The 144,179-nt window shown below is 42.7% G+C and overlaps 3 protein-coding genes across 5 annotated transcripts; 1 reads left to right on the top strand and 2 right to left on the bottom strand.

The window, feature by feature from the left end:
• Positions 1-24,896: 24,896 nt before the first annotated feature.
• On the top strand, positions 24,897-52,027 carry KCNK12 (potassium two pore domain channel subfamily K member 12). Its single transcript, XM_054822752.1, has 2 exons — positions 24,897-25,731; positions 44,054-52,027. Exons 1-2 carry the CDS (start codon positions 25,380-25,382, stop codon positions 44,947-44,949), a joined length of 1,248 nt encoding a protein of 415 aa, XP_054678727.1. The 5' UTR covers positions 24,897-25,379; the 3' UTR covers positions 44,950-52,027.
• Positions 52,028-73,557: 21,530 nt separating this feature from the next.
• MSH2 (mutS homolog 2) lies at positions 73,558-128,125 on the bottom strand. Of its 3 annotated transcripts, none has more exons than XM_054822747.1 (16): positions 127,826-128,125; positions 124,831-124,985; positions 124,154-124,432; positions 123,675-123,821; positions 122,411-122,560; positions 119,892-120,025; positions 100,626-100,825; positions 95,433-95,542; positions 89,860-89,983; positions 88,704-88,854; positions 86,051-86,148; positions 83,457-83,702; positions 81,728-81,932; positions 81,097-81,344; positions 77,231-77,403; positions 73,558-74,902 (listed from the first exon to the last, which is right to left on the bottom strand). In XM_054822747.1, the coding sequence occupies exons 1-16, from the start codon at positions 128,043-128,045 to the stop codon at positions 74,732-74,734; spliced, it is 2,811 nt and encodes a 936-aa protein (XP_054678722.1). In that variant the 5' UTR covers positions 128,046-128,125; the 3' UTR covers positions 73,558-74,731. The 3 variants fall into 3 exon arrangements, with proteins under 3 accessions (XP_054678722.1, XP_054678723.1, XP_054678724.1); XM_054822748.1 differs by lacking the exon at positions 73,558-74,902 and adding an exon at positions 78,384-78,488 and having other exon boundaries at positions 77,278-77,403; positions 127,826-128,076; XM_054822749.1 differs by lacking the exons at positions 73,558-74,902; positions 77,231-77,403; positions 81,097-81,344; ... (2 more) ...; positions 86,051-86,148; positions 88,704-88,854 and adding an exon at positions 88,888-89,305 and having other exon boundaries at positions 127,826-128,076.
• A 7,345-nt stretch (positions 128,126-135,470) lies between these two features.
• EPCAM (epithelial cell adhesion molecule) lies at positions 135,471-141,421 on the bottom strand. The gene is made up of 9 exons (XM_054822754.1): positions 140,880-141,421; positions 140,280-140,384; positions 139,415-139,655; positions 139,051-139,116; positions 137,793-137,856; positions 137,296-137,397; positions 136,930-137,127; positions 136,650-136,691; positions 135,471-135,967 (listed from the first exon to the last, which is right to left on the bottom strand). The coding sequence occupies exons 1-9, from the start codon at positions 140,944-140,946 to the stop codon at positions 135,923-135,925; spliced, it is 930 nt and encodes a 309-aa protein (XP_054678729.1). The 5' UTR covers positions 140,947-141,421; the 3' UTR covers positions 135,471-135,922.
• Between the last annotated feature and the right edge of the window lie 2,758 nt (positions 141,422-144,179).

Raw genomic sequence — 144,179 nt, 5'->3', positions numbered from 1 at the left:
ACAGGCTTTGCTATGCTTGTCAACACAGAGCTCTAAGGATGGTTAGTCTTTGGCTGGCTGTCGCAGCAGGAAAGCTTAAAAACCGTACTAGAGGAGATCCACAGGGTGTGAAATACACTGTATTTTGGTTAATTAGTTAATGTTTGTAAAGCAGTTTCTGGAGAAAAAAGTGCCAAGTACGATCATTGTTATTAACAGTCTTTTCTTTCTTCAAGTCCTTGCCAATAATGCTTTCAGTTTTGTTTTCAGCGCTAAATTAAGCACTTTTGTAGTTCTCTTAGGCAAATGTTTAGCACAGCCAAACAATCTCGCTTTTCAGCTTGATCCAGGTTTGGTTTGATTTTACCTGGGCTTTGTTTTACAGCTGGCTCCATTCTGGTTTAGAAGAGCAGTTGAAGCCCTCTTCGCAGCTAATGACCTTTCCCTCGATTACCCACATTTAAAATAGTGGAAAGAAGTGACCGAGAAAGACATTTAATTGATTGGACTTTAACAGTACACAAGATTGAGAACAAAGCTGGAATGCAAGAATAAGCACAGACCTAGACAAAAAGGAAAGAGGGATGAAGTATAGAATAAAATTACTGAAGATAAACGTGGTCTCTTTCCTAGAGAAAAGTTTTGGGGTTTTTTCTGAAACATGATGCACAACACCTCATCTTTGTGTGTTTGATGACGAGCTTGATGAGAAAATATTAGTTAAGGCAGAGAAGAGAAGGCTCAACATGAGACTAGTTATTAGAGAGGGGACCTACTTAAAGAGTAAATGTTAACAGGCTGGGCTAAGGAGGAACTTTTGGGATGGAGAAAGGATCAGCTGAAGTTTCTTATGGCTCAGGCTTAGAAATATTTATTTCATATTTTGGTTTTATGCAATACTGTGGCTCAAAAAAAAAATTGCTGGTGAGGAAGAACTTGCTTCAGTGCCTGACAAGAATCAGAATATGCTATGGGAAGAAACAGATAATTCTCAGAAATAGGGTCTAAGAAATTAGTTTAATTGTACAGTGCAGCCCAAAGAGGAAGGTAATACACTTAGGAACTGCTAACAAAATTTTCTGCTTTAATTAAGGTAATCATCTGCTGGAACTTATGAAAAAGAGAAAGACGTGCACATTATGAAAGCATCAATGAGCAAGCATAAGCTACCTTTGTGAAGTTTCTTTTCAGTACATTTCTAACCTTCAAATTGCTTAGAATGTATGAAAATGTGACTCTCCAAGGCTTGTAAGTCAGAATAACTTTTTTTTTATATCTCATTATCTTTTTGGCGTTTTATTCATATGTCACAACCTTTATATGTTGGTTGGGTACTTAATACATCCTTCCCTTTGTGAACTTCAATTTGGAAATTGAGATAAATATACTGTTAAGCAACTGAAGGGAGAGAATTAAGAAAAATGGGGAAAGGGGGGAGGAGAAGAAAAGAAGAGTAGCTGGCAGATCAGGTCTACATTTTCACTCAGCCTATGTGAATCACATAAGAGTGATTCAAAAAACCGAATGGCTCAAAGGGGTGCAGGGCACTGCATTGTGGTACTGCCTTCCTACGCGCTCTGAATATAAAACACTTTTGGTTGGTTGCTGTGAGCTTGGAGGGTTAAGAGCTCTCCTCTGAGTTTTGAATTTTGCTTACAGAAGGGATTTGAGCCTATTTATTACATTCCTTGTTCTGAGTGTTGTAAAAAAGCAGCACTTGGTGGGTGTTCTGATAAGAAAATGCAATGGGAATTGGTTTTAAAGTTGCCCCACAGCCAGCCAGGGGGCTGTCCAAGTCATAATAAATTTGAAGTAACAGAATCGAAGTGCCTGCTATTCCTCCGTCAGATCAATTCTCCAGCTTGATATTGGTACTTCCTCTGTTTTTACTGGGTTTGGCAGGTCGTGTGAACGGCAAGCTGGATGCTTTCGGCTGGATGGGGTCAGTGATGCTGGACTAGCAGCAGCCGCGAGAGAGAGGTGGCAGCAGCGTGTTCCCCCAAAGCACCGCTGACACATGCGCTAAAAGGAGCTGGATGATTTTGTACACGTGTGAGTTGGAAAAGTGGGGGTGAGAGGCAGATGAGACTCTTTTCAGAGCAGCATTTCATGACTCTGGGCTGAAGGAACCAGACCCAGTTCAGATAGAGCATACGTAGCCCTCCCCCCATAGAAAACCATGGTCAGACTGCCATTTCTTGCAAGGCACTGGGTATTCATCATACGCTAATGAAGAATTCTGCAGTAGCAAATGAAAACAGCCAGAAGGCTGATCAATACAAAGAAATTTTATCTGCATTTATTTTGAGGATTGTTTGGGCTCCCATAAAGCACGAGGTTTCTCTACATCTCTGACAGATAGTTATCAAACTGTCTTATGCACAGTCAACACCATCACAGAAGCAAACACACACGATTTGAGAGCCCTTTATATTTGGCTCATAACTTTATTTTTGGAACAAAATTAGAACTTTTTCAGCCTGAAGACAGCACAATAAAAACAAGATCATTACTCTTTCCCTGCTTGGTGAAAGCTTTATGGCTCAAACAGCATTTCTAATCCTTTATGTCCTGTCCCTGTGATGCATCTAATGAATAATCTCCCTTTCTCCTCTATAATTCACTTGACAGAAAAATAATGTCTTTTAACACTCACCCAGTTTTTTAAGCAGCATCTTATCTCCTTCGTTCCCATCCTAATTTTGCAGTTAATGCCTCTTTTCCATTTCCGTACCTTCTTTCCCCCACAAATATCCCCTTGCCCCCCAACACTGCCGTCTGTCTCCACAAAGCAGTTTTGCTGGCAGCCTTGCTCCTTGCTCCAGCTTTTGCTCCTGGGGCAGGACATGTCTTCTCCAGAAACACTGTCTGTGGACAGAGACGTGCAGCCTAATCGCATTGAGGAATAATCAAATTAATTCTCGGTCTTCTTCTGCAGCCCAGCTGTTCAGCAGAACCGAATACCTGCAGGGTAGAGCTGCCAGGAGTGAAGTGTAGTGCTAGAAGTTTAAAACCAGGATATTCAAGTCTTCTCAGAGAAATGAGTTTTTCTTCTACGCAAGGTACCGGAGTCACTAAGAAAAGGGGAATATGCTTGTGTTTTTATGGGCCAGTTGAAGGGAGAGCGATTGCAATGAAGATCGCTTTTAATCAGTCGCTTGGCAAAGTGTCCCAAGGACAAGCAAGATTTATTACCTTCACCTTGAGGCCAATACGTAGCTAGTATTAGTTACCTACAGCACACAGATTTGTAACAGCGGGATTAAAAGGTTTACATGACTCACTTCCTATCATCTCCACTAATGAGCTAAAGATCAGCAAGAAAATTCCAAAACTGAGTAAAGACTGAAATATATTGGGGAGGTGGGGGTGTCCTAAATTCATTGAAATAGAGAGAGGAATTACAGAAAACTGTATCAAAAGCAGCTTCAAGAATAGGGGAGAAGCAATCCTGCCGACAAACTGTCCACACAAGACTGTGCACACGTTAGCAGGCAGGTTAACAGCAGTATAAGAGGGAACTTGATAACTACTTACAAATAATGCTAAATTGTTTAAGATGCGATTTTTAAAAATGCAGACTTATTCAGGGTAGTTTTGGGTAAGAAAGGAAAGAAGGTAAAAAATAGAGACAAATGGATCAATTTTAGAAAGGAAATCTTTGACTATTGGGAAGATTTCTTGACATTGAATTACCCAGATGTGAGGCCTTCTTCAGTTTCAGTATGTTGCAATGAGCAGTTTCAGAGCCATTTCAAGCCCTAGCTCCCAATACCATCCGCAGATGGAGTAAGGCGTCCATGGGAGCAGAGCTGCAGAGGGTCACAGCGCTGGGACTGCGGATGGAGGGTTACAGCTGACCCCTACTGGCTGTGTAACCATAGCTTTAGTTGTACTAAACAGTACATTTTTGATGTCTTAAATTAATTTTTAAAATTTTTATTTCCTCTCCAGTTGGAGATGCAGTCTCTCTCTACAACAAATTCAAGTAATGACTTTCACACAGACTCCTGACAGCACCGAGCCTTTTATCAAGCGCATGTGACTTCCAAGGCAAGTATGGGTTCAGCTCCCCACGGGTTCTTGGCAAGAGCTCGGTGGCCCATCATACCCGTCACGGCCGCAAGAGACAGCACTGCCCTGAAGGGCAACACACCTCAGAGACCTAATGGTCTTTTATCCCCTCTAAATGTGGTTCATCAGCACCACCTCAAAAATATATTTGACTTGAGCTGAGGGGAAAGAAGAGAATGAAAGGAAAATGGATTAGAAATTTATTACACATCTACATTAATATTATTTGTAATGTACCAATATACAGCACCCACTTTCACAATCAGGACCATTTAATAAAGCAGTAGTAAATGTTTTTTTCAATTGATGCTCAAAGAGAGGAACAAATTCATACCCAGCCATCTACAATCCGGCGTGCCGCTGGGAGCCTGGGAAGCTTTTCCCCTGTCAGTACAAATGCTGACGTGCAATTCCCCTGTCTTGGGCTCCAAAACATACACCTGTCTCCCCCAGCACATTTTAATCCTAGCTCTCCATATCTTAGCTATAGGCTTGTTGAGCAGAAACAAGATTTTTCATCTTCATGTGCTGGAGGAAATCACGTGGTTAGGTTTTCCCCATCAACTAATGGCAGTCAAGATGCTTTTTCCTACTGTGTCATCTTTTCCTCTTTCTGTCTGTCATTCCTGGAGAGAGGTTGGGAGAGTGTGGTGGGTTGACCTTGGCTGGACACCAGGTGCCCACCAAAGCCACTCTATCACTCCCCTCCTCAGCAGGACAGAGGGGGAGAAAATAAGATGGAAAAAACCTCATGAGCCAAGATAAAGGCAGTTTAATAAAGCAAAAGCAAAAGGCCATGTGCAGAAGCAAAGAAAACCAAAAGATTTATTCTCTACTTCCCATCAGCAGGCAATGTCCAGCCACTTCCTGGGAAGCAGGGTTTCAGTATCAGTAGCGGTTGCTCTGGAAGACAAATGTCATAAATAAGGAATGCCCCCTTCTCCTCCTCCTTTCTCTTAGGTTTTATTGCTGAGCAGACATCATATGGTATGGAATATCCCTTTGGTCAGTTTGGGGCAGCTGTCCTGGCTGTGTCCCCTCCCAAGATCTTCCCCACCCCCAGCCTACTGGTGAGGGTGAGAATGTCGTAAACAGCCTTGTCTCTCCAAGGAAACACTGGTGTGCTATCAACATCTTTCTATAAAGCACAGCACTACGAGGGCTGCTATGGGGAAAATTATCTCCATCTCAGCCAGACCAAATACAGAGAGGCATGCAATCAGTAACCTTGGAGTGAGGGGTAAAGAGTACTTCAACACATCCTGGAGTTACAGGAGAGCCATGGCAATGCGATGACACCCTATGTCCTGCTGTGTCCATTAGATGCAGGTGTATGCTGGCAGGCCAAGACGACTTCTGTAAGCATATTCAAAGCAAGCGTTACCAATGGCACCGTATTCCTGAAGGACACATCCATTAAGTAAAGATATGTGTGCTTCCTTTCTTTTACACTATACCTAGAAGCTAAATCACACAGTTTTATCACAAAGGTAGTGAGAGCTAGTAGAGAAAGGAAACTTTTTTATTCTCCTTAATGAATCTAGGGGGGGGCTGACTTACATTTCTTGAATGTCTGAAGTTGGCAAAGATTAATAAGAAAGGGAAAACAAATCAATCATAAGTATTGCATTTTATAAATAGATGGCAAAGTTTTGAAGAACTTTTCCATGCTTCATTTCAGCAACAAGATTAATTCCCAGCTCATTCTGCAGGACTGTCCCCCTTGAGGTGCGTGGCAATTTTTTTCCTGCAGGGAAGATGGGACAGAAGGAAGAAGGGGAAGAGAGCCGAGAGGAGGAGGGGCTGAAATAAATTGATTCCAAGTTTAATTTCCAAATGATTTTTTAACCTTGACAAAAAGTTGCAGGATTGAGAAGGTGCTATCAGCAAATTTCTGTTCTGTCTCACTGTTTGAGAGGTTTCCACAAAGCACAAAAAGCCAGTCACTGCTCTGAACATATTATATCCAACAAGGAGGCAGAAGTAGCTCCTACTAGCAGCTCCTCAGAGTTATGGACAAGGAATACAGTTCCCCACCATGGACTGCACTGCAGAGGTGCCCTCCAAACCCAGCCCAACCTACCACAACCACCCTGCACAGCGCAGTATCTCGACGTGGTATGAGCCGAGGCCCAGAGGACACATAGCCACCTTGACCCAAAACGTGTCTGGGGAGAGCAACTATGTGGACCTGAGTTCTTAGCACCAACCTGGAGATGGACAACCCAGAGCTGCCCCTGTGCTGCTGCACTGAGTACACCACCACCTTAGTTTTGCATTGTAGGCAGAGAGATGGATCTAAGGTGGCGTTCACAAAGCCCACCTCACCAAGCACCTAAGGGAACCAGCAAGAACAGCCTCACACTCCTCCATTTCACATCACTTCAGGAATTCCTAAGAATAAGAGACTGGAAAAAACACTTCCCCCCCCACACTTTTAAATTTCAGAGGCTTTTCCTATGAACAGTTCTCCAGTTCTTGAACTGGGCTCCCCAGTTCAAGAGAGACAGGGAACTACTGGAGACAGTCCAGCAGAGGGCTGGGAGGATGATGAGGGGACTGGAGCATCTCTTCTATGAGGAAAGGATGAGAGAGCTGGGTCTGTTTAGTCTGGAGAAGAGAAGACTGAGAGGGGATCTCATCAACGCTTATAAATATCTAAAGGGCAGATATCAGACGATGGGGCCAAAATCTTTTCAGCGGTGCCCAGTGCCAGGACGGAGAAACGGACACAAACTGGAACACAGGAAGTTCCACCTGAATATGAGGACAAATTTCTTCACTGTGAGGGTGACCGAGCCCTGGAACAGGCTGCCCAGAGAGGTTGTGGAGTCTCCTTCTGTGGAGATCCTCAAAACCCCCCTGGACGCCATCCTGTGCAACCTGCTGTAGGTGATCCTGCTTTGGCAGGGGGGTTGGACTGGATGATCTCCAGAGGTCCCTGCCAACCCCTGCCAATCTGTGATTCTGTGATTTTGTGATTCTGTGATTTCCCCACCCCAATGCTCTGCAAGAGAATTATAAAACAGAGCACAGGATGGCACTGGTGAGAAAAGGCACCTGGCGCTAACCTTGTGAAAACCAGACATATTTACTTAGGTTATTAGCCTCCAGTAAATGCTAATAACCAACATGCATTCAGTCTGAAGGCCCCTTCTCCTCCAGGGATTTATGCAAACCCCTTGGAGCTGCAATCAGGCGCTCTGCATGAACAGTAGCCACACAGACCTTCCCCTTCTCAGTAAAACTTGACAGAGAAATAGAGTTTCCAAGTGTACAAAGCTCCTGTAGGTCTGTGACCATCAGCACGTGTGCAATAGGGAGAGGACCACCCACCATCCCCACCGGGAAACCGCTGCAAGGGGAGCTCCACAACCACCTCCGCTGCTGCACCTCCCAACAGATGCTGTTTCTTTAACAACAACTTTCCTTTTCATTTCTGAATGGCTGCAGGTCACCATGTAAGCTGAGACCAGTTTGCCAGTCTATGTCCTTAGGTTGTCTCTTGGCTTTTTCCCTCATTTTCCAGCATCTTTTATTCCTTCTTGTAGTTTGAGTATCTTACATGTAGCAATTTAGATACTGGACAGCAAGGCACAAAACAGTTTCTCTTCTTCTTCACCATTTCCTTATTTATAAAATGTGCCTTTTCTGTGGTTGTGATGTGGTTTATAGCTCCCTTTTTTTTTTTTTTTACTTCCAGTATTTGACAGAGCCTGCATGCATTATTGTACCTGCCTTTGGTTTTCAACCAGGATGCAAATCACTGGCAAAACGGATGTTGTAATGTTTCTGGTTTTTAACCAAGATGCAAATCACCGGCAAAACAGATGTCGTAATGCTTCTGGGTTTTAACCAAGATGCAAATCACTGGCAAAACAGATGCTGTAATGCTGACATTCATCTTTCACTCCCTTTCTTGAAGAGGAGGCAAGGAGGAAAACACAGGAAGAATTTTGCACCCCATGCACTCTGTTTCCTCTCTTTATTTCACCCCATTTCCTCTATTTCTTAGACACAGGTCAAGACTGAACTTGGGAAGAGCTCCACTCTGCAAATATCAGGCCACGGTATGGAGGACTCCAGAAGGTCAAGAAGGCTGACAATGACTCTAAATACCAGGGTAGATATGCTGTCATGTTCAAAAGGAAAAAACAAGAAGTGTTTGGATAATAATGCTTTCACAAAGAGCAAATAGTAGGTATTAAACAAGAAGTCAAATAGTAAGTATGAAACAAGACCTAATGTCTGGAAATTAGAGCCAGGCAAATCCAAATTAGAAACTAGATGCACATTTTTAAACTTCAAGTGTGATTAATCACTGCAACTTCAACTGTAACTTATACGCATTGAAGTATTGAAATCAAGATTAGATGTCTTTCCGAAAGACGTGCTTGATAATTCACACAATGTCTTGGGCTCCCCAGAAAAATAATGGGATGAAATTCTGCTTTGATCTGATGGTACCCTCTGGTCCTAAGAGACAATGTCTCCATTAATTAAAAGAGTCAGATAGAACAGAGCTTTCATCAAGACAACAGTTCATTGTTATATTAAACCATTGGGGATTTTGCTTGCCTTTTCTGCCAGCTGCATGTTGACTTTTTTAGGACCTGGGTTACTATATCAGGCAGTATATCTTCTTTCACAAAGTTGTCCAAATTGTGTTTGAATATCAGTCTTCCTTGGGGCCACGAGTACTGCTCTAAATCAGAAAAAAAGTTTTGACTGAGATTCTGAACTTTCGGTCATTTGGGATGAGAGAAAATGATGAGACTTTTATATTGCATATTGATCATTAAGAAAAGTGTTTCCAGTTCATTCTGCAAACATTGTCTAGCAAAATTCTGTAGTTGGTCAAACCATTTTTTTTTTAATCACTGACATAGGCTTTTTCTTTGCATTTCATGACATTTTATGGTCTCCTTAAATTGGGGCTTACTCCTCTTTACACCGCACAAAAGGCAGTTTCCACTCAGTAATGACAGTTTTCTTGGTCCCCGCTACAACTAAGCGGAACGAAATTGCCATAGTTTCATTTCCCATGTTCTGTACAAGCAGGTCAGTTTACAACTCCACTAAAGCCAATCTAGTCGCTTAGTCCCACTATCAATGTTTATCAAGAAATTCTTTCCTCTAAAGCAGAATGTGTTTATCCTGCTTCTGAAAGGTCAACACAAATCTTTTGTCCTTAAAATATTCCCCAAACTAGAGGAGATTCTTAGATGACCAGATATCTACAAGGCAGATAAGAACTTCTGTTATTCTTTCTGAAAAAATAATAACGATGCAAGGCTCCGTGTTGTCTTCTCAGGTACTGAGAAATTTTGGGATTTCTGTTAAGCACAAAAACCTGACCATATTTTAGGACTTGCTGCAAGAGGCAGACACTCAAGCAGCCATTAAAGTCTTCTGCTAACTACCAGATTATCTAAATGATGTCCAGGAAGTCAAATGTGCTCAGTGAAGATGGAGGAGAAAGTTCTGATCCTGCTTACGGTCACATCATTACACTGATTTTTGTGGAGCTGCTTTTAGTTAATTAAGTGAAAGGAGGCCCTTTAAGGTTCCTACCATAAAATCTCACTTGATTCCTCATAAATAATGTCTCTAGAGCTCATTCATAGTAATAAAAATATATTGTGCACTGATTAAAACTGCTGTAATTTATGTGTTAAAACATCAATTTAAAGCTGTATTATGGGGCATGATTCCTTAACCATGACACTCTAGTTTGCATTTCATGACAAACTAAAAATTCAGGAGCTGAGATTGCCATGCAGTTGTGAAGAACAATAGAACTGAATTAGCTGCAAATGGTTGGGAGCAATCCTTTCCCTGAACAAATGGTAGTAATAATATTTTCCATAGATCTGGAAAGAAATTGTCAAGGCAAGGTTCAGGAGAGCAAATATTCAACCTCAGTGTCCATGATGATGATTCAGATGGTCACCAAGGTTATTTTTAAAATAAAGGGTCACTTTTCTGGTTCATGGCAGAAGACGGAAGGGGAAGGAAATTGCAAACTCCACAACCAGTACTGTGCCCAGTCCCACATCCTATCAAGCTCCTCCTGTCCTACTAATGATAATGAGCACAAGGATGCTCAACACCTCATGAGAGGGTACCTGACATCTTAGAAGAACATGCCTTTTGCAATGTATCTTTCAAAACAATCACTTTGAATTCATCTGAAGGAGCATTTTGCAGTTTTTTTGCCTGCCTTGACCGTTCACGAGTACCTCACAGCATGCAGAAGTGAAAACCCCTGCATTAAAAATATTTGAGCCAAAGGTGGTATTTCAGATGTCAGGGGCTGAAGTGGCCAACTTTCTGAATGGCAAAAGTCGCACAAAATTCTGGGTAAGGCTTTGCGGCTGATTCTCCCCTGGCATTATTTAGTTTATTATACTGATTTATTTAACTGACAGACCTTGACCTGTGGCTTTCATGCTTTTCATGCACACAGGTTAAAGATATCTTTTCAGTCTGAATAACTCTTGGTTGGAATGAGCAATGCCGAGAAAGAAAAGAAGTAAGATTTCAAAGCCAGAGTTTGGACAAATATGGGACTCCTGTGTTACTGTCTAGCTGGGAGCAAAACAACTGTTGTTTCTGTACACAAGCAGAATCCTTGGAGGCATAAATGTGCTGCACAGAAAACAAGTTTTAATGTGTTCGATAGCTGTAAACAGCATTATCTGTTAAGTTTGATCATTAACTATTTCCTTCCCATTTGTCTAAACCAAGACAGGCACAGAAACTGAAACTGCAGAAAGCCTGCTCCATCAGAGAGCACATCATACTGCCAGCACTGTAAACGCACTCCACGTTAGCTGAAAGCTCACCTCGGGAAGGACACTAAAAGCAGTAGCAAGCTCTCATAAAACAAAACAAAAAAACCCCACCATATTTTAGACTATTAGAGAACATTCCTGGTGAGCCACATTCTGAGCTCCTGAGCATTAAGGCTTTCTGCTGCTCAAGCTGGTTTCCACGCTACAGTCCCTTATTGTATTCCTATGAGCCAGAGGACGTGGTGTGCACACCACCACGTGCGCTAGCCTGAATAAAGTCATCCACCTACCTGTGCACTGTCAGTCACCACTTCATTTGCTGTGAGCAAGATGGTTTCAGCCTGACCTCCCTTCAACCCATCAGTCAGAGTCAGAGTCCTCTTCATGTTAGTAAGGATCGGATGAGTGCGTGTGGTATGTGCTTCACTCTCCACAAAGTTATTGGCTTCATGTTTTATGGTGATACTGAAATGAAACTTTTTCCATGCCAGTAATGGTTCCTGTCAACACAAGGACATACTATCCATTTATCTCCTGTGCACCTGCCCTCATAAACTCTCCCTTTCTACAGAAGAATTGGTGCCTACAGGCAATGATCTCCCAGGCTTTCTTCCCAAACAGGCACAGAAATGAAAGAAAACATTGCATGGCCAAAGCATTAGAGAGGGGAAGTTACTAAAATCCGATTATAATTAAGGACTGAAATATTTCTATTCAAGAGGATCAATTTTCACTCCTGATGTCAGTCAAGAGTGAGGCCATTTGAATAAAGAAGGCTCCATCAGATTAAAAACACTCAGTGCAGCAGAGTGATGTCTGGGCCAGGTTTTAGTCTGTAGCACAGGAGCCTCCTTCACCAGCACCCATTTACACCTCCAAGGGCCGAGCAATGCTGTGCCGTTTCATCCTCCACCTCCGCAGCGTTTCACCCACCAGGCAGAGGTCTGCAGTGGACCACCTCTCCCCTGAAACCAAGCAGAAACCCCCAAAGCCCGTGGGAACCTGATGTTGTGAAAACCAAATCTTTGAGATGAAGCAGAATAGAAATTTTAAGGCATGAAGACAAGCCTCCTGCCCCTCCCAAATGCCACTGCCCGCTAAAGGTGGTCCCCCCTCCCCTGCCACGCTTGCCTGTACAAAGCACCAAGGTCAACAGCTCCACAGCTACCCTCTACTGACAGACTTTTTTTAATGTATTGTGCTCTGAACAACATAGAAACCAATCCCTCTGGTCCAGGAGGACGTGTGTGCTTAACCGAAGCTGTTGAAGGTGACTTACTCTGCAGACGTCTCTAGGAACTGTTCATGTGTTTCAAAATTAAGCCCCATGATGAAGGGCTTTGCTGGATAAGGGACTGAGTTCTTGGCATTTTCAGGATGCAGCCTGAAATTCGGCAGACTCCTACTGCTGCAAATAAATAATGCCAACAGCAAGAGTAGCTTTTCAAACTCTTTGACTGTTTTCTGTGTCTGTATCTCCTAGCAGCAGCAATTCAAAGGGTAACTGATAAAGACTCAGACTTGTTCCTAGCAGAACTTAATCTTCTAATCACTAGTCGTCTTCTCATCAAGAAGATACTGATTGAAGAGGCTGGGAAAAGAGCACAAAATAGATTAATCTGCAGCCATAAGAAACTAAAGGTCAATATGACTAAGCATAACAGTGCCTCTCCTAAAAATGGCAAGATGGTTGCTCGGTGAACAGCTATTGCATGTGACCATCATTCCCCCATTTCCGGACTTTCCCATTGTGTTTCATTGAACTAGGTGCAGCCCCATGGACTGAATTTGGCAGCTTCCCTACAAGAGAACGTTCACACTTACCTTCCAGACTTTGCAAGCGTAGAGGTGCCAGATCTGGCGTATTCTAGAAAGCTAGGTCATGACTCTAATTGCATGTATTCCAGTGAAATTTGGATGCTAGTGCAGCCATGTAGCATACTTGTGATGCACAGAGAAGCAGAATCAAGCCTTTGAAAATTCAGGACCATCTGATGTTTAGAATTAGGGTTTTGAAGGAGGTTTCCCCTGGATTTTTGCCCTTCTTGTTCAGGAAGGAGCTAGTGTTGCATTTAACAAAAACCTACTTAATATCTTTTTTTTTTTCTCCTTCATGTTATTTCTTATGCTTCTTACTCAAGCAGAAAAAAAAAATCCCAGTGGGTCTGAAAGACAAATCATTGCTTTAAATGTACAGAGCAGTGTCTGCCTTGAAATGAACATTCAAGATGATTGCTGTGTTTTAAAAGATCCCCGGGTTGCAGGCTTAATATGAAGCAGTTCTCAGCAGAACTTATTTTCCTGGCTTTGCAAATAACAGTCTAACCATGAGTATAGATCTCCTGAATATTCCCAGTGTAAAAGATCAATTAAGGAACAGGCAGTTTAATGTTTGCAATCTTGTAGCAAACATTTCTTTTTCTCCTCCTCAGTTGGAAAATTCCTGCTGGATTCTGAATGGCGGAGACCTTGAGGAGCCTTCGTGCTGGTAAAATATAACAGACGTATTTCTTTTTTCTTTTTGTTTACACTGATAAGGATCTTCTAGCTAAATCATGCTAAGCCTTTCTTCCTAAATGCATTCCCCAGCCAGCCTACAATAGTTATCTGACTTCCAAAAGTCAACATTTATTGCAGTAAAAAGAGCATAGAAAAGGGATGCCCATTTTAACAGTGATCAGGAAGACATACCATGTATGACTGAGGTCTGTATGTTATCCACCTTAAAACATCTGACGATGTTTAGGAGCACTTTAACTGTTAAATGCAGTTTTCTGCTATTGCAGACATCACTTCATATAAGGCACTTCGGACTCCACCTTACAGGCAGTCCAGCTTTTTGCTCTCATTCTTCCTGGTGGAAGACTGTTCAAATGGTTGATTACTTTACTAGCTAGGAACCTTTTCAAATACTCATTCTCAGTGTATTCATAGGCAATACACTCATGTGCTCTTGGGCCAATGCTAGTCTTTAGCTTAAACATAGCTTTTCTCTCCCGGATCTTCATCTCTGATCCACGTATAGACACCAGTCCTAGGGAATTGAGTCTCACCTACTTCAATATGATGCAGCCTAGAAGTAGCATCCTAAGATCAGGCAGTCCCTGGGATTCCTAACTCCCACAGCTGTCAGATAATGAACTCCTGAGCTACATCTCTATCAGCTACTCACTTCCAGTGTGTGTGAGACCTGGGCATCCACACTGGCAGCTCGTAATTATTCAATACTCAACTGATAAAATCCAGACACTTGTCTCCTCGGTCATTTCCAGCTGATTACCCTCTCTCTATTTGTAGATTTGTTTTGCTGTTAGGCTGAAGCCCATGATACAAGTTTCCACAAACTGCAGTTAAGGTGACAATTTCTGTTCCGTTGTACTGCATAGCCCCCCTTAAACTTTAGTGCTTGATCATAGGTGGGAGAATTTGCCTCATGGAATTAATGCACACAGTATCAATGATTGGTATAGTGCTCCATCGTCTTCACGACAAGAAATGCTAAAGTCTGAGGACGCTCTATGCTTGCCAAATGGGAAGTATTCACTCATTTAAATTCAGAGCAAAAAGAATGTTTTGTAATCTCAAACCAGGGAAAATTGTGACTGGGCCACCATGAGTCCAACCCTTGTGAAGTGCCATCAGAACAAGCTGCATTTTGTTTATCTGGTTCATGAGCTGAATCAGGAAAGTCTAATTTTAGGAAGACTGAACTTTGACAAAGGCAATATTTTCTAACTCGAGGGTAAGCAGAATACAGGTGTGATCCCACAGATAGTTCCTAGAAAGTGCAGTGTGCTGCAGGCTCAGCCAGCTGGTTCATCCTGCAGCCCAGACCCTGTTCTGGCAAGAGTTCTCGCCAAGCTGAGCTCAAATACCACATCTGGTTATGTCCAAGACACACCGACAGTCCTCAGGTGATGTCAACAGGTCTTTCCTTCTGCTGGAAAATACTCAAAATCATCCAGGATCAACCCCAGATTGTTCCATTCCCCTGGATAGTGACAGGATGAACAAAAAGTGTTTAAGATGTGAATTTTGTCTTTTAGTAGTGGGAGGCACAGAGAAACAAAGTCAATGGTTGAGATGAAAGTCAAAATACACGGTTTGTAAGGATAACGAAAGAATACAATTCACATCTTTTGCTTAGAAAACGTCTTTTTTTCCCTATTCTCATTCTCAACAGTAGTTGGATCATTTTTATTCATATGTAAGGAAGGAAGTAAATGCAGAAAATTTCATCTAGAAAACTGAACATTCCTTTGCTAATAATATTTCACACTGGAGAAGTATCTCCCTAATTTAGTGCATACCAATTCTTAAGCAAAAAAACTCAAAAGGCAGCACACTGAAATTACATAAAATAAATAATGAGCTGTGATTTCTTGCTTGAGATTGTTCTGTTACTTCCCTAACTCAGCCCACAAAAAAAAAGCAGCTATTTGATTTCTATGTTATACACTGCCTGTTGTTTGTCAGCAGGAAAAATTCAGAGTACTAAAAATGTTTATTGCTTTGAGAACAATAATAAATTGTATGCCTGCCCTCAGATTAGCTATCACTGTATTTTTCCTGCAGAGACTGAAAGAAATATAGAGAGGTGAAATTCCATGTTGTTATGTATAAAATAGTCTTTAAAGAAGGGCATGGGGAGTTAGCTGTATTGATATTAATGGGTCTCATGCAGCTAAATCCCTGCTCACTACTTATAAAACATAAAAGATATGAAATTTAGAGTCTTGATCATAAAACACAAATTAAATCAACACAGTCTACTTCAGAGAGCACAAATATATTTCATTTCATTAGAAAATAATAAGCCATGCTGGCATTTGGACAGAAATGAAGCCTGCTTGCTAGAGCACACATCTTTTTCATAGCAGAGTTTTATACCCTTATATCATTATCAGCATGACAAGGTCTCCCCAGCACAATGGTTTTCATACCAGCAGGATGCTCTTTATTTCCTTCGTGGATGGTGAGAAGCTTGACATAATCCCAGCCATGATTTCATCACATCTCCAGTGGAGCTATGCTAATGCATTAAAATAAAAGAAATTCTATTCTGGAATATTTCTCAACTTAAGGAGAGAAACAGGACCAAGGTCAGAAGGGTAAGGAAGGTAAATGGAAGAGAAATTATTGGATCAAGATGATGTGATATATCCGCACAGAGCTGGTGCAAAACCCCACATTTTCTAAGCCTGAATTGGATGACCTGGCTGTCAGACCAGGAGTCAGTAGCTGACAGCACGGTGGCAGCGGATGGCACATGGGATGAGCCTGAGTGACACAGGCACAGCAAAACGGCAACGGTTGCGTCCCAAGATGCAGCTGAGAGTCCAAGGGAAGTCAGCAGCCCCTGGCTGCAGAGAGGGACACGACGCTCAGCTGCCCGGCAGCAGCTTGGTTTCATGAGGGACAGATCTGCTATCTCCAAAATGTTTTCTGTTAGCCCACTGAACCTCTGATTTAGAAAAGGAAAATATAGTTTGGCCAGCAATGCTTGAAAACTTTCCAACCTCTGCATTAGACCACGCTGACTAGCTAATTTAACTGGGAGTTAACCAACCCGAAGGGCTAGCATGGAGACTGGGCAGCTGGGGGGAAATCTTTCAAGAGGCCTGTAAGGCTGATGGAGCTTTCAGAAACCTTTTCAAGAAAGCCTGTGCTCCTTTCTATTCTCCATTGCTCTCTCCTGCACTTCTCACAGATGCAGAGCTACAGACTTTACTGAGAGTTATTTACTTTGCATCTGAACTGTTCGGTTTTAGGCATCTTTCATCCCGCTATTCTTTTACACTCACCTCATTCCTTACCTAAGGTCTTTCTTGAAGCACACCATGTACCTACGTTCCAATATTATATGTTCTTCATGTTTCCACTGATGCATTTTCACCAGATAAGTGCTTGTTATAGGCCCAGTGCTCCAAAACCAAAGCGACAGCATTGGTCACAGTACACCTACAATGGATTAAGTCCACTATAAGAAGATTAATCACTTTCCCTTTCCACCACTTTGCTCATTTGTAAAATGACTGCAAAATTCTGCCAAACAGCTTCATTCAGTTTTCCTCTAATGCTCAGGTGAATATGGGCAGTGGCCAACTCTAAAAATAGGAAAACTAGGGAGGTTGAAGTTCATTTCCAGGCTAAGAAAGACCACAGATGAAACTGAAGCCGGTCCTAAGTGCAGGTTTATCTCTTTTCCCTGACACCTTTTTGCATGCTCAGTGGCATAGCAGTTGGCTGTCTTTCCTTACATGCACAAATAATGTATTGGTATTACACATAAAACATCTTTTATGTGGCTATAAATAATGGAAAATCTTAATCTGGAAAGAAAAGTCCTTTAAAACTCTCTATATAGCAAAAAGGATTTTTTTTTTTTAAAAAGCTTGATGCATTCCTCTGTTTGCTCACCACTTTTGAAGCAGGAATGGACAGTTGTAAAAGGAAGCCCTCCTCACCATCACATTTCTTTCTAGCAGAAGTTTAGCATTTGTTCAAAAGATGATATATTGCTTTCCTTATATGTTCCTCATCCTCCCAGATATAGAATCTACTATTTATGCCCCTTTTTTCCATAATTTCTTCCCCTCTTTCACAGCGAATCACAGTCTCAAGAGGCAGCGTCTGTGTGAGGCTTGGCTTATGCTGTGGAAGAGTCACCGATCTCTCTGCTAGACTCTGGAAGAGTCACCAATCTCTCTGCTAGATGCAAGGTGAGCAGGTGAGGGGCTGGGCTACTCATCTGCTGTGAGCCAGAAGGTGAACAGAAGCAGGGAAGCAACTTTGCAAATGATCCATGCTTCTGCTTCCTAGCAATGTTTGACAAAAGCAAGAGAGGCAGGGATGAAAATGAGACCTTGTGTAATGGAGTGAGATGAATCTCCAATGCCACAGGGACAAGCTGTACACATAGTAAGACTGGTACCACAGCGGTCCTCCATGACCCTTCAACTGATGAACTTACCTATATTTCTAACAAAACTGCCATAATGCAGGATACAACGATGATCAACCAACTGTAAGTTCAGCTTTTTCTTTCATTTCAAGAGAAATTATTCCCTTGTTTTGTATCTACACGCACACACACACGTGTCTTGGCTGGGCTTGGTCCACTGCCTGGGAAATCCACCAGCCAGTCACTCCCAGGAGCCTTGGCTAGGACACCGTGGTGACAGAATCATAGAATCATTTAGGTTGGAATAAACGCTAATGCCTCCCAAAACCATCACCTGCAAGCAGTCCTGATACCCTCATGGGAACCGGAGCAATCTTCAGCCACACGCTTCGACTCCATGTGTCCTGAAGAACAAACCAAATTGTATGAAGTTGCTTAGTCACAAGTGGAACCTGATTACTAAAAGCTTAGCTGGGTACGTGGCCTCAGAGGACCATCAGCCAGCGCCTACCTGAGTGAAACAAGAGGGACAAATCCAGAGCGGGAGGGACATTTTCACCTGTTTGTTGCTAACTGATAAGGTGTAATAAGCACAGGATTGCTATCTGCAGTGCAAATCCGGCAGGCCAAAGGGGTTTCCAGCGTTTTCTTCAGTGCTGTGATCAAATGGTGCCTGTCCTGCACTTCTGTAAAGCCCCAGCCTGATGGAGGGAGTGTCAGCTCAGCAGGTTTCGTCTCAATGCCGCCGGCTGGAGAGGGCTGTGAGCGAGGCAGCCGCAGGGGCTGTAAAATACGTACGCCGAGCCTTCAGATGGCATGAAAAAGGTGTTTGTTTGCCATTTTGTAACTTTGCTTGATAAATTCCCCAAGCTGTTCTTGGCTTTTATTCCAAGAGGATAAAGTAGGTTTTCCTGTCTTGAAACTTTGTCTGCCTAGCAGCCCCATTTCCAGATTCCCTCGAGGACGGGGAACCCCCGGGGAGGGTGTGCAGAGTTACCTTTGGCATGTCCATCAAGCTAGGCAGGTTAAAGTACTCACCTGCCAAATGCGGGATGGGATGTGAAGTGGGAGAAGGACCCATTCCCATGAATTGTTTCCTCTGCGGCAGCGCGAGGGTCAGGGCTCCCAGCTCCCAGGCAGGCGTTTCTCCTCCCCCCTGCACCACGCTCTGCTGCAGCAAGGCGAGTGCTTCTGGGAACATGCTGGGGACTGGATCCCAGCTGAAAGTAGCCCTTCAAAAATAGCAATTTTTAAACTGAATCATTTTCCAAATCACTTTCTAAAATTACTTCCCTTCCTGGCAAGCTCTCTGCAGCTCTTTGGTACACAGGCAAGCATAGATTTGGAGGATGCAGGTTTCTCAAGAGCTGCACCAAATCCCATTCTGCAGGTTCCTGCATCCATCCATCTGTGCATCGGTCTGTCCGTCCCTCCCTTCTGCAACACTGTGAACCCCAACCCCTCCTTGAATACAGGGGCCACCTCTCTCGCTTTAATAGAGGGATTTACAAAGAGCTTTTCCTTTTTCCTCCAAACTACTGTCAAGAGAAATGGCAGGCTGCAGAACACTTTGTAGTATCTTGCAAAAAAAAAAAAAAATTTTTGCTGCCTGATTGGCCATTCAGTCCTTTCCAAAATTCAGCTGTTCACTTGGAGAGCTGAAGGATGCTGATCTCTTCTGAAAGGCCTGGCCCTGGTTGCGCTGAACAAGGTCTGATCCAAAAAAAACCAAGAAGGTGACTGGTTTGTTGCCTAATAGTCTACATGAACTCGACAGAGGGTGGTGTATTCAGAAATTATCCTTTGTAGGGTCTCAGAAATGATACAGAGTTGCTTCTCCCTGAGTTGTAGAATACTGCCTTTCTGCTATTAAAATGTATTGAAAATCCTTTGCATGCCAAGACACTGACTGAGATTTCCCTGTGCAAAGCAATAATAGAAAACAAATTAGCAAAATTTGTTTAATGTTTAATGCAGGAAGAACATAACCCACCAGAGTGGAAGGTTTGCCCATAAAATGTGAAGTTTCATACCGTCACAGACCGAGATGAAAATAAGTCATCTGAATACAGAACAAACTGCACAAGATGCTGGGTGCCTTCAGCTTCCATTGACCAGCAAGTGAGAACACATTAATACGCTCAGGGTGCTCACAGCACTATACAGGATCAGGCCTTTTGAAATTGGCTATTCATCACATTTCAATTGAATGTAATTGTCAGGGCTGAAGAGCTAATTAGATTATTCTCTCTCTCAGTGAGAACAGTGAAAGTGAGAAAGCATCGTTAGATTATCACCTGGCCTCAGGAAAAATAAATAAAAAAAAAAAGGCTGTTGCATAACTATTCATAAGTTATCAGGAAGAATGCAGGAATCCCTTGATTTGAACAGCAATTTTTTTCTTTTTCTCTTAAACCTGTGGAAATATTCTCCCAGTAAAACCACGTGTTTAGTTAACAGTAGTCCTGTCTCGATGCAGCTTAGCATCCCCTGGCAGTTAGACCTAGGAAGTCAAAACTTGCATGTGGCTGACTCCTACCTCTCACTCTGACTTGATTTTGAATTTGGGAGTACAAGAAAGTGTTCCCAAAGGATTCCCAAGTTCATCTCATCTGCTTCTTCGGCTCTGCTCTCATGAAAGCCAGAGTGCTACTGACAGAGTGACTAGGGTTTAGACAGCCCAGCTACCTGAAACCAGTTTCATCCCAAGTCTCAAGACAAGATCACCTGCTAGCCAGCCCGTAAAACAACTTGGTTTTTAACCCAGCTGGCTGCAGTAGGCAACTTGTGGCTTCAAGACCAGCTACAAGCCTGCCTGGTTTCTCTCTCTCCTCCTCAAAAGATCACCCTGATACAGACAGGAGACAAGAGAGTATAAATGGCCATTTGGGTCACCAGGCTGGTCTTTTGCTTCAAAACTCACAAAAGTACTCTGAGAGTATGAGGAGACGTTAGTAACATCTAAGGCTCCATGGAAACACGTACTTTCCCCCTAATACTTTGCAGTTAGTATACTTTTCACTGTCTCAGCTGTCATTGTGCTAAGTAGGGTACCGGGAAGAACTCGCCCTCCATCCCAAAGTACCCAGACTTCTAACCTAGAAAACTGGCATATTGACTTACGACATGACTGAAGCCCTTGCTTACAATGCTACCAACGCTCTGATTGCACGGGCTACAAACTACCTCATCTATACCCTATAACTGCAAAGTAACACCAAAGCAGAGACTGTCCCTTTAAATCCAGTAGGAGATGAAAGCGAAGAAGAGGACATCTCATTGCCTGTGCAGTGTGTTGAGCGTCCAGACTAACCATAAGGTCACTCATTGAAAAATAACTTCCTTGGCACATATTACAGATCAAAACCTAAACCATATTGGGTTGTATAAAAAGCAGCTCAAAACACATCTGCACATTAATGCCAGCTGCAGTGGCATTTACAAATCTATGATTTGTCTTTGGTCACTGTCAAGGTAGAAAATATGTCCAGCTGCTCCAAACCAGCTGTGCACTTGAGCTCAGGGACTGTATGGCATGTTTACATTCAAATTGCGTGTGACACTTCCAAGTCATTACATGATTTCCATACCAATATAATGGTAAAACGCTCCTAAATTACCAACCTGATTTTTTTTTTTTCTCAGTAGATATTCACTGCAAAGTCAGTGGGGATAGGTATGAGTAAGGCTTGCGATGAAACCAAGAATCCAACTGTGGATGTCTTGGTATCCCTGATGTCAAAAGAAGTGGTCTTGTTAACTTGTTTGTAAGTCACATAGGCAAACCATGGGTGAGAATATAAGGATTTTACCCACAAGTGAAAAAAAGAACTGTTCCCTTGAAAGGATTAACAGTAACTGGGCTGTTTAAGTTTTAAAATACAATATTAGACTTTATTCTTTAATAATGAGATGTGATGTTCAGTGTTACGACCTATTTTCAAACAATGGTTTAATTAAACATTTAATGAATGCATCTCATTTCTTTGCACGAGCTTCACTCTAAACAACCAAGCTAATAATGTAAACATCACTGTTTGATTATTAAAATAATTGCTTTCACGAACAGCAGCCTCCTGGCAAACAAAATGGCTGGTGCCGCGCGTACGAACGGAGAAGGTTGGGCCTCAACACGCCCACAGCGCAGGGGTCCAATTTTAGCATAAAACCCAATTTACAGTTGACCATCAGCTTTAAAAAAAAAAAAATCCTAGGTAAATGGTTTTAAAGATGGTGATAGTTTGGCCAGGTGCCTGGAGATTTGATTCAATTAATCAAGCAAATTGATACAAACATCATTCATTTAACCAAACGACTGCCTTTAGCTTTCCCCAAGCAGAGATGCTGCGGTAGCTTCAGAACGTTTCCTCAGACAAACTCCGGTATCTGGATCAGATCAACCAAAATCATGACCTTCCTTTAAGCCAAAGTCCTGTAGCTGTGAAGGATTTGTATCCAGCTAATGGAGTTTTTCCAGGAGTTAGTTGTTTTTGAAAGGATCATATATTTTCAGCAGGACTTCTATGAAAAAAATAGATGGACATTTCTTCCCCCCACCCCCCAGCTTTATAACAAAAAAATGGAGTATTTTTGCAAAACGGTGACAAATTTTCAAGACTCTAAGTAAAAAAAAAATTAGTGAAATGACTTGTCAAAACATTTTGAAAATCTGTCAACAGCTCTAATTCTTAGAAACCATGATTTGATGATGCTTGAAATATTGTCTTGCCCATGCTGAAGCAGCTAAACCATGTTCCTTGCTGCTTAAGCTTAGCTTTTTTTCTTCATGGAAAGTTACCGGTACATTTTCGTATCTATTATACGATTCTTCAAGCTAATCAGCATCTCACCAGCGTCATCCTTTCATAGGCAGGACATCTCCCGAAAGGTCACTGCAAACTCCAGAGTCAGTCAGCTTCTACTGCGTGTAAAGATTCAGCCCTGTCACCCAAGGACATAGCCAATTTTTCAGTGTCCATCTATGGCCCAACCACCACCCAAGAGGGGACAATGCATGGCACGGTGAAAACATGAGTAACACAAACTCTTCTGACCGTCTTCCCAATAAAAACATCGTTGGCCTTTTCTAGTAGCTGAAATTGCTGAGCACTCCAAAGAACTGGACACTCATTTTTGAATGTTTTCAACAGAAAAAAAGATGGATCAGAATTACTTCCTCTACAAACACAAAAATAACAGGAATCCAAATCCCAATATCCAGCTGCAGCAGCATAATTCCCGCGTATTCAGGTAAATTAGCTTAGATTTACAGCATCTGATACAGTGGATTGCACGTAATCACTCCTGGATTACCGGAGTGGAAATTGTTTCTAACTATGGCTGTTGGCACTAAATGGTCCATATCTGACCTATTGCATTAAGCCCTTGACTATCCATGGGAGACTTTCCACTCGTTTCGATGGGCTTTTGATTAGGTCTGATACACTTTCCCGGGGTTTTTTCCACTTCTTTTGTCCTTGAGATCTGCTATTACTTCCCACAGCTACTGACTTTGTGATTTATTGGTTTAATTATTTTATTTTTATTTGGGTTTAATATTTATAATGGGACATAACGGGCACTTTGAAATAGGAGCCGCTTTTTTTCTTAAGGGTTGCATGTGACATTGGTCACCTTGAGCAGAACAGGAGACTGGAAACCTGTGATACTTCTGCGCACTTTCCTTCCACCTCTACTGAACAAAATGCTTTAGCACAAAAGCAGTAACAGCAAAAAGCAAAGATTAAATGTGTTAGTGGTATCAAAACATGATAGTCGAGTATTTTGTAAACTAAGTTGTTGCATTTAATCCGTGGTCTTTTCCTGGGAAAGCCCTCTTCCTTGGTAGCATAGGTGCAAACCCAAGCCATTTTCTCCACCTGGTGAGTATGAACGGTCTGTCAGGAAGGGAGGTAATTCTCCATTTATGGATGCGGCCAGTAACATGAAATCTCAGGGCAGAGCAAAATCTCTCAGATCCAAAATAAGAAATAAATGTGTGAAGAACAGCTATGGAGAAGTCCTAAGTACAGTAAATACCCATTTGCTACAAGGCTTCAAGTACCTACCTAGAGGCAGCAAGGATTTTCCTGTATAAAAAAACCCCCACCAACCCTTGGTTAAAAACCCCATAAAGCGGGGAACAAACCCCATCCAGGTGAGACTGACATTAGCAGTTGCAAATTGTGGGGAGTATTTGCTCTTCCAAGCCCAGAATTTTTCTACATGTGTTATCATCCCCTGCAGACACGTTTGCAGGCCTGGCATTCACTCCCATCCTCTTTGCAATACTTTATCCATGTGAATTCTCTTTTTTTAAACAAAAATACGAATGTTATTATTTACTACAAGTCTTTCAGGAAAGGACTGCAGTTCTTACTGCAGCCTAATGGATAAGAAAGGATACAGTGTTTGTTCCAAGCCAGGCAGCGAAGAAAGAATTCACCATCCACTGGCTTAGGGAAAAAAAACCCATCACCTTTCAGACGCTAGCTGAGATTGAATGGGCATCTGGCACCAAAACCAAAATTTATCATTTTCTTGGGTCAAACTCCGTTCAGCCCAGAAACTGGAGTCAGATCAGAAACAACAATTCATGCACCTAAAAATGGCTGAAATTAATTAATTAGTGCTCCACCGACCATCACCAGCTCCCTCAAAACCACCTCTCTTGGCACCGGCCATAGAGAAAAGGTTATAAAGCTAAAAAACCTCCGCAACGGCATCGCACGCATGACGACGGGGCAGCCGCGTTTGCCGTGTTCCCCCCTCCTCGGGCTCCTCGGGCGTGCCCGGGGGGCCGCCAGCCGTCCGGTGCGGCGGTGGGGAGCGGAGACCCGGGGAGCGGTGGGCAGGGCAGGGCAAGGCAGGGCAAGGCAAGGCAGGGCAGGGCAGGGCAGGGCAGGGCAAGGCAAGGCAGGGCAGGGCAGGGCAAGGCAGGGCAAGGCAGGGCAAGGCAGGGCAAGGCCAGGCAAGGGCAGGCAAGGCAGGGCAAGGCAGGGCAAGGCAAGGCAAGGCAAGGCAAGGCAGAGCAAGGCAAGGCAAGGCAAGGCAAGGCAAGGCAAGGCAAGGCAAGGCAAGGCCGCCCCGCCCCGCCCCGTCCCTCCCCCGACCCGACGCGGCGGCACCCCGGGGGCGCGGCACCGGCGGCGGCGCCCCGGCCCGGGCGGGCGGGCGGCGGCAGCGGGGCCGGGGGAGCCTTCCCGCCGGGGATGCGGCTCCCCGGGGGCCGCGCCGCACGCTCCCGCCCTCCGCCCGCCGTCGACCGGGCGCCGCGCGGAGCCTCCGCCTCCGCCTCCCCGCGGCGGTCTCCCCCGCGGCGGGGCCGCCGCCGCCGCCGCCCCGCATGGCCAGAGCGAGCCGGCCGGGGCGCGCCGGCGAGGCCGCGCCGCAGCAGCCCACGGCCCCGGGGGCGCGGGGCGTCGGGCTGAGGGCGGGCGGGCGAGGCCGGCGGCCCCGGGGCGCCGCCGCCAGCCGGGCGGGGAGCCCCGCCGGGGGATGACTCAGAGCCGCGGCCCCTGCAGCGAAGCCGCCGCCGCGCCGGGCTCCGCGCCGCGCCGCCCCATGCCCGCGCCCCCCGCCGGGGGCCGCCCGCCGCCCGCCGCGCCCGCCGCGCCGCGCACCGGATGATGCCCCCGCGGGGGGCGGCGGGGTCCTGCCGCCGGCGGCGCCTGGCGCCCCTCAACGAGGACAACGGGCGGTTCCTGCTGCTGGCCGCCCTCATCGCGGCGTACCTGAGCGCCGGCGCCACCGTCTTCTCGGCCCTCGAGAGCCCGTCGGAGGCGGCGGCGCAGCTCCGCTGGAACCGGACCCTCCACAACTTCAGCCGCATCTTCAACATCAGCCTGCCGGAGCTGCGCGCCTTCCTGCGGAGCTACGAGGCGGCCATGGCCGCGGGCATCCGCGTCGACGCCCTGCGGCCCCGCTGGGACTTCCCCGGCGCTTTCTACTTCGTGGGCACCGTTGTCTCCACCATAGGTGAGCGCCGCCCCGACGGCCCCGCGGCGGAGGCCCGCCCGGGGGATGCTGCGGCCGCGGCCCCGGGGCGGTCGTTATAGCGACCAAAGTTTGGGGAGAGGCGCTGCCGCGTTGCTATGGCAACCGGGGGCCTTGCGATCGAGGAGGGTCCGGGTCCCTGTGTCCCCCCCCTCACCCCCCAACCCCAGGGGGTCGCGGTCCCACCGCCCGCCCAGGTGCACGGAGCCGGGGACCGGCGCTGCGCTCCGCAGCGCTCCGGCTCCTTCTGGGGCCGCAGGACCGCTGACGGTCGCGGCAGTCGGTGCTTCGGGCCGGCCGCGGCGGAAGCCCCGTCCCTCCCCAGCAAACTTTTGCTGCCGGCTGTGCGGTTGCTTGGTTGGGCTTCTACCGGCCCGAAGGAGCCGGCGGGGCTGATCGCCCTCCGAGCGACCCTGCCCGCTCCCCTGCCCGCCGCGGGATGCGCCTGACGGTCGAATCGCTCGTTACCGGGAGAGGCGGAGGGGGGGGGGGGCGATTAGGCAGCGGGCTACCGAAAATACCGAGCCGTAGCCAGGCTTTCGCGGTGCCTGACCGCTGAACTCGATGCTGGTTTTAACTGCTGGGAAAGTTAAGATGCGTATGGGAATAAAGACGTAAGCTACCCGAAGCCGTATGTCTTCTAGCTGTGCCATAACGTACGTTCTCGGTAGATCGCTGGCGACAGCTGACTGCAGTTATTCATATCTGATAGGTGTTTAGGAAGAGCAGCACTTCATGAGCAAATGGTGAGTTTAGGGGAGGAAGGAATTCTATATTTTTTACTCTAAAATTACCAATTTTTTACTTTTTTACTCTAATTTTTTTTTTTAGTCTAAAAGCACCATTAAGAACTGTCGTATGGGGAATACGCTTGAAGTAAAGCTGTGGCTATCTGCGGCTTTCGGAGTATTGCTCAAGAAATCATGTCCCTGCAGAAAGATTTTTTTCTCTCTGCCAGTTTTTAAGTTTTGTAACAAGCCGATTGTCTTGGGGCTTCTCAGCAGAAATGTCATGCTTTCCCTTTGTTAGAGAGGAAGAAGCGCACAGCTCATTATTGCGCTTACATTCATTAGGTTCGGAAAATGTTTTATCAATAGTGACTAATCTCTATAATAGAATCGTGATGGTGACTACAGCAATGTTGTCGAGTATTGTTACTTTTTGCATTGAATAATTCAGTTACCTTTTCCTTTTCAAGTACATTCAATAGTCCAGTCATTAAAACATCATTTTAATTAAGTGTTAGGCCTTCTTCATCACAAGAGCATATATTTTTAAGAGGTCATTATGACTGACCTGAATGGATGGAAAAAAAAAGTCAGTGTATTAACAAACCCACTCTCTCCTTACACCTGCTATAGCAAACAGAGAAATCTTCAGTTGATGTGTAAATCCTGAACCCTGGCTTCTCCTCTCTGTGGTTATTAAAATATAAAATGTTTTCCTTTTCATTTGCAAGCATTTGTTTGCGTCTCTACTTCATCACCCTGTCTGCAGTCATTTGTACCTGGGCGGAGGGAACGAGAAACTCGGCAGGGTTTTTTGGCAATCTTGGCAGGTGTAAATGGCTGAAACAAGAATTGTGTAGTGCAGCCTAGGGCACCTTTCTCTCTTCGTAGCCAGTGATGTCTACATCTCTCACATGTGAGATGGAGACTGAAGATTGTTTTTCCCGAGCTACAACAAAGGCCGGATTCTGCCAAGCATTCCCCTGAGTAGTACCTTCTCTTGGCCTACTACCTGCTAGTACTTCTGGCTTACCTACAGTACTTTGTATGAGTTCAGCAGCCCTTCTGTAGAGCAAGGTTTTGCTCTGGGTGAGGAGATACAGCAGAAGGTGGCTCGAAGCAAAGACTGGGTTGTGCCTTTGGGCACAGCGACGGCCGTGGCAGAGCTGTTGAGCTGGGGGTGCCGAGCTGCACGGCCCCAGCAGCAGTAGCATCTCCTGGAGGACCGGCATCCCAAGGCTGTTGCACTCCATCCCGCAGAGCTTTAACCAGCTACGTGTGCAGCTCCTGCGGATGAAGAGGGACTGCTGCCCCCACCCCAGGGCTTCTCGCTTGCCTCTTCAAGCTGCTGCAGCTTGTAGAGAGGCAAAGCCCACAATGAGCTCAGCAGCTTCTCCATGGGGTAGGTTTCTTCCACCACACGGTTCTACTCAGTTATTATCGGTGGCTGTGTTTGCCCAGCAAAAGCAAAAAAACCCAGTGAATTAACTAGTTGTCCTGCTAAAACTTGAAAGCTGTACTCATAATGAAACATGCACGAGGCTTCTCGCTCACAGTCGCCGCATGGGAGAAACCAAATGGTAGGTATCAAAATGTCACCTGGGGGAGCAGTTCCAGAGCTGTTCTTTCGTGGTCCTTTGTTCCCTGCCAGCCAGCTCATTTCTGTACCTACCTGCCTGGAGTACCTTTGATTCCACTACCAGCTCAAATACCACATTATCCCGGTTCAGAGCAATTTCACTTGCCTTCGTGTCACAGTTCATTAACAAAGAGAACGCTGTCTTTGCTCGACCTTACCAAGAACTACCAGACATCTAGAGTCAAAACAGCTTGCTTTGCTCAGCAGCTTCATCAGTTACATGTGTCAAAGCAACTTTATTACTCCAGCTAAACAGACTCCTACCCTAGCGACGCATCAGAAAGCTTTCTTACTCACTGCCTAACAAACACTGCGTCTGTCAAGGGTAAATCACCCACAGGTTACTCAGCCTCTTATCTGTAGAGGATTCCAACTTAGACAAAACTCGCTGGGTCTTTTCAAGTCCTCACTCTGCTCTCGCTGGTTTTAATAGAATGACTAATCCTTCATATATAGGCATCGAAATACAGTCACCCAGCGGCAGGGCTGCAAGTTTTCCTGGGGTTTGTGTAAGCTGAGCGGAGGGGAGGGAGAGTCCAATTCTTCATCATTCTCCGAACACAAGGGTTAGGCACAGTCGGGCTTGGAGAAGACTGCTCCATCCACCCTCCTTGAGCAGGGTCTTTGCAGAGCCGAGCAGCTCCCCTGGGTTAGGTGCATTGTCTTCTGTACGTCCCTGGCCGCAGTTCTGCATCTTCCCTAATTACACAGGGATGCAATCAAACCCTCTGGGTGAGAAACATGGTAGTGGGATCTTCAAGAAAAAGAGTTAAAATGAAATGTTAAGTCTAATCTTAAAGCGTTTTCCTGAATAGCCCACAAAGCAAGTGGCTTACCGTCCATAAAACACCCTCTTTATAGCACTCTGGGCATTCATTTTTTTATTATTGCATTGTTTGTGGTTGAATAATGAAACGTTGAGTCTATTTTTCATTAGGCACAGCTTGATTTTCAGAGCTATGTAAGAAAATTCTTTGGTCTAATTTCTGATTGCATGCTGTCAGTCTACACCATTTATTCAGTCATCATTGTGCCCTCCAAAAGGTATTTTCTCATAGGCATTTATTATTATTATTATTATTGTACTGATTTCTTTAAGGAGCAGCTAGGTGAAATTTATTCTTGATTCATTGGTCTAACTAGCAGTAGACTTTGTTTTTCAGTTGAGTTTTTTCCTTCCTTCCCCAAATACAAGTCACAAATAGTTCCCAGCACTTTGTTAAAGACTGAAAGTAAAGCATAACTCAGACCAGTTTTCTTCCTGGTGAAATGTAGGAGTGCAGAGCATCATCAGTCATAGCTTTCCCCATATTCTAGTAGCACAGATTCATTCTGCCTAGCACATAAGGCAACTCCGGGATGCCTGAAGTTCTGGATTTCTGACTCAGTCCATGAGTGTAGACTCTGCATCTAGATTTTTTTCCTCTCTTAAAGGTTAGAATAAACATTAGGTACCTACCTAATATTAAGACATATTGAGACATTGACTTATTAGTAAATTTGGATTTTAAGCTTCTTACATGTAAGTACACATTTCAAAATCCTTTGCAAAAATCAAGTGATGCAATTGCTTCATAGATATCGATATCAGGCACTAAAAAATGAGGTCAAAAGAAGTAGTCCAATATATAGGAGTGTTTTTTTCATCTTAATACTTTTAAAAAGCACCTTTACTGTGGATGGATTGTTTTGGGATGGAGCATGTGTGGGCTATAGGTGCTTTGTGAAGAGAAGAAATCATGCAAAGATCTTCTCTCTGTATGGCTGTGCAAGGGCTACAGGTGTTTAGGGCACAGTGTATAGGTGTGAGTGGCACTATTCGTCCTTTCCTTATCCCTGAGGTGTCCCGTTAAATGACTCAGTATTCATGTGGACTGACAGCTCCACCCAAAGGGATGGGGCATGCTCTTCTCTGCTGTTATCGCGAAGAGATAATGCACAGTCCTGTGGTGAAACGGGCTTTGAACCCACATGAAGAAAGGCCACATAATGAGAGAAATAACGTTTGGTACTTCCTACCAGCTAACTAGCTCCTGGCAGCTGCGATCTCCTTGCTTAGGATGTCTGCTGGGTTAGACCCTCTTCTCTCTGGGTCCTCTGTAGGGACCCAGCATACTCAGCACATCATTTCTGCTTGTGCTCCACAACCTAAGCACCATAATCACTCATTTCTAAAATCTCCTCTGGCTCTGTGTTGTAGTCTTTCGATAAAATCCAGAGTTCCAGGTGTGCTGAAGACAATAATTCAATGGGAGTGATGTGCGAAAGGCAGGCAGACAGCTCAGCAAGTGCATGGTCAGATGTTGGACTGCACTGCTGGGAGCCAGGGAGTGAGCCTGCCCAAGAGCAGGCACTTCACATGGTAATTTGGCAAGAAATTCCACAAATAAATGAGTTGGTCTGAAGGCTTTAAGGGGAAAATATATTTGCCCTGTCTTCTTCATTGATATATTTCAGGATATGAATTTGAGCTGCAGCTGGGGAAGGTTCTGGCTTTCTGCTCTCTGTGAATGCAATTTCACTGTCTATATGGCCAACGCAAACCACAAGGCGACGGTCAAACCAGAGCGTGCACCTGATCAGCATCAGTGTTACATTTTCTCAGGGCTCTGCAATTCTCTGAGGGTTGTACAAGCAGCTTTTGCACAAGGTTCAAATTAGGGGGCAGTTGCCTCCAGAGTTGACCTTCTTGAAGTCGAAAAAAAATCTGAACAAAAACCAAACGAGAAAGCAGTTGAGAGAGCAAGCCATATTATTAAGCTGCAGAGTCAGGTTATTTGTCTTTGCCAGCTTAGATGCGGTCTGCAGCCAGCATGAGAGTGTGTTTCAGCTTGGTCTGCTGCGGCCAGAGCCGATTCCTTAGGCGCGTGTGATGTTTTGATCAATGTGCCGGTGGATATATGAAAGTTATCTTCTCACCCTGGTAGTTTCGATAAAGAACGGAGAGCAAGAGGCTCAGAGGTCAGCAAGTCAACGGTTAGCGTATTTCTCTGGAGAGAAGTGATCCTACAGTGATTTTCCTCAGACGAAGACCTGGCACCGTTAACTTCTCTGGGTACTATTGATGGGAATTTCCTAAATGTGTGGGCGTAGGTTGGGTGCTCCGAGCAGGAAAGTAACTTAAATCACAGCTTGCCACCTTGTAGTTGAGAGCAACAACAGGAAGCTTTACTTGGAGTACATTCATGTAATTATGGGTGGCTGGAGGTGTCCCCACTGAAGGGTCACGATGAAATAATTTTGATCCCAAATTTGTTGGGTTTTTTATTTTAGAAGGTGGGAGGGGGGAACCCCAGTACTTTAAATAAAGCCCTTTTTAAAAGAAAAAAAGTCCTATGAAAATATTATTTTAATCAGTCTCAGTACTGCTTAGGGTTCACCTGCCCCCCTGTAGGGTTATGCCAGACCTAGAAAGTGAAGCTGTTACTCTGCTTCGATCATCTAAACTGAGTGATTCTACAGAACACATCAGCTCAGATTACTTAATCTAAGAGTTTCAGAGGCTTCTTAAATATTAAACCCTATCTATGAAACCCTATGTTTCAAAACACTAACATATGCACAGTGGCGATCTATGTGTTGTTTTATGGCTGGAGACGTTAAGCCGGGGAGAAACAAATTGCACTTCTTTTTGCTGTGGCTCTGGACTTTGGGGTGCTCTGCTGGAACACTGAAACCTGGGGTCTCCGAACTGAATGTCAAGCACCACAGCATCTCACTGCAGTCACCCTAAAACCAAAGCCCATCTATAATATTAGGGAATAAAGAATATGCCTGGCATCGCATGAGCTATGGTCCCACATCTCAGAACTGAGGGGAAGTTTTCTATTGTCTTACTGTGTGCTGGTTCAGGTTCGAAACAGAGACAAACTGGAATTTGTAATCAAGGATTCTCCATTTTTGCAGCCTTCAGGGTCCCTCTAGCTTGGGTAATTGAAGGAGCAAAGTCTGTTTAGTGGGTACGTACCTCCCGCTTAGCACGACGTTCAGTTTGGTCTTCAGTGATATTCCTGCTGGGCAGCAAATACCTGTATTTCGGTTCCCTATGCATTTACAGGAGCCTGGAGATACAGTTGCAAACCAAACGTTGGCGGGCCAAAATACCACTTTGACAGCTCTCCATCCGTGGGGGTGACTGGCTCCAGCCAGTCGGTCCGTATTACTAAGCAACCTCCCTGTTAAACCAGTTATTGCACCTGTAATAGCAGTGAGGGATCATAATTACTGGGCTTATCAGCTGCCCTGAGTGCTGTGGGCTCATAATTCCAAATCCTGCCTGAAACCTACGGGCTGTGTTCCCTTGGAGCCCGGCCAGCCCCCAGCCTCTGCCATGCCCTTTGCTCTGCTGGGGATATGTCCCCTTTCCTTCTCTTGCAGCTCATCTAACGCTCCCCGCTCACCTGCCTTTCCCAGGCACTCTTAATTTCTGCTGCCTCCCTCCCAATTAGCATGCCCTCCTCTACTGATGATTTGTTTGCTTGATTAGATTTTGAGTATTTGTTTCATGTCTTTGCAGTCTTTCAAGTTAATAACTACCAAAGAAGTCAAAAGTAAAGCTTTACAGTTTCTTTCTGTCCTAATCACACCTGTCCTCCTTCTCTAGTGTTAATCCTGCTGTTGGCCCTCATTTCTTTTTTCAGTCTAAATCTTTCTCCCTTCTCCAATTGTCTTCAGTTTGACACAGATCACTGACACTTCATCATTCTTTCTCACTTTTACCGATGTGTCATCTTTGCAAGCACACCGTCTTGCTTTTCTGCAAACTTTAATTGCTCTTCATGGTGGAGAGAAGAGGAAAACAATTATAGGATAGATTTGTTGGCAATTAACTTCATGTAACAATATCCACTCTTGGTGTTGTGCTGGAAAATACAATGTCATTTCTTTATTTCAATGCATGTGGTATTACCTTATCTTTACAGCTATTGAAGGCAGTGAGAATTTTACTTCTTGCCATGGTAGCATCAGGCTTAGAACAACAGAAAACCAACATGGAACATTTAATCTGCAATTTTTAGTATGAAGGCAGACTGATATTATTGGAAACATAGCCTGTACACATGATCCCCCATAAGCCTTGCTTACCTTTATCAAAAGAGACAGTGTTCGTAGTGTATCAGCACCAAGTGCACATCTGAGTGCATTTTGGGAGAAGATGGGTAAAGACAAAGATTAGGGTTCATGCTGGTGAACATTTGAAATGTGAAAGTCCTCCTGAGCGCAATAAATCTTAGATGTGATAATAAAACCTTTTGTGAATAAAAACACTTAAGTAACAAACAGAATTATAAAGAAGTAGAATGAAAATTAAATCTAATTGCATTAGATGAGGCAAAGCATTAGCAGCCTTTTCAAGTAATTAAAGCTTTGGAGTGGAATAAGATAAGAAATGGAATGGTTTGATGTTAATGTATGGGATTACTTATATGCGTGAGGCATTGCTATTGCTCGCGTTTAAAAATCCATAGTTAGTGCTCCTTACTCATTGACGGAAAAAAGCAGTAATACCTTGAGAACAGTTGTACCTGCACAGTGATTGCTGAATGAACTTCAAACTTTCTGAGCTTGTACTACTGCAGCTGCTTCTCCTTCAGAGATGATGGGCCAAATGTTCACATTCATACTCAAGTTCTTCAGCAGGGAAATTTAGTCACAGCAGAAACAGCAATTAGGGGAAATTTGCCCATGTGAGAACTGGGCGAAGAACTAATTTGCTAAATTTCAATTAAAAAGAAAACCAGATAAAATCGTTTTGGTTATTCATGATTGAATATTCTGTCATCTCTTTGCTGAGACTGAATATTGTGCAAGTAATATATTTATCTCCTGAGGATAAACAAAAAAATACAGCATCACTCATGCTCAACATGTAAGCAGTTGAGTCTATTTTAAGCCTTTGGAGCTGGAAATAACTGAGGTGTAAAGACCTTAAATCCAAATCATGACTTTAATTGGGGCGGGGGAAGAAGCTGCGTGATAAAATGTTTTGTCCATTTACAAAAGTTGCTACTGGCAGAGCTGCGAGGACCAGGAAAATCTCCGATAAAAACAAAAGCTTCAAATGATCATGATAGAGTGGCATAGTTGTTTGCACCATTACATTTAAAAGTAGTCAAGGGAAACGCATACTAAAGAGGGAAGAGTTAAATGCAGAAATAGAAAGTGAGAAATACCTGGTTAGTCAGCAGTCCTGTCACCCTATATTTCTATTACAGTTACTTAAAATTAGGTCTTTCATCTTCATGAATGAAGTAGAAGAGCTGCCCAAGCTGGAAGATACTTAAGAATTTGCTGCTTGGCTTTCAGCTGGAACTTTTTGAAATGGGGGACTCATGAAGGCATATTTAGACCATTAAATAGTTGAGGTAGATTGGTCAGGGTTTTTTCATTAAATCATAACTGTAGAAGTTTGCACGGAAATGTGGAAGAAAACTGGCCAAACTGTGTAAAAAGGTTTCTCCCTGTTTTTTAGGTTCTTTTTGTCCTACAGGTCTGTCTTTCTAGGCTGACTCTTTGTAAAGCAGAAGAGCTAAGACAGCTGTCAAGAAACAGATGTTCTTTGAATATCTGTACAAACACCAACGGCAGAAAAAAATGTGCCACAAGTCTATTGTTTAACGAAGGCAAAAGATAAGCCTGTGATTTAACCATTTGAGAGCCTTTCCCATCTGCAAGGCTTAGAAAGCCCAGGAGCAGCATCTTGTTTTCTTGGACTTCTCGTGTGGGGAAATAGGACGTACGCCCAAGATCACTTGTGAAACTCAGATAATGCTATTTCTTATCCTGAAAGGAGAAGTATCATGAGATGTACTGGCACTGAAGTGGCAGTACATGTGCAAGTATTCTTTTGAAGCCCGTAATGTCTTAAGAATATAACAAAATTTGGATACCATTATTCTTTTTTCCTTACAGTTCAGAAAAAAATAAAAATTTTGCACAACCTTGGGTGGACTTGGGCATCTGAAATGCAACTGCAAGTTTCAATAAACAGGAAAAGCAGGTGTGAATGCTAAGGTTTGAAACGGTCCATTGGAAATGACAGGGCATAAGCTTTTTCCTGTTAGGGTGTTGCTTAGATACACAATTATCTGCACAAAAAACATTCTCAAAACCATAGGAAAATAACTGGAAGCAGCTTCAAAGGATGAAAAATTAAGATTGCAAGAGAAATCATCTTTTGAAACAATGTTCACCTGGAATCATATGATCAGCTACATGAAGACCGTAGGAAGGTCAGAGGAGGTGTCAGTGTATGGCTTCGGATACTGGACACGGCTCAAGACAGAGAAGGAGCTGGTCGCTCTTGGGGTCCATGAGCTATGCCTTCATGTATATCCCTGGTTACTGAGACGGACTTTGTGTATTTCTTGGTTATTATGCTTTTGTTTTCTGCAGATATTTGAAAGTAGTTACTCTAAATTCAGGGATGTTTCCTCTGTCTGATAGTGTCTCACCAACCCCAGTGTTTCAGCTGAGGTTCGGCAGTGCAGTAAGCGAAGGCAGATGCTTCTGCACACAACCTCAAATGTGAGCAGGGGTTTGATATGGCTCTTAAGGCAGGATTTTAAAGACCATTAGCCTCTAGTGCAAGGAAGTGTGTTTCCACAGTGTCATAACTTAAACAACCAACGAGCGTGTGGGCTATATTTTTCCATTATTAACATGACCGCCATTTCAGAAAAGATCATAGCAAAACAGTTTTCACCCAACTGTTAGGATAAGGAAAGAAAACAAACCAAAGATAGGACTCTGATCATCAGATGTGGGGACAGCCATGAGAAGCAGCTCTGGACTAGCTTAGGTCAATTCACAAGGAGACAGGCTGCAACCAAAAGAAAGAGCAACCTGCTCTCATCCCCTTTTTCTGGAAGTTCTCCTTTGCGAGGTGGTGGTTTCATGCTAACTTAGCCAACACTAACTCATGTTCTTTCTGTTTTAACAAGCTATTAGAACACCCCAGCTGAGCCAAGGGGCAGAGAAACTGACAAAACAGGAGGGGCTTCAGTGTCATCTTGCTTAAGATTTGCCCTAGAAAGGTAGCATAAAATGAAGAAAATAGTTTCAGTCTTGATTTTTATGACGGTAAACCAGAGTCTGGCCCCAAGAGTTTAGCAGAGAAGATTATATTATTTATAAGAGCAATAAAACCTGAAGCATTGGAAGAAAGTTTATTTATGAACAATATCATAGAATCGTAGAATCGTAGAATCATAGAATGGTTTGGGTTGGAAGCGACCTCAAAGACCATCTAGTTCCAACCCCCCTGCCATGGGCAGGGACACCCTCCACTAGACCGGGTTGCCCAAAGCCCCATCCAACCTGGCCTTGAACACTTCCAGGGATGGGGCATCCACAACCTCTCTGGGCAACCTGTTCCAGTGCCTCACCACCCTCACAGTAAAGAATTTCTTTCTAACATCTAATCTAAATCGACCCTCCTTCAGCTTGAACCCATTACCCCTTGTCCTGTCACTACACTCCCTGATAAACAGTCCCTCACCATCTTTCCGGTAGGCCCCTTTAGATACTGGTAAGCTGCAATTACATCTCCCCGGAGCCTTCTCTTCTCCAGGCTGAACAATCCCAACTCTCTCAGCCTGTCCTCATAGGAGAGGTGCTCCAGCCCTCTGATCAGCTTCGTGGCCCTCCTCTGGACTCGCTCCAACAGTTCCATGTCTCTCCTGTACTGGGGCCCCCAGAGCTGGACGCAGTACTCCAGGTGGGGTCTCACAAGAGCGGAGCAGAGGGGCAGGATCCCCTCCCTCGACCTGCTGGTCACACCTCTTTTGATGCAGCCCAGGACACGGTTGGCTTTCTGGGCTGCAAGCGCACACTGCCGGCTCATGTTGAGCTTCTCATCAATCAATACCCCCAAGTCCTTCTCCTCGGGGCTGCTTTCAATCCATTCCTCGCCCAGCCTATATGTTAATAGAGAAGGAAGATTGTCACACCACAAGACACCTCCATCCCTTTACAGTTGAGAGTCAGCAAGAATAATGCTAGTTTGTAGGTCCTGACTTTTTTTTGTGCAGTTTGAATTCATACTCTCCTGATTTTCATCCTTCTTTGAGCGTCATTCTCCATTGTCTCCTTTTAGGAGAGGGCCTCTGTCCCTCAGTAGAAACTGTGTTCTGTTGCAATAGGATTAACCATAATCCTTGCCAAAGATTTTGAGCCTGGAGCTCGTGACCCTCCCCATGTGTTCCCTCTTCAGGGGGGCTGCTTAGGAAGACCTCGGGCCAGAGCTGCTGCTCAGCTGGCAGCGCTGGTGGCTTGGCACAAGTCAGTCCCATTTGCTCGTACAAGGTGCATACAGGAACAGCCAGCCCCAGCCAGGGAACCGTAAAACTGATTTAGAGACACTTCTGCTTCTTCCTTGACTTGATTCTGTGCCAAAGCAGCTTGGCCAGACCAGACGATCAGCCTCCTTCTGTATTTACTGGGCTATGTCTTTATGATAATGGCATTTAGTAGTGAGCAAGGGTGAGCTTGTGTGCGTAGTCTTTGGTATGCACTTTCTTCTCACACTGCACACAGAAAGGGCAATGTGCACTACAACTCAGAGAAAAAGCTTGCCTACTTCTGGTAAATGAATAAAGCAAGAGTACTGCTGCTCCTGGTGAAGCTGAAGCCCCAGCGTTTCTCTTTTTAAGGGTCATTTATCACTCAAATTTACAAAAGTTAGGCCACTTGAGCTGATAAATGTGCCTGCTGAGTACTCACTAGAAATTGAAGATCTTTCTTGGAAAGCTCAACTAGAAGGTCTCGGCATAGAAAAACACGCTTGGGAAACCTGCTGCAAGGACGGGAAGGTAAACATACAAGAGCAGCCAGGTTTTGAGGAGGTTATTCCTGTCTCCTTTTCTGGGGGATTTAGAGGGCACCCCTAATGCCTTAGACTCCTGTCAAGGTCATAACACTTGAGGTTTCTGAGAAGAGACATCACCCTTACTCCTCTCAGGTCCAGCATATCCTTCACCCTAAACACATTGTTCTAGCTCTGTCACTCAGGACACCTTCTCCATAGGGCATGGGGTCCCCTCCTCACCTGCCTGCTGATGTGCCCAGGCATCAGCCGCACACAGCAGCACCTCCATCTGCAAGTACCCTGCATCTGGGGTCAGGCTTCATATTCCCATCTTTAGGGGATTTCACAGTACAGCGGTTTCCTTGCAGCTTCCTAGCCCCTGAGCATCTGACCTGTCCCTTTCGAAGCAGAGGAGATCCTTCACCACCACCTCACCTCCAAAATTCCCTCTCCAGAGCACCTGAGTCCCCTTTTCAACCCCAGGATCACAGCCACCAGCGCCGCTGGTTACCTCCACATCCCTCTCCATCACACCGCTCCCCACTGCAGGTGCCTCCTGCCCCACGCCCGCAGGGCAGCTGCTCACAGCACCGTGCTGCTCTCCAGGCGTGCCCATGGGAGCACAAACCCCTTGCCCATGAGCAGAAGTCGCAGGTTGCCAGAGGAGCTGGGGAGTCCCGGCATCCCTGCCCTGATGGAGCTGCCCTGCTGCCTCCCAGCCCTGGGCACAAGGTGCAGCTGCCCAGCCCTGTCTCTCGTCCTCACCCGAGTCACTGTTTGGCATAATTTTAGGTTCGTCTTTGTCATTTACCTCTACTGAAAAATATTGGTACGTCTGAGTCTCTTTTTATACCCTTCACATGCACAGAGTAACTGACAACTATTTGTTAGCTGTACCTTTTAGTTATTTATTGTCATGGTTGCCAATTTAATCACTTTTTTTTATCAAGGAAGCATAGGTTATTTTAGGCTAACGATTCTATTAACTCTTTTAAAAAACAATGTACTTTAAAGAGTAATGAAAATGTGGCCGTGACCTTTTAGGCTGTGGTTTAAATCATATCCAGCAGAGAAACGCTGAGGGTGATTGATTCTGGTGTTCACTGATGTTATGCATAGCAGCACTTTGGATAACCAATAACCTCATCAGAGTTGTGTGTAAACAGAATAAAATTGGTACTGTGGAAAGCCTTTAATCATTGCCTGCAGCTCCTTGAAACTCTTTAATGTTCAATTAGTCATCTCCTGCCTCTACTCTGCACAGCGTGGCTTCTTTTGAGTAGCAGTTGTCTCAAACACCTGACTAATATTTCACCGGTGGAGATGTAACAAGGAGCAACAGCAGTGACCCGGGTGGTTTTTAACTACATTCATCAAATTTATCATGGTGCTCCTTCAGGTCACAGAGTAGACTGGGCATTTTTTCCAGTCCATTTTTTCCAGAATTGGGTGCATGTATGCACATTTTTATGTACTGAACAGGCATAGGAGTTAGGAAAAAAAAAAGATGTGGTTTAGCCCACCCTAGTTCACAAAGCAAATTTAGAGGACCTCTGACCACCTATTTATTGTAGGCTTTGGGAGGAACAAGTCCATGTTAAAAGAATGTTACTAAAGTTACAAAAAAGTTAGGAAATTCCAGAAAGCCTGCTTATTCAACCTGAAGTGGCATATATATTATCATAGATGGATGGATAGATAGATAGATAGATAGATACATCTGTGTACAATACAGATTAGACCAGCCCTAAAAACTGCAGTGGTACATCATGTCTTCAGACTTAGCATGGGTCTAAATTAAAGTGTCTGAAATCACACGGTGCTGGACAGACCGCTACTGTTCAGGAGCTCTGTTTTCAGATAGTATTCTAGATAAGATCAAATGCGATTGTACAGCAAGGCTGATATTAAAGGCTCTGGCAATGGAAAAGCTCTAAAAAAATTTACTGTTTGATCCCAAAGGGGGGTTATTTTAATAAAGCGGGCTGACAAAAATGTTAAAGGGAAAGTAAGTTTTTCATTCGTAATTTGCAAATGCAAAGCCAGGTGGAAGAGCACTGCCTCGTAGTATTCTCACTCCCTGGGTGAAAGCTGGATGCAGCAGAAGGTTTCCATCTGCGGCGGTTTTGTTGGCTCTGAGCTGTGACCCTGTAGCCAAGGCAACTGTTTCTGGATGTTAGGAGCTATAGAATAAATGAGAGGCAGTTGTGGAATATACAGGGATGACTCCATCAGGGGCAATAATGGTAAAACGCTAACATGTGGAAAAGGGGTTGAAGGGAGCACCAGAACCCAAATGTGGAATTTTAGTCTCAAAATTCAGAATATGATAGTGTCTTCCTTGATGCAGTATACATGTTAATCAATAAAGACCAACCAAGACTATGAAAGCCATGAACTAAAGCAAGTGTAGAACAGATATGAAACAAATTTGGTTGCCCTTAGGTTATCTGCCTGTGTTCCGTAACCCGCATCTCTTTGGGACCAGCCCTGTAGGAGCTTAGTCTTTATGTTGCAAGAATTTTCCTCTGGAAGCAGCATTCTGGTTATAGGGGGGGGGTTGTTTATTTCTGAGAAATCATTTGTTGAAAAAGTTATATTCAACAATTTTAGTTTCTTTTGATTCCTTTAAATGCAACTGCATTATTTAGACGTGATGCTACTCTCATGATCCAAGTGCGCTTACAGTGTGGGATTTAAAATGATTGTTGTGCTGACAATGAAAGTTGTGCTGACTTGCTGTATGAGCCAAGTCCCGTGGCAGGATGCCTCTGTAAGAGGAGCTGAGGGCCTGGCTGAAAGAAGCAGGGGCGCACGATGCCATGGTAAAGGCTAGAAGATTTTCTTGTGTTCAGCTTCCAAGGTGACCAAAACTTTCCTCCATGTCTGGTTAAATAATGTCTTTCCTGGACAACTGCCAACCCCTTTAATCTCAAAATACAGTAAGACAAAGTCATTGCCAAACCAACTGGCCTGAGAGGAGAGCTCACAGGTACTAAAGCCACTATTCCTTCTTATTTTCTGGCACCAACCATCTCTTTTACCCATAAGAAGAAGGGAGAGCAACGGGAAGCGTATCACAAGGCACGCAGGTCTTCACAAGTTCGTCCAGTTGCAGTACCTCTTGAATCCATCACCAGCTTAAGCAAATTAAAAGTCCGGATGAGCAGAATAGGAGCTACAAAACCTATTATGCAAGTCAGGATGAGGTACTTATTAATTGCTAGCACTTACCCATGAGAGGCTGCTGAAGGATAAGTGTTACCTTGAGTGTTTTTATTGACTCAGCTCTACTAATTTTGTTTGTTTGGTGAGAAGAAGTGTCAAACAGCTGAAATTAATGCTGCCATAGATCTCGTATCTGAAGTGGTAGGTCAGAGTGGGGCAGAATTGGCATGAGGGAGGTTGAAATACTGTGTCTGAGCCACACAAAGTCAACCCCAAGGTACCTGTCCAACAGGGCCATGAAAAATGCAAAGCACTGTTGTGCTTCTTTCCTTGTACTGTCTCAGAAGCACAGGCAGTTCTGGATTAATCCATTTCACCAGGTGTCATGATGTACTTAGCCTTGAGCAGGGGCTGAACTCAGACGCGTTGTACGGAACGCACCAGGACTAACCCCTCGTGGTCCAGGTGGTGCCGAAGGGACGAACACAGCGAAGGAAGACCCTGCGCAAAGAGTACCTGAGCACGCTTCTGTCTGCCAGCTGTTACCCTGAAGTTACGATGTCTGCTTGGTCTTACTTTTTGCCTGTTTTATGTAAGTCTTAGCACTCTTGTTGCCACAATGGGTCCTTTCATCTTGCATAGCTACATACTGAATTTTGGTAACATTATGCTTCAGAAAATCTTGCTTAAACAAATCGCATCAAAAGTATAAAACTTCACCACCTCTCATGAATGATTACCAGAAAATACTGAAAAGCTTCAGCGCATTTACAACTTGATCCAAACTGTCACTATCTCTCTCTTTTTTTTTTATTAATTAATAAATGAGTCTAGCCATATGTGTGACAATAAACCCATTTATTTTGATGGTGATGTTCACATGCTTGCTGTGAAGCACATGTTTAAATGCTTTGCTGACAAGGCATGGGCGAACAGATGCCTTCTCCATAACGAGCTGGCCGGGTATCCCTAGCTGGCAATCACAACAGGCTCCTCGGGCTTCTTCTGGGGACCAGGCACTAGTGGATATTCATCATCAAATGAGAAGGCTCCCGCAAGCAGCCAGCCCGGCCCAGATAACAGCTTCACCCCACAGAGGAGGGGGAACTGAGAGGAGCTTCCCATTCCCCCCCGTGTTAAGCCTGGGACCCCAAGGCAGGCTTGGCGAGATCTGCTCGGAGGTGGTCGTCTAGCAGGACAAAATGGAAGGGCCGTAGGTCCAGAAAACAGAATCCAATGTCCCCTTTGGTAATTTTTATTTTCTGGTAATACTGTGCAAGTTTTTCACTGTTTTACAGAAAAGACTCTTTCTGCTGTGCAGATACTGATGATGTAGTACAGTCTGAATTGCTGTCATACAGCTGTTTCCAAGCGTGCCAAATCTGGTGTGAAAGTAGGACCACCTCTTTCCTCGTGCACCTTCATGTCATTGAAAAGATCTTTCCAAGTTTACCTGTCATGAGCATTTACATTCTTTTATCAACAAATGCAAAATTCTGCATCAATGAAGTGTAAAGGTAGCACAAGTAAATTACCCAGAAAAATACAGCCATTACAAAAATAAATGAATAGATTTCAAGCGGCACTCTCAACTCATTACACATGGGGAATATTTTTCTGTTGCTGTTTAAAGGTACATTGTGATAATAAACTGGATTTAATGATTTCATTATGCTCTAAGCTAAAAGTAGCTCCTTTTTTTTCCACAAACTTTCATTGATGTGGTCTGATGTTGATATTTACCTCCCTGAATATGTTACTTGCTCAGCATTTTCATGGAACAGTAAGGTAAAGAAATTTCAGCATGTGGATTTTTCACAAACCATTAATTTAGATTAGATGTGGTTATTTATTCATGGAACATGAGCAGTCACCTCAATCCCATCAGCATGCTTTTTGACTAAACCACTGAGCATTTTTAGGTGGAAGAATAGCAGAATGAGGGCTATACCTACAGAAGTGAGTTTCCTGAGATAGTATGAGAAATATATTTAATTATTTTTCATAAAATAACTGGTATCAGCAAATAACGTGGAACAAACTTACTGTATTTATTTGCATGCAAATTTGAGATCACTTTTGCTGTTGTTTACGCATCTATAGCCACAAGGCATTACTGCTTATATATAAAATTATGTGTGTGAGTAACTTTAAAAGACAATTCGTGTAAAGAAGAGGTGAATTAATAATGCTGCTGGATCTTTCCAGAGTTTGTATACACTGTTTTTTCTATTTAACTGCGCGGCAGTGTTTTTGCCTGCTGTAATTTTCAGTCTGCAAGACCCCAGCGCTCCCGCTCTGCCAGGCGGCTTTGCAAGTGGGGGTATCTCGCCCATGACTTAAAACGGGGCGATGGCTTTTCCTTTGTTCTATGATTATATCAGGTGGACCAATCACAGGTGGGATTTGGTTAAGACCTTGAAGCGCTGTTATTTTTAAAACAATATTTGATCTTTGGGAGGTGATTGGTTGCTTTTTTTTTTCTGTTACACAGCCTGAAACCTTCTGCCTCCTCAGCGGGAGTGGTATTACCAGCCCTTGATAACAGTGACGTTATGCTGGGTTGCAGCTTGCCAATGGAGAGCTTAGACTTTCCGTCAGGCCTTGCTGGCTCACGCACGTGGGAGCAGGGAAATGGCCTCTTCACCTCCTCTCATCTCGAGGTGGTTTGGGCTCAGGAATGCTTCCACCCACATTTACAGAGTGGTGTTTCTCTCTTAATATCATCGTTCATCTCGGCGAGGATTTTTTGTTCTCTCTTTGAGTTTTGGTCATCTTGTTGAGCTTTCTGGTGCCTTCTTCGTTCTTTACAAAACTGAGTTTCATGTTGGCCTAAGCTGACTTAGAGGTAGCACTCCCCCTTTTGTCCAGTGAGATGGGACCCTTTGTTAAGTTACGTACATCCTGAGCTTACGCGTGAAAAACTGTCATTAACGTTACTTGTTTATCTCCACACCTTAGGTTTTGGGATGACCACACCAGCAACCGTGGCTGGAAAAGTATTCCTCATCGTTTATGGCCTTTTTGGGTGTGCCGGGACTATCCTTTTCTTCAACCTCTTCTTGGAGCGCATTATCTCTCTCCTGGCGTTTATCATGAAGGCATGCCATGAGAGACAGCTGCGAAGAAGTGGTCTCCTACCTCCCAACTTCCGAAGGGGGCCAGCTATGGCGGGGGTGGGCAGCCTCGTGGGGTGGAAGCCGTCCGTTTACCATGTGATGCTGATTCTGGGAATTTTTGCTATTACCCTTTCCTGCTGCGCCTCTGCGATGTACACAGCAGTGGAAGGATGGAATTACGTTGACTCCTTGTACTATTGCTTTGTCACCTTCAGCACCATCGGCTTTGGAGATTTGGTAAGCAGCCAGAATGCTGCGTACCAAAATCAGGGATTATACAGATTTGGAAACTTCATATTTATATTAATGGGGGTATGTTGCATATACTCTCTTTTTAATGTCATCTCAATCGTAATCAAGCAAGTTTTGAACTGGGTGTTGAAAAAATTCGAATGCAGATGTTGCCCAAAGTGCCATAAATCAAGCGCCCGCCTTGGACGTCGCAACGCCATCACCCCAGGAGCCCGCCTACGTCGACATAACATCTCTATGGACGCTGATGGACAGTACGACAGCGACACCGAGGGGAGGAGGCTCTCTGGAGAGATGATCTCCATGAGGGAGCTCACGGCATCGAATAAAGTCTCCCTGGCCATTTTGCAAAAGCAGTTGTCTGAGACAGCCAACGGCTACCCAAGGAACGTTTGTATCAATACAAGACAAAACGGTTTCTCCGCAGGGGTGGGTGCTCTAGCCATCATGAACAACCGCTTGGCAGAAACGAGTGATTCTAGGTAGAGTTTTTGAAATTCCTTTTGTTTCTTTAATAAAAATCAAATGGTGATTAGGGTGGAATTATCACTGTAAAATACTGGAAAGTTTTAAATTCAGAGACAGCCTCGGTATTCACTGGGTGTTCAGCATTTTAGTTTCTGGGGGTTTTATAAGTCTTCTCTAATATGCAGTAACACCTTTACTGAAATGTTACAATTTTCCCCAAAGGGTTATTTTTGGAAGAGACTTGGATGTCTTTGGTGCAGAATCTGATGCAATTATAGAAGAAGGGTGTGCATGATTATGATGGTGTCAAAACCAACATGTTCGTCTTCAGAACATAGCCTGAACCCAAATTCTGGGTTGAAATGCATAAAATGGGCAAGTTTGGCTCCAGATTCAAACTTGGGGGTGATAAGGTTTGTTGAAGTCTGGATCTGGCCCTGAACTTTGTACTCGATGCTCTTCAGCAGTTCCTGGTAGCAGGCCTGTATATAACATAGACATAGGTGGCTGCAGTTACGCCAGCTTTAGGGTGACTGCTTCACTTGAATAATCCTACTGACTTCAGTGGTAGAAGATCAAATGGGTGGAATTCCCCTGACTGTAAATGTTGTTTTTTAGCCAGTCTTGTCTGAAACACTACCTGCTCCTAAGTCTTAACAAGTCAAGGGATTATCAAGAACCATGTTAAAAATGTGCAAAACTCTTCCTACCTGCTGAATTACTGAAAACATGCAATTGTCAACTTTGGTACTGACTTCATTTCATGCAAGAGAAGCTAGTACGCACCTCTGGTGTCAAATGTTTGTGTCACCACTGAAATGCTTATTTCATTACTTTTACATGAAAATAAGCAGCTAAAATGAATGTAGGCTCTCTGTTGTCCTAAATTTGCATCTTCTGCAATATTGTTGCAGAGATTCATGCAAATGATTTCTTTGCAGATCTTGGGGGGGCCCAATCCTGTACTTGTTTCCCACGAATCTGATTGTGATGGTTATACAGAAGAGCATTGCTTTGCAGCTCCCCCAGAAGCTGGCTTCCCCCAGAACATTGGTACTAAGTCATAAATTGGCCTAAGGCTGTTGCTACTGTCTTAAGTCATATTTAACCTGTGCTAGCCCAAACCGCTGAAGAACCAGAAGCATCTTCAAGCAAACCTGGTCTAAGTGTCTAGTTTAGCATGACAAATGGGTGCATAGGAGTTACTGTAAACGTGCAAAGCGCTGGATCATTTCTCTAAATTCTCTATACTATGCCACTCCTTTAATGCTGTGAAGGTAATAAAAAGGCTTCTGCTGATTCCAGCAAGAAATAAAACTTAAGCATGAAGTCTGAGAAGCCACAATGGTCAGCTCTTGAAAACAACTTGGGTATAGGCAAGATCATGACTACTATGTTGATTGCTGAATAAATTGAAAAAGCTGATGAAAACCAACTAGGAATATTAGAAATGTTTGACAATATTTCCATGAAGTTCCATATAGATATTTTACTTTGTTGGTTATTTACTTTATTTTGCATGGGTTTGGGGTATCCATCAGTTTGCTCTCCTTTAAATTTGTAGTAGTGTGAAACGTTTTGGAATTTAACCTCAGAAAACTAACTTTTAGTTCGAGGTTTTGCACACTTGAACCTGCCAGCTGAAGTATGGCAGGGATTGTATCTTTTGCCTGAAGGAGAAGGAACCAGAGCAGCAGATAAACCATCACACATGGCTCTATATCATACTATAAACGTAGTCACAGATTTATCAAGATGTGTTTGGCCAGAAACGCTCGATGATGTTTGTGTTCTGTATCTACCTGATACGGAGTCACGCTTAAGATTACGTGGTGTGGCAGAGACTGCATGCAAGAGGCATTCATCTGGCAGGAGCTTCCCTGGTGGCAGGGAGACCCACTAAGGTCCATGTGTCCTTGTGCCTGTCTGTCTGTGCCCTCCATCTCCGATGCTATGTTTGAGTGGCCCTTTGAAGAAGCAGGCAGAGGTCAAAGTGTTTGTTGATCCTAATTTGAAGCCCACTGAAGGATAAATTTAAGCAGGATGTGTAAGGGCAGGTCATGGTCTGGGAAAGACTCAAAGACCAACTGCAAAGACCCAGTTCAGGAAGGTGACTTCCAGACCTGCAGGGACCATTTTTTGGAAACAGCAGAGGCAGGGAACCAAAAGAACAAAAATTTGTTCTTTTCCCAGGGGTAAATCTCTTTAACTATGACAATTTGTTTGTTTATTAAGAATGTGTATGGGGCACTGCTCTTTTTTTGCAGGTAGACCTCTCTTAGGGTTGTGTCCTGGTACATTTGCCATCATGGGGACTATTGCTCATTAGAACAGACCCTGCTGTGTGAAGTGCTGCATAAATCGAGGCAGACAGGCTCTGTCCCAAAGGTCTTAAGAACTTGAATAGATAGGATGCCCGGCTACAGCAGAATTACTTAGGTTTATCACTTTACTCATAAAAACATGTTCAAATGCATTAACATTCTGTGAGCTCAAGAACTATATTTTTATGGTAACAAATTTGCAAATTAAGGGGGTTTATTTTTTCAGTAAGTTGTTTTAAAGGATAAATATTACAACTATGATTAGGGACCTGTTTAAATCTTTGTAAATTGTTTTCAAACTACCTATTCCTGCCTGGGAAATATGAAGTAGTATGAAATTGCACATACCTCCTCTGCTATTTCTGTACTTTTTCTGAGTCCAGTCAAAGGCAGACACGCAGTCTGTTGTAATATGATTTAAATGTTTCTGAGTCTTTTCAGTACCATTGGTCACAGTGGTGCCATTGCAGGACCCTTTGCAGTTCCTATTGACTTCAGTTGGATTGGCTCCCAGAGCTGGGTTCCCCAAGGGATTTGGGCATCTGATTGCTACTCTATGCACTTGGGTCTAATGTTTCTTTACTCCCAAGAGCCTTGCTAAACTCCATTCTGCTACTCCTTAGCCTCAGAGACACATAAAGTGCATGCCCAGTTTTCTACCAGTGCTCCTATTTCTTGCAGTGCACATATCCCCAGAAGCTTGACACAACGCAACCACAGGGCCCCCCAGCTCATACCTAAGCGCCATAAAAAAATCCCAACCCCATCTGGCTCAGCAAGGCCAGTTTACAAGAGGGTTCAGAGCACGATTACTGAACTGGGTCTCACAAGGAGTGGCCTTGCAGTTCCCTCAAACTCAGCCAAAGTATTTTTCAAGGATGCATGAGAACCAGGCTCCAAATCTCTACTCTTCTGCCTGCTAGCACTACCCGTGTACCCATCACCCGTGTGCATGAGTACATGAGAACGTAGGAGATTTGAGATCAGTCTTTCCTAGTCCTTCCTGCTCTTTCTTTAGCTTTTTTAATGACAACTTCTCTTTAAACTCACCAGACTTGGGCACCTAACTCCTCTCTTTTAACTGTGCATGGTCCAACTCAGGATTCCCCAGGGCAGCCTGCTCCTTTTGTGAATGAAAGCCTAAGCAGGAACCAGTTGCACCAAGTGCAATTCCTCCTAGTATTTGATTTTCACAGACAAAGCAGATACCTGCAATGTCTGGACACAGGCGGAAGCACAACAAATCAGAAGGGAACTGCAGGACCACAGTGGGACAGTGAAAGCACACTGCACTAGATTGCACTTTTCAGGTAACTTGGGAGCTGTATTACGTTCTTGAAATGGGTTTTTTTTCCAGGTTTTATTTTTGGACAGCCTTGAAAGAATGCAATTAACTTATTATTGAAAGGTTCATCTTCCCTGATACAACCCCCTCTGCACCAGCCCGCAAAACAGCCGCAGTGACTCCTAGCTGGCAACAGAGCCACATGTCCCAGCTGCCTGCTGAGCAGCCGTACAGGCGGCACAGATGGGAGCTACCCGGTGCCCCAAATTGGTCTTTTGCTGTCTGAGCCTGAGAGGAGCGTTCAGGAGCAGCAGAAAGCTACAGGACTTAGGATTTCTCTGTCCCTAGTGAGAGTAATGATCGCACAGGCATGATCTGCTAAGACCTCCAGCGCGAAGGGAGGAGGTACCGTGTTCACCTGGCCCGTGTGCTAATACCTTGCAGATGAGAATTAAAATTTCAGTGATAATTACTAAGGGACAATGACTAAATTCAAGCAATCTCTTCTCTATCCCCTGTATCCCCTGGAGCTCAGGGCAGAACTGTTACAAGGACCAGTTTCTTTGTGAAACCTGTAGTGTTCGACAAGTAACTACATGTACTTCTGGGAGTTTGTCTTTCCTATATGTGTTTCAGACAAAGTTTGGAGTCACACTGAAATGTCATCCGATTGTCTTTCATTTCTTCCCGTCTGCAAACACACTTCTAATTTTATGCAAACAATTCAGATCACTTTTTTACTTCCTTGCATTGCAAAGGATGTCCTTCAGACGATAGAGACGTTCAGAGAAGTAATCTCACTGACCTCAGTCACAGATGGAAGTTTCTGAAGGACAACGCTGTAGTTTGCCTGTCTCCCTGCAGAGGAGGCATTGCACAAGGAGCTCCCATTACTGCTAGCAAGATGTACAAAGGTACCTTAGGCAGCGGTTGGGGCCATGCGGCAGTAGGCACGACTAAAAATGGCAAGAAGTTCTGTTATAAAGGGTATTTGTACCTATATGACATGTACATGCTAATTGATAACCCAATTGCCAGCTCTAATTGCAGCAAAAATACCTGGTGGAAGACAGGAGAGGTGTAAGAGTCATGGTGAGCGCTCCATGCCATGCTTGGGTTACCCCGAGAGGCGCTGCGATGCTGCCTGTCGGCGTAGCGCTGGCGTCCCAGCAGGGCTTCACCCTGGCCCTTGCTTTGTCTCCTCCCCAGCTTTCTGCCGGTGAAAACTTGGGCGTATTACGAGCATTCGCCTGTATTTCAGTCCCGTCTTGACTTGTTGCTGAAAGGAGGACCTGAGCAGCAATGGAGGCCATATCGCCAGGCATGCGGGCTCAGTACAAACCTGATTGCCTGTGTGGGATGAATTTCTAATTGTATGGAAATTAGCTGTAGCCATGAGACCATTCTCACTTTTTTGTGCTTTTCTGACCTTTAACTTGAAAAATACTCAGTGACTAATTATTACAATGAATGTTCAGAGCTAATCTAAACAAAATCATACTTTACTGATTGCTAGCACATCTATGGATATGGCTTCTGCTCTAATTGGATTACTAATGTGCCTTTCCAAACCAACACACAGTTTCAATGTTATTTTAAATAATACAATAAATGTTATGTTACATAATAAACTCAGTTAGGGCATATTAATACTTGACTCACACAAAATAACTAATGAAGTGTGCATTGCACTTTGTACAATCAATGTGCAATTTCTTTTTTGCAAAGACTTACATATTTGAGCTCACATTCTGCTTTCACGAATACTAGGAAAACAGCATTATCATAGAATGATAGAATAGTTTGGGTTGGAAGGGACCTTTAAAGGTCATCTAATCACATAGTGAGTGGAAAATGCATGAAGGTATGGCCAATTCCACTGATATTTGACTCGTAGGATATGCATATTAACGTATGTACAGTAAGCAGTTCATTATGCATTATAAAAATGTGTAGCAATGGTACAGGGGAAGGACTACTTCAGTTTACATGGCCACAGTCCAAATGCAGCTACCAGTAAAGACACATGCCTTTTTTCTCACTTTTTTTGTTTATTAAATGGGTAACATCTGCCCTTTAATTAGAATATACCTTTAAACCACAAGAAAAACCCCCCAAAAAAACCCCACAAAAAACCCCCACAAAAACCAAAAAACCCTGCCCACCACAATTTCCCTAAACATTGCTTAGCCAAAAAGAGGTCTAGGGTCAAACTCAAACTTTTGACCCTTGGGAACCAAAATGGTGTAGTTTTGCTTTGAAGTGGGGCTGCAGTGTGTGCAGGCTCCCTATTTACGGAGTTTAGTCCTTCCTTGGGAAAGAAAGAGGCTGTAAATATGGATACAGTGTGCAGCAGCGTACCCAGTCTCTGTAGCACGAGAAAGAAAATAGAGGCTTTAATCAAGGTACGGTGAGTGTCCCCTTATTGAGGAATGACAAGTGTGGGGAAATGGAGAGGCCCGGAGGTGTTTTCCAGCAAATCCCGCAGAAAACCAAAGACTTGCCCTGCTCTCCATACGCACGTGCGTTATGCCCCGTCACAAAAGGGTGAGACGCCATCACAGCCCCAGAGTAGCTCTCGTTGCATCACAGGCTCAGCTACCTCGTCTGGAACATGGAGAGGAGTGTTTTGTGAGGCACGGGGACCGCACGCTTGCGCTCACCACCTGCACTTCGTTCAGGAGGTGAACGTTGTCAAGGGCTGATGCCGGGAAGACCATCACCCAGCCTACTACTGGGGAAGCAGCCACGCTGATGTCTTACCGTGATGAATGATACGCTGGGTATATCGTAGGTGCAGGTTCCCACGCCGCCGGTCCCCCCGGTCCCTGGGCCGTGTCGTGCCCAGGTGTGTGCCAGCCAGCTCCCAAGCCTGGGCTCAGCACGAGGAAGCACCAGGCATGAGGATGTAGGTGGATCTGAAATGGGGTAACGTCATCGTCCCAAGTGTTTTCAGGATTAGGCCCTCCAGCAAGTGATGCTTTATCAGATGTTCCCGTAATCCCTTTGTACTTCGCAGACTGTAAGATTAGTTTTTAAAGGCAGTGAGGCAATGAAAATTAATGCTTTTCTAATAATCTACAATAAACAACTTAAAGAAAATTACTGATATTTCTGACAATGTGCAAGTCAAACACCAAGTGTTTTCTCAGTTGCTATCATTTTCTAATTTTTGTACAGCGAATCAGTTTTATTCCCTGCAAATAAAATATGTCCAGAAAGTTTTCGCTTATGATAATGTCCACGGGCTGTACAGGCAGTGCAGGAATTCAGCTCCAATTTTATTGTAAAACCTCTGTATCTGAAAGCACAACATCTGAAAAATAGTTGGGGGGGGTTGTGTGTTTATGTGTAGACATTGTTTATTTACAAAAATAAAAAATGCCATCCCGTCACACATACAGACACACACATTTGTAGCTCACTAGAATCCTACTTTGTTGGATACTCTCTGCAAAAATACAACTTCTAAATTTCAACCTAAAAAGACTTCAGTGATAATAGATCTGCTCAGAGGTATTCCTATCTAATTTTTATTTCTTTTTTAAAAGGCACAGCTTGGTAGATGTCTTTAATGGAGTTGGCATTATTATCTCCTATTGCAAACATCAGGAATTTTACTTCTGCAGTTAATTCCACTGGCTTTGGTATTTGCTTACTTCTGTGTTTCACTAAGTGTGAATTACAGAAGGAATGACCAGTTCTGTGCTGGTTTCTGGTTGGTATCACTTTCCTTTTGCATTGATTGCAAGCAGGTGAAATATTAACACCAGTAAATTAAGCAGACACCCCAAAATTAGACACCTTTTAGAACATTTTTGTTTAAAAAAAATGTTTTGTAAAATGTAAATTATAAATGACTTGTCATGGTTGGAATTAGCAGACCGAATATTTTTCCTATCAACAGAAGTCCTTCACGTGAACTCCATGAAAGATGCTAAAGATCCAGGTTTATGCAAAATGACCTTTCTGTTTTATTTGTCCATTTCATCTAATCCTACAGATTAAAAGGAAGTCAGAAGGACGTAAATCCCATTTGGAAAATGCCCTATCTGTACATTCACTCCTATGAACAGAGCTTCAGTTAAAACCGAGGCCACCAGATCACTGCAAACACAATTACCTGCACAAACCTTCAAAACTCGAGTGTTTTTACCTGTTTGGCAATTGCAAACGAAGGGCTAGTGTGATCCTAATTCAGGCAAGGAAACGTAAATAATAGAGCTCCAACCACTTTTATCAAAAAGACCACCGGGACACAGCTACAGCACCCAGGATAATTCGCTGACTCTCGATGCGCACAGATGTTATTTTGTAGGTTAGTTTGGTGGCCGGGAGTTTACAGCAGGGCTGTTGAAGCAGCTTGGCTGGGTGGTAGCGGGCAGTTCCCTTCGCTGTCCCTCGGGTCTGGGGTTGCCGTCGCCCCCGCCCTTGAATCGGGGCTGGCGACCGTGCTATTTGGATTGGCAAGATACAAAAAAATAGAGAAAGGCCAAAGAAAAAGAAAAAAAAGAAAAAAAAAAAAAGACATTCTATTGAGCAGCTCTTGAAAAGCACAGCAAAGTGCTGTAGCCTGCGTTAAGACTTGTTTCTGGCCGCCTTTGAACTGGTTTGTTCCCGACGCTGGAGTGCGTGGGACCCAGGTGCAGTTACCGGCTCATTCTACCGCCAGCCTCTGCGCCGGCAGAGCGGTATCGCCGTGATCCTACCGTCCTCATAAAACGGCTAGAGAGATTGGTTTAGGCTTTCTGCATGATGACAGCACATAAATATTACAAGATGAATCAGTTACCAATTCTGGTTATATTTGCTAAGAGATCTTTATCAGTAAAAAAGGGAAACGTTGTCTTGCCATCCTACAAGTACGGTGAGACAACCAAAGCGGTGCTCTGGCGAGAAAGTAGGGTGCTAAAATACGCAATTGGGTCCCACAGCTCAGGCATGCGCCACAAAATTACCGTAGCTTTCATTTCTAATGCTCAACGCACCTGCATCTCGAGGGAAAGCCTCAGTTTCTGACAGCACTGGGGTCGTCAGGGCTCATGTTTTCTGCATCTGTATGAAAGCAAAATGTATTTGAGGACATGCCTTGGTCTGAATAGCACTCAGGGATGGAGTTGCCTCCATCCTCAAATTTATGCACACCCATGGTCAAAGGAGCATCAATACTGGTCCAGTCCCCAGCAGAAAATGGATGTCCCTCAGGGTGTCTGTGGGTTTTGGAGAGGAGCTGAACGTCATGGCAATCTGTAGCTGCCTCCTCCGGCCAAGCCTCCCCCGGTGTGGGATCCATCCCACCGCCAGCCCCTGGTCTGCAGCCAACAAATGTACTGCCAAAAAGCGGTGCAATTCATCAGCAATGCGGTCATATCCCTGCCTTCTTAATGGGCTAAAAACATTGGAAAATATAGTGATCATTTTCTATTTTAATGATCAAAAGGGTGTTCCCCATTATTCACAGCCTACACACAAGATGTTGTGATTTTCAATTTTCCTGCGCTGATCATGCAATCCGTTTGACAGCTGACCTTCAAGTGGTCATGGTTTTTCAAAAAAAGAAAAAAAAGAAAAAAAAAAACCAACAAGAAAAACCACCCCCAATATCTGCCTATCAAAAAAGCAAAATAATCCTAAATGAGACAGTAATGGCCTCACATGCAAATGCTGTGAGCAGAGCTGCCTCTGTCCGTAGCAGCCGGTTGCTTCCCTGGCAGCGGGAGAGGTTTGGGTTCAGGAGAGCGTGAGCTGGGTGTTTGGGGTGCTGGACATTGCCCTGCGACCAGCTGCAGCACCAAAAAGGGCGCTTTCAGAACAAGTTTCTGCAGCTGTTTCTACACCGTTAAGGAAATGTCTCATCATCAATACTGAAATCAGGATGGCAGCAAGTCTTACGCAAGCTTTTTACTGTCACCGGTGACTGCGGGTATTAGCCAGGGACTATTGTAACACCCGAGAGGAATTTCAGCTGAGCGGTGGTCAGAAAAAATTACATTTCTCTGGCCAGGCAGGTCCCAGTGCCTGGCGTCACTCAACGTACTCCCAAAGAGTTGAGTGATACAGAAATTACCTAAATAAGCCGAAAGAGCCGGGAGGTTCTAGGAAGCAAATGCTGCTCTTGCCTGAATCTGGAGCAACTTAGTTGAATTGCAGGTAGTAAATCGCCTAATTAAGTAGACGTAATGACTTTTAAATGCCCGCTAGAAGTCAAAAGGAGCTGCATGTATTTTTCCAGAGCTATTTCAGTTGTGTTTACCGAGTCAAGAGATGAAATGAGGCAGCATAAATTCCTGTAAATCATTGATTAGAAAGCATAGATTTTTACTCTCTGTCAGTTGTTGCTTCCTAGCAAAACATTGAAGTAGAATAAATTTCAAGACTGAAATCTATTTAAACAAGAAGCATTTTAAAAAATGCTTTAATTCTGGGTTGATGGGAACTTTGCCTCCAACACATACCGTAATTGTGAGTGCTTTTAACAAAACGGTCCCATTTTTGATGTCAGCTCAGGATTTTTGAATGAAGAGGACTAAAAGCCATATACTAAGCCAATTAAATACAGATCACATTTCTACTGGTACGTCATATACAGTTTGCAAACCAAAATGGATATTTTGGGCTTGGCACCCCTTCATTCACAGAAGCACGGTTATGGACCTAGGCGGCAGAGACGGCCGATGCGCAGCCGCATTGCAAAGCGGTGCAGAGGCATTGGCGGATGATGTGTAGAGCCGGTAGTTAATGAAACCATGGAAGAACCCGCTGATGGTGTTTGGGGAACGTTCCTGTGTGTTTTTAATGCTGTGATACACGACCGAGTATGAATTCTGTACATCTGGGAGGATGTCCAATTCCAGGTGACGTTCGGATTGTTACTATTAAGCTATTACAAAGACTTTTGAAATAAACAGGAGAAAAAAAAGATGTTGCCTGGGATGTGTATGCAAGTACTCTTCTTTCCTGAGCACGGGAAGCAGGAGGCGAGGCAGAAGCACCTCCTGGCTGAGAGATCCTCTCTGAAACGCGTGGCTTGGAGACCACGGAGCTGCGAGGGGAGATCCCGCAACCCCCCCAGGTGCTGACAAAACTGTGTATGGTCAGACAGAGCTGGGGAGGATAATAACTAGAGTGACATGCTTCTAATGTATTTGATGGTCATCTATTAAAGTTTGCAGCTGACTGATCCTTTGGTTTACAGTAAAATAGAGAGCAGATGGAAATCGTTTGCTCTGTAAACAGTTATAAGGAACTCCCTATATCTCCCCTCTCCCCAACTTCTACTCAAATCAATAGGGTCCATCTGTCCAAGGTATTAAGATAAATCCTGGAAATTTTGGTATTGACTAGAAAGGCACTTAAAAAATCAATCACAGTGCAAACAGAGAAATGTCACTGCACCAAATGTGGAAGCTTGCTAATCTTGCTAGATACCTTGGACGCAAAGTGCAAACCTTTCTGGTTTATAAACCCAGCCAAACCCCATGTTGCTGCCCCCGTTTCCTTAGCTAATTAAAGCAAGTCCCAGCGAGAGCTGGTGCAGAACGCCTGCTCTGGATGGTACCCGCTGCTGCAGTGTCCCGGCCAGGCACGCAACCTGCGACGGCTGGTTTGACAGCCCCTGCTTCCCAAAACACACACAAATTATTTTCCTGGCAGAAACGGTAAGGGCTGAAGAGTCGCAGCCACTAAAGATTATGCTGGGCCAGGCAGCGAAGGGCAGAGGGAAGCTGCTGGCTCTTTAGCAGCGATTCCACTGATGCTAGGTGTCCTCACATATGCTGATGTTGGGAGTACCAATTCCCCTGGGATTTATTCGGGGGTCTCTCATGCTTCAAAGAAGTTAAGATACTCAGAATATTTCAATTTCTTCAGAATTCCAACCATAAAGCTCTCCCTCACAGAATATGGGGGGAAAACCCTAGTTATCTGACAGATATTCACATTTACAGAAAATACCTTTTTTACTTTATTTTTTTTTTTAAATAACAATTACACTTTCTACACCACTCCATTTTGATCTTACTGTTCTGGTACCTTCCTGGTTTGCAAGTATGTCCCTTCCTGGGGAACCACCAGCTCCTTCAGCTCATTTCCTAATGGGGGAAAAAAAAAAAAAAAAAAAAAGCTACTGAGCTCTGCTCTCCAAGAAGGCAGCAAAGCAAATGAGGGAAAGAGAAAACTCACCTGGACGGGCAGCACCGTCAGCTCCCACAGCGGCTCCCAAGATCTCTGAAGTGGCTTGCCCTGGCATAGGTGAGAGCATCCGTCCTTGGTGTGTATCGGGAGGTGGGAGAAGACAACCGGCTCCGTGGAGCTGACTGCCTTTGTTTCTGCTGCTGGTGGAAAGCTCACCCACGCTGCCGTCGAGCGAGCCTGGGCTGGTGCGTTCAGACCCCGGGTGACCCCTCTAGGAGCGAATGCAGGGTGCTGGTACCCAGTCAGGGCATGCACCTGCCTCCAGCCCCCCAAAACCCTTCCCAGAGGCGGGAGTGTAACAACAGCCCTTAATTCAACTTATTGCAGCGGGATCCAGCCCTCACATAAAGGCTGCACTTATATTTCCATTTCCATTATGCTACACTCCAAGGCATTCACGTTACAGGGATGTTGGGGTCCCCTCAAGCTCCCAAATGTGTTGCTGGGATCTTATTGCATCTGCGTACTGGTACCAGCTCAGCGTTCGGGCCGTCCGCTGGCATGTCACTGCTGTGCCGCACCGGCTTCCCTCCTTTCCAGCATCCCCCGCCATGGGCACACGCGCATTTTTGTCACCCTCATCCTGCTCCCAGCTCACTGAGACACGGCAGGAGACGTGGCCTTAATTTTGAGAGAAGCGAGCATGCGGGATAAAACCCTGCGCGCGGGCTGATACGCACGTGATGAGGCAAGTACAGATGATTCGTTAGACCTTGTGCAGTGTGGTTTGGGGTTTGATGACATATTAAATTTGTCAGTGGTTCCAGCCACTGAGCTGCAAATGTCATTAGATTAAGATGACTGCTGTTGCATTTTCCTGGGTCTGAGTTTCCTTCTCCTTCCACCTCCGGTGGGTATCTGATGGCACACCGAGAACCATGCCGTCATCTCCTTCGCGAGTCTATACCCCATCCGAAGAGTGCATTTTGTGCAACTATTACATTTATATAGGAAGATTACATAAAGGTTAAAATCCGGCTCACCCTAGTCGTGTAACCAGTTATTTTGGTAGAAATGAGGCTATTCAAATGAGTGAGCCAAAGAAGGTTTCACCTGAAATACCCTTGAAATGTGCTGTAGAAGTCATTAAAGCCCTCACCATGCTCCCTGTTTGTCTCCTTGCTTTTATCCAGTTTAACTGGTCTTTTACCCCATTTATTCCTCTACCTCCTTCCATGTCTCCCGTTTCTTTCCCACTGCTTTATTCTCCCAAATTAATTCAAAAGCGGTGTGTGAACTTGTGACCTGCTGAAATCGGTGACAAAATCTCCACGGCTGATCTGATCACCACACGGGCTCTAAAAATAAATCACGCTCTCGCATCTGGACTAAACCTCCCCATTCCCCTCCACTCCCCAAGCAATTCCTTCAAAGGATGAAATACCGTCACTGGGGGTAATTAAAATCAGTTCGTATCCTGTTAGGATTACAGGTTTAAAAATCTGAGTGCCAGGGAAACAAGGCGCTTACAGTTTTCATAGGAAACTAACTCCCACAAGAAACATATAACTTAATTTTGCTGTCAGATGTTCCCACAGACTTCTCTTGAAAGTCAGCCAAAGCTGTACATATGTGCCTGAAATCAGGTTTGGGTTTTTTTGGTTTTTTTAAAAAAAGTAAGATTTATATTTAGATCATCACCCTCCAGTCATTCAAAACGGTTCATGTAGGAAGTTTTTAATGCTGTGATGAAAGTCTTTATTTTGGAATATATTGACATTTGAGCGTCTGTAATCACAGCTATACCGCTGCATTGACTTGGAGGCTGCTGGTCCTCCTGCAGCCCAGGAGATCTTGCAGAGACATGAGGTCCGTTTCCAGGAGCGCCATCGTCTGCCGCGTCCCCAAATGGCCAGTGAACTTGTGAGAGAGACCCTATAAAAAAGACGTTAAGTGCCATGAAAATCGAGAAGAGCTGGCCGCAAGTCTCACCTCCCGAGTTACAAACTGCTTTCCTTTGTAGCGTTGATCTGTTCTGATGGTAAACTGAGCGAGCAGAACCTGAAGCAAGACTTTTGCACGCCCTGGGAGAGATGTGCTTGCAGGGAAATCTGATTTCCCATGCAATCTTCTGCGTGAAAACTTCCGATTGCCTCTAACACAACACATCATGTCGACACCAAGAGAGATTGCTTCCTGAGTGATTCAGCCCTGGAGCAACGGCAAATGCTTTGGGATACTTTCTCTTTTGGCATGTTTGCAGAAACAGGAGAGGCAGCCCCCGTCTTTCACCCTGATAGCTGCAGGTACTGCAGGTGGATGTGTGTCGGGCAAAGTTTTATGTCTATATGTCCATCGCCACCTAAACGTCAATCAGTTGGCAAAATACCGCATGTATGACTTGCTTGGCCAAGGAAATTATTCTGACCTCTTTATGCTTCTGGTAAACTAAGGAAAGGAATAACGAAATACGCGGTGGAGTGGATCTAAGGCACCTGTAACTGATGTGCTTGGGTTTGCTTTGATAAGAGTAGCCATCTAATTGCATCTCTCTGCTTTTGGTAGGGTTTGCTCTCCTATCACGCATTACATCGAGGGGAGGCAGGTGCGCTAGAGGCACTAGGGTGCTGATCAACCAGTAACAGCGTGCCAGTCCCTCTGGCACACAAGTTCTGTGCTGTTCCTTGGATCTGCTGTCTGCTACCAGAGATAAACCCTCCGTCCTCACTGAGTCACGGACCGGCGGCCACCCCTGCCCCTTCCTGGGAAAACTGTATGGAACAAGTGACTCCAAGTCTCTGCTCTTTCAGTGGGAGATATAGGGGAATTTGGTAGTAAGTGCCTTTCACATCAGGGATTTCCACTAACCTGTGGTGTCCAGGAAAAGAAAACTGTTTATCCTGACACGCTACAGCAGCTTCATGACATGACAAAATAAATGATGAAATTAATGGAGGGACCAAACCGAGGAGGGTTCCTCTGGGGTAACGTGAAGGGGTCACTTTGCTCCATCCGCGTGCTTTGGGCTCTCCTCAGCTCACTCCCACCCTGACCAGGCAGAGTCTGAAGTCTTCTCCTGCACCCTCAGCCAGGGAGGTGTCTGTGCCAGGAGCTGCAACAGTCCGTGTCTCGGTACGCCGACCGGATTGGCAATGCAAAATCAAACCAATTCATCTGCTTTGTACAGGGAGAGCAACACTCACTACTGAAATCTCTGCAAATCAGGTAAAACCCATCAGCAATTACAAAGGAACAAGCCAATATTGGACAAGATTTTTCATCCCCATTTAACGATGCTGAATCTTTGCTCTTGGCTCTTCATGATTGCAAGTAAAAATCTTCATTTTTACCAATATTTATTTTTATCTTTCATCTTCTGAAATGTAGGTATAATTAAGCAACCTCTCATGAGCATCAGCTGTGCTATTACAGAAGAAATGAAATATTCCTATGTAGAGCTAATAGACAATGGTAAATGTTAGCATATCCTTGAGATCTGCAAGATCATTTGTGCAGAAATTACCTTATATTAAAAATGGGTTATAGGCAGTTACAGGCTATATCCACAGTCCTTTAGAGAAAAAAATGAACCATCAAGAACAATTTTTTAGTGACTGTTTCCATCTGAAGCGCAATCACCTTTTTTTTCTAACTCCTCAGAGCATCATCAATAACGAGGAGTCCGTGGATGAATTAAATACTCTGTCTTTGCTCCCTTCTGTCGCTGGTACTTCTACTGCCCGTGATTTCCAAGCGTCTCATGACCAGCCATAAGCTTATCCTCAAGCCTCTGAACGAGAAGCTTTTGGCACGTTACATGCAGAAACTCAGACAGCGGAGATTCATGGACTTGTTCGTCATAACACAGGAGATCTGCACAAGAATTAGGAGTTAGCAGCAGACCCTTGAGCCCCAGACCAGTATCTTAGGGACCCCATTTTTCTATGTGCGTTCTCCTTAAGATGATGAAGATGAGAGTCCCAACCTTACAGATCTTGAGCACCTTGGCTCCAAAAGAACCTGGGAGTATTCGGCTTTTTCCGACTCCCTTGTCAAACCTGCTGCCTTGTGCACACAAAGCCGGTGAAAGCGGACATCAGGCCACGGCACCGAAAGCTTGGGAGTGCTGTTAAAGGCAAATGAAAGAGCCAAAAGCAGATGTTGCCACATATAAAGCTGACAGGGACAAATCCTCCCATCACGCAGGTGTAAGAATGAGGAAGCAGGAGTCAGAAAGCAGCTCGGCTCGGTGGGATTTTAACAAAACATCCATTTATCAAAGCAGTCTAAAAAAAAGCATAGCTCCAGGTTTTGAAACTTCCAGTGAAAAGACAGCTGCATCCCTCAGCAATTTTAAAAGTTATCCTAAGAATTACTTTATTTTTGCTTTGTACCTGAGCATTGGAAAGTCAATGAGCTAACTTTTTCGTCATTTTTTTAATAATATCACCTCCCAACCTGAATGCGTTTTGATCTATGCTGCTTTGCTGTAAAAATATTACTTCAAAAGTGCACGTGAAAACAACTGTGAGGGATTGTTCTCTTTTTTTTTTTTTGGCTGGTTTCATCTACAAAACAGCAGAGACAACAGAGAAACCTGGGGCTGTGTGTAGATACTGCTGGAAGTCCCTAGAAATATCATAACCACTCTCCAGCTCGAGAACATCAATTATTTTCCAAAGCAAGTGGAAAAATCACCAGTGCAGAATTCTGCCTCATGTCACGGGTGCTTTCGCTTGCTTTTCCGCAGCGATGCTGAAGACCGATGCAGCCAGCAAATACTGCCAGAGAGGGCTCACACGCAGTCCGCGCGCCTCCACAGCGGAAAATCTGGCTTGGCGCAGGCAGAGGGAAGAGCTACCAGGGCTGTGGGGTAACACACGCTCACTGCGCACTGCAGCGCAGGGGGGCTGGATGCACCGTGCGCACGCCGGTGCAGCGCCGGATATTTAGACCCCCTTCAGCCAAATGGGGGGAGACCAGGGTGCCTCTGGGGGGATTTGGGCTGGATCTGGGGGCTCTCCGGGGTCCCTTTCAGCAGCCCCCTCTCCCAGGGCTGCTCCCGCACGGACCCAGCAGAGAGGGACAGGAGCGCCGTGAGGGTCTCGGCGCATCGGCGTTCTCCCCTTCCTGCCTCTCGCTTTGATCAGACCGTCAGGCCACCTCGGGACCCAAGCCCTGCGCAGGGGAGCAGGTGCCACCTTGGTGCCCAGGTGTCCCTTGGAAGCTGGCTCCTGATCACCCGCAGCGCCGCAGGGCCCTGAGCACGGCTCTCGGGGCTGAGAAGCCTGAGCGCTTTGCAGACCAGCCGCAGCCCCGCTCAGCTCCGTCGCCAGCCCTGGGGCAGCATCTGGAGCACCACCGGCATCCGTCCTGTTTGCAAGAAGAAGATGGTTTGGCACTGGTGTCCAAAGAAGTGCTCCTGGATGCCCTTCAAGCAAATAAATACATAACAACTCCAGCAGAGGAGACTTGGGAGCCATTTTTTTAAGAACATAATTTGATTAAAGGTTTTTAAAGAAATTGTCTTTGCTTGACAAGAGGCGAGGAGGGCTGGTGCCTTGGCAGGACCCTGGAATTCAGGGTGACACTGCTGCATGCAGCAGCTCTTTGCCTGTCAGCCCTTCGGCTCAGCAGCAGGCACCGTCCCCACACCTCCCACTGTTGATGAAAATCTGGTGCCATGACATGGAGGGTCTCCACGACCTGCCGGGAGGTGAACAACCTCCACAAAGTAAATCGTTCCAAGCCACTGCTGGTACCCACAGATGCCCAGGACCAGGGGGAAGGTTTCCCAGTGCCAGAGCCAATTTTGATACGCCCTGGTATCACCCCATGTCAGGAGAGGATGCGTCCACTACATCATTCAGCAGTCACCTTTGCTCTAAAGGTTTTTAAAACTCCAGAAATTACAGCTGGGCATTATTAGCATTAGCCCTATACCCTCCGGTGTCTTTCTAGGACCCCATTAATGTTTAATACACCACAGCTACAGCTCTGGGAGTCTGGGAGCTACCGGTCAGCATCATCCTTCGGAGAGCTTGTCCCCACCTCGTGCAGTGCTTGCTCGTGCGGGCAGGAATTGCGTTATGAAGAAAGCGGCTGCAAGGCGAACGCCGCGAACGCGAGGAGAGGCTCTGGCTGTGCAATATTTGCCTCTTGAGTGGTACAGTGTTTAATTCAAACCACCAAGGTTTTCTCCACTGCAGTTAAACGGCACGGTCTGCGGAGCTGCCCCAGGGAGAGCGAAGTGACAGGTCCCCACGTGGATCTTCTTCCCCTGCTGCTCAACAAATTCAATCCTTCACATCTTAATGTATTATTGATGGGTGCTTCTATCTGGAGAGTGCGTGGAGCTGCAAGCAACTAAAAATACAGGTTAGAACAACTGCTGCTCGCCTCAGAGAGGGGCTGAGTATGGGGACAAGTGTGACACACACCCAAGTGGTTTTACTTAAAGGTGCTGTCACCCCCAGCAGTGACTGGTCCTGCTTCGGGGGGGAGCAAAGAGCCTGTCTCCTTTCAGGACATCAACAAGGATGCCTGTTCGGATTCATACGCTTTTCCGCTATGAACCGGATGAAGACCAACATCTTCCTAAATAGGTTTTCCAGCAATCATTTTTGGCTGCTCAGTCCATTTTAAAAAGGGAATTGCTGACTTTTGGGGTACACCGAAGCTGATGTTTCTGGATGGTCCCTCTGAAACCGCTACAGAGTCGGGTTTACCCCAGCCAAGCTCACACTCTGCCATGGGGACTCATCCTTACTCCTCACAGCTTGTCCACATCTGTGTATGTTTTTAACGTGGCCTGACAGGAGGGCGCAGAATGGTGGGAAAAAAGATTATTTTCAGAAAGCTGTCCCTAGAAACATGAATTTAATACATTTTTATCTATATATTAATTTTTGTATATTTAAAATATATATATTAATTTTTCCAAATGTTTCCTAACTCTTGGTCAAGAGTGTCAACATAAGCTAAATAGGAGGCATTTATACTAAGCTTACATAAGCACCCGACATACTGCCATGGTTATATTACTATTACATCTTAACAGGTGATTATAAGTGATTTTAACAGGCCACACAAGTTTCCTAAAATACCACAGTTTTCCTGCCGACTTTCCTTTCTAACCCACCCACTGAGGGAATGCAAAGGCATCCAAGGAACGGGCTAACCTCTGTGTATCAACACAGCCTTCAGGTCACTTATTCCAAATATTATCTCCAGCCTAAATTCTTCCTGATTGCATTTCTAGAAAGGTGAATTTTTCAACAGGCACAACACAACCTGATTGTATCAAGCTTTCTGCCATCCAAGTCCCGAGGTGTTCTGTCTGCACGTGTTCAGGAGCATCGATCTTGGCAGCCACTTTCCTCGTTAGCTGGAATTGAAAGACATTGCTAGTGTAGACTTTTTTTTTTTTTAAAGCAGAAATTGGACTATTTCTGAGCGTAAACGGCCTTTATTTCTGCTTGTTTGGCCCTTTTAGAGCAGCTTGTGAAGGGCATCCAAAAGTCACAGCCTGTCCCTCTCCCACCTCCCCATGGAGGATTCGCCCCCTGCTCAGCCACGGTACGCGCTTCCCTCATCACCGACCTCCGTTCCTGACTACCATCTACGCTATCGCCGCACAGGGGAAGGGAAGATAACGAGATACAGGTAACGATGAGATGGACAAAGGCGATAGCCACAAAGTCAGGGAGAAAGAGAGATGAGAACACAGCGCATGTAAAGGGGTCTGCTATACAGCAGCTCTCCTGGTGCCTAATTAAAGACTGAGGTCTAATTGAGACGCTTTCAATGGTGGTCTCTGCGCTGACCACCCACTGGTCACCCGCAGCAAGAGCCTGGGCAGGGGTGCTGCAGCCCTACACTTTGGGTTTAGGAAGCCTGAAAGGCTTCAGGGCTTGTGTTTTCAGTACATGAGGAAGTGAGAATTAAACCATCGCACAGGCACACGGTGACCTCATCCTGCTCTAGTCATATCGATGCAAGTTTTGTCACTAACTCCCGTAACAGCAAAATCAAGCAGACTGTGGTATATGAAGTGAAAACCCTGTGGTTCTCCATTTGTAGCACCCCACTTTAAGCACGTGCTCCTCTCGGATGAGCTCACCCTCTCCTCCTTGTTTCTCTATCCAATTCCTAACAAAAGAGGAATTTAGGTGGTGCATTTGCACACATACTGGATACAGTGCAAAGCAGCCCACTGCGTTCGGGGATACACTTAACTGCAGGCGAAGCGTCCTTTGCTTCAGCAACCAAAGGTGTCAAGTACCGCCTCCAAGCTGGGCAAGGCACTTCACCCCTACAGCCGTAGCAAGGTTTCCCAAAACCACCCTGACTGATGGTTATGGTTGGTTACTTTTCCCTGTCAAATGTGTTAATGGTCATCTGTTCCCTATAGACCAGATGTTTTGCAATCCATTTTGGAGACTAAATTTCCCCATTAGGATAAAGATCACACTTAGGCAGACCTCCTAACAGGAGATTGCCGTCTTTTAGGAGAGATGGAGGATAACAAACTGTGGAGAGAGCCAACCCAACTGACAAACTGAAGCCCTGAAGACCAGTAAATACCTTTTACAACTCTTTGAAAAGATTAGCAGCAATCTCCTGCGCTAACAAGCACGTTTCTCTCCACAGTCAAAGCCACAAGCAGCTGATTTCTATTTATAACGTCTCAGCAGAGCGAGCCCCAGCTGTTTGCTGTCGGCCATCCTGAAGTCATGCAGGTGAACAGCTGTGCTAGAGCTGAGCTCCCCTTTGCAGAGCACAAAAGCTATTTTTAGCACTCTCCCTCTATTTTTGCAGTGCTCCGGGACCCGATCAGCAGCTGGGCAATTGGAAACAGGGATCGCTGTCATCCTGGATTTAGTGGTAGAGAGGTGGATGTTCAGAGGTAAGAAAATACACCTTTCCGGGAGCATCCAGGGCTGGTTTGAAGGGGTGTGAGGAGGTGCCGGCTGTGCTGAGCCTGGGGACCCGAGCTGGAGTGGCAGCTCAAACCTCGCTTTGCTCCAGGCACCTGAGCCCCAGCACAGCAACCCTGGGCCAGCAGATGAAGCCAAGCTGGGAAGCTGTGAAACCAGTCAGCAGAAAACACGGCCAGCATTGGCAAACCCCTCGGCCAGCGAGCTTGCTGCGACAGTCTCCTGGGCGCTGAGGGAAGAGCAGAGCCTGGGCAGAAGAAAACCATGCCCACCGTCCTCCACCAGCGATGCAGCTCGTCGCGGGCGGTAGTTGGATGAAAACTAGCTCCTGCAAGCCTGGGGAAACAAATGCAAAAGGCGGGGGTTCTTGGCATCGTGCAGGGCGCACAGCTGGTCTGTCCCACTTGCGTGACACATCTAGCTGAAGCACCGCAGCCCTAGGACACAACGGGTTATTCATTTCCACATAACCAAGCATGCAGTTATGTGACTGGTACAACGTGCCGCCTCCTCTGACTCTGGGAAGAGGCATCACCCGTACGTTCGTCAGAGCCACCGCTGTCGTGTTCACGTCTGGCTTACAGCTCCGAAGCAGTGGGATTTGTTATATTCCAATAGGAGATCAGTATGTAATTTAATTAATATAGATGGTTTCAGGTTCTCTGTGCCGGCATTGCTGCTGTCAGGAGCTGCTGAGAGACCCGCTCTCTGTGCGCGTCTGCTTGTGAGCGCTGTACCAGGAGCTCCCTCCTGCTCTCCGCTTCGTTTGATCGTATTGCTGCATTTACAGTAAATTACAACGAGGATTTTGTTAAGAAGTCAAGAGACCCATGGCTGTGCATGCTTCATGTTCACTTAATTACTGTTTTCCTTCTCTTTTCTTTTCAATTAACCAAGAAGGTCTTATCTAATGGACTGAGCAAGAACAAGACAAGAGCAAACAGCAGCTCCCGTTAAGGGTCTTCCAAACCACAGCAGGAGCTAGGAGTAACTCCCCTGTGCTCACAGCAGTTCACCATTGTGGGATGATGACTTTGAAGGCTGAAATTAAGCTACTTCCACACACACCCCAGAGCACCCCATTTTGTTTGCACACGTGGTACAGGCTGAAGCTTCAGAGCTTCCCCGATGTGGACATGTTGCGTTCTCCCATACCTACGAGCCCCCCCGATCACACCTGAACCAAAAGACGTGCCCAGGTCTCTGTCAGGCTGAAGGTCAGCTCTGTGCCAAGTCAATGGCAGGCTGACTCCAAGGACAGTACTAGACGCTGCCTTCGAGCTCTGAATTTACAGAATAAAACCAAGAGACCCTGCTGTTCCCTAAAGCAGCAGCTGCGCCAGTTACTCCTGGTTCCCTTCGGTTCGCTCCATCCCCGTGACGCACAGAGTGCCCGCAGTCGCTGCCGCAGCCCACCCTCCCCGCCAGCAGGCCAGCTGCAGGCAGCCCGGTGGCCGCTACGCCGTATATTGGTGGCCAAAATCCTCCCCGGATGGAGACTGGCCGGGTGCTGTGGCCACAGCTCCCGGGGCGGGCGCAGCAGCTCTGGGGTTCGTACCAGGCACCCCCTCGTGTGCCACCTTGTCCTCCCTGGGGGATCCAAACAGCGCGGTTTTTAGGCATTATTTGCAAATGTCAGATTACTGGTCAGCGTGCTCCCAAAAATCCCCTCTTGTTCACATAAAACATCTTCGAACAGCCTGACGCCTTACTTGATTTCCTTTGACAGGGGCAACAGGAAAAAAAAGATCTTAAGTAGTGCATTCCTCAGGAGGTGCAGCAGTCTTCGATGGTTTTATTTGCTTGCACGTGCACAGAATAAACAAGCATCTAGTCATTGGGCGAAGCCCGAACTCACCGCATGGCTGTAATCCCTTCAAAATCAGTAAAACTAAACTTTGCAATACTAATGGATAAGATGTTTATCAGCTTCCAAGGTTTTCCTGTAAGAAAATTACGCTTTTATCTACAGACAAACTACACTCCAGAGAGAGAGAGAGATTAAACGACCGAGAACTACTGAGAGCACAATAGCATTAGCATGGATCCATGGGCCAGATCAACAGCCAGTCTAATCTCAGGGAAAAAACCCATTTACTTCATGCAGCTCCTCTGATTCACACCGGATGAGCACATCTCTTACAAGAGAGATTACAGAGAGCTAATCCTGTGCCTCTCTACAGCAGAAAGATAAACAGCACTGGGGTTTTCTCATAACCAGTGTTGCGCCGTAATATATCGTGCTTGAAATCCAGCCCCTGTAGCACAGAACGAGGAGCTTCTGTGAGATTTCCCTTTGACAAATTAATTTCCTTCCTGGGGAAAAAACCAAAAAAGCCATTAAAATGCTACTAGAGGTGAAAATGTACACCAGATGACTAGGAATGAGACTCAGGTCTGCTAGAGGCAGTTCAGCTCTGCTCTAGCTGCTGCTTCGCTGAACCACAAGCGGGCTTTGCTGTACCGGGGCAGGCAGGTCCAAGCCGGGGTCCTGCGGGAGCTGCAGAGCACCGTCCGCCCAGCGCCTTCAGCAGCGGCAGCGTTTTGGGGAGGCCCCACTTCCCTTTCAGAAGACCGAGTATCTTAAACAAGCTACCCAGCCACGCAAGTGTTTTATAATGCCGGTGGTCCACAGCCTGCCTAATAAATGCTACTCATTTTCTGGGGAAACCTCAAACAGCTGTGGTTTTGTCTCAGATGACCGCATTTAAATTAAAGGTAAGAACTAGAACAAAATGTCAGCAGCCAAAGGACCACCGAAATAGCATCTTCAAGAGCCCTTGCAGAGAAAAGAGAACCCACGCTGGGGACCGGGGCTCTGACAGTGACTAGGGTGCCCCCAAACTGGACCAAAAGAGGCAACACCATGGAGTCAGCACTACTGGAGGTACACCCGGGTGGCTGCTCCCAGCTGCTGCAGCCACTCTTGCAGGCTCGAGCTTTCATGCAAGACCAGAGAAGTGCAGAACTGCCTGACAGCCAAGCCCCGCTATGCGATTTGTTCCAGTTGTTCGGTTTTACAGGGCTCAGGGTGCCGTCACAGCAACCAACATAAAATTAAGCAACTGTGCTGGCATCTCCCATGCTTACTGCATGGAGAGAGGTGGAACTAGGTGCTTTGGTTCCTGGTTGGAGGTAATGAGATGCCTACTGTAACCCCACTCCCAAGCCCTCTCTCCCCATCACTGATGTGTGCAACATGTGGCATCCTGGGACACCGGCATCCCTCATGGCAAAGCTGCAAAGCCACCAAGGTTGGGACTTGCATGAAAATATTACTTTCAGCAGGTTCACGCACAGCTGGCAGGTCAGGAAGCTGGTTTGGTTTTGTTTTTAAACTCAGAGGGCTGCTTGAGTTTCAGTGTGGACGTACATCCAAAGAAAGAGGGAGCATCTCGCACAGCTCACGTGCACCTCCTGGTGTTCCCACACCTAGATCACTAGCCTTTTGCACTTTAATACACATCCTTTTGTACAGTACACAGGCACAAAGTAGGCAGCCTTTTTGTTTCTTTTAAGGTCGTTGATCGCTATTAATGCGCGAGTGAATTGTGACACTGCATCCCAGCGTCCCTGAATTGAATGACAAATGCCACAGCAGAATGAAGATGTGAGAGATGACCCACTGCAAGCAGAAAGAGAGCGTGAGCTTGAAGAATCTATTACTGCCCAAGGTGAGAAGACGAGCAATCAGTGGTTATAGAAACCAAAACTCCTTTGCTGCCTTCCCAGGTCATGGTGAAAAAAAGACTTTGTACAGCCAGAGCATCTGCACTAAAATCAGTATCAGAATGATCTTGCTGGTAATTTGGGGGGTGAACATTGATACCAAGCTTCATTTTTATTTTTACCTTTTCCATTATCACATCAAAGTCTAAGGAAACTACTTGCTGTTACATGGGGACCTTGAAAACCAAGGAAGGGACATTTAAGTCACCGACAACCTACGGCAGAAGGACATGAGGAAGAGTTACTGAAAACGTCCAGGGAGAAGAGAATTGTTTCTAAAGGGCATTTCCAAAGTTCACCTAAGGCTTGCACTATGGTAACACACCTTGTCATTCCTTGGAAGACTCGGGACCACTTTGTGACCACAGCTACATTTTTGATCCCTTGGAGAGAGTTTCTTACTGAAACCACAGGCCCTGGGGAGGAGGTACGGCACGCGGCCAGGTTTGCTGGACTCGCTGTAGCTCCCTGCAGCAAGTCCCCAGGCAGCTCTGGATGGGGTTGGGTGCATGCAGAGAGGTTTACTGACTTAGACTTTCTGCTGGCAGAGGCATCATAGTGGTGTGGGAACAGCCATGCAAGGGCAACCAGTGGGCACGCTGAAAAGACCAAAAATCTCTGGTCTGAAGCCCGCAGTGGCGGGTATTCTCCTGAAGTTTTATACCATTTCTATGCACAAACAGAAAGATGCAGGAGAAGAGAAGAGATTATTTCAAAATCTCAATATGAAAATCCCCACCCCTCAGAGCGTAACCCAGCCACGCAGAGCAGGCACAGATGCTCATTAGGAGTGCTGCCCAGATTCCTGCCTCCCCCACCGCACGCTCCAGCGGTGGATTGGAGATCAGACCAGACTGCCAGCGTGATCTGCTGCAGCCCTCCCTGCTCAGGCTAAAGGGCTGCCGTTTGCCATGGCAGTCAGGCCTGCTGCCAGAGCCCACAGCAACCCAGATAAGAACAGTTGTCTCCTTTCTGGGGGGAGAAAAAAAAAAAAAAAGAGCAAATTGAAGCCGCTCCCCATGCGAGCGCATTGCCCTGAACAAGCAATGACTTTCCAGTATGCAGCAGGACTAGGTGGATCAGCAGGACAACTGTTCTCTTAAGCACTGGCTATTTAATCTCAGCTTTTGCCTCAGCTCACATTGTTCAGCACAGCTGTTTTCAGCTTTCCAACCATCCCTACAAGAACAGAACAATTACATCCTTATGGAAACTGTCATGAGCATGCAGCAGCTCAACCCAGGTGCCAAGGCACCTTTTTCCACGAGAGCAAAAAAGCAAATACATTTTCCCACCTCTAGAAAAGTGCTACTCGCTCCAGATGCTGGAGCAAACTCAACCTGCCATCTACTTTTACGGCTTTAGGTACAGGCAGTGCTGCTGGTCCAGGCGGCAGGGGACACGGTGTCAGGAGGGTAAGTCCTGGCTGCTACTGAGAACAATTAGAAATTGTCACTTCCCTCTTCAACAGCAGAGGTTGCTACCTCTCACCTTGACTGGCAAAGCAGCACCTGCCTTTAGTGTCTCTACAAGCCCTGCCAAACCAACCTGGATTGGCTTTTAAGAAGGAGGCGCCTTTTTGTTCTGTTTTTTTTTGTTGTTTATTTAAACTTTAAGCCTTGGTCATAACCAGAACTGGATTTAGGAGAGAATACACACACAGGGATTTATCTACCCCTGTCCCGCTCCATGCAAAGGATAAAGAGCATTGCTGACAGCTATAGGAGACACACGCGTGCACAACGTAGCAACGCAAGGAGCTCCCCTAGGTACAGGAACAGCGCGAGATACCTGGCAGGAGTAGGGAAAGGAAAGGCAACAGGCTGGGAAAAGTGGCTGCAGGGCTGGGAGAGGAACAACAACATTGGAGACGCAACTGCAAACAAGGCTTTTTCAGCAACAGGCAGCATCAAGAGACAAGTTGTACCTGCAAGGGTTGCAGCCATCTCACAGAGATGACAGCACCTGTCCTACTGTCTTTCAAGGCTTCAGGCTCCTATGGCCACTTGTTATCCATGTTCCCAGGTCAGCAAGATGCAAAGCATTCGATGCATGACTTGACTTTGGATGCGGAGCAGCAACTGCTCTCCCTTGATTTTTCAAATCAATCTGTCACACTGCAGAATAGTAAGGCCAATTGTCACACTGTTTTGCAGCCACAGGAATTTCTCAGCCTATGTACTGGTCGTATATTAGCAAGCTCATTAAATGCCATGAAAACCAGTTTAAACTGTCATCCTAATCTTGCATCAAATGAGATCAAACTGCTCCCACAATCCCAGACCTCAGCTGAGCTGCAAAGGCAGCATCTCCTCCAACTTGAAAGTCTCCTCAAGCCAGCTCCAGTGCATCTGCCAGTGGGCCAGGACTCATGCAGTCAAATTCTGATTCCAGAACTACCTCAGCTCCAGGGGAGGAACCGACACAGAGCCACTTATCAACTGCATTATTATTAGAGACAAACATGTACAGCTGCAAGCAGGACTAGGCAGAGCCAAGTCCCAGAGCTGGCCAGCTGCCTTCACTGGATTTGTGAGCTTGATCCCCAAGTCCTCCAACCCTAACTGGAGCCTGCTGCCCACCAAGCACCTCACCTGCTTTTGACCACAACCCAAGAGGCAAAGCCGGCATTTTCTCATCAGGCTGGCTACCAGGGGCTCCTGCACACAAATAGGTTGAACTCCTGATCACCAAGAGATGGGCAGTAAAATGATCAAAGGAAAATAATTCCTTCAGTGTTTGATCACAGCCACTCTTTTCTTTTACCTCACCCCATGCGGTTTTCTTCATAAAGAGCCTTCTAGATGAACAGGAATGGCACAGACTAAGAAGGCTACACCTGCAGTAAGCAGTCAGTGCCAAGCTTTCTCAAGTGAATGAGCAAAGAGGAACTTGCATCTTTATTCAAGGCTGACAGTAAGTGGCCTTACCGCTCCTCAGTAGCTACCCTATTTTGTTCTGAAGCTTTGATAATCGTTGCAACCTTGGCACAGCTCTGTAATAACCAGACAAGTTCTGGAATTGCTCCCGTCTCATAGGTACGTTTCTGAACGAAAAGCTAAATTGGCACTAGCAAAAATAGCCATCCTCCTGCTCACATGAAATCACGCTACCTGTAACCCAGTTTGCAAGCAGCACTGACATATGGAGACTAAACTCTGCCTGATCCTCTCTCGCCTATATCGGGCAGCAGCAGCACACTCAGGGCAGGGTGGGGGGAAGCATAGTGTAGAAAATAGTTGAAGAAAGGAGTCTTAAAATCCTCTGTACTTGCACCTTTCTTCCTCGTGAGTGTTGAAGGGCATGAGAAAAACTGAATCCTTCTGTTACAGATGTGTAGCTCCCTTTTTGAAGCACAGAGGAGAAGGTGCTGCCCGGCGGTGGTGCAGTAAGGGTACCCCATCACTCCTGAGTCACACACACAAGTACTGCTTTCGCCCTCAGGGACGGGCAAGTCTGGTTATGCAGGAGCAGCTCTACCAGCCTCCAACTGCATAGAAAAAATAAAAGCAGCCTTCCCTCAGCATACTGCAGACCTGCTGTACTGATGCACCGCATCCAGAGCGGAAAGAGTGGACGCTTACGGAATAAAAAACAAGATGCACTGAATGAAACCAGGAATCGGGTTCAAAGTAAAGAAATGGTCCCTCTTGCAGGTAGCAGCTCAGCGAGGAACTCTTTGGCTAAGAGTGCTGTAGACACTGGAAGTTCACACAGGGTCAAGGGGGAAACAAAGAAGTTCCTGGAAGAGAAAACCACCCACAGTGTTACGTCTGTTCCCAGGGTCAGGAGACTGGGCAAGGGGCATCTTTGATCAGACCACAGATACAGCCTCTTCCTACGCATGCTGAGCTAAGTACCAGCCATTCCAGTCCCTTACAAGAACTGCCTGTTTCTAGCAACAGTTAAAGCAGTTTGATCCAATACAAATTGTGTGTCATTGCAGTATTTGATGCTCTCAATTGACTGTCATTGTCAATTTTATGTATAATTCTGTGTTTTTGGATAGCTTGTGCTCAAACCAATTGAATTTGCAAAACCAGCTATATTTTTCATTACTTTATGTAACAGATTCTTCCATTCACACGCTTTTCAGACACAGCTACTGAATACACATCTCGACTTTCCTGTTTGTAAATGCAAGTCTATTTTTGTCTTTATAAGTAGAATGCGTTCTAATTTAAAGACCAAAAACATATTACGCAGAACCCAAACCTTTCATGCAAGCCTTTATTTTCTTTTGTTGAGAAGTATATCTAGTATGTCCAAGTTCTAGTCTAACTACAAAAAGCAAACTGAACACCACACCTTTTTTATAACTATTGTTGGAATGCTTAAATGCAGACCACTGCAACGTACTAATCCCTGACGCAGAGCTATAGCACAGCTTTTAACAGCAGCATTGCTGTCCCCAGCACACACCCACTGATGCAATCCCTGAAGACAGCAAGAGTTTGCATGGCATCTTCAGCATGATTTTGTTCCTATGATCTCATGGGATAAACACTTTTTCCCCATTAATCTTTCAACACTGACAATTTTAAATATAGGTAAAGTGTTCTTGAGCTACAATTTAAAATGTTAAATTTCAAGGAGAATATAAACTTGCATCTGCGTGCTTTCAAACTGTCTCAGTGCGAGAAGCACATTAGATAAAAATCAACGCATTCTTTCCTCATAGACCTCACAAATCATGACCAACTCAGAAGTCCCAGTTAAACTGTAACTTCACCCCAGCCTCTGCTCACATTACAAAACAACCAAAATGTGCAAGAGTTATCACCACTCAGGCATGAAGAGCAGGCCCGTAGTATATTTGACTCAAGCATTACCACCCACATAGCAAACCAAAAAAATCCTGCCCTGTCCCCCAAGCTCCACGCAGGTACACATGCAAAAATTTTATTTTATGACCAATCACTTAAATTAGATGCTTTTTTCCTAATGGAGCACTAATATAGCGTTATTAAAACTTTGCTAAATTCATGTAATTGCATCATATAAAAAAGAATCAGGTTATAGGACAATGATTTTGTGTATGCACTGTTGCTTTTCAAGGCTGTGGTAGTTGTATGCCATCTCAGTTGTTACACTTTCTAGCACACTTTGCTGGTAAAATACTATGTGTTTTGTTTGGACAGTCACTAATTCTCTCAATACTGAAAAAGCATTTTATTGAAAACTTCTAGAAGGACACAATGAACACAACTAAAGCAGGAATCTGGCACAGAATGTGCTCAGAATTTTTTTCAAAATAATTACAATCCAAGAAAAAAATGCCTACATAAATCGGTACAAGTATCATAAAGTATAAAAGCTACAAGACAAGAAAATGATAGTTCTTGCAGTGTAAAACATGCTTCAAGAGCCGTATCCTGTTCTCACATCTTTCATGATGTAACTTTTGTTCGGGAAATGATTTCATTCACAAAACTGTTGTTCTTTGCCAACACATCATTCCTCAGCTGTTTCAGCTTGATTTTGATGTCTTCTTCTGACATATCTGTCAGGGGCAACGCTTTCACTTGACAAAGAAAATCCTGAATTATCTTTTCACCTTCCTGAAAAGGAGGGAGAAGGAAAAGAAAACAGAAAGGATGTTGAGATTGCGAGCAGGATTTTTCCAAATTCCCCAAAGATACAAAGTATTATTCATCACCAGAAACTTTTTGCAGGCAAAAACCAGAGTTATTTTTGCACTTGCTATCACGTTCTCAACACCAGAACAATCCAGTTATGCTGGTATCAAGAGTTCTTTCCCCTTTCAATCCGTGAGCAAAAACAATAAGCAGAAATACAGTATTTAACATTGAGAGCTCCTATGTGTTCCACATTAATTCCAGTATGCAACCATGTGAGGCAAGGATTTCTAGCAATAATAGCATCAGAGTGGCCATATTTCCCAAACTAGTTAATTTTTGGAGGAACCGTACATCAAAACCAACATTTCAATATGCAAATGGAAAGAACAAATTGTAACCAAGCAACTGGAGAGTGGCCGTCACCAAGGAGAACAGATGATAATTAAGCTTTATGCATATGCTTTTACACAAACAGGCAAAGTGGAACTTCTAAACAATCTGAATTGAATAGCAAGAACAAGCATTTCAATGAACAGTATTCAGGATCCCTGTATTAGAAACAATTTTCCCAGAATACAGAATTCTGTCTAGTTTGTTTGCATTTTAGAACACTACTACAAAGCTTTTTTTAGTTTTCTTTTATCATTTAGGACTAATGCAGTGTGCTTTCCAAAAAACTTGGAAATGCAATAGCACGCTTTTCCCTCTAAACATGAGGTTAACAAAGGCAGACAAATTGCCTGGCCAAGACTAATCTAAAGCTATACCGTTCTATTGCCTAAAGAGTTTATGAAATATTATGTGTTACTGAAATATCCAAGAATAAAACATGACACTGTATTTGTCAGAAGTGTTTGTCACATCAATTTCATTTACACCAACTTAAGACCACACACCCGGATCCAACTAATCTGAAAAATACTTCACCATGATACCCAGCAAGCTGGCAAAGGAAAGGTAATGGTGCAGCAACTGAGGCAGTCGGAGGGGGAACCTCCTGGCACTACAAAGTAGGTCAAAGCAGAGATCATTCATCCACAATATCAGATCCACTTACTGAGCCAGGAATAAATGCAGTAGACCTCTGAAACTGAAAATAAGGTAACAGCTAACAGCTGCTGTCTAGAGCAATGGCCTTCTAAATGTAGAAAGTGCTTTGAATATGGACTAACATTTCAAGGCTTCCATATACTAAAGTGTTACCAAGATTGCCACTGACAGGAGGAGATGAGTTACAAGGCTGCGAAGTTTCAGGCCAACTGCTGGGACACAGAACTAAGATCTGTAAGCAGATTTATACGCATGCAGCAAGGAGGACCTGACTATTGCCAAAAACAATGCAAGTCATAAAACATCACGTAGATTTCCTAGGAGGCTGCAACAAATGTCACTGTAAGGACTCTTAATCCAGCAAGATGACAACACAGGCTATTCTGAAAAAGCTTCCTGCAAGCTATTGTTTTCCTTTACCTGCTAATGAAGCTTCTTTTAAGAGAAAGTGAAGGGAGATGAGAAAAAACAGTTCACTTAAATGGCTTTACACAACTGTACTATGCAATGTAGGCATGGTCAGATCTATGCTGAGATGCGGGTTTCCTCAACTTGTGCTCGAAGCCTGGTGCAAAGCCAAGAGTACTTTATTTCTCAGTTGAGCAGAGAGAACCAAGCTAAAATTCTCACATGTGAAGTGGGAAGAGCTTCATGACATCTGTAAATCAGACATTCGAGGTCCAAATTGCTGTGCCCGTCAACATGTTCATGTTGAGCATCAAGAAATCAGCACTAATGAGCCCTCAAATAAGGGGGAGCAAAACCAGGTGAAAGCCACCTGCAGAGGCAAGAATAATCTAAACAACAATTCAGAAGCTACAGCCTAAGTTGCAAGAAATACTGCATACAAACTAAGCAGCCAACAAAAGCAGTGAACACAAAATTTTGGCTTGGCTCACAGCATAAAGAAAACCCCACAGGACAGCTAGAGACATGGTCCCTTGTATGACTCCAGTTCTATGCCAATCACACCAACTGCTGATCATTATTCTTTAAGAAAAAAATTAGTTTCATTCTCATGATTAAGTTTTTAGATAAGATTCTTGCCTATGTTAACTTGAAATGAATTTAAACCAAAACCCACTATGCTTGAACATCTCTTCAACTCCTAATGAACTTCATAGCTAAGACATTTTGTTATGGAAAAATGATGTAAGTTAATTATCCTCAAGCTTTGGGGGAAATCTGAATCCTAAAACCATTTTACTTCGGCTATTCCAGCTAAACAAAATTGAAAAAGCATTCCTGTTAACAAACCTCTCTTTCTCTGTAGAATTTCTTGGCTGGTGGTTCTCCTTCAGATTCCCTCGACTTGCCAATGTTTTGAAACTCCTCCAGCTCCAATGCCTTCTCTCTTGCACTTTCTATCACATGTTTTGGGAAAGCCGCCAACTCTGCTACGTGTATTCCAAAACTTTGGTCACAAACACCTGGATGCAGAGAAAAACAACCAGTAAAGAATTCTCAAGAGATAATATGGCTACACAGAGATTATATGAACAAACTTGTGATAGTTCTCTAAAAAAGTGTGTGACATTGTCTGGTTCTCCCAACATTTTTTGATTTACCTTTTGGACTATACGTGATAACACGGACTAAAGAATATGCTCTTATTAAGCTCTCTTAGAGCAGTAAAAGTACTTAGGGAAGAAAGGCAAAGCTCAAGTAGAAAGAATTTCCCTCTAGTATTTGAATGAAATTGAATAATGTTTTTCATTAAAGTACTTCAGCACAATCTGTAGAATACAGTAATTTGCACCATTCATTTATATTGTTTAATCTCTCTCACATTTTTCTATATTTATATGAATACATATATATGTGGATATGTGTGCGTATACATATATATAAAAATATATTTTTAAAAAACAGTTGCATTCTCAATCATCTTCCTCCTCCTCCTTTGTGTCAGTACCACATAACTCCTTAGTCTCCAGGAGTCATCTTTAATTATATCAAAACCTTTCAACTTTAACGTTACACTTACTTCAATTAATACACTGTTTATAACATTTGGTTGAGAAAGAAAAGTTCTCATAATTGCTCAAAAAATGCCAATTATACACAGTTACATAAAATAATTTTCCCTTCAATATCAGAAGCCCTCTGATACAATCTATCAATTCCATTCATTTACATTACCATAATTCCGATTGGCCACCCACAAATATTACTACCTCCTTTTAATTCTGGTCTCCAGCAAGGAGTTATGAATAAATTAATTATACATGTAAAATGATACATAACTAATCATCTATTAAATACTGGGTAACTGAAGAACAGGCAAAGGAAAACTCAGCATTTAGATTTTTTCTGTTTTAACCACCTTGTCATCTCTCAAGTTTCTTAAAGGAAATTAAGATTTTTAAGCAGAAATTAGTTTTCTTGATTCCATATTAAAAACACACACCTCCCCAGACACACAGCTAACTCAGGTCTCTGTTGAGAGGATCCTAAGCAAAGGCCTGGAGATCAGTCCTTTCTGTGTCTCTTCTTCCAGCAATTCTGTCACACTCTTGAAGCATGAAGAAAGGGATGAAAATACTGTATAAAAGTTCCTTGTCATGCATTTCAGGTTTAGTTATATATTTCAAGTGACATGAAACCTGTTACTTGTTTCAAAACACGGCTGTATCCGAGCTGCCTGTAGTCACACCCTTGCCTGAACAACATTACTGTTCCAAAAGGGAAAGAGCACAACACTAAATGCAAAAACCTATGTGAAAGACACCCAGTTGGAGACCAGGTATTTTTAAGATGAAGATTTCATAATGTTAGCTTTCATAATGTTACATCTCATCTGACAGAGGTTTAAGTAGATAGATACAAATTATTGTGCCTCTATTCTCAATAGCACTTCCAGGAAAATGGATCAAATGAAAAGACATTGCATGTACAAAGAAGTGTATGACTAAAAATTGCAAAACTATTTGAAGAACAACATGAAAGCAGGCTTCTGAAGTTTTCACCAGGACCAGAATGGGTGAGTTAATACAGGTTAAAAAAAAAAAAAAAAAGGAGAGAGAAGGGATCAAAGACAGGGAGTTCACCCAACTATCTGGGGAATATTAGGGGTTTTATCGTAAGAGTTGCTATTCCAAAGGATTTAGATATTAGAAGTTAGAAGGTTTAGATTTAGTGTATATTACTTCCCCCTCGCAATCTAAGTACTCAGAATAAGGCACCTAAAGATGGCTTCTTTGAAGATAGTGTACATTGCCAGCTCTCGCTGCACTGAAAATACTCAACGTACACTTACAGCAATTTATGACTATACTTCTCTTCAGGTCCCATGCACACTAAGTCATATTTTAAGCACTGATTTGAGCAAGACACCCAGAGGGCTCTGAACAATCACTTGACGGAAGGAGCTCAATATCTGTTGGAGAAGATGACAAACAGCAAACTGCAGAAGAACCATAGACATTGCCTCTCCGCTGGAACAGGCTGGGTACCAGGGCCACAGCATATTGGACTAATACTCAGAAGCAAAGCCTGGACATTGCCTAGGAAAAGTGCATGAACAGAGGCCATTTCTACGGAATAAAGCTCTCAAAAGATGAGGACACAGAGTTAAGAGAAACAAGACTGTGGCAGCAGAGATTTTTTTAACCAGCACTAAGTAGATTCTCAGTAAAGCCAGTGAAGAGAGCAGTACTTCTGGTCATGCTTTGATTCCTCTTGTTCAGAGCGGTTTCCTAGCTTTATAGAAAAGTACCTGAAAGCTAATTGCAAGACTATACCCATGGGTGGATACAAAATTAGAAGCGGTTATACAAGTAATCAAAGGGCAAAAAATGAAGTCATTTCATGGATTTAAAATCAGAAGAAATGAGTGAGAAACAGTCAATTAGTAATGTCATAGGAGTAAAACTAGCATGGTGCCATCTGAGTGAGGCTCAAGTCAGGGTATAATAAAAACACATTTACCAATTATCTAAAGATACTTAATAGCATGGTGATAGCCTGTGAAGATTATAAAAATGATCCTTAAAAGAATAACAGTAAAAATTAATAATTGGACAGCTTATTAGATTCATCTCAGAACAATGTGTGCCAGATTTTGACACAAGGAACGAGGTTCAGCAACTGTACCTGGGGAATCAAATCCTAAACTGAAAAGATATAAACATCAATCTCCAGGACTTGAGATGTGAGACAAGGACTAGCTCCTTAGCCTTAACAAGAATGGATGATACTTAGTAATCGTCTTAGTAAAGATAATAGCCTAACTCCTTATTTAAGACAAAACCCCTCCACAGGGTAAATTGTTGATCTGATCCAGTATAGCCAAGTATTCTACAGTAACCATGTTCTATCCATCTGAGTGTCATCTAACTCATCCCTTCATTGCAGAACTCAGAAAAAGAAAATTAGGAGGAATTTTCAAGTGAAATCAGAGTGTAACAGTACTCTACTCACATTTTAAAATCAAGATCTTAGTCCAGAGGTAGGCAACTTCACTGAAATGCTTTTATGGGAACAACAAAATCACTGTAGAGTTTTACAACTAAATGAGAATGCCATAGATGACCATACCTTGCAAGCCACAGTTACACAGACCCACTTTATCTAGCATAAATATAGGCTCCTGATGAAGGGAGCAAGAACAAATGGGCGATATAGAGAAGCAGGAGAAACCAGTTATTGTGGTTAACAGAAGAAACTTATGCCCAACTAACAATTGCCTAGTTCAACACCAAAAGGAACAACTGGATCCACTAAAGGATTTTAATTAAATACATCTGACTTATCTTACACTAACAGAACAGCAGGCTCCTTTTTTTACTATGATGCCATTTGCTAAAAACTAAACATATGATTTTTCCTATATCAAACTACTGCATAAATTGGGCAACATCTTTCTTCAATGATAAAGCCTTATTACAATGAAAGAGACATGTGCCAGCACTTAAAAGTTGCACTCATTTCTTTTAAAAAAAGAACAGTTTCAGGAACACAAGTCTTTTCTATATGATTTACCAAAACTAACCTTCTTCCAAAAGGAAAACTAAAACCAAAACAGCAGCAGGTTAAAATGGCTGACTTAGGAAAACAGAAAATAACGGTTTTGAATCCTTCTCCCTGGTTTGCCCTGTTCACCCTCATTTACAGAGACTTACCTTCCTTGACACGATAAAGCATCGTGAGCGTATCATCACTTGTCAGAGCAGTAACGTGTAGGTTATTTACTGTTGGCACTTGGTCAGCAAGAGCTGTCAGTTCATGAAAATGTGTAGCAAACATACAGAAAGCACAGATTTTGCTAGCAATGTGTTCGGAAATAGCCCATGCTAAACCAAAGCCATCGTAGGTAGAAGTTCCTCTTCCCAGCTCATCAATTATTATCAGGGAGTTTTCAGATGCTGTCCTAAAGACACAAGAGCATTTTATAATGTTTCAGAACAGCACAGACTCTGGATTTTGGGAGTACCACAAGTTATGTTGTAGAGGCATAGCATAAGAGAAGCAAAAGATCTTTCCCATTTACCTAACAACGTATGACTAAAGCGCACACACAGATCATCCCAAACGAGTTTCTTTGTCCCATTTAGACTTTGGCCCCCTGGTAGCAGCTCTGTATGACCACTGAGATAAGCAGAAGGCTACTCAAGAACTTCGAGCCTGCTAAAAAGGACTTGAGATCCTCCACTGAAATCCTAGGTAACAGGAAATCTTAAATGCATCTTCCTTAGACCACCTCCTTTCCCCATCAACCCCAACCAACAAAAATCAAGTAAGTGCAGGACTTACCTAAGGATCGAAGCCGTTTCTAACATTTCAGCCATGAAAGTAGACACACCTTTCAGCTGACTGTCTCCAGCTCCCACCCGAGCCAGGATACAATCCACAATGGTTATTTCTGCAGAGTCGCATGGTACAAAACACCCAATTTGGGCCATAAGAACAATCACCCCAGTCTGTCGGATGTAGGTTGATTTTCCCCCCATGTTAGGGCCTAAAGAAAAAATTTTGCAAAGGAATTAAAAACATCATTTTTGCAATTCAACATTCCTTTTATAGGAGAACAGGCTCTAAATGAAAACAAAGAAGATTTAAACTTCTTACTCTTTCACCAGGAAAGAGCAGCAGGCTTGTCTAACAGGTGCAACGAGTAGGTCCACTACTAATAAGGCTTGCGTCTATGTCTTACTGAATGCTGCTTTTTCAAAAGAAAGGTGACTGGGGAGGGTTGGGGGCTTCCTAAATTTTGTGACTTCTCAGAGGTCTACGCAGTCATTGAAAACTAAGAAGCTTTCATTTAGCAGCAATACTGATGACTTTTAAAGAATGAAAATAATTTGCTTTTACCTCAAACAATAATTACAATTTGTCTGTAAAAATTAAATAGCTTAGTTACAAATTGGGTACAAGCTAACTGATGATGTAAATTACAGTCTAAACATATTCTGAATCAGCAAAAATAGATATTAAGAAGTTAATTTTAACTGACATACAAATGAAATAAAAAGTTTTTTTTTTCCAGAAAACTGATGATTAAAACCAATTTTACACTTCTGCTAACCACAAAGAGAAGTGTGTTACCGTGCATTTATTCAGATTTTTAGTTTTTCTTTTTCATTATGTTCAAAGTGTTCATTAATCATTCTCTAATTTCAGATCTGTGCTACTCAGAATGTATGTCAAGGACATCTGGATGGAAATTAAAATTCAATTAAATGTATAAACACTAAAAATGTTTTCCTGTGTAGTAAAATTATCTTAATTACACCAGAGAATAAGGGGGGAGGGAAGGGTACAGTCATTAAAACATGTTTTGCATTTAAAAATTGACTTTAATACTACACAAAGAAAACATTAACAGAGAGGGTGCTTAAAATCTTGCCTACAGAAGGTGCCTACATGGCTACAAGTACAATTGATGTCTAGTGGAATTTTCCACATCACTTAAGCAGGTTCAAGTTCTCCAGCTCCCGATGTTGCCTGGCTTATGGAGTTACATTCACTAAGGCAAAGAATGCATATATTAGGGAAGGACTAATTTCTTATTTCCTACTGTCCTAGCAACCTCTCTCTCCTTCCCAAATGACTGCTTCTAAATTAGCGATCACCTTCTCCAAACAGTGCACTATAACTACAATCATAACAACTGATTCCATGACCATTAGTTCGGAAGATGAGAAATATGTCTGTCTGTACATAAGCATGTAGAATATCCACTATCAAAGGAAACATTTCACAAGAACATTGTGGACACTTTCTTTTTTTAATGTAGTAACAATAGCTTACAAATACCCTCCCTTCTTTTCCAGAGCTAAATCTTATCCCCCATACAGAAAGATGAGTAACTTGCTAACTGCTCACCCTTTGTTGATTAGAGAAATTGTTTTGACAGAGCTTTACTGGGTTGCTGGTTTGCTTACTTGCTTGTTGTTACTGGTTTTTTTGAAGACATCATTATTGGAAATAGTAGAGACATTTAAAACTTAAATAACAAATGAAAAAGAACAGAAAAATTTACCAGTAATAATGTGGAACATCTGCTTGCCCTTCTCAAATGTAATGTCATTGGGGATAAAGGCCACCTCATCTTGCACTTCGATGCAAGGATGCCTGGCACCTTTCAGCACAATCCTTCCTTGTCCCTTTTCCAGAATGACAGGACGGACATACGGCACTGGTGCTCCACTTGACACATGAGCAAAACTGACAATTGCATCTAATTGAGCTATCACATCATTCATCGTCTGTATTGGTTCTGCATAACCTGGTTTTGATTAGAGAGAAAGACAAATTCACAGTTAGAAATGTTTTGTTCTTGCTGAAAAAATATCTTAGAGCCTATACTGAGCCCATAAAATTAATTCATCTGCATTAAAAGCCAGTTTTATTCAACATAACAGTCACCTTATGTGAGAGTCTAAGACTTAATCCTAAAGTTTCCATGCTTTGACTACAAAGGGGACTTCTTCATACTAGAAAAAGGAAGAAGCAAGGCTGTGTTGATTGTTTTGCCTTAACACTAAACAATAGGAAACAGCTTCTTTTAGTACCAGAAGGCAAATACTCAAGATGGAAAGATGGCTAGAAATCCAGTAAGTTTCCTTCCTCAATAATACACTGTGTTTTGATGCTCACACAAGCAAAGACAATATAAACACAGTACTGACAACTGAGACACAGCAACCATTTACATTTACGTGAATGATGCTATGGAGAGGTCTGTAAGATACAATGCCTGCGATACTGGTACTGGGGATCCTGGGACAGTTTTTAAGTTTTGGTGTTTGGGGTTGGGTTTTTTTTTCTTCAGTGAAAGGGATGAGGGACAGGAGTCTACAGAGGTAAACCATCTAACACCTGCAAATGGGATACGTGTGTCAGAAGAGGTGAGCAGAGACCCACAGTCCTATCTGTAACAAAGTACATTTACTGTTCTAACATCATCTCTTGATCTGGCTAGGTATAGATCATTAAGAGGACTTTAAGTAACTTTGTTTCAAGAATTACACGTATAATCCAGTCTTTTTCATTAAATTGCTTCCACTTGGGGAAGAAAAATGCTTTTTAAATACACATATACACTTGTAAGTCTATGACTGCACACCACAGAAGCTTTAGGCAGAAGCAAAAGACTTAAACATACTAGGTATTTATAGATGACATATGAAAGCTAATCCCACTATATAATACCCAATTAGCTTTCCACATAAATATACAAACCTTAGTATTCTACACACAAAAAACCACCACTTGAAAATTGCCCATATAAAAAAATAATCTAATAAGCTATTGATTTTGCAATATACTGGCAAATTCCTTATTATGACAACAGGTCAAAGTTAATGAAGATTTCCACCATAACTTAATACACACTCCAATATATTAATACATCAGCTTTAAAAGTGCCTTTTTATCTTTAATACATTTATCCTTAGTTTAATATTCATTAGTGCTTTCACTTTCCCTTTCTCTCAAAGAACTAAGTTTCATTCTGCTGGAACTAGTGCCTTTCGGAAAGGCAGTATTTACAGAATCCTCCAGCCCAAATTCCCCGATGTCTCTTCTTTTGGTGAAGGGTAGTAAAGAATGCCCTGTAAGTAGGCAATCTTGGAGTAAGATATATGGAAATTAATTAGGAGAACACCTCAATTACTGTGTTCAGTTTTGGGACTCTCACTACAAGAAAGACATTGAGGTGCTGGAGCATGTCCAAAGAAGGGCAACGAAGCTGGTGAAGGGTTTAGAGAACAAGTGTTATGAGGAGTGGTTGAGGGAACTGGGGTTGTTTAGCCTGGAGAAAAGGAGGCTGAGGGGAGACCTTACTGCTCCCTACAACTACCTGACAGGAGGTTAGAGCCAGGTGGGTGTTGGTCTCTTCTCCCAAGTGAAAAGTGATAGGACAAGAGGAAACGGCCTCAAGTTGTGCCAGGGGAGGCTTAGATTGGATATTAGGAGAAATTTCTTCACCAACAGGGTTGTCAAGCATTGGAACAGGCTGCCCAGGGAAGTGGATGAGTCACCATCCCCAGAGGTGTTTAAAAGATGTGTAGATGTGGCGCTTAGGGACATGGTTGGACTTGGCAGTGCTAGGTTAATGGTTGGACTCAATGGTCTTAAAGGTCTTTTCCAACCAAAACAATTCTATGATTCAAATTTTTTATTGTACCATGTAAGTGATGACTAACTTGATCTTATATTGCATACCAATGTTTGTTCTTCACCATCCTTCGCAGACCTCAAGTCCCATTCCCTCAGTTCTCTCTTGTCCTTTACCTCTTCTGCCTTCTACTTAGCCTGCCGTTTGGGTGGGGATGCCCACAGGGAGGCAAGTGGAGGACAGATATGGCCATTATGGGCATATTTTTGTCCCTTTTATGCGATTAGCATTTGCACACACCCCATCACTGCCCATCTGTAGCAATGCCAGGAAAAGGTCTGACCACAGAAGACAACGTATTTCAAACCTTCAACAACTGTGTAAAAGCCAAACCTCATTTTTCACACTAATTCTTTGGGGAATACTATGGTTCTTCTCTGTAGAAGTACCTACAAATAATTGCAAGTCCTCCCAGCATTCCAGACTGTGATACACATCAACATTGACATATTCACCTGAAGCAATGTTAATGATTTCCTTAACAATTGCATCCTGAGCCTCTTCATACTCTTCTCTGTTCTTTATGTATTCATCATTGACGGAGCTCAGCTTGCTGTGAACAAAACCACAATATTTAGAAGCTGTGATGTTTTGTCTTCATTGCTACAAACTTCTGGCCTTCTCATCTGTGAGTCAATACCAGTTGTCCCCACCTGATTTAACAGCAAGTTTCAGCACAAGGACCACAAAGCAACTAACCTACAATTCATCCACACCAGGATATCAGTAAGATCAATTCCAAGTTGAAGATCACCCATAAGGGCCAAATCAGCAATTCTAGCAGCTCTGAACACAATTCTTAAAAATCTTATGGTATTTGTTTGTTATAGACATGCTATGTGATAAGGACTTGCTCTTAAAGCTGAATTTCTGGCCATTTTGCAGGAAAATGTGGCATGTTACAGAACTGACAGAGGAGAACTGCTGCTAAGCAACTGTGTAATTAGCCCAGAGTTCTACAACAGGCTTATCAGAGCTGAAGGCAATGACTTCCTTCATTCAGTAAAAACCTCAGTGAACTACTGTCACTAAGAACAGGTTCCTGTCTTCAAATTAAGGTAAGCTGAAATCAAGAGAGCATTTAAACAAGTGTTCATTCTTCCCAAGCTTGTCTCCCTGTGCGGAGCGGAGTCTGCAGGACTGAATATGAAACACTCCAAGTAGTGCACCCACACTATCAGCAGAATTCAGCCTTGTGCTTCTAGTACCATCTACAGAAGCAACTGAAGTCTGTTTTATTAGTAATCCATGGAATTCCTCCTTAGGAAAGTAAGAGATGACACTTACAGTAGAGGTTCTAAGTACCATCTTCTCAGTTATGGAAAAGCCTAACTTCATCATTACATTTAGATTCATAACATATTTAGAAAAAAAAGCTGTTTTAAATTTCAGGGATGTTTTGAAAAAATATCCTCTGAGTAAATGTTAAAACAAAATGCAATTAAGGTTTACACTTTGTTCATTTAAGTAAATTGGTGCGAAATACAGTAACATATTGGATAGCATTGAACCAATATGTTTGCCCTCATTTTCAAAGCAGATGATTTATTACTTATGAAAGTGAGTGACTAACAGAAACAGTCACTATTAGTAATAGCACTGGCTTGAAACCAACCTTGCCCTGTAGGCAGTGCTCCTCATACATGTCTCTCACTCAAGATCTCTCTCTCAATAAACTCACTTCTCTGATGCTAACTGCAGCAGGAACTGGTATACGTAAAGCAATAGCAGCATGGTTTGTTTGAAACAGACTGCACAATGTATTAATCTCTGCCATTTTTACCCTTCTGTATGTAACACACGCAGGAGACAAAGACTAGTTTTCTCCTGGACCTGCCACTGACAGACAAGGAAGAACTTGTCACAGGGTTGAAGTCCAGGTAGTGGCTGATTAGCAGCAGCATTTCTTAGGGTTGATACTGGGTCTGATACTATTTATGCCTTGATTAACAACCTGCATGATGGGACCGAATGCACTCTCAGCAAGGTTGTGAACACCACGTTAAGGGAAGCTGTCAGTACACCAGAGGACAGGCTGCCATTCACTGGGATATCTACAGGCTGGAGAAATAGGTGGATAAGAATTTCAACATGGGAAAATGCGAAGTGCTGCACCTGGGATGAAATAACTCCATGCGATTGTACAGACTGGAGTCCAAATGGCTATAAAACAGCTGTAAAGTGACTTTGTTTTCACAAAGAGTGGTTCAGCACTGGAACTTGTGTCCCACCAGGTTATGAAGGATGCTTGGAGGATGGACACCTGGGCAAGGCCTTGACCTACCTCATATAACTTTGAGATAAGATCTAATTTCCAAGGTGGCTCTGCTTTGAGTGAGGGGTTAGACCAGTTAACCTCAAGAGATTGCCTTCAACCTCAGTTATTACCCAATTCTGCATATGCAACTGTCTACTTTGTTTGCTTTGTGTAAGAATAAAAAGTACCCAGAGACATCGGATGACTGAGGTAGTCCTTACTCCTTCTAAAAAAGCTCTAAAAGAGCTAAAAAGTCAACAAAAAGTATAGACTTTTTGCTTGGCTGACCTGTGACACAACTGCTGTCCAGACAGGGAGACACTGAAACAGCATCAATGCAATTAGCCTGAAGACTGAAATTTTTAAATAGCTTAACCTATAGAGCCACAGAACAGACATCCAGTACATAGGACTAACAGAAATTGCAGCATAATTTGGAAAAAAAAAGAAAAAAAAAGGGTAATCACCAAAACTGCTGCATGTCATATTTGGTGATAAACATACAGCTCTTTTCCTATTGCAGCTTGTTAAAGTGTCTGAATAAACACTCACAGTGAGTGCAATTATGCTACTAGGTGCAGCTAAAACAGAGAAATTAGCCCAAGTCCAAGGACCAAAAATAGCTAACAGTTGGCAAAGTAAATGCAGAATGCAGCTTTTAACAGAAACCGTACAACTACTGCTCCCTCATGCCAGTCTTGCTCAATATCTCAATCTATGAGCCAATTAAAAAGGTGAAAATTCAGCCATTCAAGATGTAGGGAAACCAGTTTGTCAGCATAATTATAAAGAAAGGAACAATTTTGTTTCCTTCACAACAGGCTCAAAAAACTACCAAGATGATCTCATACCTGTTAGTAAATTTAACACCATTCTTCTGCGTATCAACTATTCCATATTTTGAATTGTTACGGAGAACTTTTTCCTCCTTGCAAGTTATTCGAAAGTGATGTCCAAACTGTGAATTTGTCTCCAGTTTGATACTTTTGCCAGCTTCCAAACCTTTTAGGGAAAAAAAAAACAAACCACAAACCAAAACCCAACCGTGTTATAAAAAATCCTGCAGCTTGCGCTATTTCTGCTCACTAACTCCCAGTTTGTATGATGTAGCCTCTCTTACATACACTATCCAGTATACTTGCTTTGGTTCTATACAAGTATGTGAAATACTCAGACCTAATGAGTTTACCAATTCATTCTCTGCTCTTACTTTGATAGGCTCTCGAACTGCATATTCAAATGAGGTTCAGATTTATTCTATTGCTACATATTCTCCAGAAATGTGAAAAACATTCATAGGACACTGCAAGGTCATTCTGTGTTGCTGCTGTAAAGGAGAGCACCTGTAATCTTGTGGTCCTTTTACTAACACACTCTTCTGCTGGTGGGATTTTCCATGCCATCCCTACACAACCTTGTCTTTCCTTCTTTTCATCCAGGTATGTTGTTTACACTAAAAAAAAATCAAGACTAAAAATGTATGCAAGCCCTTAAAGTTGCAGCCTAAAATAACTATAGTGTTGCTAGTTTTCCTTGTCATATTTGCATTAAATATTGATTTTTTTTTTTTTTAAAAAGTTGCTCTTTGAATGCCTGGTTCATCAGCTGCACACAGAATTTTTTGCATAGGATAATAAATTCTTTTCATGTCTCATGGAGAATGCATGGGAGCTGGGCAGAGGGGGGGGGGAGGTTCAATGTATGTCCTCAAAGAATGTAAAATAGAAGTAGGTTTAGCCAAGAGTTAGATGAGTTACAGTTCTATAAAATGAGTTCTGCAGTATCTTGCAACATACATTATAATTTCTGAAATGCTATCCTTAAAAAAAGGCCAAGTTTAAACCAAAAATGACTCCATTTTCAGACTGTACTGTGACAACTAAAGTCACCCCAACCTAATAATAAAATAATAGAAACATTCCTTAACTCCTCTAAACCAGTTTTTATTACTTTATCTCAAAACATTTTACGAAGGAGGTAAGAATCAAAGATAGTTTCATACCCTACCTAGTTCTTTGGCTGCGCTCTTTAAAAAGGACTGCATTTTTTCTTCCAGTTCATTCATCTTCTCTCTTAATTCTGTCAAATTAGGATCAAAAGAAGCCTTGACAAGAAATTCATGATTCTCCACCTAAAAAAAAAAACAAGAAAAAATTCATGTGAAAGTAGGCAGTTAAAAAGAAAAAAAAAATCACCTCCCTGATAACAGAGTGAAATTAATTTCCTTAATCATTTATTCAATGTACCTTTTTATATAATTTTAATGCAATGCTGTTTGTGATAATTGGTGTCTGATTCAACTATGAAACAAATCTCAAACACTTGTTTTCTCAAATAATAAACTTTATACAAGCAAAATATACCAATTTAACTGACTCCTTTACTTTGAAATGGAGCTGTCCACACATTTATTTGCATACAAATAACTGAGCAGGAGGCACAAAACCCCAGAAATCTGAGGAAACTAATTTGTTACGTACATAATATGCTAGCCAGTACTTATGCACCTAATCAAGTCAGTGTAAAAGGATGGGAAGTCTTTGGAAATAGACATTTCTAAAACAGTAATTCCTGCCCAAAACACACTCAAGAGTTTACAGAATAAGCCTACACAATATCATCAAAAAATCCTATGCAATTTCAACCCAGTTATTTTAGAGTTGAAAAGCATACACATTTCCTTCCAAGCTACGTTTTCAGAAGCACTGATGAAGTTGTATTTCATCTTTTTCCCCTCTCTTCCCCATGCTTCCACTGCCAAGTTTGTGTTTCTGATGATCTTACAAGCTTCAAGTTTAATTTGCAAGCACAACTTGTAACTGCTAAATAAAAGAAACTCAATTTTTAATATACAAATTTTTACAATCAACAAAATATTAGCATTGTTGTCCGACATGGAAACTAAGCACTGGATTTCATATTAGTAATATATTTCATCTAATTAAGTTAAAAGAACCAACCAACACTTTCACGAAGCTTCCTTTAGCTGCAAAGTTGTATGCAAAGCAGCTGCAAATACTTTGCAAAACACACTGAAGCAAAATGGTATTTTACATAAAATTTCACTTTTATCCACAAGTATATGTTAGTAAAAGAAGGAAGAAGAAAGGGAGTTTCAAGAGCTCCTTTACTCCTTCCCCGACAACAGAAGTATCCCTAGAAAGTACTGAGTAACAGGAACTACAACTGCAAGAACCACCACATACATCTTGTTCTACTAAGCACAAGAAGCATTTGAAATCTGCAGTGCATCAAAACAATTAAACAATTGTAAAAGCATTAGACTGAAGATTCCCAGGTTTTGCAGCAACTTGGAACAAAGACCTGGGAATGTAATCTGAAGAGGAAAGCCATGGGGTTTAAACATTTTTAATTTGGAATGGTGGGACAAGTAAATTTTCATATGAAGAAAATGCATAGCATACTGTACATTCAAAGGATTGCTACTATATTCTGAAAATGATCTTCTCCTAACAGATAAACTGATCTTCCACAGATGTTCCATCATGGAAAACTGAACCATTGGTGCTCATTTTCTCTGTGCAATTCCCTCAGTGCAAGACATTACACTCGCCTGATGCTTTGCTTCCAGTTGTGTTGTGTGCAAACATACTGCAGTAGCAAAATTCTCCAGCCCCTTAATCAGAGATATGGACTCCACAAAATAACGGATTACAAGATTTTAGAGGACTATCTTGAAACTTGAAGGCGTTAAGAAAGGGGTATGAACAAATTCATTCCCTATTATGAACCTGTTGATAGGCCTACTCCTCCTATTCCCTTAATAATTCTGCAAAAAGAACAGCAGTGAACATTAATGACAGAGCACACATCAGAAAAGACTGGTTTTATAGGGTAGATCCTGGATCTGACACAGAAACTGGAATGGTTGGGCTGCAAACGCTGCACATGCCAGCCCTCGTCATGACCGGCGTCATCAGACAACCAAGGCTGACAATCAAGTGAAAACTTATTTTCTTACAGAGTTTCAAAGAATTATTTGAAGCCTGGAATAACCTGCAGAAATCCCATAATGTCAGGAGAAGGAAGGTGACATTCCCAAGGACCCATAACGCTCCAGCAGCCCCAGCTGGGCTCCCAGTCTGGTTGTCGGTTCCAGCCTTCACCCAGGCTGCCATGTCAGAGAGGCTGACCAGAACCAAAACCATGCCCTGCACTTCCACCCTTCAGGGCCTCCTCGCCGCAGACAAGCTTTCATTTCACTGCAAGCAAAGATTCATATGTGGCTAGAGCTGATAATGTGCAAAAAAGCTGTATTACTGCCTCACCCACCGCTCAGTCCAGCGGTCACGGGAAAGGAATTTGTTTTCATATGCTTGTTGCTAACTCCATTACAGCTTCAACAGACCTGTGATGACAATTGAATCCAGAGGCTGGTAGTGTGCAAGAAATAAATTCTAAACTGATGTGAAGTTTTGGGACAGGAGCACTGAAGTAAAATTACTTCAGTTTCCATTTACATTAATAGTCTGGGTTAGGGACTGCAGCAGTTCAAATGTGTAAGATCTGGGTTTGAAGACAGCTTCTAATATATTGCATTACCCACCCCAACTATTACAGGGCAGCTCCTTCCTCACTCGGGCCTCGTGAAGTAACCCTCAGCAGGCGACACACAGAACTGCTCCATCTGACCATGCTCCCCAAGTGAAAGCCAAGTGTGATCAAGTGAATAGAAAACATTTAAAAATTAAATTTAAAGTTCAGCTAAACGTCTAAGGAAGTAAAATAATTATGGTTTATTAAAAATATTAAAAACTAGTGCTAGTAATTAATATATAAAAACATCAGGCACCCACAACTATACTACCCTCTAATGTTTTCCTCAAGCTGTGCTCCTCCTACAGCAGTATCTCAGCTATAATTAGGTAAGTCATTTAAAGCAAACTTTTGCTTTTCTCTTCCACAGCCCTCAGTGTGAACATGGCCAACAATCTGGCGGGGCAAGCATTAACAGGAATGTGGTTTTTGAGTTCTTGGTGCTTTGTACCTAATGGTCTACCATCAGTTACGGTCCAGTAAGGCTACACCTCGCCAGAAAAATGGAAGGAAATACCAGTGAACCCAACTCACTCCCCTCTCATCTCGCCAAAAGAATAATAAAAATACTCATCATAACTGTGACATTTCACTGATATATTGATCACTGAAATGCACTTAAGTCTAAATTACAACTCAGTACTGCATTAAATACAAATGCTGAATTTGCTTTAGAGATTAAGGGATGCAACAGACACGTGCAACAGATTGGTCTGAACACTCTCGCTACCACCTTCAGTCTATATATAACCTTTTACTGGCAAGAGTCATGCAAAGGGTTATAATGAAAGCAAATCCCTTAATGCAATACGGATAAGAAGCAGCTAGGCATTCCTTTTTCTTCAACTAATCATGCTGGGTTTTTTTTTTTTAGTAAAGTTTTTGCTTAGAGCTACTCTGAAATGAATGTTCAAAGTATAAATTATTTAATGTGGTAAGTAGCAGACTAACATCACAGCATTGACAACACTTTCATACCTGCATATGTTTAGTTACAGGAAGTAAGACCCAAGTGAGTGACATTTCCAAGGGGTGCTCAAATGAATGAGGTGACAGCAAATAATTTGCAAGCTCTGGGACTATGCTGAGCTAGCTAGCTAATCTGAAAAACAAGTGCTTCCGTAAAGGGCTGTGCTCTTAATACTCAAACCAAAATACTATATACCAAAAGCGCTAACAAACTTTGAAGTTGCCCTGACTTGAGAAGGAGGTTGGAGTAGATGGTTTTTCAAAGGCCCCTTATGATTCTGTGAAAGACAGGAATGGAAGTGACAGTTTCTCAACTTCTATTACAGTGAGGTAAATGAATAACCACATCCCACACTTTTTGAACTTAGAGGTTTCTTTTTATATTAGAATGGATTATTGACATAATTTAGTTGCTATGACAACATGTCCTTCAATCACACTCAGAATAGAGCTGGGTATTTTGTTTGAACTCCCTAAAAATCTAAGATGAATTTCAAGTCAAAGTTCAAGTTTTAACATTCATATGGACAAGGTTTATTCTTCTGACAAAAACAGTGTTGGCTTATCTATAGCCATTTTCCAGTATTTTGAAGGGGGGAAAAAAAAAAAACAAATCCGACACACTGGATTCTATGAGACTTGACAAAAATAACTGACTTGTTTTTCTGTTTAGAAGGACAACAAAACATTTTTAAAGTAGAAGCCGAAAAGAAATTTGAAGAGCTGGACTATGAAGGGTGAAGGCTTAGAACAGCTGTTAGTTTAAAGAAACCAGAGTCCCAGGGCATACAAACTGCATCAACAGATGGTCTGTAACTAGTATAAAGCTATAAATTTCTTCATTAGTATATATCACAAATTACAGCAACATGTCAATCAAACAGTCTCTCCTTTAAACAGTAAAATGCAGTTTATCAATGCATACACAATGCAAAGAGATAAAGAGCAGTGCTTCTGCCTTCGGAGGAAAACATGCATGTTCACAATTTTAAAGCCATTGCAGTTTTCAGAAGTTCAACCCCTTGCGCTTACTACCATGCCTGGCACATGGTTAGGTAGATCTCATATTTCTACAGTCAGTGGAGATTGACACAACAATCCTAAAAGCCTCCCAAGTTTTCCAAAATGACTGAAACATCTTATTGAGAAAGGAACATCAAATACATTTCTAACCAAGCATGTACATTTCAAAAATGCATCTCACCAATTCTCTAAAAAAATATAATGGGGAAAAAACAATGTACAAAACTCACTGAAAACCCTGGCATTGTTTCACCCAGTAAAGCAATGGTTTATGTTTTCACCTAAGTGTTCAGTGTTAAACAATGATGAATCAGTCATTTATACTCATCCCTTCTTATTTCCACTACAGATTCAAGGAACAGGAATGTTCCTTCCAGCTTTCTTTGGCCAATTTTTTCCTCTGAAAAAAACAAATGCCAGTATTCCCTCACAAGCACAGTCCTATCATCAGCAGTATTTTATAAGCAAGTGTAGATGCAAGGCTAAGATAATTATAGTAGCTTTCTTTCTAGTGATAAATGTCTTTACACTGGAAAGTAAAGTCAGTCTTTATACCTAGGTCAATAATTTTTCAGAAAGATGAACTGTTAGTTATGAGGACTTAATCCCACCAAATAGAACAAAGTCTAACAAACTGCACAAAAGCAGAGAAATATGTAATTGACATATTCTGGCTACATTCTAGATTTGAGATATATCACAGTAACTTTAAAAATATGAAGAAGCAGAGAAGTGACAAAACTTCCCCACTTTTAATACTGATGAGGTTTTTAAAAAAATAGTTTCAGGTCCACAGCATCCATGTACCCAAAGCATTTTTTCATTGGCTACATAGTTTCAGACAGTGGGTGAATATCCTCTTGATATTCAACTGCTAGACTAATAACAGTCTTTGTATATTCCACAGCTAAACTATCACTGACTACTTAATATAGCTGATCAATTAAATTTAGTGAGTGTAGAGCAGATTGCAAAGTTCAATAAGAAACTTTAATTGCTAAGTAAACCCCCTCCCACACACCAGCCCATACCTTATCCATGTCCAATGTTGTTTCTATCATCTCCAGAAACTTTGAGAAGTCAGAGTAGATATCATTAAGAGGTGTTATAAACACTGCCAACAACAACATCTGGTGAGCTCCTGTTAAGAACAAGAAAAATTATCATTCACAAAACCCCACAACTTCACTAGAATTCACTCATCCAAGATAAACAGTACAACTATATAGCTGGTTAGGTTTTTTTTAAGATTGGTTATGACTATTTCACTGACACACACATCTATTTCCCTAAACTTGGCATTGTGCAATTTATATTCTGATTAAGCCTTTGCCTATTCTGTCATCTTTGTTCACATATGGTGGTATTAATTCCCTACTATGAGTAAAACTACAAACAGTTTGAAAGCAAACCCACTGTCTGAACATTACCTATTCTTACACATAAAAAGCTGAAACGGCTTTAGTAAAAAGTGTATTCTACAGCAATCGATTTTATAGATACAAAGTGGAAGTCTCATCATCCACAGAGTTTTTAATTTTTCTTAATTCAAAATTACCAAAAATTTGGAATATTTGGTAGGTTACAATATGGACATAAATAGAAATTGAGGTGTATGTTTTTTGGTTTTGTTTTCCTTCAAAGAAGACCATCTACTCTAACCAGACCCTTATAGTCACTTATCTTTCCACTAAAGAGGAAGCACCAAAATTAAATGTCTTTTCCAATGTATTTTGTTAGCACAGATACTCTGTGGAACCAAGTATAACTGCACAGCACACATACTGGTTGGAAGTCCATAGAACACTGTAAGCATCGAACACAAACTGGAGTTCACAGTTAACTTAGCATGCACAGGTATTGCCAATTTTGTGAAAGTAGTATTTTCTTCAGTCCAGCAGCCAGCCATGAAAACACTATCAGTAAATGAATGTTTATATCTTTGCAGCCACTTCAAGTTATGATTTAATCACAGAAAGATTAGCATTATTGACTATATGATTTACACAAAATGCCTCAAAAAGAATCCAATACTATGAGCTCATAGCTGTTGGATTATGTACAAAATTACAAATTTGTAGCCTCCAACGTTTACAGGCAAGGCTTTGCACATTAACAGAGAAATACAGAATAAAACTCTGGCTATTCCAGAGCCTCCCAATTTCTTACCAGACTAGGAAAATGTCCTGATCTTTCCTAAGAAAAATTTCTGCACAAATTTATGAAACTCAGAGTGAGGCCATGATTACCCAAGGGAATCTCTCTCCTCTCTCAGCACTGTAACTCAAGTAGAAAGAAAAAAAGTTTGGCTTGTTTCCTCTTCCTCCTGCATCTTTTTGCTTCCCCACTCCCCCACGCTTTTTAAAGTTAAAGCTCTTAACTGATTAGTATCTATTAATAGAGAAAAAAATTACATGTTGAGACATTACTGAACTTGTAAAAATGGAGTCTTATGCTAAGTAAAAATTTTCAAAACTAAGAGAGATCTGAAATAAAGTACAGCTTGCTTTTTATTCCAAATCTCTTGCTTGTTCTCTGTCACATCTTTTTTTTCCTCCCCCGTCCTGTAAGAAGACATATCTAAACCAACCTAGAAAATAAAAGGGGGCAGTAAAGAAGGAAGAGACTGAAGAGCAGAAAAGAAGTTTCCACGTCCATTCTGCAGAGTGGACTTCACAGTTCCCAGTGCACCAGGTGGCAGAGTGCAAGGCACACACAATGAAATGATCTTCAGCATTCTTGAATTAATGAAAAATTATTGTGCTTGAATTTAAAGTAGCAATTACATTTCCTTTCTTGACAGAAGAAAGTAGGAAAGTTTTATGATACCATTTCATGATTTAAGTTTGCAGAGTACATCTTCAGACACCATAGGAAGATGTCAAATTCAAAAATTAGAAAATATTAATTTAATAAAATACTAATGTATTTACAATATGGTTCAAACTGATACATTGCAAAATTGATTTACACTTTCAATTCAACTTCATATCCAGTATCCAACACGGGAAGGAATTAAAATAGTGGAGCCAGTGAATACTGAGGATTTATAAAAGTTTTATGTGTATGCTTTGCTTAAAAGCACAGCGCTTGGCATTAACAGAACATGAGCAAGAAACACCATTGAAAAATTCTAAATTAAACTCCAGCTTGTCTTGCACCTGCATTCATAAACTCATAAAAGATGCATAGTAAAAAACCCCACTTTTGCACCTACTCAACATTATTAGCATGTAAGCTAACCATTGAGAGAAAGAATAATAGACCTATGTACCGTCAAAAGCAGAGATGCATATTGATCGCAAAGCCTATATGCTCCCAGGTACAATTTTTAATTTAAACTGTAACTTACTTACTGAAGCACACATAAGTTTATTACACATATTAAAGACTTTACTATTAATATGGTTTAAAGCATTGTATAGAAATTAAAATCAAGTACTAATCTTCAAACTTGAAACATGTATATTGTTAGTTTGGCAGCAAACAGAAGTATGAAAACCAACACTATTCTATCAAGGGGCAACAGAAACCTCAGCAACTAAATGCACTTAAACCAGCCATTTTGATAATACAAAAGGTCTTAGAAAAAATGATGAGGAAAGAACAAGCAGCAAAATGGAAATTAGGATAAAACATAGTACGGGTTTACTAGAGGCAGATCATACCCGTATAGCGCAACATCTGTCTGAGATAACTGACTGCCTAAAACAAAGGGAAATCTGTAGACCAAATCTGGGCCCTTCTAAAGCATTCAATAGAGTGTCACATGGGATGCCAAGATGCAAGATTCGCAATTAATACAATGATTAGAAGGCAGATAAAGATGAATGAGCTGGAAGGGCATCAGCAATACAGTTCCTCCAGGGCTCAAAAGCATTTATCTTTTTAAGATGTGTGAGTTAATAATATTAATGCACGAAAGAAGGCTGCTTATAAAATACGTGGCAGATACCAGTAGATTAAATTGGAACAAAATAAATCAGGAATATAACTAACTAACCTTGAAAACTCGGCTAATAGAAGTGAAGTAAAATTCAACAGTGAATAAGATGATGCATTGATAGACGAATTTACACTATGAGCAGGGGAATAGTCAGACAGAAGTGACAGATGAGAAACAGCCAAGTTCGATCACAACATGGTTATAATGCACCAGTACAACAGTTGTGGAAAGAACAGTATTGGAACACGCAATAAAAGGTATTTCCAAAATCAGCAAGGGGGCATTCAAGCCACTGTATACAATATGGTAAAAATACACCTGGGACCCAGCATACAATTCCTGTATCCTGCATTTTTACAGGATTAAAGAGCATCTGTCTGAGATGAGAAGGAAGATGCTTCAGCAGCTTCTTAAAGAGACATCTTCTAAGTACCTAGATTTTATGCCCCAGCAATTCGAGCAATGAACAACTGCTCCCTTTTGCCAGCAATAGCAAAATGATTTGATGACTCAGAGTCCTTTCCCATCTTATCCAGGTTTCTTCTGTCTAAAAAATAAAAGCCATCTTTACTCACTACCCCCTCCTCAGCTTTCATCATCCATAAAAACAAGCATCTTGACAAAACAATGCTTTGTACTGAGGGAAAGGCAATCACTGCTGATCACTTCATGGTGTAGTTGCTCTATCACTCCATAGCCATTCATGAGAAAATACTATTCTGAAACTGGCAGATACTCAGAATTGTCAAAAATCTTTCTGATTTTCTGTCTCTTGATGAGTTAAAAGATTTTGTACAGTCTTAAACAGGAAAATTATCAGATCTAGACTGGATCAGTCACATACATTCAAAATCACCAGACCATTCTTGTACTTTAAACAAGGGTGTACAGGTACAAAGAAAAATAACACAGTTCGCCTATTTTAAAGTGTATTAGATACACTGCTGATAAATGCCCTACTAAGGCCGACTGATTCACATGTAAAACAGCAAGAACCTTTTGCAGTCTATTAATTTTTCCATATGGTGAGCTTAGCAGTTTGCTTTACACAGCTTGCTCCTCAAAACATCTAAAAATGGAATTGTTTTCCTACCCCAATGTTATGACAGAGAAACTCTGTTGATCCACATGACAACTAACAGAAAAAGAAGCAAAACCAGGAAGCGAGCATTTTGAACTAATACCTCAGTTTAAGATGGAAATCCAAGAGCTCCATTCCAAGGCAAAAAACAAGCAGAGTCTGTTTGGAAAAGCCAAAGGGACATGACTGAGGCCGCTAAAGTGTGGCAGCTCTTTAAAAAAAAACAAACAAAAAATTGTATCTGCCAGTTCCTTCCCAGTTTTAGATCTTAACTGCTTTTGGAAATAACACAGTCAGCAACCAAAATTTAATTTATTTAAAGATTAATATTTTAGAAGATAGGTTTCATTACTTGAAGTCATAAAACTATAGTACAGAAAAGTATAACATACTGGGTAATATTACTGTCTACTCAAATACAGGAAAGAAATTTTTGTAACTGTACCATTTAAAAAATTATTTCTCTTTAACGCTTTGGTGCTTGCTTTATGCAAAGAGATTTTCAAACAAATTAATGGGCTTCTACAAAAATATGCTTTCTGACAGGCTAGGACTGCTATTGCTGTATTGAATCACCCTCCTGTTATGCTGGCATTATCTTATTCTGCACTTTCTTGGTAATGCATAAAAAAGGAAAAGAAATAGCAACCTTTGTATTTTCTAGACTTGCTTGTCATAGCATTGAGCTTCCTACTAATGAAGATCAGAAGAAACTCTGTCCGTTACTCTTATCAAATACAGCAGCATTAAGATTTTAAAAAAAAGCCATTCAAATTATACCAATAATGCTTAAACTGGATTTTTTTTGTGTGTTTAATTACAACCCAAAGTGCGAAGTGTCTTCAAAAGGAACACAATATTCTATGAATGGTATCTTGTTTGTAAGATCATAACAGTTAGTCAAGAATTCTTAGAGACAAGTTGACATCAAAGATTACCAGACCATAACCCACTAGTTCAAGTATTTCAGCTACACACTAATTGGAACACTTTGTCATAAAAATAAATATAGCCAAATCTTTACAAATATCTGATTGGCATTTCAGAATTTCAGCTCATTTCAAATTCAAATGTCTTTAAGCTTTATTCCTACAACAGAAGTACACAGGAAAAAAGTAATCTTTGGAAATCTACGCGTTATTTCTTTGCATCATCAGTGTCTTATAAAACATTGAAAAAAGATGGGGGTAGCATTACCTTCATGTTTTTCTAGTGCTTGTACAACATTAGGCAGTTGATTAATAGCCTGATACATTCGGTAACAGTCCTGTAAGTTTGCTGCTTGTCTCTGAAATTTCTTTGCCAGTCGGTTAAGATCTGGGAAGCGACGTAAGAGATCTTCTTGAAGGCACTGACGCAGCTCTGGATCCACCACAAAAGCTTCAACCAAGTTCAACCTAAATAGGAAGTTCATAACAATGATTAGCATGGCATGGTCTATAATTCTTTTATGTCACTAATTAGAATGAAAACATGTATCTGAAAGCTTCTATCTATCCTTTCTCTATGGCTCTATCCATTGGCCAACTTTCCTGATAAAAGAACAAATGAAACTATGTCAAGGCATGAGCTGAGAAAGAAAGGATATTTAGTCTATGTCATGCTTCTGTAGTTTTTAACAGTTGGGGCATCTAATGAACAGCATTGGAGCGAAACTGTTCCAAGCGCAAATGCCAACACCTGTTCTATAGGTATGTCGAAGCTCAAAATCTCCTTTGAGATTAATCCTTTCCCTGCACCATAAAAAAAGTCATCCAGTAGTCTGTGAAAGACTAGATATTAAGCAGGAAAAACTCACACTGTAGAAAAAGATCCCACCAACACTCTTGGCCGAGTTTAGCTGCCTGTGGTCAAGGCCAACATTGACACTGTACAGCTGTGCAACCCTGGATCACAGAATCCAAATCCTTGAGGTTGGAAGGCACCTCTGGACATTGACTACTCCAAACCTTTTGCTCAAAGTAGGGCAGCTACAGCCAGCTGCCCACGACTGTGTCCAGTCACATTTTGGGTATCACCAAGAGTGGCCCCAGTATCAAACCCTGGGATACACCACTTGTGACTGGTCTCCAGCTAGACTTCATGCCCCTGATCACAATCCTTTGAGCCTGGCAGTTCATCTAGTTTTCAGTTCACCACACTACCTGCTTCATCAGATATGATGGGAGACAGTGACAAAAGCCTGCTGAAGTCATATTCACTGCCCTCCCCTTACCCAACAACCTAGTCAATTTGTTATAGAAGGTTACCAGGTTGGTCAGACATGATTTTCCCTTAGTAAATCCATGCCAACTACTTCCAATCACCATCCCGCCCTTATTATGTTTCACCAGGCTTTACAGGATTATTTGCTCAATCACCTTCCCAAGGATGAAGATGAGGCTGACCAATCTGTAATTACCTGGATAGTCCTTCTCTCCTTTCTTGAGTTCTGGAAGAAAGCAAATGTCACTCATATTCAGAAGCCGCCTTCTCAAACTATCATGATGTAAGACAATCAAGACTGGTCCCAAAATCACTTTGGCCAGCTACCTCAGCACTTATGGGGGTATTCCTTGCGTCCCACAGACTTGTGTGCGTCCAATTTGTTTAAATACCTCCTGATGCTCCTCTAACAAGGTTATGCCTTCTTTGCTCCAGACTTTGCCACTGGTTTCAAGGATTCCCAAACGCAAATCTTATCAGTAAAGACCATTGTGAAGAGTTATGTAAGAAAGAGGTGTAAGAAGCATTGTCTGGGGCCTCCTTCACTCAAGCTGCGTTCAAACTAAGGCACTTGTCCTTGGTTCTCATCTGAGCTATGCTGCAGCCATGCCTGTGCCTGGCCATGCACCCCACTGATCCAGACCATGATCCATTGATCTTCACCTCAGATCATGACTGTAGACCTGCCTGGAGACCCAGACTGTTGGCCAAACCTGGTTACTGTCACCAGATATACCCTATGTGCCTCACGCAGGTATTGGAGGACTGCATCCTTATCAATGAGGGTACTGTATCTACCTGTCTTCCTGTCACCACTGGCTCCCAGCTTGCCTTCCCTTCAGCTCACTCTTGCTGCTGCTCCCTGACATTTTGGTGTTTGTGGGTTTTTTGGGTTTGGGTTTTTTTGGGTTTTTTGTTTTTTTTTTTTAAATAGTGAAATAAATATTCTTTAAGTGCTGAAAGCACTTAAATCTCAGCGAGACGTGACAGAGCATTAGATGGTATCTTCCCCACTGGAAGTAAGAGAACATTCATACATTTCTTGCACCAGTTAACACTGTCATCTTTACATATATTGCATTACTTTGCTTTTCCAGTTAAAGTCAGTCAGATATCATTCATCTTGGAATGCCAGAGAGTTCAATATTCTTTGGTCACACTTTAGAAGGAAGAACTCTGCCCCCTTCAGAGACCTCCACACATGGTTTACTGTGTTGATTTCTGGTTAATCACATTAATGTGCTATCTATCAATATCTTGGCATCAGCAGGGAAGTTAATTTCATTTAGAGACATGCAAGCAGAGAAAGGACAGCTTTCACCACATTATTTCTACTGTTTTGCTTCCTCGCAGAAAAATGCATCAGTTTCAATAACAGGAACATTTGCATTTGCAAACTGCATTGGGAATGACTATTTTTTTGTCATTTTGAAATCAGTAATCTACATTACACCATGCAGTGTTCTGCAGAGAGCGCTAGACACTTGAAACAGTACACAGAGGTTAACATGGTACACTGCCTCAGCTAATTAGTAATGACAGTCACTCAAGAAACAAAGGCTTTGCCTAAGGTAATGCAAGAGAGAGACACCTCTGGACAGGTAGAAATACATTTCTGCATATTCAAAAATTCAAATGAATGTCCTTCTGTTGCAGAAAGTGTTCTGCCCAAACCACTCCAGTGAACCTTCTGTACTACACCGAACAAAATCAATGAAAAAGAAAAGATTCCTACCTCTACATTTACCCATTCAACTATTGCCTTAAATAAGTTTAAAGATTGACATTACTGACCCATAATGGTGTTTTATTTCCAAAAAAGATAGGAAACATGAGGAATCTCTAAAAGACACATTAAAGTTTCAGCACGTATACAGAGCTTGCGAGAAGTAAACAGGAATATACTTAAGATACCTGTTGCAAGAATGCAGAACAAGATTTGTATAAGTAACGTCATAATAGCCAAATAATTTCCTATTCTGGTCCCTGTTGGCGTATCTCAGCACAATTTCTAGCTTTCAGGCTTCTGTCAAATGCTTTGGAGGAATAACAAGAATTACATGATTCTGTCATAGCAGATATATTGCCATCTTTATTAAAATTCCCCACACTTTACCCAGCAGATCCCGACTTAAGACTCACATCACAAACTTTTCGCAGAAGCACCAGCAGCAGCTGGTGACCAAACACACCTTGTAAAGATCAGATTTTTTTAATATTAAAACAAACAAACAAAAAACCCAACCCCAAACCAACCCAAAGACACCCAATACAACTGCTTAACAGCCTAACTACAAGCCTACTAACCAAATATCTGCCTACTTTTCCAAGGGGATTACAGAAGGGATAAATCCCATCTGCAGATCTTCCCCTCAAAGTACCTTCACAGCCCTGTCAGAGCTTACTGAAACTAGGGGCAGTATCTGCCAACTTGTTCCTCTTCATAGGAGCCAAGTAACTTCATAATTTATAGTCCTGTAATCTGGAAACCATTCCTTTGGCAAAGCTAAGACAGGATTCACTGAAAATTTACAATAAAGCATACCCATATGCTCTTACTGTTACCCTGCTTGGTCTTTAGCAGTTATGGTCATGGCACATACTCACAAGAGGTTGCACTATTCTGATGTTATGTCATCTCACTTCCCAGGCGATGTGCGCGATTTGTAAACCTATTTATTACTTCTCAATTATTAAAATCGATCACATCGATCTATGAAGAGGTAGTAGTCACGAATACCTTCATATTTTCTTACCTGCAAAGCTGCATGAAGTTCTAGTTTAAAACACCCTTTCTTCACTTACTAGAAGTACGAGGAAGAAAGCAACACACACATTTGGAGGGTTTGTCCAATTATAAAAGTGAATTTTAATCTAGAAAAGTACTACTCTTCCCTGGGGTGGGAAACCAGGGCTTGGTGGTTTTATCCAACCTAGTTAAACTACAGACTGCTCCATGATTTCCACATTAAAATTTCCAGTATAAAAACCTATCTTCTCTGAGTTTGATGACCAATCTCAGACATGCAAGAATGTGCAAAATTCAAGTTTGTCCTCTATATTAGATCCCATCTTGCCCTCTGATAGCTTCTGATTCAGGCCAGAGCATTTAGTTTCTCTTTCAAGAGGCCCTTATGCCTTCAGTAACCCTGGCAGTCACACACATGGAATCGCTTCTTGAAAGTTACTAAATTTTGCATTTCAAAAAGACCAGCAGCAACGGTTTCTATATATTACTTTATCTTTGAAGCCCAACTGTACAGAGACTTGCCTTCAACCTAACAGAGATGCCTAGCACCCTTTCTGAATCCATGTAAGGCTCTGTAAGACACAGACGGATTACATTCATTCTTTCTATACACATTGCTTTATACTTATTCTCATTAAAATCCAAATCATCCCTGTTCTGTCCAGTCAGTCAGGCTGTTTTGGTTTTTATTAAAAGTTTGGTCCTTACTTGTGTCACCTATAGAAGTGTCGGCCAGCTGCTTAATAGCCAACTGCTATCCTCATCATTAGAGAATATCCCAAAGTGCAGCTTCTAGACTCTTGAGCTTGCCTTTGCCAAGATTAAAACATTTTGGGTTTTGGTTTTTGGTTGGTTTTTTTTGCTTGTGCCTTTTAGACAAACAAACTCTTCACTTTCATCCCACAACTCCCTCAGCTTGTTCAACAGCCTCTTGGATAAGAATTTGTCAAAGGCATTTTGAAAGCTCCAATTTATTCTTCCCCCCCCACACTGTCCACAACAATGACAAGTTCAAAGAGTTCTCAGATCAGATGATACAATTTTTCTCTGTTAAAGCCCTGCTAATTAGACTAACATCTCATGACCTTCCTAGTACTGTTCTATCTTCCCCTCCCATATTTGCCACCCACGAATAAAAGGCTGACAGGTTTGTGTTCATGCCACATTTTGCATAACAATTTCCTGTACGGTAAGAATACATACAAGGCTGCTGAATAGAAAGGGCTACGTTAATATAATGCAACTATAAGCCATGCCTAATGCTCACAAGTAATAATGAAATCAAATGACAGGTTGTTTCTTTATATTAAAAGCTCAACTGAGGAAACAGAAAAAGAAAATACAAAAAGAAATAAAAAAATTCCAAGAAAGTGTAATCAAACAGCTGACATTGGGTAACTTGTTTCTGCCACACAGCCAGAAGGGAAAGGAAAATAAGGCAAAACTTTCCACCACAGATCTAAGGCAGCACAGTCAAGATAACAGAAACAATTGTAACTAGTGAAACCACACTAGAACATAAATGAAATCTTTGTTTCAAGATGGTTATTTAAATTTGCAACTTAAACCACAAAAACAGCAAACAATTTTTCAGCTAATATAACTGAAAACCAACACAAATGCTTTTCTTGAACTTGGAAATAATAATCCCCTTTTTTTCCCTGCTATTCAAAACCATGCTATTTATCAGCTTTGAAGTGCAATAACAAGTAACATTAAGCTTAGCGTGCTCTTTGAGAGAGAAAAAAACCTGCCTATCTCCAAGTTTCTGTTGGATATTCTGGAATCCAACTGAAAGCATTTCATCCTTTCCTGGGTTTTGTTGTTTATAAGAGGCATCTCTTGGATCTACTATTAACAGAAAAAAGAATAACACTCCATACAAAAAAAAGACAACAAAAATCTGTTTTCGTTCTAATAAATGGCAAACACTTTACCAAGTCTCATCACAATGCTTCCGTTCCACTCAGGTTTACATCTCATCTGACATCAGAACAGATTGCTGCTTCTTTTGCTACATCTATGCAGCATTTTTCATCACAATTTCAAGGTCATTGCACTCAATACTGCCGCAACACAGAGGTTGTCAGGAGGGCTTAATTATATTTCTAGGCTTTTACAGAGCTAGATATAGAAGTTTAAGTTAACAAGAAAACATTAATCAAGCCTGATTCATATACAGATTTTATAGAAGGATGAAAAGAATTCTGTCTGTATAGATCATAATTAAACTAACAGATTAAAATAAAAGACCAGAGCTGGGATGAACAGAATATTTTTAATGCCTGAGCAGGATCGGCCAGCACAAAAAAACCCCCACTAACAAACCAGTGAGCTGTACAACAAGCTGAGTTATAAAGCACCCAGGTTTTAATCTCTCCTCCACTGACATCCTGCAAAACCCTGGGCAGTTGCACGCCTCTCCATGCATGCAGGAAGGAGAACGCTTCCTCCAAGCACCCCTACTCAGAAAAAGGACTCTGTGTGTTTTTATCATAATATGAAACTTGGATCCGTACATAATCAGTAAAATATATATATTTAATAATGAATAACGTACGCATTTAATTACTACTACAGAGTAGTAACTTAAAATCCCAAATTCTGGTAGCCATTTTCATGGGAAAAAACTGTGCTAACTAAAAATTCCACACAGCACAAGGAAAAAAGCGTTAACAATGAAATCAAATTAAGAATGCACTCTTTTACAGGAGAAGCTGACTTACTTTTAAGAAGATCTTAAAGGCTGTAATTCCCCTGGCTATACAACAACTGAGACTTCTGAAGAGCATACATTTGTATTCTCTGCCTGCTAAAGGTTTTCTATGACTGCAGAATGAGACCAACTTTTCTGTCCAACTGTTCAACTTGATTATAGAGAACTTTCAGAGAAACACCACTTAGAAAAGCAACATATTAAGGACTGCTTTAAGATACGCCAAGACTTTCATCTCACCACAAAAGTTTCAGAATATGCACAGCTAAACCACTTTAATTTCATATTTCCTTTACACAAAGGAAAGCAGAAAACACTTCATGTACCATTATTTTGGTTTCCTTCAGGTTTCTTTCAAACTCAGGTATCTGTCTTCTTAATCCAGTGCAGCCAAGGTAAACCCTCTCTGGAGACCTTAATCCAGACATATAAAACTGATCAATTCTTCTTTTCTAATCCTATAGAAGTTACCTGAATAACGTAATAAACTACAGTCTCAGGTACTGCCTCTTCAATAGTTGAGCAGGACAAAACCGAGCCACCATCTTACCTTACCAGTTCTAACTGGGTTTTCTTTTCCACACAAAGCACTTGGGACTTCAACAACCCAGAGGAAGTCCACACAAGAGCAAGTTGCTGTTGTTGATTAACACCAGCATTTGTGTTTCCCAGCCAGAAATAAGCAAGGCACTGTCTAAGCTTCCATTATAAACTTCTCCCCAGTGACCCAAACACTCCCTAGACAAACACCTTCTCTTTCACAAAAATCAGCTCAAGTCCAGCTGTCACCGCCTCAGGTAAGCAATAAATATCACCTTAAATTTGCAAAGCTCTTTTCATGACAAAGAACCCCAGTATGCTTTACAGCCTTTGAAGTATTGAGACAGACACCTAAGATGGGCACACAGGAGTCTAAATCAGGTATCTGAAGCCTGATACTGAGAAATAGTTTACTCCAGCACACATCTTAGCAGCATAAAAAAAAAATCATCACACTGAACATCACAGATCATTTTGCCCAATACATTGTTACGTGCATTTATAAAAACAACATTCAAACCTTCTCAGACAAGCACAAAGAAATAACAAAGCGAAAGATCTAGACAACCCACTCATGCTTTTGGAAGAGCTTAATTATGCACAGAAGACTTTGTTATGAAACTGGAGCGATCTTTGTAACCAATTTGAAATAAAAACAACACAGAACCAGAGGAATAAGCAACCAGCAGCTTTAGAGAGACTAATACCATCAAACCCCATTTTATTTTACTCATACACCACAGGCTTAATATCACTGATCTTCTCAATCCCCCACTCAGCTCACCCCAAGTGGTTTCTGGAGAGTGCACGCAGACAGAAGTCGCTCTGATTTCTGGCGGCGAGTCTCCAACCGGTGACAATGTTTACCCAAGCAGCCTTGCAGGGGACTTGCCATAAGCACCAGTTCTTCCAGTGCTTTTTAAAAAAAAAAGTGATTTGAATCCAGGTTTTTGTTTCATCAACAACTCTGAACATCGCTCTCTGGACGAGTTGTATACATAGCTCTCTAGCACACTTACATACGAGAGAGAATATCCCAAGCAATGGGTCAAAATCTTTCTGTTATTTTAATGATATCGGTACAATTTGGCCCTACAATGTCATTAGAATCCAAAAATCTTATGTTTGAGTGAGAATCACAAGTTGTTCATCTGAGTAAGCCCTCTTTCAGCTCTCCCAAATACGCATGCATGCACAAGGGCCCATAGTTCAGGAACGGATAACCCAGCCAACTCTAACAGGTCTGTGCGAGAGCCTTGTGCCCAGGTCAGCAAGGCTTGCTCCTACTCTGCCTGCCAAAACAGCAGCCTGCACCTTCACATGTATTCCCCTCCATGCTAAGTGGCCAAAGTTCTGTTTCCCACCTGCTCTTGCCCAAACCGTGCAATCTGTTGTCATTTTTTCTTAGCATGATAGCACAAAGTTGGTTTTGTTTCCTCAGTTAAGAACATGCTATAAATGCTTCTGTAATATCAAATGACTTCACAGCTTTCCCCCCTTGAAAACCACTGTTAAAACCTAAAAAAAGAAAGAGCTAAACTAAAAGATACAGCTTGCCTAAACAACGAAGCTTTTGAGATGACAGTGAAGGAGTGCAACAGTTTATATACACCCTCGATTCAGAATTTAAAGTACATTACTGTTTTATGTGCAGGATGTGAAATTACAGGCTTCTAGCAATGAAGAGATATTGTATACTAGGGTAGATTAACAGAAACAGCAAACCAGCAACAAACAGCCCCACAGTGATGCATCTTACAATTTTACCTGTAATGTTTGTGTTCTCAAAGACAATGCCATCATCCCAGTAAAATTACAGCAATCCTTGTACTCCAGTGACCTTCCTAGCTTCTTAAAAGATTTTGCAATGATTCTAGACCCAAACAGAGAGTGTCAAACCTTTTCCTCTGCAGAAACAAAAAAAAGTCAGAGAGACCAAGCATGATCTGGCTCAGTGGTACGGGTTGAAAGCTGTCCTGCTCTTTTATCCAGGCAAGCCACGTAGCATGGAGGAAGAAAACTGGTAGTGTTGTAAAGGCAGCTGCGGACACCCGAGGTTGACACTGAAGGTAATGCTCCCAGTAGCAGCCCCTTCCTTACACGCACATCATTTGCTGGGGCTGCGCTGGCTTTCCACCAGTGAGGTTCCCCTGCACTAGCTCGCTCTGGGGTGGCTGTGCCAGCTGTTGACAAGCCCAGTTGTATCTTGATGTTGGCTTAAGCTGGCTAGGAAATTGTGCCCTCAAGGCCACAGCCCCACAAACACTTTAAGTTGGCAGAAACCAGCACCACCACCACAAAAAGTGTGAGGTAGTATTGCTGCCTGCTGCTCTTCTCCACCCTGCCATATTTTCTCCCTCCAGTCAGAAGTGAACTCAATCAAGGGATCTCCAGGCAAGTATCTGATGCCCTCAGGATGTATTTACTACTAGAAATTGGCCTTCATTCCACTCACTACTACTGTCTCAAACTCAAATGTACAACTTGAAGCAATCATGAATATGCTGACTATTTCTTGCAGCTCTATCAAAATAGTCCCTGGTAATGCAGATCCAAGGTGTGAAGGGCAGCTTTAGACCCTAGAGGAGCCACAGAAAGCACATTGCACACACTTTCAGAGCATCGGGTACAGAAAGTGTGCTACTAAGCAGCTGGACACAAGTGTTCCACATCAGGGTCCCTGTTGTTTAACCTGAAAGATTAAGCAATGTAAGAGAAAGCCACATCCAAACATCAACCTCCTGCCTTTTCTAATTTTCCTAATTAGTCCCCAAACCATCCTTCCATGAAAACAATACTGGATATTTGCAACCTCAGAATGGTGCACTTACAGATAAGTTTTTCAATTCAATAAACACATTCATTCTTCCAGATAATCAGAGTTCACTCCTCTACATCAGTTACGTTTATATAACATAAAATTAGTATGTATCAGGAAAGCAACAGACTCTTTCCCACCCTAAATCAATTCCTGCATATACCATTTGAGTATTACGTCAAAGCCTAGAGACAGTAAATGAAACCCCTGAGATTACATCAGGGGTATCAGGCGCAAAATAACTATTTTCTATAGCAATCAAGCAAAGCTTTGGAAGGTGTTATGTATTGACTGTGAGGTTGCAAGCAAATGAGCTCAAAATAAAAAAAACACACAAAACCCACCCAACCTAAAAACCAGCTAGGATTCTCAGAAAAAGCATCATAAGCATCGTTAACTCCAGTATGTTTTCTTCACAAAAATACTTATTACAGTCATCTTTACTCCGAAATAGGTTACCAGTAATTTACTATTTTTGCACAAGTGTTTAAACGTTTTCCAACCCTAGCAGATTCAGCAAGGTAAAGAAGAAAACAATTCTTCAGCAGAAAAATAAAATCTTGGGTCTTATCCTTGCCAGCAAAGTACCACCTGATGCAATTAAGATCTCACTCCTGAAGCGGACTGCTGCAACAGCAATATTTTTAGACCCTGAGGGAATGGAGTGCCTGGCATCATTCTGAAGCGTATGCAAATAAAGAGGCAGTAGCACACAAGCAGGGCTTGCTTTGCCTCTAGCCGGAAAGCATGTCAAAGCAAAGAACTGCAGGGCTCTAAGGCACGCACACAAATTCCCTATGACATAACGTAAGAGAAGCAGAAAGGAAACATTTTCTTCTTCATTTATAAGGCAAGGCTGGAGTGCTCCTGATGGTGCTATCACACACCTATCTCTTCACATGGCCAAGAGCTGCAGGCTGCAAGCTGTGTTTCAGAGCAGTTTCTACAGGCAGGTGATGAGCACAAGGGTCAAGGGTCCCACTGTTTCTCTCCAGACAGGACAGAAGGCCACCTATGCCCTGCACCTATGCAAAGGGGCCTACCAGCATCTTCCTCTCACCAGCTGCTGCTGCTGGTTCACCGTGCAGTTGGGACTACTCCACACTCCCATTGCGGACCAGCCTTACTCTATAGCACTTGGGTCTTGAAAACATTAAAACATTTAAAGAAAAAAAGTATTGATCCTGTCTGTATTCTAAAGAAACTTTCATACACCTGTGCATCCAACCTACATGATCACCCTAGTCACAGTTAAAACCAAAACCAAGTGTCTTTTAATTCCCATTCCACAGCCTGAGTATATTACTTATAGCAACAGCCAGCTATTCAAGTTACAGAAAAGGAAAACAAACCTTCACTTATGTTTCTCAAAAATTATGTTTCCCAAATAAGAGTAAAGCTTATTTTTTAATTATTACTGAGAACTGCCATTCAGACTAGTTTTATGTAACAGCACTGGTTAGATTTGATTCACCACTCCTCCTCGTTCTCAGTTAAGAAATAACAAAATTATTGCCCTTAAAGAATTAAACAGCTCCACAGAAGAGGAGCTGGGATAAGAATAGAAAATTCTCACCTTACAGCAACCTGCTACTTCACAGGACAATAAACACTGTTCCCAACTTTTAACCATGCACGCTTACTGAAGAAAAAACATACAGAAGATCCATCAGCAAAGCTGAATTTTGAATATAAGATGCTTTACACAGCAAATCCTCTTCCATCTCAAAAACCCAGCACAATCTCACTGGACTATGCAGCGTCTTAGCCTGAAGGAACTTTACAGACAAAAGTGATAAGAGTATTTCATAAAACTAGATTCTCTAAGTATCTCCTAAACACTTGGGTAGAGACATGTTTTCTGTCTTCCCAATGTTACAAGAGACTTGATTTACTAATTTATTTCCATGCATACATTATTTTTCATAAAATTTCCATAGTCTGTCTTCCATAGGAGCTAAAATATATTCAAGTAGCATCTTCATAGTGAATTTGTCAGAAAGGTAGCAGGTTTACTGAGCAATGGTAGTCAACAGCTCCATTCCACAGATTCAGACACTTCTCCAATTCAAGGATTGGCAGATATCCAGTTTATCTTCCTGTAGCAAGTTTGGTAAACCCACTCACAATATAAATTAATTAGCGTAAGCTCTAAAAAAAAGTCAAGATACCAAGAGAAAGCAAACACTTAAAAGTCAGATCATTAAATCTGAAGAACAGCCTTTTGGTATTGCTTGATCTGCATTTAAGATGTTGTTAATCTTCCATGTTTATGATGATAGCATGTCATGGACCAGCTGCAGAGGAGCAAAAGGATTATGTTACAACTTTCCTCATTTTTTCATGGGTAAGTTTTCATCAGGTGAACAAGCCAAACTGAATTATACTGCAGCTATGAGACCAAAAAAAGGGAGCAGCAGGAGCTGAAGGCCAGAAAGGGGAACTGGGATTGTCCCTTTTGGCAAGTGCCTAGTTTTACTGGATTAGATGCTATACAAAATTACACCCTTGATTATTTTAGCATGATAGCCCACCAAAAGATGAACCAACCAGCTACAGTAACAAGGGAACCGGTGACAATCCAAGGTCAGGGAAGCATAACTACACCTTTGGATTTAAATAGTTACAGTGTCAGCCAATTATGAAACGACTCAAGTGTCACAGGTTGCTGCGTGATGCATAAGAGTCAAAACAAAAAAAAACCTTCACACTGAAGACCAAGGAAACCATACATCCAGAACAGCTAGCGTGAGCAAGAGTCAAGGACATGAAGGCAAAAATATCCTAATTTAAATAAAGACAAGAGCAAGTTTCACAATTTTTTTTTTTTTTTTAACATTGCCATTCCACCAACATAGTATTTAGGCTTCTGGAAAACAAATGCCCATCTTTTAAGAATTACTAATAAACCTCCATTTCTTATATGATAACAAATAACAATGGAGACAGCAGAGCAAGAACTCACCAAGTACTACACCTGTACAGTCACAGGCAAGTTCGTAAACTCCATATAGTGAAACTACCCCACCCAAAACCCTCCAGAAAAACCGAAGATGGAAAGCAGCTAAGGCTGCTCCTCAGCATAATGCCTTACATTGCAGAGGTTTTGTGCCAGTCTTTCTTTTTAATTAAATATAGCATTTTGGGATTCAGTGATAAAACAATATTACTGCATAGTCTTCAAAGACTAGAGACAGCTGAGGAAAGGTATTAATATCATTATTTTCTGTAGGTGTTTTATTCCTTGCAAGTTTCCATACATTATTAAAATTAAGAGGTTAAGTTTATTACACTCCATCAACACTAATACTCTTTTAAATTGCTAACCTATGCATTTCCTTAAACTAGTGCAGACTAAGAGCATACTGAAGAAGTTCTATTTCTTTGCCGTAAAAACCAAACATTTCTTCATTCACATTCATTCCGTACAGAGCATAAACTCAAAACTATATGTAAACAAAACAATGAAGACTTTTACAACCCTTATACATGATAAATGGAATTAAATTACAAGTCAGGACAAGATTATCTTGCCAAGAGCTTCTGCTGCAGTTTCCTAACATGCCACCTTTCTAATGTTTGTGGATATACATTAAACAGAGCAGAAACAATAATATGTTCACTGTTCTTTCATGGAGAATATACCATATTCCTGTATATAATGGTCAAATTAGTGACCATCAAGGATACAATGACAAACCAGAGAGCTTTGTACACATAAAAATTAACAGTTTTCATATGGTTACACTCTAACTGGAAACTTCATTAACTTACAGCTGTCATTTTGAAAAGAAAAAAAATAATCCTGAATAATTAAACATAGATCCTAAGTAAAATTTAACTGCTGCAGCAATTACCATCCACCTCCTTTTGGTAGGCTGAGAGCAAAAAGAACAGTATGGCAGCTACAGAGTCACATCTCCCTAAATAAATAGCAATTTGATTATTTCTTAAAAATCTGAAAACCATTTTGACTTTTCAACCAAATTTTATTTGAAATTTCATTTCCCTTGAGCCTCAAAATTCAGATGCAAAACAAACTGACTAAAAGCTTCATCCTTCTATTTATTTTGCACCAAGTGAGGACTTGTCAGGATGAAGTGGGCGAGCTGGAAGTATCAACTAGGAGATACTATGACTACCTGCTCCAGTGCTGCACCACTGAATGCCACCTATAATTTACAGATTTGCAATGCTGATTGCTGATCCTTGACCTAGAAGACAAATGTTTTGGATAACATGCAGAATACAAACAGCTTTTAGGCACTTCTCCAGCTCAAAGAGCAACATTGTCTTTCCCACACCTGAAGGTGTCATGAAAGGAATCTTTTTTCAGTTCTTACTTACATCCCCTTGTTCCCTCCTCAAACAAGAAAACTAAAAATAAGTCTCTTGTGACACAAGAATCTAAGCTTTTTAATAGGTTTCAAGCACCTGGGATTTTGATGCAAATTCCTTCCTAAAGACGTGGCCTGTCTAAAAAAAAAATTAGGGTTAGGATTAGCTTGACTAGTAGAGCTTTTGTTTAATGTTTCTAGACAGCACTCACTGTCGCCCTCAGTTTTACAAGCAAACCCAAATGAAAATACAGGTTATTTAGTAGTTTTGAAAATAGTAAACAGAGGTGGAGGGAGGGGAGAGGGTTAAAGAAGCAGCCTGGAGAGCTTCGAGCTCCAAACATTTCTCTAGGGGACTCAGAGATGATAACTTTTGGAATGACAAAGGCGACATTTTTCTAACATTTCTAGAGGCTTACTGGGAAACCAACATCATTTACATGTCACTGGAACGACAACTTCTTTCATGCAAAATATTTATTGCATCATGATCTGCATGACAGTAACAAATCACATTTGTCTTCCAACTAGCTCAGATTCAACCTGTATTTCGGAAGCTTCTTCACAGGCATTAGGGGCACTCCCAGCATTTAAAGTGCATTTTAATTAAGCCATTTAGACAAACCTCCAAGTCTGGTCACATTCTCCCCTGCCTTACTGAGGACACAAGCCACCACCTACTAACTTAACTGCCTGAAATCAGTCCATTGCTGTGGAGAAGTACTGACCTGTACTCAGTAAAGTACTGAAGGTCTTTCCAGAGCTGCCAACCACAATGACAGAAGCAACGAAGCCCACCTGCAATGCTCTGCAGGGACAGCTGCAGGTTAGAAAAGAACCCAAGAGTACTGAAAACCTACCGCAGAACAATTTACATCAGAAGGGAACTCAAGGCCTCTAATTCCAGCCCTTGCCCAAAACAAGGCTAATTTCAGTTAAACACTGAAGAAGAACAGATCCCTCCATCTCTGAGTACATTCCAGAGTCTGATCATCCTCACAGTGAAGATTTTTTTTCTTTATATCCAGCTGGAGGGTCCTTTGGTGAAGTTGGTGTCTTTTGTCTCATACTTTTTTTGCTGTGCCCTTGCAAGAAAGGCCTGGCTTCACCTTCTCTATGACTCCCACCCAGTAGGCAGCTGAAACCAGCAGTTAGGTCTGTTCCTCGGTCTTCTCCAGGCTACAAACCCAGCCCCACAACCCTGCTCAGCGGCTTTCTGCTGGACCAGCTCCTGTTTGTCCATCTACTTGCGCTGCAAAGCCCTGCACTGGCTACAGTACTCTAGATGTAGCCTCATGGCTACCAAGCAGATGTGAACAACCACGTTCCTCAACCTGCTCTTCCTAGTGGAACCCAATTGCTTGATCACATTTCTGCCATCCGAGGGAGATCACATCTCTGCAATGAACACAGACCTCTCATTTCACCTGGCTGTTTCCATCCATGCTGAGACGAGTCCCCAGCCACATGGCTCCTGAGCTACTGCATATGCATTAGCCCACTCTGTCCCTCCATTTATCTGCTACAGAAAGCATATGTTAGGTTAACTTCTTACTAAATAAAGGCCTATAAAGGCATTCAAGCCTGCCTACACTAGCTAGCAACAAGTAGCTTTTTTTCCTTTCACGTTTTTAAACAAGCTGCTACTTCGATTGTTGTTCAAGATTGATTCATGAGAGTGTTCTACAAACTTGGAAATTTTAGCCTGCCAGCCATTGATTCACCTCAAGCTTCCTAAATCTATTACTTTCTGACTCTGCTAGAGATAGGACTGGTTTCTACAATTGGGCCCCCAATGCAGCGTAGTGTTTAGTAACGCAAAAGGAAACCTCAAGAGAGGCTTGAATCAGAACAAGAGATGTCAGAGTATAGCCTGTGACTCCTCTGCAGAGGAGACCCGTGAACCTTTTCTACTACAGGACAGAGATGTACAAGAGGCTTGGCCACAGTATGCCTAGAGGAATAAAAAGGTCATCTGGAATCTTATATTTGTTCTGTGCACAAATGTCAGATAGAGTTTCCCCCCAACATAGAAAAATATTAAATACATTCAACACGAGTTCGCTTCTCAGGGCAGAAGAGAACAAGCACTATCTTACATTCTGCCACATTTCTGAGACTTTCCAGTATCTGAAAAATAAACATTACATACTGAAGTTACTTGCTGTATTACAATCAATTGCATTATGCAATTAATGTATGTATTCGCACTTCCTGTCTCTGCAACTACATTTTAATTTCAGACATATGCTGACTCTAAGGCAAGGAGCAAGAACCTCATGTACTTGCCTTCTGAACACACCACATGGGTAAAGCAGGGCTATATCTTGTATACTTATGACTGATAATTATTTTTTTAATTGTGGAAAACCAGCCAGACATGGGCAGAACCCCAAGTCTTTCAAGACAGACAAGTAATCAGGAACCCGTATTTTCCGAGTTCTCATTTGGAGCTGTTCCAGTAGATAAAATAATGTTTATCTGAAGCATGTGCACTATGTACATTAGTGTTGCTGCTGTATCGATGGTTAATATGGACTAGTGATGTAACATTGTGTTCTATTTATCCATAAGTGTTAACAACACATTGCAGGTTACAAACTACTGAAAGAAGTTGATCATTTAGCTCCAAAAGATGACTTGCACCACCTACAGGTCTTAGCAGAGGGTTACAAGAGTCTAACTTTTAAAGTTTTTAAAATAAATAGTCAGACATCCAATTCTACACTACTGAAACAAAAGTTAAGTCAAAATACCTCCTGTATAAGCAAAACAGGCTTACTTCAGAACACTGACATCTAACATCAGTCCAACCTGGGTAGTTCAGCCTAGTTTTACAAGAGTTTTGCACTAGTTAGTGTTAAATGGCATCCTTTAACATGGCACGCTTCCAGCTGACAAATAATCAGTAACTCCCTTTGACTACAATGGAAACATAAAGAAACAGCAGTCCAGATATTTCCTTCTCAAACCATCTATATGTTCTAAATTATATTTTGTAATTCTTAAGACAGTCACGACATACTGTAAAGCATACAGAAAACAACTTGGTGACTGCGTATCTTTTAAAAGATATTTGAATCTGTCAATACATCTCATCAGTCCCACTTACAGCTTCTCTTATTATGGTTGCTCCTTCAGATTTAAAAAAAAAAGGAAGTAGTCCTACACACTTTGAAAAGCATTAAGATTGGGAGGACCAAGAGCTTATGAGTAAAATATATTACTTTTATTCCAAAGAATTAAATTCATTAAAGTAATACTTGAAAGCAAAATGCATTCAGAAAGGCTTAGCTATGCTGCAGACGACTATAGTATTTCAGTGTCCATAAGCACAGGTTAACACAAACTACTTTTAACAAATTGCAACCTCAATGATTCTGTGGCTGGGCAACGTACAGGAGGCTATCAATGGACCTCCTTCAGCCTCATACCACTTGGACACACCAACCTTTACAAGCTTCACTAAGAGCTTAACTCCATTTAATCACTTCCCTCCTCCTTTAAATATAGGTTTTCCTAAATGCAGTCAACATTAGCCATATAGAAATGCAACACAAAAAGCAGAGATGATCATAACTCTACAAAACAGGTCAAGTTACATTTTCTGCCTATCATTTAATCCTAGCTTTATCAAGAAAGCACCATCTTTCTCCCAAGCTTGCAGGATTTCTGACACACAGTAATAAGCAAAAAAGTCTGACGCAAGAGCTAAAATTTCCGATGTTTGACGTAAGAAAACTACAAATGGGAGTAATAACTTTCAAAATCTTAAAATCAGCATAACTATAAAATTAAAGTTGGCTTAGATCTTAGAATCCAAAACTGATAGAAGTAGAAGATCCTGGGCACATAATCAACAACTAATGATGACAGCTCTTGTAACACACACCAAAGATACAGCACTCAAAAAAATTGTGGGGACAAATATTTCAGTGTCACATTAATAACATTACTAGCTGTGCTCTGATCAAGCTACTAGGCACCATTCTGCAAATGATTAGAAAAAGAGAAAAAAATGTTGAAGAGAAGCAGAATAAGCTCAATCTCTAGAAATCTAGAGAGAAAACTACTCTTTGCATAACTTCTTTAAACATCAATGTGACCAAGCCAAAATTTCTTTTTTGGTAACAGTGATCTGTGCTAAAGCCCAACAGCATATACAGACATACCTGTACAACGTTATCTAAAATACGAGCCTTAGAGAAGGTATCAAAGTTAAATTCAGTTTTCTGGCCTCTTCTGCTTTGTCCAGGTACACATTAACATACATTTTGCAATGCATTATCCTGCCATTCACTTGAGTTGCATGAAGTTTGGTTTTAAATGATAAGAATATAGCTATATTTAGCACAAGTTTAAAAAAAGTGTAACTTTTGTTTGCATGGTTAACATAAGAGATAAACACACACACACACTGTAGGAATATGGCCTTTGTGGTTTTCCTTGCTGAAGGACTGAGAATTATCTGTACATTCTCAGCAGGTATTTGCCAGATTGTCTAAGGCTGTGTATCGACTGATACTGCTGTCCACGGGTAGGGCAGATGCATGATGACAGGCAGCAGCAGCAAAGAACAAGGAAGAAAGAGATCACCCATGTTTGGGCCACAATATCTGGGCAAGAGTGCCCCACTGCAACCAAAAGCAGATTTTTTCCTGAAATAGAAAGAGGTCACTAGTGCTTTATTATTTGGGGTTTTGGGGTGGTTTTTTTTGGTTGGCTGGGTTTTTTTCCATTGGTAAAGTGGAAGCAACACCTAATTATTATTATACAGCTTGAGCATTTGTAGTATAATAGTTAAGTTGCTGCTATATTGCCTTAGCCTGCAGCATGAATCATTTGACCATCTAAACATATCATACATCCTCTTTAAAAAGTTGTAATTGTAAAAAGCATTTAATCTAACAGTAACTTGTCAATTTTCATGTCAGGGAAAAAACACTTTCTGCTCCAACTACAATGTGTTACAGGATGGCACACAAAAATCTCCACCACTGTTATTTTGTGGTCATAGTATTTTGTGCTTAAAAAGAAGGAGCCTTCTGTAAAATAGTTACTAACTTGTGTGAGTCTATCAAACATATAACACTGTTACCTTTCTTCAATTCTATTCTTGTCCATAAGCGGTTGTTTAATCCACTGATTAACTAGTCTTTGTCCTTGAGGGGTTCTGCATTTATTTAGTAAACCAGCTAGAGACTGTGCCGTATTAGCATTTTCCACAGAACTCTGGAAAAGAAATAAAAAGAGTTAGCAAAGTTTATTGACATCCACTGAATGGCACTCAACTTTGCTACCTAGGAACAGATCAGTGGTTTTACTGTATTCAACTTGGCACCCATCAAAAATGGCAAATGAAAGAGCACAATATTAAAGTACTTACACTCTGGTCCCTGAAACAAGGCGAACAATGAATAGGTTTCTCCATTTTGAAGCTACCTGACTAAACAGCAAAGGTACAAATGTACCTAGTCATGGGTTAGTTTGCCATTTGAATAGGAAAAGTGGACATATACCTAGATATTTGCTCGTTTGACCGTTGTAAGATCAAAAAAATAGGGGTCCTGTCCATCAAAAAAAAGCAGCAAGAAACAAGACTTGTGTTCAAGGGGTTTGTCTGGAGATATTTTGGGGGGGGGGGGGGGGGGGGGGGTGGGGGGCAGAGACGTAACAGAAAGAGGCAATGGTAGAGAACATAATTATCCAAATTCTCTCAAGCTTCCCCAGATCATCTGTGGAGTACTATAAACATCTCTAAACTTACCCTGTTCAAATTGTAGTTTACTGTCTATAATTCAGGTTTAATATTAACTGAACTTAAGACAGCCTTTTGGGCATTTTTCTTGGGGTTTTGTTTGGTTTTTTGCACAAGCAGCTACAAAGCAAAAATTTTGTTTAGCATTGAAAAATAGCAAAACAAGCTTGTTTCAAGTCTTAACTTTGAAATTAAAATCTCAACCCTTTCTACCCAAGAACACCTGCAATTAAAACAGCAGGCAAGCATTCAACCAGGAGTAGGTCTGGATGCCTGTAAACAACTGGGATGTAGACTTAGCATCACCACAACGAGAAGGTACGTGGACACATTTAACCACTGGAAAATCTAATTCCTTTAGTGGATGTGCCTATTTTCAGTGTTCTGGACAGTATTACATATGAAAAACTTCTGAATGCAAGAAAGTGTCACAGAGTACATATATTATACATGAACAATCTACTTTAGCACATCCAAGTGGGAATGTTAGAGTTTCGTATAATCAACTGCATCTGCTGCACCATAAGAACTTTAACTACATACCTCACAGAGCAAAATATTTTGCCTTTGCTTTAGTGCCTGCCCAAAAACCTGCCCACAGACAGCCTGCCACACAGGCAACACTGCAGTTTCCTGCTACATGGCAAACCCCTTGTTCCAAAGCTCACAATGGCCCCTAAAGACAGACATGGTGGTGTATTTCCTACCACTAAATGCCTAACACCTGCAAGGGCTTATAAAGGGATATAGCTAAAACAGTGATGAACTTCCTAGAACACCTCCATAAAGCTTGAGATATAATTTTTGCTTCATTCCCTAGACAGTGGTACAGAATGAGTAAATAAAGCAAAAAAGAAAATAAAATCAGAACACCTCTCTCCAGGGTTAAGCAGCTCAGATGCTGCATATATGCTCTTTTTTCCTCTAGAAATCCCTCTAAGGTAACCAGGGGACCATATTTGTGATTTCTTCCTATAAATCTGAAACTCAAGTGGATTAGCTCCGAGCAAAGATCACTAAGCAGGGTTTACTAACATGAAAACAAAAGAAAAAAGCTGATACATCACAGCACTGAGTTCACATTTTCCTACAACTATAAAAAGGGGCAAAGCAGAAAAACAGATGTAGTGGGAGGTATGGAGTCTGCTAACCTGCTTGGATTTGTAGAAAAGGTGCGTAAGAAGTAAAATTGACACTGGCCAGTTTGCATGCCACAGTGCTTTCAGTGTGTTCCTAAGTACTGTCCTGTTTGTTGCCCTGTTTGCTGCAGCCAGCCCTCCCTTTCCATCACCACCAGCAGCGCTCCTGCCATGTGCCTCCTGTACTTCTAATTCAGGCTTCTATTCTTTCCCAAAAAACAGCAATACTGTATAAAGCAACCATGCTTTAGAGTTCCCCATCATACCATAGAACTACAGAACTCTCCTCTCCCATACACCAAGACTGCTCCTGCCACTGGAGATGTGAACTTCTCTGACTAAAACCATGGAAAAACAAAGCATTCCCCCCCCTCTGCTTAGCCAGACTCCTCAGCAGCTACAACAATGAGGTACTTCTAAGGCTCTTCCCATATCTGCATTCTACACAGACACTTGTTTGTGGCCACTTCCTACCCCCCTGATGATCTTCTCTTCTACATTCAAAGTAAGCTAACAAAAACCAAAACCACGAAAGGTGGTAACAGTGGCTAACAGTGTTTAAAACACACACTGTACAGGAGAAGTTGAAAACAAAGTTAAAATGTAGAAGTTGCCATTAATCAGAATCTGGGGAGTTGTGATTGGGTAGTCAGGCTACTTATCAAGCAACTAAATAATCATATTTTAAACCACTTATCAATTCAAGTGGGCTTTTCTTACCTGAAAAAGGTTGAGGGCTTGAACAGCTGCATTATCTAGAACCATATATTGACTAAGATCGAAAGTAGTCAGTTCAAACTGTCCGAAGTTAGACTCATCTGACAGCAGCTCTAAAAACTTGATAATGGCCGACAAAGACGAAACAGCAACCTGAAGGTTTTTTTTTTTAAAAATAAAAATCATCAACCAGAAACATTCTAGTTAGAAATACTCTTAAATATCTGATAAATGCCCTTAGAGAACTACAGTCAGGGGAAGTCTTTGAGCCACGTCAATTCCAGCAAGGCCACGAGAGACTCATCCTGTCTGACAAGACTTCATTTTCATAGGGACATTCTATGGCACTGCAGCGTCTTTCTAGGTAGGTGCAAGAACAACAATCTGATAAACAAAATGTGAAGTGCACACCTCGCCAGCTTTCCAAAGCTGTTATCGGGATGTCTCTGGCTCAGGAACACAAACAAGTTCTTGCAGATAAATGAGATATCATGGATCATCTCAGGACATGGTTTCAGGGTTAGTTTTCAGCCAGAACAAGGCTGTGATCTGACTCACCGCATGGCCTTACAAACGCTAGCGCCAGCACAAAAGAGGCAGCAGCATGACTGACTTGTTCAGCTGCAACACACTTCAAACAATTTTAATCTGTTATGAAATCACACATTAAGGAAGGATAACTCTGCACGGTACACCTGCACTGAGCACCAGCTATGAAGGGCATTTTAAAACAAATTAAAACATGTTTATCTCAAGCAAATTACCTCTTGTTTGCAGCTAAGAACAAACACGTTCAGTTCACACGCAGGCACTAAATCATATGCTTGAGCCATAAGATGATATAAACCACAAAAATATTATCATAAACATTACTTTGTTTTCAAATACCAATTTTCCTGTCACGCAAAGTAAGCAAAGTATTGTTCTTCAGTCCTTAGACAGATTATGAATAGGAAGTACCTCTTGTGCACAGTCTATTTGCTTACCAGAGTTTACTACTTTAGAGGTAAGTGAAGGGTTTTCTCTTTTTTTTTCCAGGACCCCTGGAATCCAACTTTGACACAGACTCAAGCTGAGCAGAAGTGCTAAATTCTTCAGCAAGAATGTAGCTTACTATGCCATGGGCTGTACAATATACTTTCCCAGAAGTATGAGAAGCCAGCATAAAACAGGACCAGGGAGGACAGAGGAGATAGGCTCACAACAGGTGCACACACCACTCTGCTTCTAAAACACAGGAGTACATTAAACATTGCTCTGTGCTCACCTGCTTTTCCATCTCTGGCAATGCTGCACTATTCATTTGTTCTTCTTTTTTTGATTTTAACAAACGATTGAGATCCTGAACAATATCTTTTGTTGTGAAATCTGCCTTCTTCCTGTCTGTAATCAGGATTCCTCCCCTCTGAATGACCTGTTGTTTATAAACACACAGTTATCAATTATTTTCAATATTCAGGGGACAGATGTTAATTACATAGAAGCAAACACTGCAGAAATATTTATTTACTGCTAGATTGCAGACAGAAGAATGACAGACAAGATTTTAGCCTTAGAACAACTTTTCCTGATTAAAATACAAATGTGTCAACAAACAAATAATATATTTTGTATGCATAAATCAAAACTTCAAGTTAACATATGGCTACTTCATTTTTCCATAAATCATGAAGTCTAGTTAATAAGCTAGAATACAGCTTTTTGGATAAAGTTTTGTCTAACTGTAAGCCATGATGGTTCCCTTACTTGTCGTAGTTTTCCCATCTCTCCTGCAGTCTCTCCTCCTGGTAGCACACACTCCTTCGGTCCTAGTTGAACCAGTAGAGCTTCAAGGTTTGAGAACTGATCGTTATCTGGAAACTCACAGACACTCAATTTTCTCAGCGTAGTGTCGACATACCCCACTCCTACTACTCTTTGTCCATCAGTAGTAGACAGCTTAACCCCCACAACCCCAATGGCTGTTGACATATCATTGTTGGCAAACAGAACTTCCTCAAACTGGGCAAGATTTCCTGGAGAACCCTATTTAGAGAAGAAATATACTTTTAAAGAGGGTGTATATACATTTTTTTTCTTTAAAAAGGACAACAACTGATAAAACTAAGTATTCAACGGTCCATTAATATAAAACATACAGCTGTTCTATTTTTTTAACCATTAAAATTTTACATATCATCTACACAAAGTGAACTATTTCAGGTTTCCTTTAGGTCCCAAACCATGGCAAAGACACGGAACAAGCTCTTCCAGCCTTAAAGCAGTAGAAAATACAGGGATATATAACAGACCACACAATTTACCATCGTACCACCAATGTCAGTCCCTGAAAATCCCCAAACTCCAAGCTGAGAGGCTCAGGAAAGAGTTACTGGATTTTTTTCTTTCATGTCACAATTAGAAAGAAAGGTTGAAAATTGTACCTTATATGCTAAATACCAGTCATTTTCTTTGATAGATTTACTCCCTGCTTTGTTCTTGTAAACTTCAACTCTGTAATGACGAACCAAAAGCAGATCTCTCACAAAAGATTCAAAGTTCATTTTACTAAGCACGACACTCTCAAGTTTCTGAGTTCCTAAAAAAAAAAGGGGGGGGGGGAGGGGATTATAAGATACCTAAATTTGTTCATAATGTTTATTTTCTGTAACTGAAATCCCCAAGAAACAGAGTTAACAGCCTTGGGAAGGACATTATTCTGATATCAATGGAGCAAGCATGTCAAACCCATAAAACAACACAAAAGCACAACACTCAACTGATTAAGAATGAAGAAAGCATACACCACATCCAAATAAAAGCAATGTTCATTTTCAAATTTCACTAAATCTAGATATACATTTATGTAAAAAGATATGTTCCTCTCACCCTTTCCTTCTCCATCTAGATATACACGTATATAAAAGCATACGCTCCTCTCACCCTTTCCCTCTCCTGTTTTTCTAATTAACCTTTCACACATTTTAATCTAATGAGTGCTGGAAGCCAGATACAGGTTTTCCTTCCGGATAACATCTTTTCTTTCCTGGCTAAGGCACTTCTGTTGACAGAACAGACTGTCACTCTAGTTGCACTCCGAAGATGGCAAGACACACATGCCAAGGCATTTCCCTTTTATCACAATATATACTGTAAAAACATCATATTCTCAAGAGAGTTAAGTTTTAATGTAAAATTTTAAACTTAGAAAGTGCCTAAGTGACAAACTTCTGGCATCTGTTCCTATAAGGGTGCAGGCAGATGATACAGCTAAACAAATTTAATTCCGTACAGCTGCCAAAAAGAGCAATACCACTTCTACTTCCCCAGCCACCTCTGGCACCAGCCTACTCACAGAATAAGATAATTCCGGTTTCGGGTGGGTATATTAAGTTTTCTGCCAGATCTGCAAGTGGAATTAACTCAGACTGGTGTCAGATACATAAGAGCTAGATGACATACAAAGCAAGTACAAGCAATAGATAGGGATTATCACATCCCTCTTTTCAGTAGCACACCTTCATCACATTTGAGGTTCTTCCTCCCTTTAGGTGAAAGATGTTAAATGGCAAATTTCCACACACGTAAGAACTTGTGAGTTTACTTTAAATAGGATTTTTTTAATTTTCTTTCTTCTTTCCTCAAATCTGTAGTAAGACTTATGTTGGAAGCAGGTAAAAACCTAATTATTTCCACATAATTAGGTTCTCTTTCCCAGTACAGAACTGTCCAATAAATCAAGATTTTTCTTTTTTTCCAGCCGAAACTACATAATACACTGGCAGGGGGTGGGGAGACAGCTGAAGCTGATTTGTGCTTTGAAATCATCCTGAAAGCAAAAATGTAGTTCCATGCTGACTTTTAGCTGGATATGATCAATAAGGCTACAGTTTGCAGTGTTTTAAAACTGGAACTGATAGTCATATGCTTACATCTGTGAAATGATCACTTTTAAATGGAATATAAAAATAATACTGATAGAAGTGTTTCTAATCTGGAAGATATATCAAATTCTACACCTGAAACTATCAAGCGCTACAACTCTTCCACAAGTTTTGCTTTTTCTTTTGTGTCTCAGAGGGGGTGTTTTGAGGGGTTTTGTTTGGTGGGTTTGGTTGTTTTGGGTTTTTTTACATATTAGCTCATCACTTGCAATAGAAAGTGAAAAGCATGAGAGAATGCCATTCTCTTTTTAATGCCAGTACGCAAAAAAAAAAAAATCATTCATAAGAAACAGATTCCTATCAAGTTTATTTTGCAAAGCATGAGCCAATAACTTCGCAACATTATGTTCTTCAAGATTAAGGATAATACTAAAGTTTGCCTCTTCTGACACGATAATTTATCACAATGCTCTTACATCCAACATCTGCAAGCTCCATCGTCTCACACCAAGAGATAAATAAAAAGCAACAGGGGGTGGATGGAAGAGAAAATCTTATGCAACCCATAAATCAAGTTATTAACTTCTGCAGGCCATCGTTAGTCAAGCGTTACATTTACGTATCACCTGCACTGTAGAACTGTATAAGCCCAGGCCTCAGTTATCACAGAAGATGTCACGTGATCATTTTCACAAACAGAAATCTACGAATGCTCTGGGAAAAAAAAAATGTTACTAACTGCTGTTAGCCTATGCAACATGTTGTGTTCAACTGACTATCCACATCTGACGGTCCTGCAGTATGAGCCTACATGAAGAGAAGTAATACTCGGATCCACGCTTCCCACTGTAGATCCCTTCCTCGGCTCGCACACCCACATCTGTCACACACATCCTACTCAGCATGGCTACTAATTATCATCTCAAAGCTGCGAGAGGCTGAAGAAGACAGACTTGCATTCAGTTATGCTTGCTTTGAAGCAGCAACGAATGAAAGCACACACTGAAATCCAGAGACCTCTTAACGTGCCCCTTCCCGCACTGAGCACCGCAGGGAAGAGCAGCACGCACCGCCGCTTTCACTCGGCAATACCCGGGGTGCTGCAGGCTTCAGCAGCCCGGCGCCTGGCAGTAGCTATACAAAGACCCAAAGCGGGAAGAAACCAGCAGCGCCTCATGCTCTCTCGCCCTGGCAAGGTCCCTGCCTTTGAAAAGTGATGTCAGGGAGAACCGAAGCCCAAGGTAGCCACGAAATACCACGACTGAAAGTGAAAACACGCAGCGTCCCGACCCGTGTGACACCCCCGAGGCCTTGCCCTTGAGAAGACGCCACGGCTGCACCGGCTGCCAGGGGCAGCTGCTGTCACCGGCACCCACCGCCGCCTCGCCCTCCCGCTCCCTCCTCCCCCCGCTCCCCTCCGGCCATCCCAGGCCGGGCGCCCGCCCCTCCGTAGCAAGGCCCGGGGCGGACGAGTCCAACCCGCCGCCCGCCTTGACACCGCTGGCTCCCCGCCGCCCTTCGGGCCCTCGGGCCGGGCCTCCCCCGCCGCACCCACCCGGTGCCCCCGCCAGCTGGCGGATGACGGCGCGGGTGCGGAAGAGCTCGCAGGCGGCCAGCCGCGCGTCGGCACCGTGCGCCGTGTAGTAGTCGCCGCGCTCGAAGAAGCGCACGGTGGTGTCGGGCTTCTCGGGCAGCGAGAGCACGGCGCGCACGAAGCCCGCCTCGGCCCCCGCGCCCTCCGGCCACACCGCATCCCGCGGCGGCTCCACCGCCATGCTGCCGCCTCCCGCCAACGGCCGCCGCGCGCGCTCCGATCCTCCCGCAGCGCGCGCGCGCAAGCGACGACACCCAATCGCTGCGAGGCCTGCGCAGTGCGTCACCCCCGCCCCGCCCCTATACGGCGCCCGGGCGCGCCATGGCACCTGCATCGCGGGAGCGGGGAGGACTGGGCCTTCCCGGGCGCCGTACGCTGCCATGGCAACGCCGGGGCGGTGAGGGCCGCTGCCCGCAGGCTGCCTGCCGCCGGGCCCCCGCAGGGCTAGCTGCTCCCTCTCGGTGGTCGGCGGTCCAGGCCGGAGGCGCAGTGCCAGTGCTCAGGCTGCCCTAATCTCAGCGGTGAGACCCGTGCAGTGATAGCTGTGTGTTTGCGTACAACCTGATGTCAAAGGCGAAGTATGCAGGCCTCAACGGTCATCAAAGGTCTTCTTCCCTTTGGAAGGGAGCCCCAGGCAGCCCGTGCTGAGGAGGTCACTCCACTTACTCCGTGATGAGGAGAGTGACCTGTGGCCCGGGAGTGTGGAGGCCCTCAGGGCTCAGTGTGCAGAGGAGCTTCAAGGGCGGCCAGAAGGCAAATGGTGTAACACAGCCTGAGTACAGGGCTGTTGCCTTGCTCAGACTCCCAGGAGGCAGGTGACTGTGAGGTAGTGGGCCTTCCTCTGCTTACAGGGGGAATGGTGTCCGGTGACCCATTGTGCCCCCTCAGGCACAGAGAAAGCAACTCTCACCCTCCTCATGGGGTGGGGGTAGACACTCCTCCCAGGCAGCACAAGGAACAACATGGCAAATGGTCAGAAAAATGAAGACCTGACCCCCATTTACACACAGGTCACCCAGCCCAGGGACAGAAAGGGCACTGACTGCCCTGTGGTGCTGGGAGGGATCCTGGAGTACTGGCTACAGGGTGATCCCCGTGCCCGGAGTGCTTCTGGGTTTTGATGTTTTGTCATCTTTTCCTTGCACTGTCTTAAGCATTTTTTGTTTGGTTTTTTTTTGTTTTTCCTTCTGTAGCCAAAAAGATAGGCCTGTAACAAAGGCCTGCTTGTATGTGATAAGAAACTGTTCATTGTTACTTTAGGTAGAAGGCTAACAATTCTTAGAATGAGCACCTGCTACACATCATGGTAAAAAGGAGGAGCTACAAGACACTTCAAGGCCCTTATGTACATACTTTTCAGAAAGGGAGGACACTAATTGCCTCCAGCAGCATCCTTATCTTCCTGAGGCATATAGAGAACAATTACCAACACGGAAGTATTGAGAAACGAGGGGAAAGGTAATTTGGGCCAGGGTCCCCACGACCACCAACCCATCAGCCCCCTACCCAAATTATACCACCTACTCAAAAGATAGAGGTGGAGAAAGGAACTGAGCATGCGTTCTAGTTTGCATACTAGGTGAAGAAATATGAACCAATTATTGTGACGGGGAGTGTACCACTTTGTAATCTTTGTAATATTTGTGTACAAATATGACAAGAGAACCAGCATTAGGTGTGCCTGATTAGAGGAACTATCCTCCTGACAGTGAGCACTGCAGTAAAAGGAAATGCCTGCTTCTTAATGCTAAATTGGTGTTAAGGAGTTTTGCTTTATTCCCGAATTTCGGTGACACTTCTGCTGCGAAGACATAAGGGAATAAAAACAGCATAGCTGACAATTTCTCATTTAGTGATTATTGTTTAAGAATAATGGGAAGTCCTAGGTTTCATCAGCTAAATCAAGTCTTGGAAACTTGTTTTGCACCACTTTCCTTTTTTCTGGTCAGTTCTAAATCATGATTCATGTACCCCAATTCAGCTGCCTGCACCCTATCACCTACAGACAAAACACATCTTAAATTGTATATGCCTTAGCATTTCTTGCACAAATGCTTATTCCTTCTTCTGTTTTGTGTTCCCTGCTGCTTCAGAATGTCGCCTTGTCTGTGTCCCATTGCTTTCTCTCTCCTTTCTACCATGTTATCTTTCCTCCCACCCCGCCCCTGGTCCCAGCTATGGAACACTTTTGACACCTCTTTTCCTAGATTTCTCACCTGACTTCTCTCTTCTTTCCACTCCATCAATCAACGTGCTCATCCTTAATATTTCTTGGTGTCAATAGCTGCTTTCCAAAAGGCCCTCGGAGGCCCACATACGGACTACTTCAGGTTTTCACACTAAACTATCCACTGGGGCCACCCTGATGCCTCAGTCTGAAGGTGTTGCCACGTGCTGGCTGTCCCTCCACAGGGAACTCGTTGGTGTCCCCTCTGCCCCAGTGTCACCCCAGGCTGCCTGTACCCTCTGGGACACCTCAGCCTTCCCCACCCAAACCCCGGTCCTGTACCCCTGAGGTAACACAGCTTTTCCAGAAAAGGCCTTCAAAGCCCTTTTGCAAACGCACTCGCTGACAGACCACAGGCGGTTCTTGAGGAGGAGAGAAAGCCCAATTTGCCTTCATTTGACTGAGGAAGAAGCAAAACATAAGGTCACTAGAGCTTTGACAGCTTCGTACTTGCCAAAAATCATCCTCTTATCTCCATAACAGTTGTAAAAATGACATTGCTCTGGCAAGGCGGTTGGATTTATTTTCAGGAAGAATAAGTGCACTTTTGCTAACCTTATTTTCAGAAGTGGCAAAGCTATCTGGTCTGATACTTCCCTCCACCAAAAGTGTTTGCTTACAGCAGTACTCACATTGGAAAATTCATTCTAAATAATTGTCATTTAACAAATCCATAACCTTCTGAAGGCACTCATAGTGTCAGGCAACCTTGCCAAGAGGTGGTAATACCAGGTCAGACCAAAACATATATTATGAATAGCTGGGAGTGCTTGTCTTTGCACGTACTGATGGCTACAGGTAAGGCAGAAGATAGGACAAGAAGGAAAAAAGTGCCCTGTACAAACAGCTGGAGAGGAGGTGGGCTCCAGGGACCTCATTACCGCCTTCAAAAGAGATAAAATAACGTCTGCTAAGCTGTTAATTGCTGTGTGTTGCAGTGCTTCCTCCTCTCTGCTCTGGGCTGGTTACACCTCTTCATTCAGCAGTTTGCTCAAGGCAGCTCTGCTGAGCTGCAGGCTCCCATTTACAGAAAGCCACCACCTAAACCTGCCGCTAATGCTCCTAGAGTGGTGACCACAATGAAAAACATTAATGACACGACACCTCTTGCACAAAATGTCACCAGATTGATCACCTTAGTCTGAGCTTCTACCATTTTCTTTGCCCCATCTGTTCTTCCAGGGCTGATCCACAAGGGTCTAACCCGGAACGGGGACCATCTCCTTGTTGCCAGGCTCGGTTGCTTCACCGCACTGTTGCTAACAGAGAGCTTCCTGCTTTCTCCCTTGCACGCCAGGAGTGACTGGAATGAAAAGATGGCTGTAATTGCTACACACATGGCAGACGGGAAATGGATGCTAATCTAGACTTTAATTAATTTGGTTGCCTTCTTATGCATAACTAGCATACACAGAAAAGTTGCAATGGCTTTTCAGTTAAGAAAATGTGTCCTTTAGCCGCTCTACAAAAAAAAAAAAAATACCTTTTTCACTAAAGTTTAATTAATATTAAAGTGTGATCAGTGGCAGCTCTAATAGTTTTGGGGGATGCCACCAGAAAATGTGTTGCATTAGACTGGCGCGTATACGTATGTATCATGCAGCAGAGACTTGGATAATATTAACAAGATAAGAATATTTAGTTAATATAAGTTCGAAACTGAAAATGTGGCTGATGCCCTGTAAAGGACCTTTAAACTTTCTTGTATGTACTTTTTTCAACTCAGATTAGTTTGGCAGAGCCATGCTCTCTACTTTGCAGGCAGCCGAGCACACAAGAATTCTGCAGCACATTTAGGGGTTAGCAGAGAAAAAAACCCCACTTCTTACCTGTATCAAGTTTTTACATGCTATAACCTGGTGTTACCTCTAATGTTACACACCACCTCCTTTTTATCTACCACCCTCTCCCTTGCATACATTTGCCCTTATGTGTCACTACTAAGACAAGGAGGACAAAGATTTTAGCCAAGTTCCTAAAACTCTGCAGGGATGGGCCCAACTATCCCCAACAGAGGAGCCACCCCTGCAGCATGCCCAACAGCCCATACACCCAGCAATGGACCTTCATCATTAATATGAAACTGTAGCCTTTTCTAGGAGTTGCTAGAATTCAGTAACAAGCGGTCATAAAGTTGGGGCAGCAGAGCTGCTAGGATTTTTAGTTTCCCAGAATATTTTTCAAGCTATTTCAAGCAGTCTGTAATCCAAAGTCACCATATATTACGGCAATCAAAGTCCAGCAGGTGAGGATATAAATAAACATGGTTCGCAAACAATGTTATTTCTCTTACCAGACTTACTATGATTGTTCAGGAGTGTAATGAGCGTGCCAGTGTCAACAGACCCTACGTACCCAACGCTCTGACCTGTCATTTTGTAGCTGTGGAAACTACGCTTAGGTTTTTGGAAGAAAGTTTTATAGGCTTTATTGGTCATACTTTCTTAAATATGCTATTTCCATATCCTCCTCTAAAAAGTCTTTCATTGTCTTTACATAAACATTTATATAATTTTGCTCAGCAGTAATAATAACTAATATATATGCTAGTGTAATAATTCACAAGGAAGTAATAGATTTGCACTTGCCTGGACAAACACTATTTTCCCATGTTGTACATAGGCCCTAAGATAAATATTACTAGGCTTTCTTGTACAGTTTGTGTCCATCCACCTCTGTAAAAAAGATCTCATTTATTCAGTCTCAAATTATTAAATAAATCTTCAGTCTACCCTTCATATCCTTTATCACAATTGACACTGTATTAAAAGAGAGGGAACATGGTATCACAACTTTGTGTAGAACTTCAGATTTAAAAAAACATGCTCCTTCATGGAATGAAATTAATGAATTAGGCAGATGGAAGCATTAAAATATTTACCTTGTAAAAAAAAATCATGCAGTGACTAATAATCTTTTATTAAGTTTGTTGGTTTGTTTCTTTTACAGGAAACTTGTTTTTTTAACTTTGCTGAATACTTTCAAAGTATTAAAATAGAAAACACTTAGTATTTTACTCTTTAATACCATATTATTTTTCAATAGCAATTATTTTTGCCAGCAGTTCAAAACTGCTCTATATATGAGAAGAAACATCACATGCATATATGGAGAGTCAACACTATCTGAGAGAACTTTTTTTTAATTATTATTTCAGCACATTAGTCTCTTCTAGCAATAAAGAGCTTTAAAACACAATAAAGATGCAGGATGCCAATACACTAGTTTCTCAACTCTTGTCCCCCTCATCCTTTTTCATTTCCCTCTAAATACACACTTTTATGCAGCTGGACTGTTGCACAAATGCAGTGTTTAGTATACAAAACAGAACAAAACAAAACCCAATATAAAGGTCAATAAGACTAATTAGAAAAGGGAACTAGGGAAAAACCTATTATTGACCACCATTGTGAGAGCTGAACAGCATCATGTTTGTACCGTAGTAACTGAGTTTAGAAACAGATATAGTACAATCCCTTCGGTTGTGGATTTAGTTAAACTGTATTCTATTTTTTGAATTAATTTCTATAAACTTTGTGGTTTTCTAAGCCCTTGGCTAGTTTCAGTCAAATTTGACAAGGAAGAAGAATGCATTAGACACACTAAGCTTGTGCAAGTGAAAAATGAAAATTTCCATTAGGTAAAAAAGAATTGAAAAGGCTGTGAACACCTTCCTCTCCTGTGGGAAACATAGTGAGAAAACGATTTTCAAACAAACTAGCTGGGACAAGGTCCAGGCCACACAGGAGGCACATACCAGCCAGTCAAGTTAGCACATGTGTAGCTCCAGCCCAGCCACAGCACATGACATCTCTTTGCATCCCACAGGCCAAAAATAAGGTATGAAATGGGGACAGGGAGGGTAGAAATAGGAGGAGGAAAGGAAACAGTAGCATTATTATCTTGGGAAGAAGAAAGGACTGGCAAGAACACCATATTGCAGACATATAAGAAAGTATAGAATATAGAGTGACAAATTGGGGAAGGCAATAATACACACAACTCAGCAAAAGACAAGCGTACTGAAAAGTAGGCTTCATTTGTTTAACAGCTTACAGAATTGTATGAAATTCAGCGTACCTCAGCAGACTGCCTGCATACCTGGGGAGGAAGGGAGTGGCACATACTGGCAGAGGGAGAGAGCGCCCTACAGAAGTTGTCACTGACAAAGCTGCCTGAAAAGGCTGCACAGCACTCTGCTGGATTCCCTACTTCAGGATTTTTGCGCTTAGCATGAGCAACTTGACAGAGCAAATTGATGCACGTGTCTCCACGTCCCAAAACATACTGGAGACTCAAGAGAAATTTAGCCCAGCTTGGGGGCTGCAGCAGCTCAGCACACACACCTGAAGTCACAGCACCAGATGTTGAAGACCCAAGGAAACGGTTGCTGCCTGCAATTTCAACATCCAAAGTAACACATTATGTCAGCCACCACCTTGTTCAAAGGCAGAAGGGATACTGGTGACCTGTGACATCAGAAGTATGTCCAATGCAGTCCAGTAATTTCCCTGTTGTATTTAGCAGGTGCACAAAAGCTCTCTAATTCACATTTAATTTTATGAATACAGTAAGTAGAATATCCTCTCAGTAGTTTATCCTACTTTTCCTGTTTTAGGGAGGGGGGTCAAAACAAACACCACATTAGTAATAAGATTTGTCATTCAGTTCCTTATCTTGTATCTCATTATTTCTTTGGCAACAGGAGTTACAGCATTTCCTTTATAAATGGGAGATGCTAGACAGACTATACACCTTTACTGGCTAGCCAATATACATTACATGGATTACTGACTGCCAAAGCAACCTCTTTTATCCAAAGCTCAGAGGAAGATAGCCTGTGTAAGTTTGGTCAGCCTCCATGACAGTAAACAGTAATAACAATTCTAGCTGTGCAACAAGTTTGCAATGGAGAGCTATGCAAATCATGGTAATGGCGTAATAGCTCTTCCCCAGCTCCACTGTCAGATGCCAAGTCTACCCACCCCCAACCCTACACCAGAGATGTTCTAGATTAGAGGCTTGTTTTATTGTAAATACATAGCATTTGAAAGAGCAGTCTATGCATTCCTGAAATTGCTACATTCACAGCATGTTTATTTTTTATACAAACAATCTGTATTTTATCATTTTCCTCCTGTTGCATATTAAGAGTGGAAAATAAAATAAAAGCATACTTCTCACAGCTTTGCATACTTCTCACAGCTTTAAGAAAAAAATATCATGGTATCCAGATATTAGATAGCTAATACAAACGTTGATAATTGTAGTTCTAGAATATTTTCACCTGTACTGAGGGTGCTTGCTTGCTTTAAGGCAGTATTACACTGCTGAATTTTTTAGCAGGTTATCATCATTTCAACATGGAATAATTAGAAGCCTGTTTCAAAGTTTTATTAATTCAAGTCATAAAAAAGTTACAGCAACTTCAACTATGTACAAACAGCCATAAAAACGTAAAAATGTCTTCAGTTATACATGAGACAGTCTCATTGCAACATGGCTACAAAAATCATTATTCTCACAAGGGTAAAATAACCATTTAAGCATGTATGCTCCAAAACCTAGTAACAGCAGTTGTCAACTCATTTCATCATCATAAAAAAAATAAAATCAGGGAGCAATAGACAGACTTCTCTAAGATGGGGCATTTAACTCAACAAATAGTAAAAGTAGTAGCACAGTTACCAGTTTGGCTGTTAGTTTTAACAATCATTAAGTGAGCATAATTGCCTCCCTTTCAGAAGCAATCTTTTAAGAGTTAAGATCCATGCCTCTAATGTTTCTGCTGTTGTCTTGTTTGAATCTTACTCTGTCTTCAGTTGATCTGGTTACGGCGTGTTCAGTCCTCTATGCATTTCATTCATTTCCTTTATCTGGAGAGGAGGTAGAGGGAGATCAACATTTGTGCTACTTCTCAACACAAGACCCAAGAAGTCACTGGGACTTAACAACCCAGATTTTCATGAGCAAAGAGATTTGATGTAACACTAACAGAATCAAACATGCCAAGACCACTGTAGCACTTCAGCTTTTTTTTATTATTATTTTTAAAAAACCCACACCACTCTTTAGGGTGTGTGCAGGCAGACTACTATTTAGCCACATCCTTTGGATTCCTTTACAAAAGGCTCTACACTTGGGGTGAAGCATCATTAACTAGTACCATTTGTTACTATTCCACTGGAAAATAGCTCTTCAATAGAAGCTGCAAACTCCATACAAATACCGCAAGTAAAGGTCTTTCATGACAGAACAAGACTATCAGCATTTCCTGTGGATTGTATAGCCCTTGCTATAGATATGTAAAAATGGTACTTGCTGTCAGCACCACCTCCCACCCCTGGGAAATGCAGGGAATCACCAGGTGCCTTTGAACCTAGCACAGAATGCACATGGTGAACTAGGTAGAAATTAAACTAGTTACAGAATTTGAATACTTTCAGTCTTCTTGAACATATCTGAAGCACACAAAGCAACTTTTAACCTACAGCAAACTTAGGAGTTTCTGGATTCTGGCCGACCTCCTCCCCACACATATAAAGAGAAATTAATTACCTCTGCTTTCACGTACTTCCCTTTCCTCCTCCTTGTGAGGACCTGTAAAAGGAGGACAGAAAAATTGTGAAGTTTTATTTTAAGTCTTGACTTACTTTCGTTTTCCATGCCACACCCTTCAGTCATAACCTGAAACAGTGATGGTAAATCCAATACCTCCTTGTCTCAAAAATGCAGCCAGTTTACAGAGGATTTCTATCAAGTCCAGTTACCCTGGTATGTTGTCATCTCCCAAATGCCACTGTTACCCGTTCTGCTTGGCAGCTTCACTAGAACTTACCAGAACCACAATTCCAGCAACTATTGCTACTATTACTACTACAATGACAGCAATGAGGCCAGGTGTCAGAGACTTCATGGAAAACTCCGGTGCTATTTCATCAACATAGTAGACCACCGTCTTCTCAAAACGCAGCTCTTCATTATCAATACTGATGTTTAGTCCATTATTATTATGAAAGATGGAGTCGCCTTTTACCTAAGAAAAGATAGGAAAAAAAAGAGGCTTGGTAGTTCACATTGCAATAGGCATCCATCTAGGCAGTGCAATAATTCATCTTGCTTTAGCCAGGACATAGTAGGACTACTGGATACAACACAATGTACACATCTAGTCTTTGGCAGACTTCACTCATGACACACTTACATCTTTTTCAAAGTAGTAGGCCACATCAGCTATATCCACATCTCCAGAAGATTTGTCTGAGGAATCTTGCTTCAAATCAATAGTAATGTAAGGTTTTTCATACTGCAAAAAACCCAAAACATAGTACGGTATTAAGAAGGGGCTAGTTTAAATCCAACCATCAAATACAACAGCAAAATACTGTGATCCAACTTATGAACTCACATCCTGAATAAAGTTTCTGGTACTTGTTCGCAAACCAACTGTTAACAATAAGATTCAAATTCCACTTTTTTAGTGAAGCAAACTAAGAATTAACCTACAGACTGAGGAAAGCAACATGTAATTTCTCAGTATTTCAGTTCAGATACAGTATTTGCTAGCTGCTCAGTAAGTGACGCTAATTTTGAGAGCCTCTAATAAGACTCATGCTGCACTGCATTAGTCAAACAAGAGTTTTCAAAGGTACCCACAACAAAATAAAATTGATACATTACTAAAAATTATGTGCCTCTTACCAGAACACTACTTATATAGCGTCCGTCCAGCATATAACGACTGGTAATTGTTTCCTTGAAGAACCTGCAGAGATATTAAAACCATAGCTCTTAAAAACAGTACTATTTTACACATCTATTTTCAGAAGCCAGGAAGGCTAGTATAATTGGTTTTTTTCCTGCTGTCTCTCTGTGGTGGGTTGACCCCACCCAGCAGCTAAACCCTACCCAGTCTCTTACTTCCCCCTAGCAGGATTGGGAAGGCAATCAGAAGGGTAAAAGCAAGAAAAAAACCCCCTCGTGGGTAAAGATAAGACAGTTTAGTAAGTGAAAGGGTTGGGTGGAGGAAATAAAAGCCTCAACGATGCAAAAGCAATCACTCACCACTAGCAGATCAATGCCCAGCCAGTCCCCGAGCAAAGGCTACTCAGGAAAAACTCCGCCCCCCCCCATTTTATTGCTGAGCATGACACATGCAATACATGATATCTCTTCAGTCAATTCGAGTCAGCTGTCTCTGCTGTGTCCCCTCTCAACTCCTTGCCTACCCCCAACCTACTCACTATGTAAGCACTGATCATCAGCAGCTAAAACATCAGTGACTTATCAACACTGTTTTGGTCACCAGTCTGAAACACAGCACTGTATCAACTGCTACCAAGAAAATTAACTCCATGCCAACCAAACCCAGTACACTCTCATTATTAAGTTATACTAGAGCTCCGATAATTCCTAACACTGAAGATGCACTTACTGAAAAATACACACATTACTGTAGCATTAGAGAAAAGAGTTTGAACAGTTTTGAGAGTTCAGAAAAGGAGCTAGAAAGTAGTAGCTTTTGTTCCAGCGTGTGTGTGTGAATCTAATCGCTACAAACACGTTATTCTTGCTATATGACCTCATGATAGAGAAGTAGGATTTTATTTTAGCCAAAAAATAGCTAAACTGGTTTTTCTCCTGCTGCTTCTACGCAGTCCCTCTGCCATCTTTGTCAGTTTACTTTTTGAGCAGTTTCACCTTATTGCCTTCTATTTCCTTCAGTATATTGACTTGATGAAAAAGGTAGTGATCAATTTTAAAATTGAAGTGAATCTCATTACTAGTTAATTTATTTCCAATAAAAATTAAAACAATTCTGTGATGATCACTTCTAAGACGTCTTACAAATGAGTTTGCAGGTTTGACAATGCTTTTAAACGTTTTGCTGCTTAGAAGTATGCTACGTATCTAGTAGTACATGCAGACATTGTCATGATATCTTACTGTCATCACTTACTTGTTCAAAGATTCAGTGGTCAGAGGAGCATTTCTCTCTGCGTGTTTCATTTCAATGATGATCCACCTGAAGTAATAGAGAAGTAGAATGAATACTCTTAATGTATAACAATGCATACTAAAAATCTAAGCCCAGGGGGGAAAAAAACAAGCAGTGAGAAAAAAACTAAAGAAACCGCCCTCCAAAACCCTTCAACATCAGCTTGTTACTGAAGTGAAAAAAAAAAAAAAAAGCAGTAAACAAGCAGTTATTGCTCCATCTTCATTCATCCTCAGCACATCATTCATACATAGAAATCCTCTATAATGCAGAACCTAATACAGGAATGTTTTCATGTCACAGCACACCCTGTTGAAAGACTTACGTCGTTCTGACTAATCGATTGCACTTCAAGTCTGCATCATGTTTGTCAGTTCTTCTAACACCAGCTGTATTCACACACCAACAGGTGGTTCCGTTGCACTGCTTTGCCTTGAAAACACCAGTATTTTCACACTCAGGATCATAAAGGCCATCAGTGTTTTCAAATGCATCTTTTGGTTTCTCACGACGACCTGATTTTGAGCGTGTCATTTCTGCTTTCATCAACAGGCATTTTGAAGTCACTAAAAATAATCAGAAAGTCATGTTACGCAGTACGTTCAAAACAGAGCTCTTAAGTCTGTAAAACCACAAGGTTACATCAGAAGCAACTAGATTTAAAGCCATTACAAGAAGAGTGGGTGCCTAACACATAGGTGGCACAGAAAGTCAACGCAATTGCAGTACGTCAGCTTCTGAAGCCAAACACGTAAGAAGTCCAGCCACCTTCACTTTCGTTCAGCCAGAAGATCATTTACAGCTTAGCTGAGCTCTAACCAGGAGTAAGGTCCTGGGGCAAAGCTCTTTCACCTCTAGATTTGCAGGAAAAGTCACGATACATACTTAGAAGGAAGCTAAAAATTAATCTTTGAGAAACCCTTGCCATCAGAGACCGAATATTAAGGAGGATGGGGGAGACTGCATCAGTATAAGCGTACGCACATCCACACAGGAGGCATCCTAAACGCTTATTGCCAGTCGATCTGGAAAACCAGGAAGCAGCTTTCCTTCCTCGCTACCACTATTTGCCGGGAACTCAATGCTCATTTCCACATATTCCCCGAATTTTAGCTGGCGCTTTTCCTTGCCGCCCTGCACCTGAGAGCACACCCAGGCCAAGCCACAGCCGACACGCGTGCTTTACTCACAAGTGCCGCAGTTCACGGACACGCCGGAGCCCACCGAGTCGCACCAGCAGGAGCCGTTGAGCGGCCTGCAGTTGCTGACACGCTTGTTCTTCTCACAGATGCACGCTGGAAAATAAGCGCGGCTGTGAGCGCGGACGCCCCCGGGGAGGTAGCCGGGCACCCCGGGGCACCACCACCCGCTGTTTCGCGGGCGGGGAGGAGACAAAGCCGGCCCTCACCGGACAGAGCCGACCAGGTGTAGGGCACCCGTACCTCACCGCTTACCACCCACCCTTCCCTAGAAAAGGGCGAGAACTTCCTTCGCGACGCTCGGGCTCCCCGAGGGCGCTTCCCGCAGGCTGCCGGGGTCCTCCGGCCGGGGACAAAGGGGCGCGGAAGCCAGGCACCCCTACCCCCTCCTCACCTTCCCGCCCGCGAGGCGGCCCCTCCCCGCTGGCCAGCGGCCCCTGCAGCGAGGGGGCGCCATTTTGTGGCGCCGGGCGGAGCAAGCTGCCCACCAGGGCGGCTCGGCGGGCGGCGGAGGGGCCGCAGGAGGGGATCACAGGGCGAGGGAGCCCGGTTGGGATGGGGAATACAGGACGGAGGGGTGCGGGCACTTACAGCTCTGCTGAGCGCAGACAGCGGCGCAGAACAGCAGCAGGAGCGCAGCCCCACAGAGTGGCTTCATGACTTTGGCCGGCGGCGGGGCGCGGAGAGGCCGGAGAAAAGTCCTCTGAGGCGCGGGCAGAAGAGACGGAGTGGTGCGTGCGCGGCGGCGAACCGATGTGAGCCGCCCGACAGGTTCCGCAGGTGGTGGTGGTGGCTGCGCCGCGCCCTCCCGGCTCCGGTTACACCTGGGACGCGCAGCGGGTGGTGATGGCGGCGGCGACGGCAGTGGCGACTCCTCCTCCCAGCCCAGCCGGGCGCGGTGTTAAACTGCCGTCCCCTCCCCCCGCACCTGGGCGAAACTGGATGGGGCAGGGCAGGTCTCCGCTCCCGGCCCGGCCCAACTAGAGCCTCTTCCGCAGGGCTGGGGAGGGAGGTAGCGGAGGTGCGGTCGGTCCCGGTAAAGGGGCTGTGAAACCACCCCGCCTCCGCTGGAGGGGCGGTGGGACGGAGCTATCGCAGGGAGGGAGTGTCGTCGGGGAGCAGAGGGAAGGCTGTCCCCGCCGTCGAAGAGAAACTGTTAGTCATCGGGGGAAGCTCCCGGGCGTGTTTACTTTGCGGGGCGGGGAGGCCGCCTCACGGTGATACACGGGCCGGGGGAACAAAGCCGGCATGTCTCCCAGCTTCGGGCTTCCCGCTCCCACCTGTGACCTTCAGAGAGCCGGGACCGCGGGAAGGCCTCCTTGGGGGTGGTCGGCCCCAAGGTCTCTGCCCTGGCCTTGTGGCCGCTGGGCCCTACGTCTCCTGTCCCTCAGGAGAGAGGTGGGGGGCGTTTTCTCTCCCCTGTACGGGCAGGTGGCCGCGGATCACTCCTGCAGTCCGCCCTCAGCAAGCTGAGAGCCAGTAATAAATATTCACACTTTATAGTTAGTTTTGTTCACGTCCAGTGGTGCCCTTTGAACTATTCCATGAGGACTTAGCATTTAAAATAAATCCTGATAATCCCTCAGTTAAGAAAAATGAGAACACCTATCTGTATAGAATAAAATATTTCTTAAGGATCTTTCTGCTTTTTTTTTTTCTTTTTTGAAATACACACTAGGTCACTCTACGTTAGGACTACTCTGAAAAGAGTTGCTTCTGGTGCTGCCGTATCCACACTTCCTTGTTCAGAAAAATGTAGTCTTCAGTGCTTTGTCTCTGAGCAGCAGAGCTTTGTGCGAATCTACAAAATGGTAGGTAGTGCCAGAGCCCTGTAAGGTTACCGAGGAGGAAATGTAGGAAAGCCTGCTGCAGGTTTTAAAATGGCATTCCAAAGTGTAGAAGCAATGCCAAAATAGAAGACAAAAGGTAGTTATGGTACACCGAAAATATTTTCTGAAGCTTTTTCTGAGTATTAATGCAGTTAAAAAAGATATGTTAGTGTCCTAGGAAAACAAGTTATTTTAGTAGAGGAGAAAACCAGAATGATACCCTCCTAAGTCTGTTCCTGCATTTATGAGAAATCAACAACCTTTCCAAAGACTTGAAACTTCCTCTTACCAGTGTTCACGTTCGCTGTACAATAAAAACTTGTTACTGCTTTTGCCTATGCAGACCTCAGTTAATGAAAAACTCTTTGAAACCTTTACATATTCTGAAATGTAAGTTATCTTTGTGGTTTTGTCTCTGTGCGCAGCTGTGTTTGTGTTGTATCTTTGGATTTGTATTTACTGTCGTCTACAGTGCGCTGCTGAAATCAGGTGGGTGCTGTCTCAGTTTGGGTCTGCTCCTGGTACAGCCCAAATTAGAGTTTTGCAGCATTTATCTTGATTCTTGTAGTTTTGTGTGGCTTAATACTTTTCTGATACATTTGTCAAAGACTCAAAATAAGAGCATGATTTTAGCAATGTGAAAACTCGGAAGACTTTGAAGTCTCAGATATGGAATTCTCGCATTGCTGTGATCAAATGATGGCATTCTGCAGAAAGATGAGCAGGATCAACGGGTTCAGAAATGCCTGCCTTATTGTAAAATTCATTTTCTATGTAAATGAACTGGTTTCATCAAGATGGGAAGAGTTACCCTGTAGTTATCAAATTGCCAAGCTGAACTATGTAAGCCTTGATAGTAAGGAATAGTAAATTTAATGATAGACTTTTCTCTTTTGGTTTGTGGGTTGGGGTTTTTTTTTGGTTGTTTTAAATATTTAAATGTAGAAGAAAAGAACAGGCTGGGTACATGCTAATCCTCCTTGTTCTCCTGGCCCTTGTTCTGTGTAGGTAAACCTCTGTGCCCAGTTTTAAAAATCCCAGCCTTAGTCTGCAGTCTTGAAACCTCACAGTAGCTACTACTGAAAGTAGCACTGCTACTTCAACCACCTCCAAATACCAGGTGGGTCTTTGTTGCCAGCATACAAAAAATAGCCATAACCTTTGGTGTCTAAGGGTTCAATGAGCTAGGGTATTTGTGTGGGCTAAAGGAGCCTGTTACAGTGTGTTTTGGGTTTTTACTATGACATGCTGTGTTTTCCCTGAACTGTTAGTTATCCCTATAGAAAGCTATACCATAACTGGTGCAAAGATAGGTGCATCATGTTGCTTTTTGTAATATAGCACTTAATTTGGCTCCAGTTTGTAGGACCTAATAAAGAGCTCCTTATCTATTATTTCCTCAGATTTTCAAATCTGAAGAAATTACTGTTTAAATGTTGCTCAGTATTTTAGAGGCAAAGAGAGTTGCTCTACTCGATGGAAATGAGGGACCATGCACAGTAGCGTTAATCATACCCTCTTTCCAGGTTATTTTGAGGGAAGCTTCTCCATGGAATCAAAGCCAGTGGAGCAGGCATGTGGTTAAAAAGATAAAAGGGCCCAAGTATCTAAGTAGCTTCATAGCACAGATACCTTGGTGTCTAGGGGTTGGAAGGCAATGTCTGTTCTTGTACCTTTTGTGGCGATACATAACTCTGTGCTGGAATACATGACCTTATTCAATGGTTGTTCTCTATGAACTTTCCTCAGCATACAGCTCTAAAAATAAGGCCTTGCTTATTGATTATAAACAGGATAATTTTATCAACTCTTGGAGATACCTCCTCTTATCAAATAGCCAAATGCTGATTAGGCAGTGCAGTGTAGGCTAGTTGTAGTTTACACTTACTAAAGCAGAGTTACAGCTCAGACAAATGATAATTTAAATCCTACCAGCATATTACTGGCTGTATCATATAGCAGAGAGGAAAAAAAAATGTTTTGATCACCAGGCCCTAGAGAATATGTAGACCTAGGTTTGGAAAACTCACGTGATCTGTATTTTTCAACTTTTGCTCTGTAA

This window comes from Grus americana, chromosome 3 (genome assembly GCF_028858705.1).
Source record: "Grus americana isolate bGruAme1 chromosome 3, bGruAme1.mat, whole genome shotgun sequence".
Taxonomy (NCBI): Eukaryota; Metazoa; Chordata; class Aves; order Gruiformes; family Gruidae; genus Grus; species Grus americana.
The sequence above is the reverse complement of the archived record's forward strand: the minus strand, read 5'-3'. Positions and strand labels throughout refer to the sequence as shown.

Excerpts from the sequence above, each read along its gene's own strand:
- EPCAM (XM_054822754.1), bottom strand. The coding sequence starts at position 140,946 with ATGAAGCCACTCTGTGGGGCTGCGCTCCTGCTGCTGTTCTGCGCCGCT. Across the intron at positions 140,385-140,879 it reads TGTCTGCGCTCAGCAGAGCT|CGTGCATCTGTGAGAAGAAC; the intron begins GTAAGTGCCCGC and ends CTTATTTTCCAG. Across the intron at positions 136,692-136,929 it reads TTGCTGGAATTGTGGTTCTG|GTCCTCACAAGGAGGAGGAA; the intron begins GTAAGTTCTAGT and ends CTCCTTTTACAG.
- MSH2 (XM_054822747.1), bottom strand. The coding sequence starts at position 128,045 with ATGGCGGTGGAGCCGCCGCGGGATGCGGTGTGGCCGGAGGGCGCGGGG. Across the intron at positions 95,543-100,625 it reads AGCACTAGAAAAACATGAAG|GAGCTCACCAGATGTTGTTG; the intron begins GTAATGCTACCC and ends TGTTCTTAACAG. Across the intron at positions 81,933-83,456 it reads GATGTTCCACATTATTACTG|GCCCTAACATGGGGGGAAAA; the intron begins GTAAATTTTTCT and ends TTTTTTCTTTAG.
- KCNK12 (XM_054822752.1), top strand. The coding sequence starts at position 25,380 with ATGATGCCCCCGCGGGGGGCGGCGGGGTCCTGCCGCCGGCGGCGCCTG. Across the intron at positions 25,732-44,053 it reads CACCGTTGTCTCCACCATAG|GTTTTGGGATGACCACACCA; the intron begins GTGAGCGCCGCC and ends TCCACACCTTAG.